The sequence below is a fragment of the Halichoerus grypus genome, chromosome 6, assembly GCF_964656455.1.
Source record: "Halichoerus grypus chromosome 6, mHalGry1.hap1.1, whole genome shotgun sequence".
NCBI classification, from domain to species: domain Eukaryota; kingdom Metazoa; phylum Chordata; class Mammalia; order Carnivora; family Phocidae; genus Halichoerus; species Halichoerus grypus.
This window is the reverse complement of record NC_135717.1, coordinates 128,293,590-128,419,984: the sequence shown is the minus strand read 5'-3', so window position 1 is coordinate 128,419,984 and position 126,395 is coordinate 128,293,590. Positions and strand designations below refer to the sequence as shown.

At 44.7% G+C, this 126,395-nt stretch overlaps 1 protein-coding gene and 1 pseudogene across 1 annotated transcript; one reads left to right on the top strand and one right to left on the bottom strand.

Annotated features, from left to right (window-relative positions):
• Positions 1-7,347: 7,347 nt before the first annotated feature.
• Positions 7,348-74,545, bottom strand: RASSF3 (Ras association domain family member 3). Its single transcript, XM_078076224.1, has 5 exons — positions 74,276-74,545; positions 17,131-17,238; positions 14,643-14,871; positions 12,696-12,805; positions 7,348-10,093 (listed from the first exon to the last, which is right to left on the bottom strand). The coding sequence occupies exons 1-5, from the start codon at positions 74,384-74,386 to the stop codon at positions 9,944-9,946; spliced, it is 708 nt and encodes a 235-aa protein (XP_077932350.1). The 5' UTR covers positions 74,387-74,545; the 3' UTR covers positions 7,348-9,943.
• On the top strand, positions 46,336-49,022 carry LOC118536890 (fatty acid-binding protein 5 pseudogene; annotated as a pseudogene).
• Positions 74,546-126,395: the final 51,850 nt, after the last annotated feature.

Sequence of the window (126,395 nt, the reverse complement as noted above, 5' to 3'; positions counted from 1 at the left end):
GGGGGGGGGGGGGGGGGGGGGGGCGGGGGGAAGCATTCGCATGCCCGACCACACTGCCTAGAAACAAGGGTGAAGGCCCCAGGCTGCGCCTACGTGTGGCCCTCTGGCCTGGGTATCTCAGCATCACTCCCACCTGTCTCAGTGGCGGGACAGCACAGGTATCCCTAGTCCCAGCTGCCCTGAGCATTGTGGCTCAATTTTGTCCAGGAAGACAACACTCTGCCACTGTATTCATGGGGAGTGTAAGGGAAGGCACTGGAAGTTGATTTATTGGTCTGCCAATCGCCCTGGAATCTTGAGTGTTTTTGCTTAGTTTTGCTTTAAACTGTTGCCTTTCCTAAGCAAGGGTTTAAAAAAAACAAAACAAAAAGTGTTTCTGCTTGGGAAAATGTCCCTTCTGGAAACTGCATTCTAGGTGATGCCTCTAAATGAATTTTAGTGTCAACAGGAGAAGTAAGCATCTCAGCCAAGTGGTAAAGCGGCCACTAATTAACACCACTTTAGGAACAAGAACTTGGGAAATACCACCACCTTACAGGATACTGGGCTCTACAGTGGACAAAGTACCTTCACATTCGTCACTGTACTTGGTCCTCACATCAGCCCTGGGAGGTAAGCAAACAAGTGACGCTCTCTCCACCTCACAGGGGAAAACAGTTTGTTCCAGAGCAGGTGCCACCGTAAATGTTAACTCTGCCCTTGCCGAAGGTGAACTCTTAACTTAGAGACAGTTATTTAGCCCTCAAGTTCTTCTCTCATAATGGAGGAAAAACAGCAAGAGTGTCGCTGATACAACATACTGCCAAATGGACTTCAGGAACCAGTCCCCACTGTGTAGACAATGTTCACGCAAGTTACGGAATCTGCGAGGCAACTCCTCCTGATCCTTCACTTCCAGAAGGAAGCCTTCTCCAACCTTGTAAACGCTCATAATACTCTGCACTTTCCCATCACAACACTTACCAGTGTGTATTCCACGTGGACTCTGGTTTCCATGAAGTGAGGGGCCATGAGGTTCTTTCCCAACATAATCCACCCAGTACCTAACAGCTTCAGGGCAATTTGTAGATACATGCTGAATGAACACTTCGTGTTCTACTCAAGTTTCTTTTTCTGCAAAGAACAGAACTAATATAAAGTGAAAGGTTAAAAAAACAAACAGGTGGCTATAAGAACACATATCACAGAATCCAACAGTAAATCACATTGATTCATTTTTCTTTTTGGAACTTGTTTTCAGTAAGCTCTACATCCAACGTGGGGTTTGAACTCACAACCCCAAGATCAAGAGTTGTATGTTCTAGAGCCAGCCAGGTGCCCCAGATTGACTCACTTTTCAAATATAATTTCAGTTAATTCCAAGCTGTTGACTGGGAAAGGAAAAAAGGGAGGGAGTCAGGGAGGAGGAAGGAAGAAAGGAGGGGGGAAGAGAGGGAGAGAGAGGGATGGCAGTGGGAGTAGGGAGGGAGGGAAGGAACCTTAATCATAATTCATTTTAATAAGCGTAAACTCTACCGTACCTCCAATAATATGAAAGTAAATTTAAATGGTGTTAGAATATCATTGATCATAAGCATTAAATTGACATACAGATCATCGCTGAGGAACCGAGATGCTGGCAACAGTAGCAACACTGGCACTTGTCACTTGGCAGGCATTGCAGAAACTAGGCTGAATTAGGAATGTGTAGAATTTTTTTTTTTGGCACACAGTAACAGTAATTTTTAAGCAACCATTTCAACGCAAGGACCTAAACTATGAACCTCCCGAGTACATGTGTACAATCCGTGGTGATGTCACCTCTCTTACTTCTGATACTGGTAACTGGCACCTGCGCTTTCTCTCCTGAGCAGTCCGGTCAGAGGATTGTTAATTCTGCTCAGCTTCTCGAAGAACCGGCTTTTGCTTTCATTGGTTTTCTGTTTTCTATTTCATTAAGTACCACTCTTTAGTACTTCCTTTCACCTGCTTACTTTAGGTTTGCTTTTCTTCTTCCAGTTCTTAGAGTGGAAGCTGAGATCTATTTGGGCCCTTTCATCTTTCCTAACAGACATTTAGTGCTATAAATTTCCATTTCTATCCTTGATCCCATTGTGGAAATGGGCACATCAGTACAGAGCGCATGTAGACACAGGATTCTTTACTGAGGGAAGAGGGGAACCCGAGCATGTGACAGCTACAATATGCCCGGTAGGTTCTGAATTCACTCTCCATTTCGCAGAGGCCACAGAGCCTCTCCCTTGCTCCCCTCTGCCCCGTTCTCCTGCTTTCTCTGCACTCTCTCCCCCCCACTAACACAAGGCCCTCGAGGTCTAGGAGTACCCATTGCTGATTCACTACAATTCCTGTGCTGCTTTACTTTAAAATTTTGAGGAAGTCTAACTGAACAGCAGCCTGCATCAGTCTGAGATCCAACCAGCCGTGGGCAGGGGCACAGGGTCGTGCTGCATGTAAAACTCCCTTCCAGGGCTAAGGACTGCAGGTCAGGGAGCCTCTGCAGACTAGCCATTACTCTCAGTGTAAAATTAATTTGGTTAAACAGATACCATGTGATTTCACATGTGTGGAATCTAAAAAAATAAATGGCAGAAACAGATCCATAAATACAGAGAGCTGACATTTGCCAGAGGGGAGGAAGATGGGGGTGGGTTGGGCAAAACGGGTGAAGGGGAGCGGGAGATACAGGCTTCCAGTTTGCGAATGAATAGGTCCGGGGAGAAAAGAGACAGCACAGGGAATACAGTTACTGGTACTCTAGTGGCATCCTATGGTGACGGACGGGAGCTATGCTCGTGCTGAGCACAGTGGAATGTAGAGAGTTGTTGGATCACTATGTTGCGCACCTGAAACTAATGTAACAGTGTGTCAACTACAGTAAAAAATGGTGTTTTTTAAAAAGCATGAGAGGGATGCCTGTTGCCCACGCATGTATCTCTTCAGCCTCTGAAACCCTCTGAAGATGATCTGCAGTTAGTATTTGAACAAGTACGGGGCGCTGGTTAAAATGGCAGATTCTCCAAACCCCGTACTGAAGATACAGATTCAGCTTTGGGGTGGGACGCAGAAAAATCTGCCTTTTTAAAATTACTACCTCCAGGGATGCGGAGAAAGGGGAACCCCCTTACACTGGTGGTGGGAATACAAGCTGGTGCATCCACTCTGGAAAGCAGTATGGAGGTTCCTCCAAAACTTAAAAATAGAGCTACCCTATGACCCAGCAATTGCACTACTGGGTATTTACCCCAAGGATACAAATGCAGGGATCCGAAGGGGCACGTGCACCCCAATGTTTATAGCAGCAACGCCCACAATAGCCAAACTGTGGAAAGAGCCCAGATGTCCATCAACAGATGAATGGATAAAGAAGATGTGCTATATATATACAATGGAATATTATGCAGCCATCAAAAGGAATGAAATCTTGCCATTTGCAACGATGTGGATAGAACTAGAGTATTATGCTAAGCGAAGTCAGTCAGAGAATTATCATATGATCTCACTCATATGTGGAATTTAAGAAACAAGACAGAGGATCATAGGGAAAGGGAGGGAAAAATAAAACAAGGCGAAATCAGAGACGGAGACAAACCATAAGAGACTCTTAATCATAGGAAACAAACTGAGGGTTGCTGGAGAAGAGGTGTGTGGGGGGATGGGGTAACTGGGTGATGGGCACGAAGGAGGGAATATGATGTAATGAGCACTGGGTGTTATATAGGACTGCTGATTCACTGACCTCTACCTCTGAAACTAATAATACAGTGTATGTTAATTGAATTTAAATTAAAAAAATTTTTTTTTTTTTTTAAAGATTTTATTTATTTATTTGAGAGAGAATGAGAGACAGAGAGCATGAGAGGGAGGAGGGTCAGAGGGAGAAGCAGACTCCCTGCCGAGCAGGGAGCCCGATGCGGGACTCGATCCCGGGACTCCAGGATCATGACCTGAGCCGAAGGCAGTCGCTTAACCAACTGAGCCACCCAGGCGCCCTAAATTAAAAATTTTTTAAATAAAATAAAATTAGCACCTCCAGTATGTCTGGAGGCAGTCCGTGACTAGCACGGGAACCTCATTTTGTTTTGAAAGCTCTTCCAACAGATCTTGAACTGCCCCTTCCCAAGCACCAACTTCGTAAGAAGTACTTTCCGTGAGACCTACTGTGCCTCCACTCCATTGCCTTCAGTACAAAAGAACAAAGTTGTATCAAGCAAGCTGGGGACAGTGGGCCCAGGGTGACACAGGGAACAGAAACTTTGTTCCTGGCCTCACTCACCCCTACACCCTAGCTGGTTGTCTTCCTTGAAGCGCACTCCCATCCCCAACACACAAACTCCCAATTAGAAAGTTTACCCAGAAGAAAGGCAATGGAACTTGGACCGTCCTGAAGTCCCCGATTACGGGGCCGCCCATGTATTCTCCGACAAGGGTCTGTTATTGATAAGGCATTAGATGGTACGCCCAACTACCTAGAAGTCACTGACTCTGAACACATTCCTTGAGAGGTAACACGTGCAAGAACAAACATTTGAAGTTTGTCATTTTGAAAAAAATCTGAAGACCCCATTTACAGCTCAGTATAACATATTGGAGTTTAAGCCAAAGCCTTCCTACCAGCAATAGTAATAATTCAAGGATTCTAGTGTGCTGCTCCAGAATTCCTAAAATTTAAGCAAATCTTACTGCACTTGAAAATCAGAAAGCCCTCGGGGCGCCTGTGTGGTGGCTCAGTCAGTTAAGCTTCCAACTCTTGGTTTCAGCTCAGGTCATGGTCTCGGGGCCATAAGAGCGAGCCCTGGGTCAAGCTCTGCACTCAGCAGAGAGTCTGCTTGAGACTCTCTCGCTCCCTCTGCCCCCACCTCTCTCTAAAAAAAAAATAATAATAATAATAAAAGAAAGAGAGAGAGAAAAGAAAATCAGAAAGCCCTTGAGAGCAAAGCCTCCTGGCACTCTACTTCAGAGAAAGGGAACTGCACGGGATTTCATTAATCCCTCTTGCCAATTAAGGGTGGCAAAAACAAGGGAAGGTTGCAAACACCCCCCAATCTGGACTACTTAAGAGCCAGATGCATTAAAGGTAAGACTCATTTAGAAAGACTGAAAGGAACTATTCTGGTTAAAGTAACTCCCTTCCAAAAAACAAAGCCAAAACCCCAAATGCTTGTGAAGTACACAAAGAGCCCTGAGTGTTCTGCTGTTTGTGTGTAAACATGTAAAAATGCCAATATTCACATTTCCAAGAGGGGAAGGAGAGAGGCGCTTTTGGGGTTCAGCTGCTGCCAAGTCCTGCCTCAGCCAAACACGAGTCACATGTGTCTTTGGAAATTGTTATTTAAGATCAAAAGGGTCTGTCCTCTACCCTGCCATTCTCACCTTGCAGGATTATAGGGAAAGGTCTGCCAAAAAAACAAAATGAAACCAAAAAGCACCAACCAAAAAAAAAAGCACCGCTGCCGATGACATTTCATCTGAAAGTTATTTAATGCTGCCCACCCCCCTCCGGCTACCCCATTTCCTCCCCTAATCCTCGTACAAAGCTGCTCTTTCGCACACCTAATTACGCACGCAGTTATTCACACCAGACAAGTGTGCGCTTTGAAGACTTTCAATACTTGGTCTCCTGTGTTCCCCTGGAGAGACTCATCCTTGATGGGGGAGGAAAGCTCCAGCCTTGGCAACCGGGAACTTTGAATTCTCCCTGAAGCTACTCTTCCTTCGGGTGGTTCCAGGGAATTCTCGTATTAACTGCAGTGAGAACACTGGCCTGGCTAGCGGCCCTGTCAGTCTCTCCCGCACAACAGAACCTGCAGAATGAAAATACAGGTAGATGGTTCACTACTACGTACCTTACAATCACTTCAATGGGGTGCTAAATGAACAACACAAAAGGTTGACAGAGCACTCAGACATCAAAGCTGTCCATTTCCCACAAATCCCAGCTGCACCCAGAGGCTTGCTTTCAGATGAGCTGCCCATTACTGGTAACAGAAGGGGCTTTTCATTGGCACTTGAACTGGAGAACTGGACAGAGCTTCCAGGGGAGCTCCGCGGCCAGGACCTGGCTCAGCTGCTCTCTCAGAGTGGCCGCGGGCAAGCTGCGGGACCTCAGTGCGCTTCCTCATCTGTAAAATGGGGATGCTGACATACCTACCTCATGGGCGAGAAAATGAGTTAATACATATTAAGGTTTTTAGAGTAATGCTCGGCACATTGTGAACACTTTGAATTTGCTATTATACTATAGAGACCCCCCCCCCTTTTTTTTTTAAGATTTTACTTATTTGGGAGAGAGTGTGAGAGAGCAGGCATTGGGGGGAGGGGCAGAAGGAGAGGGAGCAGACTCCCCGCTGAGTAGGGATGTGGGGCTCGATCCCAGAACCCTGAGATCATGACCTGAAGGCAGATGCTTAACCAACTGAGCCACCCAGATGCCCCTCCCCTTTCTTTCTAACACAGAAGGCAGGCAGGATACCATTCTTGAGGATTTTGCAAAATACAAAAATTTGAACAAGTTATCAATCAGTGACAAATTTTGACAAAAAGCCTAGGGCAGGAAGCTAACTCCCTTTAAGGGATAAAAATTCCAAAAACCTCCCCCTGCACCTTGGGTAGTAACCCGGGCTGAACTCCCAAACTAGAGTCCATTGGATATTTCATAAAAGAGATCTATACAAAACCATCATCTTCTATCGTAATACTTTCACTTCTAAAACAGCTATGGTACTTGCAATGTTCTCCCCTCACCCGTGGGTACAGCTTTGCTATTTCACCACCGCCCCTAGGGGGCAGTGCAGCAGTAAAAGCGCTTGCCTAGAGCCGGCACGGAGGTGGGCGCACAGCCTATACCCAATCACCGCTGCTGGCCCCCAAACACTCCCCATTCCCACCAACCCGCGTGGGACAGTCATGCTGACCAAAAAATATACTTTAACGTTGCAAGTGGTCTGTTTCAAGGACAGGAGACTTAAAAGCAGGAAGGGAAGGTGCAGGGAGAGGATTCTGAAAGAACGGGTGATCCCCTCCTGTTTTGGTAGGGGCCACAGGGCGTCCACTTTAAATTAACTCTTTGTTCACGTGCTTTATACACTTTTGAATGCATGTATATTTCACAGTTAAAACAATTGTTTTAGGAATGTATGGTATGGGCAGACCTCAGCTAGGGTTTTCTTCCCCAGGCGATAAGACAAAGGAAACGCAACATTTGGGAGAACAAATGTGCCCCACTCAAACCTAGTAAATCACTGCGTTCCAGCACGTGTCCTCATGGGTCTGCAAAAGCAGCTCGTCCCACTCCTGTGACCTTTTACCTGGCATATTATCATAAATAAAAACACATGAACAAACACCAACTAACAATTTCGACTTTTAATAATGGAAACAATTTGCCATTCCAGAAACAACTGCAGGGAAGAAAAATCTTCCCTATAAAAATAAACTCATCAAAATTATAAATATTATAACTTTTTTACTTCTGCGATTCAAAATGCCCCCCTGCAATACCGCCTCCTTCATTTTAACAACATTCCGGTACCATCACATACTGAGGAGAAAACAGTATTACAGCAAAGCTTAGTTTCATTTAACCTAAGAATTAGTACAATGATTTTTAAAAATCTTTGGCCATCGTGGCCTTTCTTCTTTTATGCATGAAAAATGCTGCTGCAGGAACCAGTGTTTGGGAGAGAACGTCAGTATTCCAAGAACTAAGTACTGACAGAATTTCAATACAGCAAGTTTTCCAAATTGCAACTCGTAGTGCGCACGACAGCGAGCGAGGTGCTGGGTACTACAGAGAAGGACGCCTATTTTAGACAATCTACTTCAAGTAAAAAAAAAAAAAAAAAAAAAAAAAAATTCACAGATAACCATCAGCTACTACTTTAGGTTCTAACAGTGTCTTATTCTGAGAAACAAATGCTTCACAAAATATAAGCTTACTGGGTGGGCAATTAAAAGACCAGGTGGCTGATAACAGTATACTCAAACCCAAGCCACAGTCTGAACAGTAAAACCAGTATAAAAATCATGAAGGCATTCCCTGAACAATAAAGGTAAAGTATTGGATGACAATGTCACTAAAACCTCATCGATGCACTAAAAAGAAGTTACATGCAAAATTAAACAAGATGTGCCATACATATTTTATAGCTAGTTCTACTTTTTTTTTCCCCCAACTCTCCTTAAAAAGCTTAGGAAGATAGGATTGTCTCAGTAACCAGTAACCGTGCACAGCAGATCACCGTGGACACCTGCCTCCAACAAGATGGGTGCTCTCTGAAAAGTCAGAAGTGCCACCAAGAGGGGAACAGAAATGCAATTTTTAAAAGGCACAGTTCACTTAAGAGGCAAAGAAATGAAGCACCTTGGAATTTCAAAAAGAATCCATTAGGTGTCACCAAAGTGTTGACAATTCCTTGGGAATTTATAAACAAAATATATCTAGACTAAAAATAGATCATAAGGCCCCTTCAGAAGCACAGCACAGCTTTCCTATTGTTTTCGGATTGACTGCTGCAAAAAATGAGGTTATTTAACCTGCTTTAAGGAAGGCTTCTATTGCACATGCCTTTCTTTGGTTGGTAGGAACATGCACTTTTGTTAAAGCATTTCCAGAAAGAACCCCTCTTGTGTGGTCAGCTCGTGGGTGGCGGGGCGGGGGCGGGGGAGTCCTCCCTTTCTGGCCACCCTCCTCCTCAGAGTCAAGTACTCCTTTTGGAAGGAGGCTCTGATGGCCCTGGGTCTATAATCCACATCCCCATTCTACCTTATATAAAAACAGACTGCAATTTGTAAGAGAAAGGCAGAGGGAGAAGAGGGGAGAGTGGAGGTGGAAAAGGGGAAGGGGAGGAAAAAGGGAAAACAGGTAAAGAAGGGGAGTGATTGTCACAAAAGTAGGCAGTGAGCTCTCTACCTGACAAATCTCCCAGCTAACAGGAAAACTGCCACCCCCTACCCAGTCTCCTTTCCACTCAGAAGACAGCCGGGCTGGGGGAGACCAGGGCCGTAACGTAACAGGAGTTAGCCATCGGTCATCGCCCCACTGCCCGGAGAAGCCAACCCCCTACCTTGGGGGGGGGGGAGCACAGGGACCAGTCCCCAGAGAGGGCAGCCCCCGCAGCAGGACCCCCACGCCACCCCCCCATCTGGGCCTGCGAGGTCCACCTGCCGGGACTTCCCAGTTCCTCCCTTTGGTCTAGCTCCTACTTGCTCTGGCTCTGTTCCCACATCTTACTCCAGCAAATCAGTCAATACCACAATGGGTTTAACATCTCAAAACCGAATGCTTTCACGTGGTCTATAACCAAATACACCTTTCTCCCCGACCATCAACCCCTCACCCAAACCACATTCCCGCAGAGCTCCCCACTTCCACTGGTGCCTTCCTCCACACTTGCTCTTCACGTTCTCTGTCCAACTCCTAACCAAACGCTTCACAAATGCCCCCGAGTTCCTAGCTTCCGGTGCCTTTCAATTCACATGGATCGCTTCTGACATTTAAAAACAAAACAAAAAATGGACAGGTAGTTTCAACATAGGACAAGTATTCAGATAGATTCCTTGTTAAGCTTTTAAAAAAAAAATCATTTGCACATCCTTAAGCTTAACTTCATCAACACATAATTAACTAAAACAAAGTAAGGAATAAAAATAAACCAAACAAAACCCAGAGTCATGCTTCCAAGCCGTCTAGATTGCTCCAGATGAGAGCACAGATTCACAGCTTGCCGAGGTGACCCCGCACGGCTGTTAGACCGAGCGGCAGAATCCCGGACAGAAGAGGCCGAAGGCGCGGGACGCTGCGTGACCAGGTGGCGGGAACTAGATCTCGGGATCAAGGGCGGAGACCCCAGCATCTCGGGGCACGAAGCCAGCCCTCCAACGGGACGCCGGCTGCCGGCTGGGACGCGGCTCCGCGCCTCTCCTTCCTGAGCCAGGGAGCCGGCGCCTAGCCGGGCTTCCACACCTCACTGAGGGCCTCCTCCAGCTTCTGTCGGTAGGCCGCGTAGCGCCGCCTCAGGCTCTGCAGCTGCTCGTCTTCCTCCTTGTCCAAGATGCGCAAGAAATTCTGTAGTTCTGGAAGGCTGAAGGCTTCCCACTGCGCGAGGACACAAGAAGAAAAATGCCAGGTGCTGAAGTCAGAATGCAGGCATGCTGGCCGGGAGCACGTGGGGGGGGCGCCCCGCCCCCCGCCCCCCCCCAGGGCACCCAGGCCCACCCTCACCTCTGCCGGCCTCCCGCAGCTCCCCACGGCAGCTCTCACTGGGGCCAAAGACCTCAGGGCCCCGGGCGCACTAGACACCTTCACTGCTGACCTGGCCCCTCTCCATCGGACCCCTGAGCGTCAGAGCCCACTGCCCTCGCCCTCTCCCGGCCGCCACCTTTCACCTCCCACGGTCTTAGCAGCTCCTAAGCCACCTTTCACCTCCCACGGTCTTAGCAGCTCCTAAGCATGCTGGCCTGCTCTTCTCTACTACCTCTGCTGCCCCCTATGTATTCACCATCCTCTTCTCCAGCCCCGGGAGAACCTCACCCTTCTCCGTGACCTCCTCACTCCACTCTTGTGTTCCATCCGTTCCCCCAGCAGCCAGGCTGAATACGAATACTCTTCCTAAAATGCAAATCTAGGCATGCCCCTCCCCTGCTAGAATCCTTCAGTGGCTTCCCCTGGTTGTTCCTGCTAAGTCTGAAAGACCCTGACCCCTCTGGCTCCCCTCGTTCTCACACTGTCCCACCCATTACATTACCACGTTCTCCACTATGCCTGGCAAACTCCTACTCGACCTTCAAGTCTCAGCTTAAACGCCACTTCCTCAAAGAAGTCTTCCATGATTTCCTTCCTCCCTTCCTTCCCACCCAGGACGATGTCTATTAGAAGCTCTCACTGAGCAATGGTAGCCCTGATCACAAAAGATTTAAACAGTCGGACAGTTATTTGCTCAGCATCCCCCTCACCTACACTTGCCCTACACTGCAGCTGCTGTGCTTCTATCTGGGCTCTGAGTGGTCCCCCCACCGCACCTGGTAACCTAGTCGGCACAAAGTAAACATCTGTGCGGTTTAAGAAAAATTTTTTAATTGATCAGTAAAGGTCAAGAAAGGTACTTGACATCACCAGGGAGGGTTTTTGTTTGTTTGTTTTTCAAACGACACATCCTCCCCTTCCAAAAGGGGGCCCTGGGTCCTGGGCTGAGAATCACTGCCTTAAACAGGAACAATTTCTTTCTTTCTTTCTTTTTTTTCCTAAAGATTTATTTGTTAGAGAGAGAGCGTGAGCGTGCACAGCCACACAAGCAGAGGGTGAGGGAGAGGGAGAGAATCCCAAGCAGACTCCCGCTGAGTGTGGAGCACTGAGCCCTATGCCCACCGGGCTCAATCTCACAACCCAGAAACCATGACCTGAGCCGAAATCAAGAGTCGGACGCTCAACGGACTGAGCCCCCAGGTGCCCCAGGAACAATTTCTGAAGGGAAGTCCCGGGGTGTGGGGAGGGAAAAGACCAGAGATAACCTAACACAAGTAGAAAAGATGGAATAAAACCACCAAGTAGGCACAATGGTAGAAGGCTTTCTGGAGAACTCTGCCCTGGTTATTAAGGAAAATAAGAAACATGGAATAGGAGAAAAAAACTTTCTACATCAGAATGTTCCGTTAATTAAAACAGCCCTGTCTTCCTAAAACTCCCCCAATCAAGCTCCAACTTACAGATAAACAATTTACAAGGCATGTTTATGTATATTTTTAATTTGTGACTCAAAATCACCTTTTAATAAAGTCTTTAGTCCCACTTTACAGAATTCAAAACTGAGGGCTGAAAAGACTGGAAGATTTACCCAAGGTCATACTCCTAAGCTAACAAGAGGACCAGCAGGAAGCGGAGTACTAGTTTCCTAACTTTTAACCTGAAACTATTCTCACTGCATCACACAATGTTTTACACAGACAATTCATGCCATTTCCTGTCTGGGCAGAAGACAAAGACCCCGGGCTTGCAAGATTTACTCAAGCGTCGTTTTAAAGCTGGCGTTTGATCTAGAAGGACAGTACAAAGTGCGTTTTTCCTTCAACTGAACTGGCCTAAATTCAGTCCTCCCTGGAGAGAAAATGGCAAATGATGCATATACAAACATAATTTCTAAATCACTTTGCCAAGAGGAAAAAAAAGATTCTAGAAAGTTATAGATCTTTCGTGGTAAAGAAACTGCACTTTTTTTTTTTCTGACATTTCATTTTTTGATTGCATTTCCTTTTATTTCTCTTTAAACAAAAGAGCCTGGAGATGTTAGCAGCAAACATATGGAGAGTATCGACTTTCATAGTTTAGCTGGATTAGGGTAATTTGGGAGGCAGGAGTGAAAAGGGCTCTTTGGGTGGGAGGGAGATCTCTTACTTGGGCTCTTCCCACCTCTGAAAATTACAAACCAAGAGAATACTTAAAAATATATATGTATATTGATATATATATATATACGTATCAGTCATAGGCTAACTTTGGGTTCATTTCTGTCAATTCAAAAACACCTGTCCTCCAGACCAGCTCCCCCACCCCCCCAAGAGATACAGACAGACAGCTGGACGGGCACAGGCTGGTTCTCTCTCCTCCCGCCCACCCCCTGGCGGGAATAAAGTCACTAGATTCGAGCAGTAAAACAGGGCGAGGTGCTCTCTACAGTGTAAAGCAAGAATGAACAATCACTTACCTCTCCGATTTCGTGTTCACGAAGAACAAAACTCAGTGTGTCTGTTCTGGGCCCAGCCACCAAACGCAGGTAGAGTGGATGCTCGCGGTCTGAGAGCTTACAGGCGTAGACTGCGTAAGCAAACAGGCAGCCCGTTGGAGTATTTCGTCGTCCCCCGGACCGTACGCCCCGCTTTCCAGCCCCTCCTCCAGATCAAGGCAACAGCCCCCCTCACCCAGCCACCGAGTCACCGTCCTCCTGCCCCTCTCACCGTGAACAGCCTGCGGCGGAATGAAATCTACGCTACCTCCGTTCTAACTGCACAAATACACACTGTGCCTCGATTACAAAGGAAATAATCCTCCAGAATGAATCTAAATGGGCATTAGTTAGTCCCAAGATGGGCCTGTAATTCATTCTGCTCCTCCTTTCAGAAAGCAAGAAAGTACACTTACAAAAGCATCTGCAACCCCTTTAAGAACAGTAAAAATATACCATGCAAAGGACACAAAATCAGAGCGAATCTGTCTATAGATTAACTTAGGATTGTGAGCGGCTACAAACAAACCAAGCAGTCCGAAGGCGGGCTCGGCTGGCGGCAGACACAGCTGTGTGTGTCTCCTGTGAGCGAGACAGACACAGACACACGCACACACACACGCACGCACGCACGCACGGTCCCAGCACCGCCTGCCGCGATGAATGTGTCTGCCGGCCCACGACGCTATCACCGTCCGCCCGCGCAGCTCCAGCCCAGCGGGCAGGCACCGAAGCATCGTAGGTACTGGTTTCCCTGGAGATGGAAACCCCACGCTGCTGAGCCCAGGGCCTCCTGAGGGTAGGAACCTTGGCCTGTCCCTCTTTGTATCCTGCAGGGCCCAGCCCATGGTTTGGGCTCAAAAAAATGTATGCACGCTCAGCAACTAGCTGCGTTTCAGCCCCAAACAACTGAAGGATATTTCTAGCATGTCCAGTTACTCTATCCTCCTCCGCTGCTGCTGTGGGCTCTACCCCCAACAGTTTAAGTAACTGACCGTCCACACAGCTATACCATTTTCAAATGAGCACTTGGTGACTCACTGAATCACGGTCGTCCACCCCTGGTCATCAATTGCTGCTCCAGCACCTGACTACCGTATTCAGTTTCACGCAGTTACTTAATACCCTCTTCCTACCCGCTGAATGTGGGTATTAAGTTCACACAGGCAGACCGCAGAGGAGAATGCCATCCACCCACTGTATGTGCCTCTGGGGGGCTGGGGGGGCCACATGCACCAGGGTCATAGCTAGTGAGGCGAGCTCAGGAAACACAAGACACCAGTAAGTCTGAAACGTGCAGTAACACACACGTGCCTCCCCGTCCTCCAAGTCTCCGAGGACGCGAGTCCCCCAAACCACCCCACGTGCGGACGCACACCAAATGTGGAATGTGCTAATGAAACCGTCAAGCACAGAGGCATCCTTTTCTGTTCTGAAGAACATTAAAATTAAGGCTTAAAAAAAAAAAAATTCAGAAACAAACTGAGGGTTCTAGAGGGGAGGGCGGTGGGAGGATGGGTTAGCCTGGTGATGGGTATTGAGGAGGGCACGTTCTGCATGGAGCACTGGGTGTTATGCACAAACAATGAATCATGGAACACTGTATCTAAAACTAATGATGTCATGTATGGGGATTAACATAACAATAAAAAAATTTAAAAAAACAAATTCAAAGCTATCCCCCCCGTGCACACATCACAAACTCCTCCACAAATGCCCATCACGTGTGGGTGCCTTGCAGCTCCTCAGACCCACAACTGTCCGACTCAAGAACAGGAAAGCCAGGAATTAAAGGTGTAAGCCAGGATCACCACAGCTTCCAGAATCTGTCCCTGGGCTCTGAGACACACACACCCAGCCGTGTTCCTGCTGCTCCTGAGGACAGACAGAAAAGCAGAGACCATTTTCATCTCAGGCCTGGCAGCATACCTTGGTCTTCCCTATGACAACGCTTATAAAGTGCAAACTTGGCAGGGCTCTCGGTCACGAGAAACTTCTTGAGCAGGGCCTCGATCACTTCCCCGACGGTGTTCGCGCTGCTGATGTGCAGTGTATTCATACAGCCGTTGCTACTGGGAGCGAGCTTTCCGGAAGTCTGGGGGGGTCTGCAGAGCTCCATCTGGACTTTAATGAAGCCAGTGTAAATCCCATTTGAATTCTGAAGCAGGAAGAAAAGCACACGGTTAGAGAGAAGGCGAGACCCTCTTTCTCGTTCTGTGCTTTTACCGCTCTGTGACAGAGCTTCACTGAAGATCGGCCCTAAGGAAAGGATCTCAGAGGGAGGTTACCACCATGCCGGCGACGTGCTTCCAGAGCCAGGGTCTGTAGGGCAGATGTGGCGACAGAAGCCTCCTCGTGCTGTGGGGACTGCGGTCTGAGACGGACGCCTCTGAAGCCGACATCTGAGAGGTCAGGGCCCACTGGAGAGGTTACGGTCCAGCAGAGCAGAGGCCAGCCAAATCCCAAGACGCACGCGTGAGTGGGGGACATGCCGGGGCCAATGGCTCAAAGGAAACATCTGCAGCTGGTGACCAGCTACTACACAGAAAAGGAAGGTGGCGGGGCGCCTGGCGGGCTCAGTCAGTTACGCGTCTGCCTTTGGCTCAGGTCATGATCTCGGAGACCTGGGATGGAGCCCCTGCATCGGGCTCCCTGCTCATCAGAGAATCTGCTTCTCCCCCCCCCCCGCCCCTCCCCCCCACTCATGCTTGCACGTGCGCGCTCTCTACCTCTCTCAGTAAATAAAATCTTAAAAAATAAATAAATAAGAAAAGGAAGGTCTCTGGGGACTTGGGAACACCTAAACAAGCCTGGAGGGGACAGTATGCAAACAAGCCATCTCATTCCTAGTGGCTATCGCGGTATGTCCTAGATTATCAATTTCACCGAAACGTCTGGACACAGCACATACCCCACACAGCGCGTGATGACGCACCTCGGGTGCCTCAAGCAGCGAGTGCAGAACCAGTTGAAGCTATGATGTGAACTATGGTCATTATAAGCACTTGTCTTTTTTGTCTTAACGTGGTGTTTATAACTCCTTCTGTATACTATTTTTTACCCATTTTATTGAGGTATGCTTCTTGAAATACAAATAAACTGCACATATTTAATATACACAACTTGCTGAGTTTAGCACTTGTCTTAACTGATGGCAGACTTACTATTTCTTAGTTACCAAAAATAGTAATAATGGTCTGATCTTCACTTTTTCTTTTTACATCCAGTATATTTAGAAAAAAATGTATTCTAATGTTTTATTAAAACAAAGCCTCAGGTGTTATACAGAAATGAGACAGTTAAATTAAAACATTAAAAAACCTCCTTTTTGGTCCATTATTTTTCTTCCTTTCCACAAGATCAATTTACAATACGGATTCACTTGTTCATTCTTGTGGAAAGTATTATACAACTCTTCAAATTTCTATTTTTGCAACAAGATGGAAACTTGCATGTTTTCATCTCCATGGGGGAGGGAAGAAGAACCCATGACAAGTGGAGTATTTCTCCTTTGATGAAAAGTGCACTTGAAACAATTATCACTGTTGGAGTAATGAAGAATAATCTTGGGATCCTGTGTCCCGCTTCCCCCCTTTTGGGGGAGTCCCACTGGGGAGGGATCCTTTATCATAAGGGCTTATATGTAACGCTCCTCCCCAAAGGCCACAGAATTCAGTAGAGCCTGTTCTAAACCAGTCACCCTGTCCTCTACTGAACTGTCAGTTCAGTCAATAGCCTGAGAGGCAGAAGTCCAAGGGCCCTGGAAACGGGTACTAAGGGCTGGCAGGTGCCTTGAGGAAAGTCACCAAACGTTGAGGACGAGCAGAGACGCCAGTCCAGTTTGAGGCACATGAATACTCTGGCTCTGTTGCTGGCTCTCCTCCTGTTGTCACTAAGCCCTGCGCCGCCTTCCTCCTACATCCTCACCCCCCACTGAGCTTCAGTGTTTGCTACCACACTGCAGAAGCCTGAAACAACGTGTAGGAGGCTATTACATTCGCCATCTTTCATGACAACCACCCCAGAGAAATCTTAGCTCAATTATTTTCTAAACCATGGGCATGAAATCCTTTTCCCGACACGTCCATACTTATTTGCACAAGATAAAACTGATCTACGCCTTATTAGAATCTGAGGTACCAAAAGGCAATGGCAATACTCAATGCTAAAAATCCTTCGGAGGGTCAAAAAAACTTTTACAATAAAACTTTAAAGTATTAACTGATGGTGCGATAAAGCTACTTTAAAATATAGCTTCAATTTGAAAGCTGCAGAAATACTCTATTGTCCTGCATACCTTGACCATTAAACTTCTGCAAATGCTATTCAGAGATTTTAAAACACACAGACGGTCATACCAACAGTTTGTATTTGTCTCTTGACACGTGTCAGCGCAAACAGGACTGTGGGTGCTCACCAAGGTCATCTTCAACTTGTCTGTGACTGCTAGGTTGTATTTATGAACTTTCTCTTTGATTTCCTCTTTGCTGAGGTAATTGTGGGTTTCCTTCTCTTTCTCCACATCCTAGAAGAAAAACAAGCCGTGGTACACATGAGCAAGCACAGAAAAAAATGCAGATAAGCCAGGATTCTTTTTACATTCCACACAAGAACTCTGGAGCACTTCACCTTGACGTACACACCCAGGCACCAACACACACGCCCTCTCACCTTCAGATCTCAGGGTCACCCACCAAACATGGCTTTCACTGCTTCAGACTAAGTCCTCCTGAGGGCTGTATCGAATAAAACTAACCCGTCAGCAGCTGAAAGCCACACTTCACTTAGTATTATTTTGTAAAACTGTCTTTGCTAAATTTCCCTTCTGCACAAACATCATTCTCTAAGAGTACTTGCAAGACTGGCCATTTCCATTTTAAACAGTATTTACGGACACATACCAAACGCTCCTCTTTAGCACGTTCTATGAACTTTATGGTCTTTACAGCTTCACCATATTCATAAAGCAAAAAGTAATGGTTAATTAGTAATATCAACTGGCAATCAATGACCTAATTATACACAACTACCAGAGGGTGATTTACCTTCCAAACAAATCCTCCTGTCAAGATACAAGTAGCCAGATTTCCCCTACCCACCCACTCTCACCGTCCCCAATCCCTCCAATCTCACCCCAGCTCTGACTCTCCACACCGTGGACAGGACAGTATTAGTTGAACCCTCTTACCACTGAAGGATTCGCCGATGGTTTACTGTCTAAAGAGCTCAACCAACGCATGACATTATGCAACGGCTATGCAATTACAGACGGCCGAACCCCAGTTTGCTGGGACCCCATGAAGCCAACTATCCAAGACACCTGCCTTGTGTTGTGTTTAATTCTCCCAACGACCTACCCAAGCAGACGTTATTCCAGTTTCCAAAGGAGATCAAGTTCTAAGTAAATTCACCTGCCAGTAAAAACTTAGATGTTCCGTGGCAGTGATGCTTGGACCCAAAGCCTACCAACCCTCAGTAACTCCAGTTCCTGAGACCTCTCCGGGGGTGTGTGGCTTGTGCAGGGACAACCCAACTAGGTTAACAGACCAAACTCCATTTTAACTGGGTCCTCTATGTTGTTTCCACTAACACAAACAGGTCCCCACTGTTCCCGTGTGGGTGTCTGAAGACTTAAAGAAAGGCTACATGATCACAGGTAACCCTGAGTAGCAGCTCAAAGGATGAAGGGTCCTAACTGTCTTCAAGTCAAAAAGAGGAAGAGCAGCTAATATGGACTGATTTATCCCCCACAATAAAAGGTCTGAAAAGGTGTCTCTTTTCAGGCCATCCTCACAGCCGGAGGCTGCCCGAGCCGGCCTCGGTCCTCATATTCTCACGGGGAGCTAGTGCTCTGAGCCGCACGGGGTGGCAACCAAAGAACTTGCAGGAACACTTTAATAAAGAACATAAAGGGCTCTGGGGGCAGCCTGGGGGGCTCAGCCGGTCAGGTGTCCGACTCTTGACTTCAGCTCAGGTCATGATCTCGGGGTTGTGGACCGAGCTTCCCGCTCAGAGCAGAGTCCACTTGTCCCTCTCCCTCTGCCCCTCCCCCCGCCTGCGCGCACATGTGTGCTCTCTCAAATAATTTTAAAAAAATCTAAAAAAAACAACAAAAAAACATAAAATGGCTCTTAATCCATTCAGCTGTCAAGTTTTTTGAATTCAGAGCCTGAATATAGGGGTATGCTGACTATAAAGTAGGTCAGTAACTTCCCAAGTTCAGCAGCATCGGAGTGAAGTCGGACGGGTCCCTGTTGGTAATGCTGGAGAAACAGAGACCGCTTCCTCGTTCCCCAGCGGGAGGAGTGAGCCTCAAAGTCTCTTGGGGGGCATTCTGTCTGCCAACATAAAACCCCAAAGCAATCCTATTTTTGGTGTCAATGGTTAGGAAAGGGGAAAAAAAAAAGAAGCTGTAGATTAAAATAACTTTTCAGAAGCTTCAATGACTATTTCTAAGGAAAATCAGAACACACATTGCACCTCTCTGCTTGCCCGGCTCTTTCCCATCCACAATTTGCTGGCCACAGGCCACAGCTGACAAGGATAATGAGGCTTTGTTCCAACGTTCATTTTTCAGTACAGACTGTCCAAAGACCCTCCAAAGCAAATACTAAGAAGTGGGCAGTAAGAGGTCCCCACTTCACAAGTGTGAGATGTGGCCCCGGGAGGGCACGAGGGCGCTGTGACAAGGAAGCCCAGTTCCAGCAAGGCCAGGGCTCTGACCCAGCATCTGTCGCCCACTGATCCCGTGCCCTCAGCTCACTGACCCGAGTCCACTCCCTCACTTCCTATCAAATCAAAGGGACCGGCGTGAATCATCTCGAAGGTGCTTCCTAGCCTAACAGGACAATTTTGCAAAATCTGCTGCAGCTCTCACTGGTGTGGCCTATGGAGCAAGATGGTTCCATTTAAGAAATCAAGGCAACCAAAGGCCCACCGTTAAACATGTACAAAATAATTTTTTTTTTAAATGTATAAAATAGGGGCGCCTGGGTGGCTCAGTCAGGTAAGCGTCGGACTCTTGATTATGGCTCAGGTGATTATGGCTCAGGTCGTAATCTCAGGGTCTTGAGATCGAGCCCCACGTCACTCAGCGTGGAGCCTGAATAAGATACTCTCTCTCCCTCTCCCTCTGCTCCTCTCCCACACCCCACTCTCTATCTAAAATAAATTACTGTTTAAAAATGAACAAGATAGCTAACTGCACAAATACTGTAGCATATACCCACCCTAGGGGCTTACTGCCTGAATAAGAGATGAGAAGCCTAAGAATGAAAAAGAGAAGGGATAAAGAGAGTGATTAAGAGCAAAGAGGCAGGGTCAAATCAATTTAGTGAGTTCCTTTTTTTCTTTAAGAATTTATTTTTAAGCAGTTTCTACACCCGGCGTGGGGCTCAAACTCACAACCCTGAGATCAAGAGTAGTATACTGACTGAGCCAGCCAGGTGCCCCTAGTGAGTTCTTAATTGCAGATGCTTAGCTAAGCACCCATCATCCCTAGGCCTCCTCATGTCAGCATTCCCAGAAGCTTGGGGAAGATCGAAGGACCTAGCTGGTCTGGAAAGAGAAACTTACCCTGGATCACCCGCACAGGCATAACTGAGACATGCTCGTGTAACCACTATCCTTCCTTCTCAGAGATTAAAAACCAAGGAAACCATAACGAGCAACAACAGAAAAGAGGTGGCCCCAAGGAACTCCAAGATCCTTTCAAGGCAGAACACCCTATTATTAAAGGATCAACTGGAAAATAGATCCCAGAGAAGCAGCGAACACCTAAAAGGCTGGGACCCTGATTTTTTTTAGTTGAGATATAACTGACGTATAACACTGTATTTGTCTGAAGCGTACTGCAAAAGGATTTGACATATGTATATACTGCAAAACGATGACCACAAGTTAACAGGCGTCATCAACTCACATAATTACATTTTTTTTTCCTGTGATGAGAACTTGTAAGATCTCCTCTCTTACGTGAAGTTTACTGACCTAGCGATTGCACACCTCGGCCACAGACCAAGGGCGGCTCTCCGAGCAAATACTGACGGAGCTTCTGCCTTGTGCCAGGCCCTCGCCGGAGCGCGGGGACGTCAGGAACCACACCTCCACCATCACGGCACTTACTGTCCGGCACAGGCTGAGTAGCAGTGAGGAAGAGCGAGGGGAAAAAAGCTTCCGAAATGATAACTCATCAACTTCTGGGTGGAGGAGTCTGGAAGCAGGGGGAAAGGCACAGAAGTCACAAGCTCGGGCCCCGGAGCGGAGAACACTGGTTTCTTTTAGTATCAGAACTGGAGGAAGTCTCTGGAGCTGGAAAACTTCCAAATCTTTACCCCTTTAAAAGAGAACACCCCTCTTTCCTCTCCCATAGGAAGAATCCTCCTGCCCTTCCTCCGAACGTAATGCCTTTGGGAAGACGGCCTTAGGAGGAGAAAAAACATGCAACCCAGAAGGGAGAGAGGAGGTACAAGGGTGCGAAAGGTGAACATAAGGAGGGGTTTTTCAAAACCTGTGTGGCAAGCGCACACACAGAAAACTGAGAAAACAGTACAGACATTAACCCTGACCTGCGCTGGCAAGGACAGGAAACGCATGGGGCGCAGCCGTCCGAGCGCAGCCTTAGTGTTCCCGCAGCGCCCGGGGTCGCCTGCGTGAGCAGCCGCAGGTCCTCTCTTTTATTCCTAAGCCACTCTTCTTTTATAGTCTCCCAACCCTCCAGAATCTCCTTTCTCCCGCGGAAAATGATAAACCCTAGCCTCCCCTCCGGTGTTTTCACCCAGCAAGCCCGGAGGCTGCTCCGGGGTTTGCCTGCTTCCTGGGTGGGGTCACCGGGAACGTCCCCCCGCAGGGCCGTCTCAGGTGAAATCCAGACCGCCCTGTACAACTCTGGGCCAAGGGTCTGAGAACCTTCTTGCTAACTTCTCTGTAACTCGAAATGTTATCTCAACTTAACATTTTAAGTTAAAAATCTAACCACGACGACAAGATAAAGCGCCCAGGAGGGCCGGCTCGCGCTCCACTGTGGGCGGGGGGCACGTGGCCACTGCTGGGGCACCGCTGGGTCTCAATCACAGCTCTGCCCGTCCTAGCTGTGTGACCAAAGGCAAGCTATTTAACCTCTCGGAGTCTGTTTCCCATCTCTGTAGAATGCGCAAACCAACCCGTACTTTACAGAGCTGCCACGAAAATATACTACAACTCACTATTCCACAGTTCTGAGTGCCCTCTGGCGCCCGGCTCGGTGCCAAGCGCTGAAAGCCAGGACACATTGAGCTGGGGCGGCCGCCGCTCTGCCTTCCGCGCCCACAGCCCAGTCAAGTCTGTCCTACTCCCCGCCCCACTCCCTTGCGCGTTTTCTTTAAAAAAATAAAACTACGGCCCCTTTAAAAAACGCAACTAGCACAGACCCTGAGTGGGGACAGTGCCCGACGGCGGTGACTCAGGAAAACGGTGTCAATGCCTCTCTGTGGCTGGGCCCACCGCTCCCACGTGCAGCCGCTGGGGCTCCTGGCAGGTGTGGGGCGAGCCTGCCTAGGTGGAAGAGGGTAAATTTACCAGGCCAACAGGCTAGATTCCAAACTCAGGAATTCCTACTTTGAATCCCATCTTCCAGGTGGGGAAGGGGCAGTCACCTGATGATGTCCCCAACAGACTGGGAGACCCAGGGCTCTAGCCAGAGGACAAAAATGCCTGTCCTGGGTACAGAATAAAACACCAAGTACTGCCCTGTCTTGGAGCACGGGGCCCCTGCTGCAGATGGAACGGAGACAGGGCCAGCTCCAGTGGAACGGAGCCTTGATAATGACTTAAGTGTCCTCCTTCCAGGCTCTGTTCCAACAAAGATAGCAAACAAAGTGTTGCGGACCCCACCAAAACAGAAAAATCTTCTCTGGGAGAGAGCTTTTCCCAACCTTCAGGGAAAGACCTATCAGCAAACCAAAGCAGGTTTGCACTTAAGCAAGTCATTTCGAGCAGCTAGTGAGCAAGCAGTTTGGGGGCTCAAAAGAAACTCCACAAATCAAGTTAGATGCTCCTGCACTACATTTTAGCAGGAAAAAAAAAAACTGTCCTGAAATGTCCTGTAAGTGTGCAGAGTGGAAACCCCAGGATGAAGACAGGAAAGGCTCTCACACAGAGCTAAGCCCACAGACAGGGTCTCTCAGGCTGGGAGCATGTCCTGGGCGTGAGAAGGGCCACAGGGGACAGCTTTGCACGTACATTCGATGCCTGTCAGACGTTCTTCACTTTTGGTTCCACAACCTCGAAGATCTAAAAGTAGGTAGGGGTGCTGAGGGAGCCCAGAAAGTTCTCAAATTAGGATCAGCATTGCTGATATACATCAGCGCCATCCAAAAGCATTTTCTACAATGAGGGAAACGTTCCAGAACCGTGCTGTCCAAAAGAATCATCACCAGCCCACGTGAGGCATGCGAGCACTTGAAATGAGAAACGGAATTTTCATTTTTATTTAGTTGTAAGTAATTTAAATGTAAATAGTTACGTGGGACTCGTGGGGCTCAACTGGACAACATGAATCTAGACTGTAACGTGCACGGGTATAAATGAAGAACAAGGCAGGGGAAAACTAAGAGAGAGCAATGTAAAATAATAAGCTCAAGTCAAAAGACAACCGTTGTGGAGCAAACGACATTCTATTCCTGAAGGAAGGAACAGGAACACTCGTTTCTAGGGAGCTTGGTGCTGCTGTTCTTGACCTTAGAAGTACAGGGTGCTGCTCGCAGCCATGTTCTCCTGGCACCAGTGCTGACCATCGGCTGGGCGCCCCATCTAGCGACTCACGCTTATCTTGGGGAACAGCCAGGGTGTGCTGATTCATCCTGGCCAGTCCAGGGCTTTTCCCCCTGCCAGATGGGAAGATTTTTATAAATAGTGGGATATAGAGCTGGGGCGCTATTTCCCTCCAGGCAAGGGTTCAGGGGCTCATCTTGCCCACGTTCATCTTCCGAGCTACAGGCCATAAAAGATGTTTGCCGTCCCGTTTCCAACAGCAAAGAAAAAGGAAGGGAAAGACTGTCACAGACCCCTCCCCCTCCTCCTACGGAGAGAGGCCTCAGTGCGATCTCAGGGTAGGAAAAGCAGCCGGCAAAGGGGGAGGGCAGCTGAGAAGGGGAGGGCAATGCGCACAGCGCCCCCCACAGCCCCCCTCCCCGGGGAACACTGCTCCTCCGCGATGTTCTATGGACAGAAAGGGCGCTGCACCTCCTTCTCCCCCTCTTCCACCCCACTTGGCGAGTCCCAAAGCACTTTAGAATGCTACAGGATCTGAGAAGACCCACAGGTTAAAAGAAAACAGACCTGTAATAATGTTGTGTGAAATTCATTAATTAGGAGCAGATGGGTACCTTATATAAGAACAGATATTTCTTTTATTAATTATTCACTTAGTGAGTGGATCCTGTATTCATTTGGGGATATTAGCAGACCCAAACCACATCTGTTGAACTTGACAATTTTAAACCACCTCTTTGTCGCAAGGCTACTTGTTAAAACAACAAAGAGAACAGCAGAAGGGAGTCTAGGTGGGTGTTGTAGATGACTTTTTTTTTTTTAATGGACTTCAAAAATAGAACCAGGCTGCAACCTTATAAGGATGGGGCACTGTACTAGGCCTCTCTTACATGCACTTGGGAGAGAGGACAACAGGAGCGGTCTACTGCCTTTAAATTCTCCCAGCCTCACCCCTACCACTCAGCCACACTTAACTCTCCCCTAAGAGTTCATGTGCACGCACCACCCTGCCCCTCACCTTGTGATCCTCCTCCTCGAGGCCCACCCCACCCAGGAAGCCATCCTAACCACAAGAGCCCTCACTTCCCTATCTCAGGAGCCCTTAGGCTACCGCATCCATGCAGATCTAGCATCCGCAGGACCGCTTCAATTGGCTGCTTCCTGTGTTTACTCCTGCCTCCCAATAACCTGACAGCATTTTTAAACCTTCCACTCCGTAACAGTGCTGGGACCAGCTCGATGCTGGAAGGCGGATGTCGCGCATTCCTTTTCAACGGATTGATTCTATCTGGTCACAGAGCCCACATCTACAAGATTGCATTTGCAATCCATCCCCGCTTTTGTACAGCTTATCAATCTGCCTGAGGTTTTTTTTGTTTGCTTCTCAAAACTAAATGCATCTGCAAGGGCACACAAAAGGCCTTTGTAACACCAGAAACAAAGTTTTATACGCTTCTGTTCTCCATCTGCACCATCAAAGGAGCGAGTCCTTCAAAGCATGCCCCTTAACTACCCTCACATACGAGGGGCAGTGAGAGCAGGCCCGGGCCTAGGGTGTTAATAAGATTAATTGCAGTTGTGATCCACATGAAGAGAGTTTCATCTGGGCCTTCCATGACCTCACTTTTTAAAGCCCCTGGTTACCAGTCCGCAATACCCTATATGGTTGTGCTTTCAAACCCGGGTCGCGTGCCAATCGTCAAACAGCCACTCATTTGTTTGGAGCCAGAAAACAAACTTGGAGGGGGACCAGTCTCCTCAGAGTGCCCCCGCCGGAGAGCCCAACCTCAAGGCATACCAGATTACACTCAGACATGTTTTCAAAAAATCCCAGTGCGACATGTTTTCAAAGGGAGTCAATTAAGATGCTGTTCATTTCTGAAAGGTGATACATTTTCACAACTGATTTAACTTTCTCAAATTCTAGGTGAGCTGGGTAACAAAGAAAGGAAAGATTATTAGAGGCCTCAGAGGCAAGCACATCCCAATCCAGCTAATCAGCTTTGATAATTGGAAAAAGAATGTGGCCACAGGTGAGTCAGCTTGCCCGCCTCAGCCCACCTCTCTGAGGTTTCGGTCAGAATGGGAGAAGCAGTGGGTTCTTGGGTTTCCAGAGGAAAGTGCGTCCTCAAAGACAGCTTCCCTGATTATTAAGAGAGCACTGGACTATGGTCCCTGTCCTCTTCAGCAATGTTTTCTAATATTTAAGTTTATTTAAGTAATCTCTACACCTAACGTGGGGCTTGAACTCATGACCCCAAGATCAAGAGTTGCACGCTCTTCTGACTGAGCCAGCCAGGCGCCCCAGTTTACTAATATTCTATCTACACCGCTACGTATTAGGAAAATTAACTGGAAAAAATTATCCAAGTGACATTTGGGAAGCAAGGAGGGAAGTGAGAAAGACACCACACTGGTAAGTGGTGACACAGTGTCCTCCCTAAATTCTAGATTAAAACCTCTCACTGCTCAGCAGCCAGCCCCTGCCGCTGGCTAAGAGCTTTAAACGTGGCTCCGGAGCCACAGTCTTAGTTCAGGTTAGCCCAGGGATCCCGGAGGCTCTTACAAAGGTCAGAGTTTGCAGGTCAGGTCTACGACCTCCCCATCCTTGGACTGGTTATGGAACCTTTGAACCCTGGCTATAAGGGGAGGGAGGTTCCAGAGAAAGGAAATGAGCAGGCTCATTTGGAGGCGAGCCAGACAGGAAGCATGGGGGAATGCTGCAGCAACCAGGAGGAGGCAGGTGGAGCCCATCTGGGAAGCTGAGCCAGCTCTGGGTTGCTCCAGCTCCACCGAGAGCAGGAATCTGAGAATCAAGGGCAGAGGCCTGCAAGCAAATAGGAGTCATCACCTAATTTGAACGGAGAACAGAGTGTCTCAAGAAAATTAGAAATGTGTATGGGCCAACACTCCCAAGAAAAATTATCAGAAGCAAGCTTATCCGAAAGATACTTGGTGCTCTTCCTTGACAATTATAATATGGAGTCTAAGGTTTTTGTTTTGTGGGTTTTTTTTTTTATAGTATATGGAGTCTAAGTTAACATCAGTTCTATGTTTTCAGGCAACACAGAGTTAAAAAGTGGATGACAGCAATTTGTTGAGGGCAATGTCCAGGAAGTCACATTTAACTCCTTAAGGCCTGGATTTCTAAATCCTCAATTCTTACTCATTGCAGCCTTACTAATGCACTAGTCCAAACACACTTGTAAAGTTTGCTCTCATACCATCTGACATACAGAGGTGGCACCATGAGAGGAAGGGAAAGAATCGTCAGTCCTTGGATTGGTTATGGAACCATAACCGGCCAGATGTCCGGACCAGGAAAGATTTTAAATAGACAAACTTGCAAGTCCGAAGGGGGCCACAAGGGTTCAAAATGTTTTCTATCACTCTTATTCCCATTCATTCACTCCACCCCTTTTCCTGAAGTATCCTCCCCTACACTCCACTCAAGGCTGCTCTTTTGAATAAGTCTGTTCATAGCCCTTAGAAGTCTTGACTGAAGTACCACGTGTAGAAGGCCTCATTCTTCCACATGGCAGGCAGGCAGGCAATGCATGACGGCAGGCAGGCAATACATGAGGAAGGACAAAGAAAGACTCCCCACTGCTGCCCTCTGTTCTCAGAAGACACCTTCACATCCAGCTTCACCTTAGCAGCCTTTCTTTTACAAATGCAGCCCCAGGTGTTGGTTTTATCTGAGGAATCACCTTCCATCCTCCTACCAAGGAGGTGAAAGTACTCTGAAGTAAAAGATGTTCCGGCAATTCAAATAAAAAGCAGGTGAATTATTACCTTGAAGGGCTTCACATAAGCAAACTGTAAAGGTAACTTTTTTCTACAGACATCCTCTCCTGCCCTCCTGCTTAGTCACAGACGGGGTGAGAAACACAAAGTCATAGGAAGAGTGTCAGGGATACAAGGCTGGCCACAGTCAGCAGCTTGGGTGAGTTACGTGACACCCAAACTCACCCAAAGAAAGACCAGAAGAAGAGAGACCGGGGGGCGCCTGGGTGGCTCAGTTGGTTAAGCGACTGCCTTCGGCTCAGGTCATGATCCTGGAGTCCCAGGATCAAGTCTCACATCGGGCTCCCTGCTCAGCGGGGGGTCTGCTTCTCCCTCTGACCCTCTTCCCTCTCATGTGCTCTCTCTCAATCTCTCTCTCAAATAAATAAATAAAATCTTTAAAAAAAAAAAAAAAAAGAGAGACCAGGGAGGGAGGACCCCCTGCAAGAAGAATGCCCAAGGGCCTCACCGGGGCTTGCCCACCCTCACCCAGGCCAATCCCAGCCCAGACTTACTGCCTTGAGGGTTCTGGCAATCCCTGAAACAAACAGTCGAACTTTCCAGGCACTTAGGAAGAAAAAAAAAAGGTCTTCTAGATATACCTCCCCCATTCTGCTTCCCTTTCCTTTCTGGCCACGCTTCCAAAACCAGACAGCAAAATTAGCCAACCCAAGTCCCTGGGAGGGGCTGAGGAAGGCGGGAAGGTGAGACAGCAGCTGCCCTCCATGAATCTTACCACCAGACTCCAGACACTGTGCCGCCCCCGTCACAACCTGACTCCGAATTCTTCTAATAACCCTGTAATTGGGTACCACTATTATCCCTATTTTGCAAATAGGAAAATGGAGGCTTACAAGGATGTGCAGTTAGTCGGTGCAGAAGCTAAATAAGGTTCATACCAAGTTCGTCTGATTCAAAGCCCATTAACTCAAGAAAGCAGGAGGAAAAAACCAACCATGGACTGAGACAGTGAAAGCAAGATGAGAGCAGGTCTACACACTGCTGGCTTCTGGAGGCTTAGCTGTTTTGAAACACTGTATTCAACCTAAATTTTGGAAGGTGAGGCACTAAAACAACTAGCAATTTATTAGAGAATTCATCATCTAGGAGCACCTGGGTGGCTCAGTCAGTTAAACATCCAACTCTTGATCTCAGCTCAGGTCTTGATCTCAGGGTCATGATTCAAGCCCCCGCGGTGGAAAGAGAGAGAGAATTAGTCATCTGGCCAGGACCACAGAGAATTAGTTTAAAAATTAGAAACTGTAATTCCAGCATTAAGGAAATAGCTAAATAATACTTTCAAATCTCAGAGGGACCCTACAGGAGCTATTAACATGAACCCTACAGAAGAGTTTTTCATGGGAAAAGAAAAAAAAATAAGAGGAGAAAGTGTACATCCAGTATGACAAACTATGTGCCTAGTTGGACAACAAGCTCAAAATGGAGTCACTTGTGCTAAGCCCAAGTCCCCAAACTAAGATTTAATACCTAACTTACAGTTTCAGCCTCCCCCAGGAGTGGAACCTCAAACCAGTCAATTTGGAATCACCTGGTCCGCACTAGTGAGGTCATCAGCCTGACAGATCCCTGCTGTCCCCTAAAGGAAGGTGACCTTGCCACAATCTGCTCTTGGCTTTTTTAACTTCCTCATCATTGTCCCATGCACCCTGCATGCAACCCCCCCCGAAAATCTTTCATTTCGTACAGCTCTCCCAAGCTCCTTTCTATCTGCCAGATGGGATGCTGCCCAATTCATGAATCACTGACTAAAGCCAATAAGATCTTATAAAATTTACTCAGTTGAATTTTATCTTTTAATGTGCCTACTAAAGACTAGAAAGAAATATTCCAAAATGTTAACAGTGCTTATGCCAGACTGCTGAGATTGGAGATGGTTTTCCTTTCTGCACAAAACTTCCACAAAATTTTCAAAACCTTCTCCGGAAGTCTGCAGGACTGTGAAGCAGGGAAAGAAAAGACTTTCACGTATTAAAAAATTAAAGGGGCGCCTGGGTGGCTCAGTCGTTAGGCGTCTGCCTTTGGCTCAGGTCATGATCCCAGGGTCCTTGGATCGAGCCCCACATCCGGCTACCTGCTCAGCGGGAAGCCTGCTTCTCCCTCTCCCACTCCCCCTTGCTTGTGTTCCCTCTCTCGCTGTGTCTCTCTCTGTCAAATAAATAAAATCTTTTAAAAAAAAAATTAAAAAATTAAAATTAAAAATTAAAAATAACCTTAAAAAAAGTAAACACAAAGCAAGTCAGCACTTTGTCAGCATAAACGGACACACTTTGATATGCTGACGCCTCCAGATAAAGGAGAACATTCGGAACAGAGGCCCAGGGCGACAAGGCCCCCATTGCTCCCAATGCTGACAGCCAGCCGCACTCACTGAAACCCTCGTAGGAGCTGCTAGGGAGAACCAACCAGAGCCCTAGGTAAACATAGGCCCTTGTGGTCTGGGAAAGAAGAGCCTCTCTAACCACGGAAAAACAACAAACTGCTAGTGCCCAAGACTGTCAAAAGGAAAGACGGTTTTTACCATCACCCTCTCCCATCAACCAATTTATAAATTAAAAGCTACCCTCCCCAAAACTGCCCTGGAAATTGAGCTGCCAGTAAGGAGGCCGGGGGGGGGGGGGGGGGGAGGGGCGGGGCGTTAGAGGTGTTTACAGCATTTTAAACCATCTTTTGTGTTTTTCTGGAGCGTTTGTGTTGCTGGTACAACTCAGGGTTCACACCCCCTCCAGCTCCGCTTCCCTCCAGGCCGGCGCAGGAAGCCCAGGGCCCCCGGAGGAAGTGCCCTCCCGCCCCACCTTTCCTCCGTGCAGGGGCTCGGCCACCGCCCGCCAGCGGGGCCAGGTCCCTCCAGCCTGGGGGGGGGGCGGGGGGCTGGGAATGCACAAAATGCAAAAGGCAGGCTTGAAGCGGAAAGAAGAGAAACAACGTCACTGAATGAACGTCTGAGCATTAGGGTCTGAGGCAAACGTGCGTGGGTCCAAGCTGTGTGGACACAGCCTCACAGCTGCGCCTCACTGACCTGAAGATCTGGACGGCAAGCAAGGAGCAGACACTGAGAGAGGAGGTCAACACACAGGGCTCAACACAGGATGTGCGCCTGCTTAGAGCTGCATTCTTCTGGCCGCTGCGTGTCCCGGGCGGCCCCGGGAGGGTTTAATCCAGGACACCCCAAGAAACGTGGACACAGGGCTCCATCCCATTTTACACATTCTGAACCAGGTCCCTCCTTGCACAAAGATGTGAATGTTTCCCATTTTCACCCATCCACCTAGCCCCCGACCCGCCCCGCCCCCAGGAACTTTTTCATAGTCCTCTAACATGTGTAACAAAATCTTGAAAACAGACACTTAAAGAGTGTCCTAGGAAAAGAAATAAGAATATTTGGAATTGAACGGCATCTGCTCCCCAAGGTTAAACAGGCCACGCTGTTCAACTCCTGACTACTACAAAATCAATTCCAGGTGTAACGCCCAAGTCCTGTCTACGGGGTGTATGACATGGAAAATTCTTTCAATGTAGCACTTTGCTTCCTTAGGAACAAGGGTTTCCCCTCCCAAAATATCCAAATTAAAATACTCAAATTTCCAAGTCCCATATTGCTGAGAACCACCTCCCAATAACCAAGTTTCCTGAGGCTCTAGGCCAGGATTAAAAAGAGAGAACATGCGGGCTGGTAAATGCTGCAGACAGGCTGGGTGAGCTTTGCACTGCTCATGAGGAGACAATAGAGAATGAGCCCAGGCTATTAAACATGGGTTAAATCGACTGTAACCCTCCCCAAGAGTCCCTGCGGTAGGAAGATGAACCCCACTGTGTAGATGCGTAAACCAACACAAAGGTCACAGAGGTAGCATGTGGGCGGGGGCCTGGCCAGCTCTAAAACCATGGCCTTTCTATGCATACCAATGGCCTCTAGAGCCCAGAAGAAAAATCTGTTGCCAACTAGCTGTGTGACTTTAGGAAAGGACATCCCCTCTACGGGTGTCATTTTCTTACATCTTAATAGAAAAAGGCCTCCTCTCTCCACCCATGAGCCTGCCTCCTCACAAGGAAGGAGCACAGGATCAGTGGGTCTGGAAGGACAAGTGGGTGTGCATGCAGAGTCGTCCTCTCCCTCTGTCCTCACTTGGGGGCCAACATTCTGCTCTGAACCTGTAGCGGGGCTATCCCCAGCCCAGCACTGGAGGTCAGCCTCGGAAAGACCACCTGCCCACAGGAATAGGCCACATTCTCCATTATCAGCTTCATCTACTATCAGCAATAAAGGTAAACTTGTGGTCTCCATCTTCCTTACTCCGGTCTTCCTTCTCAACTAACTGATCCAGAACTCAGGCAGGGAAATGGGATGACAGGTGGTCCTCCTTGAATATTACAACAGCTGTAAAATGGGAACATTCCTAAGACAGAAATTCTATGAGTCTAAAAGAGAAGCTAGGACCCCCCCCTTCTTTCAAGGGATTTGGAAGAGAAAGCACACACACTCCAAATAACTAAAAAACATTTTCAGAAATTGACAAATGCAAACTGCTAAGTATACCTAACTTTCACAAAATCAATGTTGTTTCCCACCTGAGGCAGGTAAACCACATTTTTCGAAAGCACATAGTATTTTAGAAACATAAACACACCTTAGAAGTGTCCAGTGCCATCTAGGGATCAGGCAGAGGAAACGTGGGTATGGAGGTGTTCCCATCAGCCTGGCCACTAAGCAGTGGGCTTCTTTCTACCACCACACCCTGACCTCATCAACACTTGAGGGCTGCTCCCAACTCAACTAGTTTCTCTTCAGCTCCCACTTCCTTAATTTCCCGTGAAGTGATAGGTCTCTTTGTCAACACCACCACCAAATAATATCTCCCTTTCTTTCTGTTCAGTAAATGGACCAATTCTGACATTGGACAAATATTTGTTAAGCACCTAAATATTCAGCAAACAGTCCTGTGAATCACTGGGATAGAACAGTGAGCAGGGCACAGGTTATGCCCTTCAGGACAGGGGCAGGAACGTGGAAAGCAGGGCTATCGAGGAAGACAGGTGACAGAAAAGAGCACAGAGGCGCCTGGGTGGCTCAGTCGGTTGAGTGTGTCTGCCTTCGGTTCAGGTCATGATCCCAGGGTCCTGCTCAGCGGGGAGTCTGCTTCTTCCTCTGCCTCCAGCCCCCCCACCCCCCCATCCCCCTGCAGCTTGTGTGCGCGCACTCTCTCAACTCACTCTCTCTAAAAAATAAATAAAATCTTTAAAAAAAAAAGAAAAAAAGAAAAGAAAAGGAGAGCACAGGACAGAAACAGCTTGGGAAGGCTTCCTGGAAGAGGTGAGATCTAAACTGGAACCAGCCTCAGATATTTGTAAATTCTTCTGTCAGAGATAAAGTCATTCCTAGTTTGCTTCCCCAAACATGTTACCCAGAGCTCATAAAACTAGAGAAGCGGCTAGAGCACCTAATGGAAGGATTTAGGAAACCAGACTACAGAGCTCAAATCAGCTAATTTTAGACAAAGAGAAAATACTTTCTGTGCTGCTAACGGGTATTTTTAGAAGGCTGTTTCAGTTAACCACTGAATGTCTCATTAGAAAGAAAAAAAAAAAGGAAGAAATGAACAAAATTTCAAATTTATATATCAAGAAAATGGTTTCCTTCCTTTGTGCCTCATCTCTTTCACCCCAAACAGAAAATAAACAATCAGCATTCTGTAACTAATTCCATTCTCTGCCTAAACACCGTATTTGCTTAGCAATTAGGGAAGAAAGTTGTCTATAGCTGTTATTTTCATTGCATTTCTTGAGACAACACTGAACAAGGTAAAACACTTATGAGCAATAGGCAATAAATTAGCACAAACTGGTAAGTTTTCCCTCCCTTCCCATACCACCCAAGAACAGCTTAAACAACACTTCAAAACCTGAGAGCAGCGCCAAGCCTACCCACCAGCCTCTTAAAACCTCTCTGACTACCAGCCCAGCCTGAGAGTAAACCAAATTCCGAAGAATAGGATGGGAAGTTCCAGAAAGCTCAGCTTTCACTACGCACAGTGGCACCTGCTTATTTTCTGCAAAAATACATCAGTCTTGGAGATCTGGACGGGACCACCCAATGCCCTGCCCCTCCCTTTTCAGATCTGTTACAAACTCAGCCCGATTTCCTGAAAATACCCATGAGGAACCAGACCGACTGCCCCCTCATTCCTGGACTCCTGCCAGTCAATAAGTCTGCAAGGAACTTTGAAATGGTGGCTGCTAGTACCTTCAAGTGGTTGTGCTATTCACATTTTTCCCCCATTCATTGAACAGATTAAGGAGTGCCCTGTGCAAGGTGCCTTGAATCTTCCCAAAGCTAGACCCTGCCCCTGAGGAGCTTGGTGAAGCAGCAGGCGGAAGAGCGCTTCACTTATTTTTGCAGAACTATTTCTAAACTGCCAACATTGGGGAGCCTGAGTGGCTCAGTGGTTAAGCGTCTGCCTTCGGCTCAGGTCATGGTCCCAGGGTCCTGGGATCGAGCCCCAAGTCGGGCTCCCTCCTCAGCGGGAAGCACGCTTCTCCCTCTCCCACTCCCCCTGCTTATATTCATTCCCTCTCTCGCTTGCTCTGTCAAATAAATAAAATCTTTAAAAATAAACTGCCAACATAAGGACACTCTCCCCTTTACACCCTTAAGCATGAATCTCTGAATAAGGCCCTTCTCCTACATAATCAAAACACCTTTATCATACCTAAGAAAATCGATAAGAACTTAACATCCATTCCATATTAAGAGTTCCCCATCTGTTCCAGAAAGACCTTTTAGAGATGCTTTTGATCCAATCAAGGTGCTCATATTGGTTTGTTAGGTCTCTTTTAAAACACTGTTAAATCAACTTCTCTCTGTATTCACTAAAAGATCAGCATTCAAAGATGTTCATAAGCACAAACATAAGGAGAAAAACTAATGTTGCATTCTAGAACTTAGAATTTTCCTTTCCAGGTAACTAGGGTGTTGGGTGTATCCAAAGTTCTAAATTGCCAAGTGTCACAACGGCCAATTGCTGGTTCACCACAAGTTCCCAGGGGCCCAGAGAACCCCAACATCAGGTACCCTGAAGAAGGAGAACACGTACACATCATGACCGTCTCGGGCCTGCCCGGAGCGTCTGGAGACCAAACTGTCTGCTATACTTTTCCAGCCTACTTCCTTCCCTGCAAAACAGAGATTACAGGCTGGGCTCTCAACTCTGTGCAAACTAATAATAACCAGCGGTAAGCCACTTATTTCCCAGGTGGACAGATCAATGGAGAAGAAAGCAAAAGCAGACACTTTCTGGGAATTTTCAGGAAGACTATGCAACTACCCCAGACCTTTGGGATGCCATCTAATCAGCCTTCGAAAAGCCCAATACCGTGTGCTTTAAGCGTGGTTAGGTGTCGCAGTCCCACGCAGAGCCAAGGCCTGGCTTCTGTCCCGCCAAACACTGAACTGCTTCCAAAAGAAAGTTCTTACTGCCAACTGTTATCAACAACCTCCCGTGACTTTTTGACTCATGTACTCTAGACCAACAAAAAGTGATCCCTTAACATTTTTCTTTCATGACTTTCTAAATCTCTTAATCTGCTTCTTGTCAGCAAAAAAAGATCATCCTAGAAAAACCTGCCCTCAGAGGGTCCCTGTTCAGAGTAACCGAGGAAACACACATGAAGCACTTTACAGTGTCAGGCTGCCTACCGTCATCATCATTACCACCACTCCTAGCAGCAGCATTTTTTTTTTAAAGATATTTTTCTTTTTAAGTAATCTCTACACCCAACACGGGGCTCGAACTTACGACCCCCAAGATCAAGAGTTGCGTGCTCCACCAACTAGGCCAGCCAGATGCCCCCTATTAGCAGCATTATTAAAGCCAGGGCCTTGGTGATATAATGTATGGTGATTAACATAATAAAAAAATTTTTTTTAATTTAAAAAAGCCAGTGCTTAACAGTAACATTAAATTAAAATCTAACATTAAAAATTAATGTTTTGGGGCACCTGGGTGGCTCAGTCGTTAAGCGTTTGCCTTCCGCTCAGGTCATGATCTCAGGGTCCTGGGATCAAGCCCCACATCGGGCTCCCTGCTCAGCGGGAAGCCTGCTTCTCCCTCTCCCACTCCCCCTGCTTGTGTTCCCTCTCTCGCTGTGTCTCTCTCTGTCAAATAAATAAAATCTTTAAAGGAAAAAAATAAATAAAAATTAATGTTTATCAACTGGGCAATCTGACTGACGGCTCTCAAAGTCAACATCAGGAGTGAATAAACTCTTCCTGACAGAAGCCAAATCAATCAGATTTAATTTTAACATCTACCTTGTGTTAGACACTTACACATATATTAATTCATTTAATCATCACAACCACCTTTTGGGATAGTAATAATTACTTCACATGTGAGAAAACAGAGACAAAGATCAGTCTCAACTTTTATGCAATGGCTGAGAAAGAGGCTGACATCCTAACCCAGAGCCATGCTAAACTTTCTACTGTACATCACTGCTTTTCTGATTTTAGAGGATAATTTAGCTCACAAAATACGATAACAAAGAACCAAGTCTCTTAATTCTGAGCTTCTTGATTTTTCTTTTTTTTAGGGAGGGGGATAGTTCTAATATTTTCAACAGACATCTATTTACTATTAAAACTCACTTAGCGGCACAGTCGGTTAAGTATCTGACTCTTGGTTTCAGCTCAGGTCGTGATCTCAGGGACCTGGGATAGCACCCCGCGTGGGGCTCCACGCACGGCAGGGAGTCTGCCTGAGATCCTTTATCCCTTTCCCTCTGCCCCTCCCCCTCATGCAGGCTCTCCCTCTCATAAATCTTTAAAAAAACAAAACTGATTTAGTGACCATTATTAAACTAGGGCAGACATAATGTATAAAGAACTGAAATAATTAGCAGTAGCCTTTCAATAAAGTTTTTTAAGTATTAATTTTTAATACCAGTAACAGAATCCATATTCTTTAAACTAAAAAGCATCACTGAGAAATGAGAAATTGAAGGTATAGATCACACAGAATAAGCTCACATCCCTGAATGGATTTCTATTATTTTCCAAATCTCATATTTAGCCGTTCAATAAGATATGGCTCAAGCTTAGAAAAAGTGCTGTTTTTGTTTTTCCATCAATCAGCATGCACCACACCTTTACTAGACTTATTATCCTCTTCTCTTTATCCAAGTACATTTTCAGAAACCTGACTATGCTTTGAGAATGTGTTTCTTCCTTCTGCCTACTGTTTCAATAGATAGTAACACAAGATGGTCTTTGTTACATACATTAACCATGGTTCCTGCCTTAAAATCTATTCCTCCAAATGGCCGCAGGGGTTCAAGAGGGGAAAAAAGAGAAGATGAGAGATCTGGAGAAAGAAGTGACCAGTGCGGGAAACTGGGGCAAGGAGGGTCCACATTATGTCTGTGCTCCAAATGTGACACCTACATACTTACTGCTTCCTAACACTGGGAAATTTTTCCAAGAAAGTGGCCCCTCTGGTTTCTATTTAAAACTTTTCAGTTTTATAACAAAAGACAGAGAATAGCTAAACAGCATTAACATATAAGAGCTAAAATTTATTGAATGCTTGACACTATTCCAAGCACTTTCCGTGATATATCCAAAGACCACATGTACACATACCTCTCAAACCCTTTGTTACTGGAGCCTGCATTCCCAGCCAGGCAAGATCAGAACCCACCTCCTCCCAGAACCATGCCAGGAACAACAAAGAAGTTCCACTTCCAGAAAGGGGCAAGTTTTGGCCTCCAATTGGAGCATAAAGACCCATTACACATGGAAACAACATGCAGCTACATTACAGGTTAAGTAACTCCATACTTCCTCTCCCACAACACACACACACACACACACACACACACACACACTCTCTCTCTCTCTCTCTCTCTTCCATGCTTTTTTACTCTTTTCTCCTTAGAACCCACCACTACTTAAAGTATCATATATATTAGGCATTGATCTTATTACTGCCTCCTCCATAAGAATCTGAGCTCCCCATGGACAGGGGTATTTCTTTCCCCCATTTGGTGCCCGGTACCTAGAGCAAAGCCTGGCCTACAGGTGGTATTCAACAAACATTTCTGAATGAAAGAAACAGGTTTTGCTGGGCATAACATCAATAGAGAGAACACTTTAAAAAAAAAAATATTTTATTTATTTATTTATTTGAGGGAGAGAAAGAGAGCACAAGTGGGGTGAGGGGCAGAGGAAGAAGCAGACTCCCCGCCGAGCAGGGATTCCCAATGTGGGGCTCGATCCCGTGACTCCGGGACCACGACCCGAGTCAAAGGCAGACGCTCAACCTACTGAGCCACCCAGGCACCCTGAGAGAACACTTTCTGAAAGCCTGCTATGCATCCGGTAAATCGTGTATAATTTTATCTAAGAAACGTTATTACCCTTGCACAGGAGAAACCGAGTTGAACCTGTCTGTCATGGCTACAATTCCACTGAGTAGTGGGGCCAGAATCTGAACCCAATGGTCTCCCACAGGAGGGCTCTTCCCCTATACAGAAAGCCTTCCGATTGCCAAGCCCCATACTTAGAAACAAACCCTAAGAACAGATGTTCACAAGTAGAGGGTTGCTGCAGTATGTTCTGTTGACTTTAATTTTTGTTTTTGTTTTTTTAAGATCTTTAAGTAATCTCTACACCCAATGTGGGGCTCAAACTCACAACCCTGAGACCAAGAGTAGCATGCTCCAGCGACTGAGCCAGTCAGGCACCCTTACTGGCTTTAATGTTTAACAAATGCAAAGTAAGGGGCGCCTGGGTGGCTCAGTCGTTAAGCGTTTGCCTTCAGCTCAGGTCAGGATCCCAGGGTCCTGGGATCGAGCCCCACATCGGTCTCCCCGCTCGGCGGGAAGCCTGCTTCTCCCTCTCCCACTCCCCCTGCTTGTGTCCCCTCTCTCGCTGTGTCTCTGTCAAATAAATAAATAAAATCTTAAAAAAAAAAAAAATGCTAAGTAAAGCTCCTTGTGCACCCATGAAAAAGACAGGAAGCTGATGGGGTGAGGCTAGGTGACTGCCTCCCAAATCCTCCACATTCAAGAGACCAGAGAGGAGGTAGGAAAAGGACAGTGGGGTCTCTGACAAGTTGTTCACAAATGTGTCATACAAGCAGAAAGGATGGCTAGTCTGGATAAAAGCAAACCAGCAGGGATGAAGCTTCCTCAAAACAACCAAAAATTATCCTGAAACAGACTGCCTGAAAGGAAGAGATTTTCCAGAAACATCTCCAGTTTTTTCTAACTTCCAAGTATTGTGCATTGAGTACGTATTATCTTAGTCACTGGGGAAAATTTACTTTAAAAAGAAATTTCCCTGCATTTAAAAGATAAAACAAATGACAGTTTCACCACCTATTTAAAATAAGAAAAGATGTACGACCTACTCCTTAAAGGTAGAGAAATCAGATTAATGACCTAGTGGTAACCTTACTTATGAAATACAAAGTTGCATTTGTTCCTAACAGCACCTAGCCAGGTTTTAGACAACACTTTTCTTATAATACAAGCCAACATAAACTTCTGTGTTCATACCCTTAGACACAATGAGATAGCTCTTTAATAATTTCCTTTTAAATGCCTATTACAGGGGTGCCTGGGTGACTCAGTCAGTTAAGCATCTGCCGTTGGCTCAGGTCATGATCCCGGGGTCCTGGGTTTGGGGCCCCGTGTTGGGCTCCCTGCTTAGCAGGGACTCCGCTTCTCTGTCTCCCTCTGCTGCTCCCCCTGCTTGTGCTCTCTCACTGTCTCTGTCAAATGAATAAAATCTTTAAAAATAAATCAATAAATAAATGCCTATTACAACAGCTTCTTAATGTAACTGCTGAATGATAATGAAATTAGGAAGTAGAAAGAAATACCGCTTTTAGTGTAATTATTTTCTAGTGTCCCTTTTCGGGGGGGGGGGGAGGCGCCCAGGATTTGCTTCCAGAAACAATGTTAATAATTCTTAATCCTTAGCATTCTTCTACATTTTCTTTCAAATTTGCAAAATAAAAAAAATATATTTGCTCTATTTCAAATAGGTGAAACGTTCCCCCCCACCACCACCGATGTGGAAAAGTGACAGGGAAACAGACTGATTTATTGTAAAATTCGCAAACAAATCAAATCAAAATAAGGTACTCCACAAAAACTGATCCCTCCCTTATCCTAAAGTGAATTTCAAGTGGGCTTACGACACAGTCTCAGAATTCAGCACAAGAGCTAGGGACCCAGTTTTTCTAAGCTTGTCCACTTTGCTTTGACTACTTCATTACTGAGAGAGTGACCACAGTTGGGGTTTAACTTAGGAGAAACTAATCTTATCAGGAAATTACTTTGTATTTCAAACTGTTCCAAAAATATCACATCCTTGCCTCACTTCACCTCTCCACCACCCTCCCTCACCTCCTCCCCCAGTAAAGAATTTATTTAACAGATGAACACTGCCTCTGAGAATAAGCTCTCCCTAAAAACATTAACACGTCTAAAATGTGCTCTGAAACCAGACTGTCCAAGCTCGTGGTCACTGACCCATTGGACTTTCAGGCTTCCCTTTCATAATCTGTTATTTTCAATTACTTATATATTACTCTGTGCTACAACAGAATGTTTGCATCCTCCCAAAATTTGTATGTTGAAGTGCTAATCCCCAGGGAGATGGTATTTGGTGGCAGGGGCCTGTGGGAGGTGATCAGGTCCTGAGGGATTAGAACCCTCAGAAAAGGGACTCCAGAGAGCTCCTTCACCCCCTCCCCCACCACGCGAGGACACAGCAAAATGCTGCTGTGAGCCAGGAAGCAGGCCCCCACCAGAACTCCCAGTCTGCCGGGCCCCTGGTCCTGGACTTCCAACACTCTAGAACTGTGAGAAGTAAACTCCTGTGGTTTATATGCCACCTCGTCTATGGTATTTTGTTACAAGACACTCTGTAAACACGTTTTGTCTCCTGTTTGTATTCTGGTGTCCTTCCCTGGCCAGTCCATCAGTTCCTTGAGGAACCAGCTAGCTGTGTGTTTGCTTTCTGTTGCCTCAGGAAACAGGAGCCACCAGATCGTTTGCCTCATCCTCATGCTGGTGGCTCCTCACAGAAAGTTCCTAGCTCCTCTGGCACCATGAGGATTTCTTTCTTTCCGTGAAGAATTTTCAGGCTATAAACAACTCTTACTCTTTTACAGGCACTGTCTTTTTAAAGAGTGCATCTGTGAGTATCAAATTTCAGCCATGTATTGATTTTAGTACTTTAAATTCGGTTTCCAGACATTTCACGGTCACCCCCGCCCCCAAACACTACCTAAATAGTGCCACCCACACTCACTACACCACAGATGAGCACTATGCAATATGACACTTTTAAAAAGCACATGCATCTCTCCCAACCTCCCTCAGGATTCTCAACGCCTTGGGGCACACTTTCATCTTTCTCCAGTGCAGAGCTCAATTTCTGGGACAAAGGAGATGCTCCACGAAGGACAGGTGGAAGGATCAGAAGGAAGGTACACCGTTTGGAGACCTCACTGAGCATCTGCTTTGTTCCTCATACACACTCAGGACAGTAGCAGAAACTAGGCCATTGAAACCAGTGCCCACTCTGGTAAAGAATCCAGACCCTGTGTCCCACCCCCTTAGAGTGATTTTACTTTTTTTTTTTTTTTTTTAAGTAGGCTCTATGCCCAGTGTGGAGTCCGACACCAGGCTTGAACTCAAAACCCTGAGATCAAAACCTGAGCCGAGATCAAAAGATGGAGGCTCAACCAACTGGGCCACCCAGGGGTCCCTCCAGTGATTTTACTCTTAACGGAGTTCTTTTGTGTGTGTGTTTAAATATATATAACATAGAATTTAACATTTCACCCATTTTTAATGGTTTTTTTTAAAAAGATTTATTTATTTATTTGAGAGAGAGAGCATGAGCAGGAGGGGCAGAGGGAGAAGAGGAGAGAATCTCAAGCAGATTCTATGTGGTGCGTGGAGCCTGACGCAGGGCTCAGTCTCACGACCCTGCGAGCCCGACCTAAGCCAAAACCAAGAGTCAGATGCTGAACCAGCTGTGCCACCCAGGTGCCCCTATTATATATATATATTTTTTAAGTAAGTTCTACACCCAACATGGAGCTTGAACTCATGACCCTGAGACCAAGAGTCACACGCTCTACTGACTGAACCGGCCAGGCTCCCCACATTTTACCCATTTTTAAGTGTATAGTTCATTGGCATTAAGTACAATTCACACAGTTGTGCAACCATTCCCAACATCCATCTCCAGAATGTTTTCACCTTCCCTGACTGAAACTCTATCTGTTCAACAACATCTCCCCATTTCCTCTCCCTCAGCCTCTGACAACCACCATTCCACTTTAGCTCTATGAATCGGACTACTCTAGGCAGCTCTCGTAAATGGAATCCTACATTTGTCCTTTTGTGACTGAGCTTAATGTCGTTAAGGTTCATCCACATTGTAGCATGTGTCAGAATTTTACTTTAGACAACTACTTTGTTGACAACCTGGAATGGTCCATAAACTAAAGGACCAATATCAGGAAATCCCAGATTTTCCATCAGGCATGTTTGCGTGATTCTCTGATCACTTCTTTGCCTGAATGAGCCCGCAGCCTGATTTTTCTTATCTCTGGGCTTACGGACGCACGCTTGTGTAAACAACTTTCACTGCACAAACTCAGGGCCACTCAGCATTTCCCCACCACCAGAAGATAAGAGTGTTTAATGTTCTTTATCTTTCATTTCAACTACTTTGGGAGATCTGGAGAATGGAAAAAGGAAGGCAGGAAATCACAAGCAATTCTGGAATCTTCTTTGCACTAAAAATTCATTAATAAGATCTCTTTTGCCATAAAATTCACCCCTGTGAGGCATACAAGTCAGTGGTTTTAGTATACGCACAATGTATACAAACGTCCCCAAGATCTAAGTTCACAGTATTCTCAGACCCAGGGAAAAAACCCTGTCCCCATTAGTACCTGGAGCCTACTCGTTCCCATTATGCCACCTCTAAGTTTCTATCTAATGAAGTCTTACATTCCAGGAGCACCTGGCTGGCTCCATCAGTGGAGCATGTGACTCTTGATCTCAGGGTTGTGGGTTCAAGCCCCACACTGGGTGTAGAGATTACTTTAAAATAAAATCTTGGGGGGGGCGGCACCTGGGTGGCTCAGTGGGGCGCCTGGGTGGCTCAGTCGTTAAGCGTCTGCCTTCGGCTCAGGTCATGATCCCAGGGTCCTGGAATCGAGTCCCGCATCGGGCTCCCTGCTCGGCGGGAAGCCTGCTTCTCCCTCCCCCGCTCCCCCTTCTTGTGTTCCCTCTCTCGCTGTGTTTCTCTCTGTCAAATAAATAAAATCTTTGAAAAAAATAAATGAATAAAATAAAATAAAATCTTGGGGGGCGACTGGGTGGCTCAGTCATTAAGCGTCTGCCTTCAGCTCAGGTCATGATCCCAGGGTCCTGGGATCGAGCCCCACGTCGGGCTCCCTGCTTATCGGGAAGCCTGCTTTTCCCTCTCCCACTCCCCCTGCTTGTTCCCTCTTTCAGTGTCTCTGTCGAAAAATAAAATCTTGAGAGTGTGTGTGTGTGTGTATATGTATATATATATATATATATTTGACTAGTGGCCAGATTATTGTGCCAAGGTAGAAATTACTCCTCCCAGCGCTACTAAATTGATTTTAGTGGGAGTCAGAATGGAGAAAACGGAGGGAGAACTGGCAAATCTGACACTAGAGCAATAATACCCTTCTCCAAAAGGAATTTGCTCTTGATCCAGAGAAGCACCACTAACAACTGCTCTCTACCGACTTGGTGATCCTTGAGAGCAACCCTGAGTTGGGAATCCACGGTCATCATCCTCAGACATCGTTCCATAGATACGCTACTGACTGGTTACTGAAGATACCAAGACTTTAGAGAGAATTACGCTGAGAATTATATACTGAAACAAACAGTTTTCCAAGGACTAAGCCATTAGATAGGAAGTATGTGATTACTGTAGGTGAACCTGACATAATCCCATCACATATTCAAAGGAACTCTCCTAAAGTTAAAAGGGAGCAAAAGACAACCCTAAATGAAAAGAAGTCCCCAAATCTGAGGTCTGTGCAAGCACTGGCTGGGCAAATAAATTAATCTGTTTCTTCTACAAAACAGATATAATGCCTGTAAAGTCTTGGTCCTAGAGTATGTTTAAAAAAAAAAAAAAAAAAAATACACCTGCCACGAAGCAAGCACTCTGCTTATGACATACACTGAAAGATACAGAAAGTTTAAAAACAATGCCTTTAAAGAAGTCACAGACCTGGTTCTACAAAGCAAAACAAAAATGTCATCTATTTGGAAAATTACATTATTCAAGAAACCTTAGGATTACAATGTTTATTTTGCCATTAGCACCTCAGCTCTTTAATCTGTAGCTCCAATACCACCCCTCTTCAGCCCTATGCAAAAAGGCAATTGCCGATACACTGAAAAGCAGGATAATCTAATATCTAACCACCAACTAGTGTGTTACAAATTTCAAGCTGCTGCCTTAGCACTTCCAATAATTCAGAAAGAATACTTGGGGACCTCTGGCTGGTTCACTAGGTGGTACACGCGACTCTCGGTCTCAGGGTTATGAGTTCAAGCCCCACACTGGGTGTAGAGATTACTTAAAACCAAAATCTTAAAAAAAAAAAAAAGGTTTGACAATTTATACGTAACAATCATCAAGTCCACAATTAAACATTAAAGGACAGCTTAAAATAATATTTTGGGGCACCTGGGTGGCTCAGATGGTTAAGCGTCTGCCTTCAGCTCAGGTCATGATCCCAGGGTTCTGGGATCAAGCCCCACATTGGGCTCCTGGCTCAGTGGGGAGCCTGCTTCTCCCTCTCCCTCGTAGCTCCCCCTGCTTATGCTCTGTGTCAAATAAGTAAATAAAAAATCTTTAAGAAAAGGGAGGGTAAATAAAAAATAAAGAAGGGGGGGCAAAAATTCAGCCATAAAACCTTACATGCCCAAGTCATATAATTTATAGGACAGTGTGACTAAAGTAAATATTCAGGGCAGGGACTTTCCAAAGAGTGTGATACACTGTAAGCAAATATGTGTAAGAATCAATTGGAAACATCCAAAACAAAATCAATAGGAAACATCCAAAACAAATCCAAAACTTTGGTGCAAGTTTAGTACAACTGCTTCTTTAAGTTTCAGGAAAAGGCAAGACCCCTTAAAACTCCTTTCCTAGTAAACATCTCCTAGAGTGCAAAGGCAATTTTATTTTGGCAACTGAGGACAATTCATGAGTCAAGTATTGATTAAATATTTGAGGGGCGCCTGGGTGGTTCAGTCAGCTAAGCATCTGCCTTCGGCTCAGGTTATGATCTCAGGGTCCTGGGATCGAGCCCCACACTGGGCTCTCTGCTCTGTGGGGAGTCTGCTTCTCCCTCTCCCTCTGCTGCTCCCCCTGCTTGTGCTCTCTCACTCGCTCTCTCTCAAATAAGTAAATAAAATCTTTAAAAAATATATTCGAATTTGTTCTTATCTGTCAGATTAGAACTGAACACATTACGGGAGTCATGAGATGGGGACATCAAGGCAAGGCTTCCTCAGCAGGGCTCTGAGGCTCTGCTTCCTCTTCTGCTTGCAGAGGATCAGGGAGGGTGGGCCAGACAAAAGTTAAGATCCATAGGCTCAAAGAAGAGAATGAATCCCAGATGAATTAAAGGTATATATAAGGTCTACACTTGTGATCCCTCCACTCCACCTCAAAAAATGCTTAAGTATCTTATCTATATAACGAGAGAGGAATAAATGGTCCCTCTCTATTTAGCGCCGGTCAAAATGCCTAATTTGGGGAATGTCTTATTTGAAGAGCAATAGTGGAAAGAGGAACATTTTAAAGAGGATCACAACAAAAGCTACACAGAGTAGTAAGCCCTGGGGAGCACGGGAAAGAGAAACTGGGCAGTTGTGAAAACCGTCGTCATAACCATAAGGAGCATCACATGTAGGGTAGACTAGCCTGGGCTCCTTGCAAGGCCCACTCTGGGACAGCTATCCACAGAGACGGTTTGGCTTATTCCACCGAAAAGCTTTTGCTGATCTTCAAACTGGTCCCAAAACGGCTGCCTGGGAAGCTGGCAAGCTGCCTGTTGGGGCAGTGTTTAAGCAGGGACGCCATGACCACTTTAGAAACGAACCCCTTGGGACAATTGAACACTGCTCTCTTGCCTACCCAGATAGCAAGATTTCGGTCTTCTGACTCTCCTGTCCGTGGGATGGGCGTGTGTCCTAGAGGGGAGCCCAAGACCCACTTCCCTCACTGACTGCCCCTGCAGCATGGGAGGGAAAGCACATTAGGATAAACAGAGGTGTTTTCAAAAATCCAAGCGGCTGCCGTGACCCCAGAAGCACTGCTCAAAGCTCCTAGGCAGGCCCACCCAGTACATTTCCAAGAGTCTTACGAGCAATCCTGACACCGACCGTTGGTGAACCCCACTACTCCAGGGCTCTAGCCAGAAGCCTTGGTCCACTCCCACAGCTACAACCAGTTTTGTTTTCTCCACCCCACCTCTTCCTCCTGACCCTGAGCGCCGTACGGCTGACATCCCTACAATGCCATACCACTGCCCGATGAATCTTTCCAAAGCGGTAAATATCTCAAAGGCTTCATGGCCAGACATTCAAGAAAGCACCGCCTTGACCTGGTCCAGGTCTGGGCGCCAAGTTTATGCCTGCCATCCATCTCGCGCATGCGTCAAACACAAGTATCTGTGGGGAGCACAGACTCCACCCCACCCCTACCCAACCTCTGGCACCCACGTGTCTGAGGTCCAGGCACTTTTCAAAGTACCGGTCTCATTCCTTCTTCTACACAAAGCCTGGTACCAGCGTATCAAGACTTTTCCTCTGCACTTTCTAGATCATGGCCAGCCATATGCATTTCTCCTGGGTACCTCGTACAGCACTCTTGAAATCTGTACTTATTTCCCACTTACTCTGTTTTATACTCCTAGGAGGACCAAAAAACAATTAACCCTGTGAATAAAACAAATATGGGCTTCGTTTATGTTCGATGAATGATAAATCACGTGTGGGTGAATCACAGGACATTACACCGGGCAAAAGATGCCAGCTGCAGAAAGAGTACCTACTATTTCATTTCTATGAAGTTCAAGATGAAGCAAAGTTCATTTATAGTAACCAAAATCAGAATAGTGGTTCAAGCCGAAAGGTGAAAAGATTACTGATTAGGAACGGACACAAAAGTGCTCGCTTTAGCAGCACATATACTTGGGGAAAAAGGGGGGGGCATGGACACAAAAGAACCTTTTGGGGTCCCGAAATGTACTGTATTTTGAGCGGGGGGGGGCAAGAAAGTGAGAGAAAGAGAACCTTTTTAAGCTATGCAGTTAAGATTTCCACATTTTACTTATTCTAGTTATACCTCAATTTTCAAAATTCAAATATCTACATAAATAAAGATGAAGATTCTGTGTCTGAAGATAAAATATGCTCCATTCTTAACCTCAGGAACAAAATATTTTTTCCTTTTTTTGTTAAGAGATTTCACTTAATAAAACCTATACCTAAAGCACATAAAAAGTTTCAAAATGAAAAAATTTTTTAAAGAAAGGCTAACTTCATCTGTAATGTACTGTCCTGTAAATGAAAGTGGATAACAAGGCCTATCTCACAGGGTTGCTGGGACGATAATCAACTGAGGTAATGTAATAAAGCACTTAATACAGTACCGACTGATCAATATAGCACATACTCATCACTTTATGGGTTTGCCATAATTCTCTGTCCAATTTCCTTCAATCTCTTTCAGCCCAATCCTCAAAAATTCTCAGCCCACCAGGCATTTGATATTAGTAGAATAAACCTAGAAGCTCCCTCAAAGCATGCAAACCATCAACAATTCCCACCTGATTCCTTAAGAAAAAACCCAAGCTGTCGAGGCCATCCTTCTTATACCGGGGGGTCCATACAAACCTCTGGGCACGCCGAGGTGCACCGAAGGTCATCAGGATCAATATGGCATATATACCTGAGGTGGGCTTACTTAAAACATTTGCGAAGAGAACACACAACACTGCTGAGAACTTTAAGCTCCAGCTGTGGGCACTGCAGGTGTGGTTCGCTGGCCCTCACTCCTCCTGACCCACTCATGGACTCTCTCGCTCTCCCCACCTTCACTGCAGAACAGTTTTAACAGCACGGGCACCGGGAATTTAGAATATTCCTGGCTTTCTACCTTAGAAACCTCTAATCAAGGTACACCTGGCTTTTTATGCAATTTTAACTGATGATGGCTTCGGCTATTTCCTTGAATTAGCAACACCTACTCTGTCTGGCTTACTAACCCTGCAAAGCAAAATATTTATTTTCAGTAATGTCGACATGCAAAGAATCCAAAGAACAGGAAACTACAGTTAAGAAAAACAAAATACCACAATAAGATTAACAAACTATATGCAATTTGAAGGATACCCTTAGGAAATTGCCACTGTAAAAAAGAGTATTTTGGACACAAGTGTATGCATGCCACCGTGAATCTTAACTTTATTTAAATAATTAGTCAATCAAGGGGAACAAATGAAACTCTAAGATAAAGTAAAAAATCAAATTGCCCTTTTTAGGATTAACCTGCCAGGAACCTCTGGGTGTTTTTACCCACAGACACCAGAATAAAATCATACGCAAATTTTTTTCTATTACAAAAGAAAAACGACAATTACAGGAGAAAGAAAAACAAAGAAGTCAAATGAGATTATTCTATCACCCAGAGAGATAAATCCTTTGGGGTTTTTTTCTATTCTTGTACTTAAACTATACATGCAGTTTTAAAAATCGTTTCCAGTTAAAAAATTTTGTGAATATCTGTGTACCGAATACTGTAACAATAGCTAATGTTTGTTGGTCAAAGGGTACAAAGTTTCAGTTCTGTAGATGAGTTAAGTCTAGAGAGCTAATGTACAAGCATGACTATAGTTAATATTGTACTAAACACAGGAAATATGCTACAACAGATTTCAGGTTGCCCTCATTACAAAAATAATGGTCATGAGGAAATGACATGTTAATTAGCTTGACTGTAATAATCAGTTCACTGTGGATATCAAGTCATGTTGTAGATAAACATAAAGAAATTTTTTTAGATAAAGCAGCCCTGGGCGCCGGCGGGTCGGAAGCCACGCTCCCGACGCCCCACTCTGCTGTGCTCGCTAGGCCCACCGGCCCGCGCCCACCACGGCCACGGTTCAGCAGCTGGTAGGAAGATGGTGCTCAGTGGAAAGCAAAGGCTTTGACGAATACATGAAGGAAGCAGGAGTGGGAATGGCTCTGCGAAAAGTGGGTGCAATGGCCAAACCAGATTGGACCATCTCTTCTGACGGCAAAAACCTCACCATAAAAACTGAGAGCACTTTGAAAACAACACAGTTTTCATGTAACCTGGGAGAGGTTTGAAGAAACTACAGCTGATGGCAGAAAAACTCAGACTGTCTGCAACTTCACAGACGCACGCACGTTGGTTCAACATCAGGAATGGGATGGGAAGGAAAGCACAATCACAGGAAAATTGGAAAATGGGAAGTTAGTGGTGGAATGTGTCATGAATAATGTCACCTGTACTCGGGTCTATGAAAAAGTAGAGTAAAAATTCCATCATCATTTCGGACAGGAATTAGCTGTGAGGATGAACAAGCTCAGTTCAATGAGCAAATCTCCATACTGCTTTTTTTTTTCATTACTGTGTTCAATTTATCTTTATCTTTATCTTTACAGGCATCTATTTCAAAGTGTTGATTTAATTAGGATCATCCCTTTGTGGTTAGTAAATTTGTGCTATGCCAAAAAAAAAAATTTTTTTAAAGAATTTATCTGTCAGACAGACACAGACAACACTGTTCTCCCTCTTACCTGCTTATCCTCCTCCTACTTCCACTAAGGACATGACACATGGCAGAACTTGTAGCCAAGGTCCATGTGAAGTAGTTCTCTTACTGATTCCTGCCAGAAGGAAATAAATGTTTGGAGAAACAACTAAACCATAATAGCAAATGGTTTTTGGATCTGACTGAAAAGAGAGCTATACAGAAGTTCTTTAAAAAGCCACGGGGGAAGGGGTGGCTGGGTGGCTCAGTTGCTTGTGTCCAACTCCTGATTTCAGCTCAGGTCATGATCTCAGGGTTGTGAGATCAAGCCCCTTGTCTGGCTCCTGCTTGGGATTCTCTCTCCCTCTCCACCCGTCCCTCCCCACCAACTTGTCAAAAGAATTTTTTAATTAATTTTAAAAAAGCCATGGAGGAAATATGAAGAAACTGATTAGTATCAGCGTAAAGCCAGTCCAACAAGTCTCTTGGAAACCACAAACCAAACCCAGGCAGCTTGAGGAAGACTATGTTAAGAAAACAGAACCCTCTTTCACCCAAAGGGAGCATGCCAGGTTACTTCAAAAAGATCCCCATCAGGATTTATGCCATTCTTGATTCATTCCATTCTGCTTGATCACTCTGAGATAGAATGAGGACTGCAGAAGAGATTTTCAGTACAGCACTGGGCCAAAATTACTAACACTGTGGCACATACTTGAAAATAGCTCAGAGAGTTAGCAGTTAAGGTACTCAAGCCCTTATGTTCTCATGACAAGAAAAAAAATTCTGTAACAAGGTGATTTGATGATCATTTTGGAACATGTACAGATACTGAATCATTTTGTACACCTGAAACTAATACGTGTCAATTACACGTCAATAAAAATGTTTAACCCCCCCCCACCAAGCCACACTGTGTAACTTCAGGTGAGCACAGATAACGAAAGAAATACAGTTCAGTAATTCTTTTTTTTATAGGCTTTCATTGTGATCCTAGGTGAAGATATAAAACCGTATCATTTAAATGGAACTGTACACAAATCACTAAAATTATAAATCAGTAACACATAATAAATATGACCTATTCTGTATTCCAAATTTTCCCCAAACCACACATTTCCATAGGTCCATTACGGTTTCAGGAAAATACTAACATACAAGTTAAAAATAATTAAATCCTCGGGCGCCTGGGTGGCTCAGTCGTTAAACGTCTGCCTTCGGCTCAGGTCATGATCCCAGGGTGCTGGGATCGAGCCCCGAGTCGGGCTCCCTGCTCCGCGGGAAGCCTGCTTCTCCCTCTCCCACTCCCCCTGCTTGTGTTCCCTCTCTCGCTGTGTCTCTGTCAAATAAATAAAAATATTTTTAAAAAATTATTAAATCCTCAAGCTGTCCAATTCAAAGATGGAACTGAAGAACCTGCCCAACCAACATGAAGATACACATTCCCTTCTCTATGACTAAGCAATTCCATTCCTGGGATTACAACCTACAGAAAGTCTCACACACACTTGAAGGAGACACATAAAGAAGTGTATCGCAGGGGTGCCTGGGTGGCTCAGTTGGTTAAGCGTCTGCCTTCGGCTCAGGTCATGGTCCCAGGGTCCTGGGATCGAGCCCCGCGTCGGGCTCCCTGCTCGGCAGGAGGCCTGCTTCTCCCTCTCCCTCTCCTCTCTCACTGTGTCTCTCTCTGTCAAATAAATAAAATCTTAAAAAAAAAAAGCGTATTGCAATGTCATTTGTAATAGGGAAAAATGGGAGGAAATATAAAATGTCCATCAACATAAAATGGACACACTATAGTGTTCAGCACTTAGAATGAACTGGAATAGCAAGAATCTCAACAACAAAGCTGAACAGAAGTGAGCTACAGAAGAAAACATGCAATGACACCACACCCACAAGTTTTAAAAAAACATGTAAAGTAACACTAACTATTGATGATTAATATTTACATAGACACCAGTAATAAAAGTATTAAATACATGGATGGCAATGATAAAAAAAAAGAACTGGAGGCGCCTGGGTGGCTCAGTTGGTTAAGCGTCTGCCTTCGGCTCAGGTCATGATCCGGAGTCCTGGGATCGAGTCCCCCATCGGGCTCCCTGCTCAGTGGGGAGCCTGCTTCCCCCCTGACCCTCTCCCCTCTCATGCTGTTTCTCTCTCTCTCGCTCTCTCACTCTCCAATAAATAAAATCTTTAAAAAAAAAAAAAAAAGAACTGGAGAGATAGGGAATGGGAGAGAAAATGAGGCCAGGAAGACCCAGGGGCTTCAACTACATCCACAAAGTGTTATCTTTAAAGTTGGATGGTCAGGGGCACCTGGGTGGCTCAGTTGGTCAAGTGTCTGACTCTTGGTTTCGGCTCAGGTCATGATCTTGGTGTGGTGAGACTGAGCCCTGAGACTGGCTGGGCACTCAGTGCAGAGTCCACTTGGGATTTTCTCTCCCCCTCTTCCTCTGCCCCTCCCCCTATACATGTGCAGACGCACGCACACCCACTCACGGTCTCTCAAATAAAATCTTAAAAATAAATAAAGTTGGATGGTCCGCTATAAAGGCATTCACACTACTTTTACATAATTACTGTATTGTGAACTACTGTATACCTATGAGGCTCAGCACTCAGTACAGAGCTTGCTTGAGATTCTCTCTCTCCCTCTCCCTCTGCCCCTTCCCCCGTTCACCTGTGCATGCCCTCTCTTTCTCTCAATAAATACAATCTTTGAAAAAGTAAATGTCTGTTGATACCATAAAAGCAGGACTCTTCTACAGCACTACATCAAAGTGTAGGGCAGGCAGTTCAGAACCGAGAGGCAGGGGGTTAAGGGAGAACCTGAACCACCCATAGCTCTACACAAATTCTGAAGCACCCACCACATTGCTGCAACTTCCAAAGGATCTAAAAATTTTACTTCCCCCCCAAAAAAGGGGGGTGGAAATGCCTGGCTGGCTCAGTTGTAAGAGATGGAGACTCTTGATTTCCAGGTCATGACTTTGAGCCCCATGCTGGGTATACAGATTACGTAAATAAAAATAAAATTTAAGGGTGCCTGGGTGGCTCAGTCGTTAAGCATCTGCCTTCAGCTCAGGTCATGATCCCGGGGTCCTGGGATCCAGCCCCGCATCAGGCTCCCTGTTTGGCAAGAAGCCTGCTTCTCCCTCTCCCACTCCCCCTGCTTGTGTTCCCTCTCTCGCTGTCTCTGTCAAATAAATAAATAAAATCTTTTAAAAATATATAAATAAATAGAAAATAAATAAAACTTAAAAAAATAAGGACTTAACTTCTGTTTAGTTAACATTTCCACAGATCAGCAGTATTACTTGCTCCTACATTTTGGGAAGGAAAACAGAAAAATGTGTATTTTATGGCAGATCCAAAGTAAGGCTCTACAAACAAGTATTTAGCTAAATCCTGAAAACCACTTTAGTGTTTTGTTTTGTTTTTTAAATCCATCTCTGGACACTGCGTTAGAGTATCTGATTATTAGGTATCCATTGGTGCCAAACCTGGGGAATAAAATGCCATGATAGCACACTCGAGAGTATATTTCATCTTCAAAGACATTTCAAAAGTACAACCAGCTGGTTCCCATCAGTTTTCTCAAATCTCTTATCAAAAATAATAAACAAGGATTAAAAAAGAGATTTCAACCTAATAGGAAAAAAACTATCAAGATAAAAACACTTATATCGAAACTTTCTTCAATTTATTTTCTAACATCTTTTTGTCATTAATTTTTGAGCTATTTGGGAGGCACATCCACATTCTGGTCATCAAAGACTTCATTCTAAGAAAGTTAATAATATACTGAAATGGTCTGAGAAGTTGACTTTTTATAGTCCATATCCACATCAAGATTTATTTTTCTCCTGTTCCTTCAAATAAAATTTAACCACTTCCAAATCAAGGATGATGATCTCATGCTTCCAAATCGGTCTCTTGCAGAGATCTCTTTCCTGAACTTCAGACCCCTCATTCTAGTTGCCAACTGGATGCCACACAAATGTTCTGAAAATGTGCCTGAAATTGAACTGTGCCACGTCGCTAGACTGGCTTATCTCCCTCCTAGTTCCACAAGGGCGGTACCGTCCTCAGCGACCCCATCACCCCATACACATACCTACTTCCTCCCCTCTCTCCCCACCTGGTCAAACAGATGCCCACCTACCTAGTCAACTTCAGGAATCCTCACCTCTCCCAACACAACTGCCCCATTTCAAGCCCTAATGACCTTCACCCAAGTTACTTCAATAGCCTCCCAAACAATATCCCCGTCTCTGTCCAAACTCTGCCGTAAACTGCTATCCGCTGCAAAATCATTGATCTGACCTCATTACTTCTCCTTACATGGCTCCCCTTACCCAGAAAATAAAATCCAAAGATCTCAGCCTGGTAAGCAAGGCCCTTTGAGAGCCTGCTTCCTTTCCCAGCCTTTCACCACACCCACAGGTGTGTCCTTCCCCATCTGCTCCACCCACAACGTCACCTTGTCCTCCAGACCCACAAGACCCACCAGACTCACCACTCTCCTGCTAGTTTATTTTTCTATCTCCGTGCCTCTGGCTTTCTCTCCACACACCCGCACGCACACACATGCATATCCACCTGCTCGATCAGTGCCCATCTGCCACGACTCAAACTCCTAGTCACCACCACCTAGATCATGTACGTGTTTCCCAGACTTAACCCTTCCCCTCTTCTCCGAGAGGAGCCATCTTCTTTCTAAGCAGTCCTCCCCCACTTCCGGTCCAAACACCATCCCTTCTGCTGCCAAGACAGCCATCTCCTTCAAGGAGCCCTTGTCCCTCACCTATATCCTCTAATCCCCAACCACTTTCTTTCTACTCAAGTGTCTCATTTAAAAATGATGACAACAGGGGCACCTGGGTGGCTCAGTCGTTAAGCGTCTGCCTTTGGCTCAGGTCATGATCCTAGGGTCCTGGGATCGAGCCCCACATGGGGCTCCCTGCTCTGCGGGAAGCCTGCTTCTCCCTCTCCCACTCCCCCTGCTGTGTTCCCTCTCTCGCTGTGTCTCTCTGTCAAATAAATAAATAAAATCTTTAAAAAAATAAAAATAAAAATGATGACAACATGCCAACGACTCCCTCTATTCCATGGCCTCATTTTACGGCACAGTCCTTTCCTTTCCAGCCAAACCTTGGAGAGCAGTCTGCACTCACTTTCCTGTCTCCTCCACAGCTATTCACTCTTCCTCCCTCCGCAGTCAGACTGCCCCTCCAGTTCACTGAAGAGGAGCTCCTCAAGGTCTCCAGAGACTCCTACTGGCTCAACTTCAGTCCCTGGCTCCCTGGTTTTTCTGTATGCTACACCTGTCCTACTGACCAAGCCCCTGTTCCTGAGGCTGACTCCTCCCTGGGCTCCCAGGACACCACTCCCCTGGCTTTCTTCCCACCTCTCTAGCCACTCACTTTTATCTCTGGGGACACACCCTTCTTCTCTGCTTACCATTTAAATGCCACTGGGTCCTCCTCCTCCTCCCATGGCTTCAACAAATCCCAAAGCTCTCCCCCCAGATCAGGTCTACCTCCTCTATCTTATGGACAAGCCTGGGAAACTCTGATGCCCTACAGACAGCTCAAAAAAACTATACCCAGATTCATTCATTAATTATTTATTGACTGCCTGGAGTCAGTGGTTGTCTGAACTTATCCTCCCTCCCAAATCTCATTTTTCTTCTATATTCCCTTTCTTGGCAAGTGACCACATCACCTCCTGAGTCACCCAAGCCAAGAAACCCACAACTCATCCTTGTCCTCTTTCTCACCACCCCAATACCCACATCCAGAGTTACCAAATCCCCCCAATTCACCAATATCTTCAATCTGGCCCCTCTTCCACTTCATCCCCACTCTCACTGCCTTCATTCCACCTCAATCACCGGACAGCCACTGAGGCCTGGCTAGAACTCATTCCTGCAAGTTCTAATAGCCACAAAGAACAGGTCAGTATTTTGAAGCAGCTTTTTTAACTTTATGTGTCTACCTTTTCTGATGAATTAAATTATACAGCTGGGGGAATCTATTACTTTATAGTTCAGCCCATATACTCCCTTTTGATCACTGAAATTGTTAAAATCAATCAGTGCCTAAACGAATGTAATGCCTATATGTAAACTCAGAGATACTTCAAATAATGCTTACTGTTAACATACCAATGCACCATTTTAATTCACATAAACGATTCTGACACAATGCTCCTTTTCTGCAGCCAACATTTCAAATTAAAATGAACACAAGATGTGAGCAGCTACAAAATCTGCCATCCGTATTGTCACATCACACAATTTCCAAATCTAAAACGCCCCACAGAATTTCAGGGACACTAGGATGTACTTAATGAAAAGAACAGGAGTCACTAGAAAAATAATTTTTTGTGATTTCCATGACTAAAAACAAAACTTCCTATAGTTATGCATTTAAGCATGTTCCTTCTAGCTAATAGCAGAAAACCTCAGACTCTTCACATTAAAAGGAACCATTCCACCCAGTCCAAACCTTTAGAGTTACAGTTATGTTTTTCTAAATTTTCAGTAATCCCTCAAATGTTTAAAAGTCCGATTTTAAAGAAATATCTTTCCCTTTAGGGTCTTGCTGAAGTATCTCCTGAAGTCTGTATGACATTAGAAATAGATGAAAGTTCTAGGGCGCCTGGGTGGCTCAGTTGGTTAAGCGACTGCCTTCGGCTCAGGTCATGATCCTGGAGTCCCGGGATCGAGTCCCGCATCGGGCTCCCTGCTCAGCAGGGAGTCTGCTTCTCCCTCTGACCCTCCTCCCTCTCATGCTCTCTGTCTCTCATTCTCTCTCTCGCAAATAAATAAAATCTTAAAAAAATAGAAATAGATGAAAGTTCTAAATAAACTGCTCAGATTAAAAATAATTCATCTTGGGCACCTGGGTGGCTCAATCATTAAATGTCTGCCTTCAGCTCAGGTCATGATCCCAGAATCCTGGGATCGAGTCCCGCATAGGGCTCCCTGCTCAATGGAAGCCTGCTTCTCCCTCTCCCACTCCCCCTGCTTGTGTTCCCTCTCTCTCGGTCTCTCTTTGTCAAATAAATAAATAAAATCTTTAAAAATAATAATAATTCTTCTCAGGAAAGACAATGTCTCAATAATGAATAAAGTTAATCATCACACTCACAAATCATTCGATATGGCCTCTAGAAAGCAAAGAACCCTAGCCCTCAAGAGTTTTTATTCTTGTCAGAAAGGCAGTACTTAAATATACCTGTAGCAATCAAAGGACAAGACATTGTAAGAAATGAACCTTGAAATGGACATCCACGGATTAGTGAATGAAGAGGCTGAGTAAGGCACTCTACAAAGGGTGTGGGCAAAGGGATAGAAGCCTCACGTTTGGATATACTGAGTTAGACAACAGACTCTATGTTTTATAATAGAATTTAACTTGCTAAAAAAAATGTATTTGGAACATTTACCTGGCAACAGTAAATGCAGACCAACTGGAATAAAAGACACACTAGAAACAAAAGACAAAATTTAATCTTCCAAAGGAAATGAATACACTGTTCCTCACTCCCAAATGGGAATGTGCACCTGCCCACAAGCACTCATCCTTCAGGAAGCACAGCATAAGCACAGGACCCTCACATTCATCCTGCCCTGTTTTCCAGGAATGTGGCACTGCTGGTGGGCTCTTTCTTAAATAGTTCTTGACACTATGTTTCTAACTCCTGCAATATAGAAGTTCAGAACAATTAAGTGTTCCCTTTGGCTTGCACAAAACCCATTCTTATTGGCACTATATAGGGATGAATTCCATAAACCACCCAGGACCCCCTTGATTTCTTTCCCTCTTTAGGAAAAGAAATAATTCTACAGAGTCTCTGGGTGGCTCAGTTGGTTAAGCATCTGCCTTCGGCTCAAGTTATGATCCCAGGGTCCTGGGATCGAGCCCTGTGTCGGGTTCCCTGCTCAGCGGGGAGCCTGCTTCTCCCTCTCCCCAGATCTCTCTCTCAAGTAATAAAAATCTTAAAAAAAAAAAAAGAAAGAAAGAAAGAATTCTACATATTCTACTCATTTCTCAAACACCAATGACTAACCAATTCACTTAAGTTCAACCCCACCCAACCAGATATGACCTAATACAGCTGTTTCCAAACTCATTCGTTTGGCATTTCAATACATTTCACAGAATCCTTTTCAAGACTTTTATCACTTTTAAGACTTACCTTCCCTCCAATCAGAAATTCAGGTCTAGAATCAATTAATCATTAACTTCCAAAGTTACCTCTTAGGAACAAAGTACAGGCCTAGGACCCAGGTCTCCACATCCCCAGCCCAATAGATTTTCCATTTCACCTAAATGTCTCACTTTCACATGATACAGAATTTATTACCATTGTTTTATCATTACTCCCCCTGAAAGAAACATGTTTCACACCGCCTTCACCCAACTTCTTTTGCTTATGATTCTGACACAAATCTGATCAAATGAAAACCAGGTGGTCAATTAACAAATAAAGACAGGGCACCTGGCTGGCTCAGTGGAGCATGCGACCCTTGATCTCAGGGTCATGAGTTGGAGTTCCACATTAAGCGTGGAACCTACTTAATAAATTAATTAATAAATTAATAAATACCAGGGGCGCCTGGCAGGCTCAGCTGGCAGAGCATGTGACTCTTGACCTTGGGATTGTGAGTTCAAGTCCCACGCTGGGTGTAGAAATTACTTAAAATCTTTAAAAAAAAAAAAAAAAATTAACAGATCTCATTCTGTGCCCTGTGACAAGTACCACACTAACAATGAACATATAGTGGTGAACAAGACAGACATGTCTGCCCTCACAAAGCTCACAGGATAATCTGGAAGGCTTAGAACTACATTTACTCAAAGCCCCCGATGCATTCATTCAATGAGCTAGAATATCATCTTTCTCCAAAGCATCAGAGTGCTTCATACAATTCATTCATAAGGTAATCTAAACTTGCTGCTTAGATGTAAAATGTTCAGGTCCCCAAATACAAATCACTACCTTGCTGGGGCGTCTGGGTGGCTCAGTCGGTTAGGCCTCTGCCTTCGGCTCAGGTCATGATCCCAGGAGGCTGCTTCTCTCTCTGCCTGCTCTGCCTGCCACTCCCCCTGCTTGTGCCTTCTCCCTCTCTAATAAAATAAGTAAAATCTAAAAAAAAAACAAAGCAAAGCAAAAAAAAAAAACAAATCACTACCTTGCAGATAAAAACAGACATACATGAGCGAGATGGGGGATAAATTTTTTTTTTTTTTTTTTTAAGATTTTATTTATTTATTTGACAGAGAGAGACACAGCGAGAGAGGGAACACCAGCAGGGGGAGTGGGAGAGGGAGAAGCAGGCTTCCCGCCGAGCAGGAAGCCCGATGTGGGGCTCGATCCCAGGACCCTGGGACCATGACCCGAGCCGAAGGCAGACGCTTAACGACTGAGCCACCCAGGCGCCCCTAAATTTATTTTTCAATAACTATTTATCAAGTGTCACCTCCAATACTACCATAGGTTGAGAATTTAAAATCAATTTATAAAACAGTAAGTATTAAGAAAACAATTTTATAGTCTCTAAACACACTGGTGATGCAGTCATATTTGCAATTATGTAACAATTTATAACCTAGGAATACTTTCCACACACATTATCTTACTTAACCCCTCTATACTAACTGTTTTAAAGATTAACAAGCTGCGGGCGCCTGGGTGGCTCAGTTAAGTTAAGCATCTGCCTTCAGCTCAGGTCATGATCCCAGGGTCCTGGGATCCAGCCCCACATCCCTGCTCTTCCGGGAGTCTGAGTTGGACTTCCCACTCAGCAGGGAGTCTGCCTCTCCCTCTCCATCTGCCTCTCCCCCAGCTCATGTTCTCTTGTGAGCGCTCTATCACTCTCTTTTAAATAAAATACTTTAAAAAAAAAAAAAAAAAGATTAACAAGCTGATAACTCAAGAAGTTAAGGAACCTGTTCAAAGCTCCCAGAGTTTCAAAACCAAGATGATTTCCCAATTCTAGATCCCTAGATTCTTCTCCCAAATCACTTTCTTAGTAAAAGCTCCTAGCAAGTTGTTTTTAATAATGCTAATACTACTAGAATAGTTAACCTTTATTGAGCATGTACTCACATGCTAGTTAATGTCCCAAGATTTTTATACAAATAAGTGATAATATTTACATAGATCAGTAAAATTTACAGTTCAGCTAATTTACAATTCAGGTGATTAAAAATATTCACAGCAGCATTAAGAATATAAAGCCAGGGGCGCCTGGGTGGCTCATTTGTTTAAGCGACTGCCTTCGGCTCAGGTCATGATCCTGGAGTCCCGGGATCGAGTCCCGCATCGGGCTCCCTGCTCGGCGGGGAGTCTGCTTCTCCCTCTGACTCTCCCCCTCTCATGCTCTTTATCACTATCTCTCTCAATAAATAAATAAAAATCTTAAAAAAAAAGAATATAAAGCCAGCTTTAGACAACCAATTTACTGTAAGAAACACAACCAAAGGAAGGGGAGTTTGGGGACGGAGAGAGAAGAGCAAACCCCAAGAGGCTCTCGTGGTCCAAAGGAAGAGGCTTCCCACCAGATTCCAACACTCACGCCAGTTTTATGGAGCATACATGAACTCTGAAGAGTTCGCCAAACAGATCACGCGACTGACTCGCTGAGCATCTTTGATGCCTGTGTTCCAACGGCGCACCAGCGGGCTTGTTTCCAAACTGTGGCCGTGTGCAACACCGCTGACACACTGTGGGTGGGAGCGGGGTGGGGGGGCCTGGGAACACAGCCACAACGCGTGGAGGTGGGATTCGAATGACAGCCGCAGCTTCACCTCTGCAGGGAGTGACACAGTTCCCCTGCGTTACCTCATTGGATTTGAGCTCATGAAAACCAGAAACAAAACGGTGACTAAGTCTCTAAACAATGAGCGCAAGGTGATTGACACCTCCTGGAGGAAAAAGGAAAGCCCCCAGGAAGAAGCAAGATCTGTCACCAGGTCAAGCCGGCAGCCTTGAGAACTCTGCAGCCAGAGGCAGATAAGAGAGGGAGAACAGAGGGAGCTGAAAGACAAAGAAAAAAAAAACCCTTCGGTCTGTTAACCTATACATAAACCCTCAAGCAAAGAACCACATTTTCGGGCGCCTGGGTGGCTCAGTCGTTAAGCGTCTGCCTTCGGCTCAGGTCATGATCCCAGGGTCCTGGGATCAAGTCCCACATCGGGCTCCCTGCTCGGCAGGAAGCCTGCTTCTCCCTCTCCCACTCCCCCTGCTTGTGTTCCTGCTCTCGCTATGTCTCTCTCTGTCAAATAAATAAATAAAATCTTTAAAAAAAAAAAAAAAAAAGAACCACATTTTCACAGGCCTGATCATCCTCTTTCCACTGGGGTGGCTTGCTTTAAGGGAAAACAGAAGTTGGTGAAGACTTTGATAGGTGGCCTCCGGCTTGGTCAGGAGACAACAACCCCTTTACCAGAAAACAAAGGAACTACAGTGAGACTGAAAGTGGCTAAAAAAAAATAATAAGCCTACAGGAATGACTGAAGCTTCTTCCTGATCAAGGACAATGAGATTCCCAGTTCATTTTGGTCAATAAAACCAAGGAGACACACCCAATTTCCTGCCACCTTTCATTCTTTGGTGTCGAATCTCCCATCCGTGGTCAGTTCTCCACTCAGCCCTAAACTCAAATGACGTGCATGACCGTATACAGAAGAACCTTTTAAAAATAGCTAGTTTTTTTAAATTGCTAATATTTATTACAGATTATGTGCCAGGCATGCTGCTACTTTACAGACTGAGGCTTAAAGAGGTGCAAAGCCTTGCCCAAAACACCGGCTGGCTAGCCCTGATTTAAACCCAGGCTGCCTTACAGAGCTGCCTGTCAACAGTCAAGAACACACCCCTTCTTGGCCCTAACAAAATCCAGTTCCCTTTTTTTTTTTTTTTTTAAATAGCCCTCACCTCAAAAGATCAAGATCCACTGTTAATTAAAACTGCACAGTCCGGGGCGCCTGGGTGGCTCAGATGGTTAAACGTCTGCCTTCGGCTCAGGTCATGATCTCAGGGTCCTGGGATCGAGTCCCACATCGGGCTCCCTGCTCCTTGGGAGCCTGCTTCTCCCTCTGCCTTTCTCTCTCGCTCTCTCATGAATAAATAAATAAAATCTTTAAAAAAAAAAAAAAAAAAAACTGCACAGTCGGGGCGCCTGGGTGACTCAGTCGGTTAAGTGTCTGCCGTCCTGGGATCGAGCCCCGCATCGGGCTCCCTGCTCAGCGGGAAGCCTGCTTCTCCCTCTCCCACTCCCCCTACTTGTGTTCCCTCTCTCGCTGTCTCTCTCCCTGTCAAATAAATGAATCTTAAAAAAATAAAAAATGGAAAAAAACTGCACAGTCATAAATAAATAATAAAACTGCACAGAACTACCTCCAGCGAGAATGAATTTTAAAGCTGACTTGCTGACACTGGTGCTACATTTGCCTTTTTGTTTTTGTTCGTTTTTTTAAAGATTTTATTTATTTATTTGACAGAGAGAGACACAGCGAGAGAGGGAACACAAGCGGGAGGAGTGGGAGAAGCAGGCTTCCCGCGGAGCAGGGAGCCCGATGTGGGACTCGATCCCAGGACCCTGGGATCATGACCTGAGCCGAAGGCAGAGGCTTAACGACTGAAGCCACCCAGGCGCTCCTACGTTTGCCTTTCTGAAAGGTAGTACTTTCCCCTGGAAGAGCTCCCTCCAATCCTCCACACCAACTGGCAGGAATAATTATGCTTTGGGTACAGTTCATAGGACATAGAGGACGCATTTCCTCTAACAGAGCCCACAGGACCCCAGCTCACACAGCAGCAGCCCCACCACCACAGTCCTTCCCACCGACTGCACCGCGTGGCCAGCGCCGGTCAGCAGAGAAAGCAATCTGCAAACTTCAGAGAGATCTGAAAGGGCAGTAAACTCCCTGCAAAGGAAAACTGGCAAGAAAAAGCGACCCACAAGCCTGTCTAAACAAACAGAAACAGACCTTAAATGGACAAAAGTACTATTATTGTTTCTTTAAACCACCTACATAATATTTACATTCTCCCATAGCTGGGAAATGACGGACTCCAGTCAAATATCCCTGAATTCACCTCTGCGATGCCATTAAAACCTGAAATCTGCTGAAGGTCTAAACCAATAAAACTTCTGCTGGTTTAAGTTCTCTTCTCCAAGTTCCACTGAAAATAGAGTCCAAAGAAATCAACTGCATTTTAAGTCCTTTGGAAAGCTCCACAAACTGTACAACACTGTGGAATGCTAAACTTCATTTTAGTACTGGTATTTTTTTCCTCCTATGTGATGCATACAACTATTTTGTTTTCTATTTTCATACAAGTTTTTCAATTTTTGGTTTGCTGTTTGAGAACTGTGATCAGATACACATAAATTTCTATGACTTCACTGGCAAAAGAATGAGAAGGATTCCTCGAAACAAGTATTTATAGGAAATTTTCAGAGTAAACTTGTTTGTCTAAGAACGAGGATTAAGGAAGAGGTTCATGATCTATCTAAGGTCAGAAATAATTCCTTACATCTCTTTAAAAGATTCACTTAATTAAAATATTCTGAACAAGAAAAAAATTAAATGAGGGCAACCCAGGATTATAATAATCAGATTATAAAAGATTAAGCAAAAATGTTCAACACAGGCAAGACTTAAAGTATCGATGCCAGACTCTATCTAATTGCAATGTTTCAACAAAAGACAATAAGCTTATAATAAGTAAATAGTATAAAACTCTTTCTCCGTAGGTAGGGTTTTTAGTCATTTGTCCTACAATCCTTTTTTTTAAGATTTTATTTATTTCTTTGACAGAAAGAGAAAGAGCGTGCACAAGCAGGGGGAGTGGCAGGCAGAGGGAGAAGCAGGCCTCCCGCTGAGCAGGGACGTGGGACTCGATCCCAGGACCCCCAGGACCCCGGGATCATGACCTGAGCCGAAGGCAGTCACTTAACCAACTGAGCCACCCAGGCGCCCCTACAATCCTTTTTTCAATACCTGGTCTAATTATAAAACTTAGGTTCTGACTTCTACCAGGGTGGTTGGAAAATTGGCACTAAATTTATTGAAATTCAACGATAAACAGGCACTTTCAGTCATTTTTTTTTTTTAACATGGTTAGTAAAAGACACATCATCCAGCTCCCACCCTCTGTATTCCATAGTGTATTCAGAGGACACTGATGCTTTCTTAGTAATGCCTTTCCTGTCATAATTATAGGAGTAAAGTGGGGTGTTTTTTTTTTTTTGCTCCAAGTTTCAGTGATGTCAGCCTGAACACACTCTAAAGTATTTCAAAATGCCAGAATATGTAATGTCCCTTTGGAACAAACAGAGTAAGTCAAAAATAACCTGAAGTTTAGCTGACCGCAAAAAAAAGGGGAACCTACCCAGCTAAATATGCACAGGACTCAAGAACAGGCTCTCTGGAGATTTCCTGCCTACCTCGCAAATGGTCAAAGGCCATGAACAATGCTCACACCAAGAGGAAGATCCACTTAGAAGTACAGAAAAATATTAAATTTACTGTTTAAAGGAATGCAACTAAATAACAATGAGGTGCCTTTACAAAGTTTTTCCTCTATTTTTTCTTTTACGTAAACTTAGGCCCAAAGTGAGGCTTGAACTTACAAACCAAGATCAAGAGTGGCATGCTCTACTGACTGAGCCAGCCAGGGGCCCCAGTTTTCCCTCTATTTCAATGACTACACCCAGCGGAGCTAGGGGCACAATGAAACTAGTTAAAAATACAGCCTTCAATTAATGATATAAGAAGTATAACTAAGGGGATAACTAAGAGGTATAAAATGGCCATACCATCATTGCTAAGCAAAATTCCATTTTGTACATCTATCCTAGAAAGTTAATCCATAATGGAAAAGGTTTCTTGCTCAAAATGTTCACTACATTGTTATGTTTGGTAGCCAAAAAAAAAAAAAAAATCAGAAACATTCCAGTTTTCCAATACTTGGAAAATAATGCCTATTCAGTAAAATACAAGGGAGACATGAAAATGATAGCTGTGCTAGCTGAAATCATTCAGCAAGAGCTCGTTAATTCTAAGTTTAAATAGCAAGATTCAAATTTGTCAGGTCAGAATTCCTTAAAAAAATTAAAAATGTAATTACCATATGGTTCAGCAATGCCGCTTGTGGGTATATACATGAAAGAACTGAAAGCAGGGTCTCTACGAGGTATCTGTAGACCCATGTTCACTGCAGCATCACTCACAATAGCCAGGAGGTGGTAGCCCCCAAATACCCACCGACTGATGAATGGATAAGCAAAATGTGGTATATGCATACGACGGAATAGTCCATCAAAGGAAGGAAATGCTAACAAATGCTACAGCACAGGTGAACCTTAAGGACACTGCGCTAAGTGAAATAAGCCAGTCACACAAAGACAAATACCAATACTACATGATTTCACTTATATGAGATATACAGTCAAATGCATAGAAACAGAAAATAGAATGCTGACTGCCAAGAGTATGTGGGGGGGAGGGCGTGCATGCAGTTTAATGGAGACAGTTTCAGTTTCCAAGATGAAAAAGTTCTGGCAACTGGAGACACAACAATGAAAAGATACTTAACACTACTGAACACTTAAAAATGGTTTATGTGAACAAAACTGTATCGATGGCAAATTTTAGGTGTATTTTACAATTTTTTTAAATGGGATTTTTTAAAAAATCAGTATGATTGTATGTATGTAAAAAGACAAATGAGGGGCACCTGGCTGGCTCAGTCCATACAGCATGAAACGCCTAACTCGGGGTCATGAGTTCTAGCCCCACATTGGGGGTAGAAATTACTTTAAAAAAGGAAAAATGGACAAATGACAAAACTAGGAAACAATTCTGAAAAATAGTATTTGGATTAGGAAAGTAAGATAATGGACCATTTTCCTCCAAACTATATGATGCGATTTTTATAGTACTCTTATTATCAAAAAAAAAAAAAACTTCAAAAACATATTGCTCCCGCTACCCATAAAACCTTAATATCCTTCCAGTAAAAATGACATGTTTATGAAAAATTACTTTTTTTTAGGACATACAAAACAAAGATGGGAGCCAAATTCTGGACTAAGATCTTGTTCTTCACATGGATGAGAAATGATCTATACAGACTACAAACTAAAATTTTTTTAAAGATTGTATTTAAGAGAGAGAGCAAGCGAGCAAAGGAGAGTGAGCAAGGGGGGAAAGGGGAGAGGGGCAGTGGCAGAGGGAAAAGGAGACTCCCTGTTGAACAGGGAGACCGATGGGGGGGGCTCGATCCCAAGACCCCAAGACCCCTGGATCATGACCTGAGCCGAAGGCAGACACTTAACCGACTGAGCCACCCAGGCGCCCCTAAATTTTTTTGAAGATTTTATTTTTAAGTAATCTCTATACCCAATATGGGGCTCAAACCTACCACCCAGAGGATCAAGAGTCACATGCTCCCCTGACAGAGGCAACCAGGCGCCCTGAGACTACCAACTAAACCTAAGAGCAGGTTTCTGTTTTCTTCACCGAAACCCTAGCACCAGTCTAGCACATTGTGAACATTCCGTAAACACCGGAATGAATTTAGAAAACTACCTTACAATCTTAACACACACAAACACTGTCTAACCCACATTAACTTCATGAAAAACACTTTGCGGATTGCATTCTAAACCTCTTAAATCCAGATCTTCTCAATCTATTCTTCTAGCCTCCAATTCCCAAATTCATCCTTCTTCCTCCTCCAATTATCTCACTTTGTTTAGCATCTGGAGAAAAAAAAAAAAACTGAGTGCTGCAATATATAATTAGTAAATTATTCTTAGCTGACTGAATCATGTAGCAGCAGTTAGCAATTACAGTCCATAAAATGTGTATTACTCTTGCTGTTTTAATACTCTATGAAATAATGAACCCCATTCTCTGTAAACTTAGGGCAGAGTTGCAGTTTAAAATGCCATTAAGACAGTTTTATCCTCTCAGCTCATAGGTCAGAAAAAAGGGAAGTTCCCCACACACAAGTTTCATAACCTCAAAATGCTGGTACGCATGACCCATGATAGGCTGAAAAACTAATCCCAACAGTAAAAACCAAGTTCCCCTTCACGAAGAAAATCTCCCCAGGACGCCTGGCTGGCAACCCATCCATCCATCTGCAGCCACTAGACGATGGAGATGGAAACCCCTGGCAAGAGGTAGCAGCTCTGCTTTAGCAAACAGCATTGTCCAGCAGAAAACAGAACATGAGCCACATACATAGTTCTAAATCTTCCAGTAGCCATGGTAAAAAAAAACAGGTAAAAATTATTTAACTCAGCATATCCCAAATATCATCATTTCAACATGAAGCAATATTAAACAATCACTCTGATATATTTTATATTCTCTTTCCTTTGTCCTGGAAATCCAGTGCGTATTTCACCTACAGCACCTCTCAATTCAGGCCAGCCACATTTCAAGTGCTCAAACCACATGTGGCCAGTAGCTACCATACTGGACAGTCCAGTTTTAGAATAATGGTCACTTCTAGGGGCGCCGGAGTGGCACAGTCGGTCAAGCATCCGACTCAGTTTCAGCTCAGGTCATGTTATCATGGGTCATGAGATCAATTCACATCCTCAGCAGGGAGTCTGCTTGAAGATTCTCTCCCTCTGCCCCTCCCCCCACTTGTAAGTGCACTCTCTCTCTCTCTCTCTAAAATAAATAAATCTAGAATGATGGTCTCTTCTATTCGTAACATTTTTACATGCATATCACATTTTAATCATTGTTTATGGGCTTGGACATCCCTCCTACTGCATCTCTGGCCCTCTCTATTAAAAAAAAAAAAAAATTAACAAGTAAACAAAAACCATTTGACTAGCCACTGATAGCCAAACCAGAACTATTAAGAAAAACCTGGAAAACTAACCTCATTAGAAAGAATGGTTAAACTCTGGTTAGTGGTATTAATATTAACTGTTTAATGCATCTCATTATCCTTGAGGATGATGAGGTTTCTGTGGAACACGATCATCTAGAGTTTCTGGACAGATGTCAACAGGAAAATGGGACTTGTTTTACAGGGATACACCTCAGTAAACTTTCCATCTAAACAGATGTATAGCTTTACCACACTCCACACAACAGAGGTGGTTCCCTGAAAAACTGTCAACACATACGAGCTTCCTTTGCACTAAAGGAGCAAGCTCTTTAAAGAAAAATTAGAGAGATGTTCTATTTGGTAAGCTTTTAAAAAATATTATTAAACGGAGGTGCCTGGCTGGCTCAGTCGGTGGAGCATGCGACTCTTGATCTCAGGATTTTGAGTTCGAGCCCCATGTTGGGTGTAGAGATTACTTAAAAATAAAATCTTTTAAAAAAAATAAATAAAAAGAGGGGCACCTGGGTGGCTCAGCGGTTAAGCGTCTGCCTTCGGCTCAGGTCACGATCCCAGGGTCCTGGGATCGAGCCCCGCATTGGGCCCCCTGCTCAGCCAGGAGCCTGCTTCTCCCTCTCCTGCTCCCCCTGCTTGTGTTCCCTCTCTAGCTGTCTCTCTCTCTGTGTCAAATAAATAAAATCTTTAAAAAAAAAAAAAAAAAGAAACAAAACAAAGTAGGCACCCCTCCCCTCTCAAAACCCTCTGCTCTCCAGGCACCTGGGTGGCTCAGTCAGTTAAGTGTCTGCCTTTGGCTCAGGTCAAGATATCAGAGTCCTGGGATCGAGCCCCTCATCAGGCTCCTTGCTCAGAGGGGAGCTTCTCCCTCTCCCTCTGCCCCTCCCCTCTGCACGAGCACAGCCACATTCTCTAATAAATAAATAAATAAAAGCTTTAAAAAAAACCTCTGCTCTTTCCCTTCATAGCAAAAATAAACTGTTTATAAAATAAATTCAATAAATTATTGAATACATGAAAGAAAGGCTCTCTTAAAATAATGGGGAAATATATGAAGTGAATTATACCTAGTAATAACACTTATTACTAATATATATATATTTTTTAAAGATTTTATTTATTTGACAGACACAGCGAGAGAGGGAACACAGCAGGGAGAGTGGGAGAGGGAGAAGCAGGCTTCCCGCAGAGCAGGGAGCCTGATGCGGGGCTCGATCCCAGGACCCTGGGATCACGACCTGAGCCGAAGGCAGATGCTCAACGGCTGAGCCCCCCAGGCGCCCCACTAATATCTATTTTTAAATGACTAATGTCTAAGATACCGTGGAGGCTTATGGTCTAATTGGGAGAGGGGGAAGAATTGTGTATATTTGTGTCTAAAGGAACACTCCCAGTACCCAGTACTTCGACTTCCATCCAAATTCAGTAGGCTTTCATTCCTTCGAGCACCTACTAAGAATGGAGCATTTCTTTTATGTGCTCCATGAACATGGCAGTCTTTGTCCTCGTTAAACTAAACATAACATATTATAATTTTTGCTAGGAAAGGAAAGAACAGAGGGCTTTAAGAGGGGAGGGGTACCAACTTCAGACTGGTGGTTCAGGAAGACTTCTCTGAGGAGACAGGTAAGTTAACACGCGAAGGAGAATGGAGGGCAGCAATCCCAGGCCAAGATTCTACGATGGCGAATCATGGATCTTGAAAGGAAGTGAGGCTAGTATGACTACAGTCCTCATCACATGTGGTTATTTAAAAGTTGTATCAGAGAGTGAACAAGAAGCAGGGCCTTGTCACATTGCTAATGCTTGCTTAGAACTAAACCTCTTCCTGGGCACTGTACAGAGGTCTTCAATGAGACAAGGATACAAACAGGCCAATTTAGCAAACAGCAGCTCCTTCGCATGCATCTATCCCCTATCCTGCTCCGTCATCTCACCATTACTTCTGAACACCTCCCCCCCTTTCCAGATAATGGCCTTGAGCCAAATCAGAAGTGAAAAGCAAGCCACAAACCAGGAACTTTATCAAAAGACAGCTACTTATGGGGGGGGAGGGGGAGGCAAGAGCTGATGCTCAGGGCTAAGAGTTGGGGACCACGCCACATTAGAAAGCATTTGGTCTGCTTCGTTTTTTTTTTTTCTCCCAGAAAATGAATGTTTACAGTATGACATGCACTGACTGCCAAAGGAAGTCTAAAAAGAATAAGCACATTATTGGATATTTTTAGCTTTTCTTTTCATAAATGTTTTGTGTCACTGCTTTCCAAATAATTCCAAATCTTGCAAGTCAGCCAGAAGAAGAAACGGGATATAGAATGTATTATTCATATAAGAGGTGACTAATTTTCTCTTGAAATTGAGGGAAGGGAATGTGTCTTTGTGAGTTCTGCTCACACAAACACAAAATTCCAATGGATTAATACGTACTGTGTAAAAACAGAATTTATCAGACATGGAGATGAAATGTGCAAATCACCGTGCACCGTGCACCGTGCAAAAGGACTGGTGGGAATGTTTGTATTCGACAATATAGGGATCAAAAATGAGTGTAAGAGTTAGTACAGTCAAAATACCTTTGAGGTTGTAAACCATTATTCTTTTACCCCCAGTGATTTATTGCCAAAGCTTCTAATGGACACATGAATAAAACAGTGCAACTCATTACTGTTGATTCTAGCAGCAAGACACAGAACCAAACAGCAAGTCAGAAAAATATTTAAATTATAATAAGGAAAGTACCCACAGGGCGAACTTGAGACCTGTTATGTGGAGTCGCACAGGCTTGCCTTAATAAACAATTCTTCAACATAACCTTTTTAGAAATGTGAGTGGCTCAGAGACAATTTTAAGTTTAAGACTTCTTGACTATTCAGGGCACCTGGGTGGCTCAATCAGTTAAGCATCTGCCTTCAGTCTGGGTTATGATTCAGGGTTCTGGGACGGAGCTCCCTGATCAGTGGGGAATCTGCTTCTTCCTCTACCACCAACCCCCACCCCCAGCGTGCGTGTGTGCATGTGTGCGTGCGTCTGTGTGTGTGTGTGTGTTCGCTCATGCGCTCGCTCTCACTTGCTCGCTCACTCTCAAGTGACTAAATAAAATCTTTAAAAAAAAAAACTTCTTGACTATTCTACTGCTAAAGCAAAGAGAGTGTCTCATTTCCTTATTTCTATTAACTAGACAAGGCTCAGAAAGAAAAGTGATTACCTTAGCTATGGAGTAAGTTACGTTCCAATAGATTATATTAATAATTTTAGTCCATTTCTACTCTTGGAAGTCTGAATGTGTAGAAAAAGAGAATTATGAATTACAGAACTGCCCACATTCTCAGTTCTGCATGAAACAACAGTGGATCCACAAGCATGAGTTATGAACACTATAATGAACATATATGCGGAATAGGGGGTCGACATTTTAAGAAAATCCTAAATTATAGATGTCCATTATCTGCAAAGAGAAAATCAAATTTTAAAATTTGGGGGAGGGGGGTACCCGCCTCGGTGGCTCGGTTTATTAAGCGTCTGACTCTTGATTTCAGGTCAGGTCATTATGTCAGGGTTGTGAGATGAGTCCCGAGTGGCCTCCCCTCTGGGCGTGGAGCCTGCTTAAGATTCTTTCTCTCTCTGGGCGCCTGGGTGGCTCAGTTGTTAAGCGTCTGCCTTCGGCTAAGGTCTTGATCCTGGGATCGAGTCCCACATCGGGCTCCCTGATTGGCAGGAAGCCTGCTTCTCCCCCTCTCACTCCCCCTGCTTGTGTTCCTGCTCTCGCTATCTCTGTCAAATAAATAAAAATAAAATCTTAAAAAAAAAAATTCTCTCTCCCTCTTTGCAGCCCCCCCCCGCACACACAGGTGCATGTGCTCTCTTTCTCTCTCAAAAAAAAAAAAATTGGGGGGGTGGCTGAGAATTAACCAAAAGGAAAGTATGTGGGCCCTTTGGGGAATCACTTAACAAGGCCTTACCTTTCATTAAGTTAATTTTCCAGGGGGTTATTGGGACAATCATAAGATAGGGTACATTTGAAAAACCTGTAATGAGCCAATTATTAGCAAATGAGGAAAGCATTCATTCATACAACTAATATTCACTGAGCAATCACTGTGTTTCCGGTACCAATGGACGCCCCAGGGATACAGCTATAAACATGACAACCAAACTGCCACAAAAAAGGCCTCCTCTCATTCCTGTTTCTAACCTCCAGACAGGTTTTTAAGCCTTTTCTTCTTCTTTTTACTTTTTAAGAGTGTACCAACATAAGAAAAGGGTAACATTTTCCTTATAACCGAAAGATTTTTGTTTTTGTTGGAGACCGAAAGAAGTTGGGCTATGTTCTTTGCCTGGCAACAGAAGAAAAGAAATTCCTCATCCCCCTCCCCCTTTTTCTCCATCCTGCATTTACCACAAACATCTTGCTCTCTCTAGGTGTTTTTCAGGAGTCCTAGAAACTGAATTTTCCTGGCTTTTTCACCAGGTGGTTCAGCACCAAAAAAATTAAAACTTACAAATTAAAAAAATTTTAAAAATTTACTATTAGCAATAATAGATCCTTATGGCAACATCTCTCTTTCCACCTTTCTAGAGAAAGGATAAATTTCACTTTTATGCTTTGTTAGAAATGCTTATCTTAATCTTATAATCACCAGCATAATAAAATGGAAAACGCAGGACCCCTGGCTGGTTCTTGATCTCGGGGTCATGACTTCAAGCCCTATTGGGAGTAGAGATTGCTTAAAATAATAATAAAAAGAAAATAAATAAAATGAAAAAGGCTTACCTATTATCTAACCTTAGGTAAAAGAAATGTTCTATACTTAGAATGCCTTGCTTTATATTTGTGAGTTTTACTTCTTTCACTCACAAATCCCATCAGGAATTTAACACACTCATTCAGTCAATTTAACCAAAATGCCCACAAAAATTCAGTTTCAAACACTTTTGCCACCTGGCAAGTAAGTCCCATAACTCAGCACCTTGCATGTGTTATCGTTAGGAGGGGAAACACACAGGCAATAAAGCTTCAGAATATACAGAACAAGCCCTTCAAGCAAAGAACTAGGTCTTACTGTCCTGATTTTCAGCACAATACTCCAAAATACATATTAATGTTAAACTAATTCTAAAAGCTAAGTAAGTTACATTATGTAATATATATGCTAGATTAATGAACGGAAACACTGTATGTCTAAACGCAGAAAAAAGAGAAATTTTTATTTTTTAAAGCACTAAAACATTCTCCCACAATTCTAACTGGATATTCTGGCCCTTGTGAAGGAGCATCACATACCGAGAGAATCTGAGAACCAGCAAGTTTTCTGGAGAAGAGCCACCTCTGGAATCAACTTCAAACGAGCACAACCACCTCTGTCAAGTTCTAGTCAAATGGTGACAGCAGCGTAAGTGGCAGGAGAAAATACAAAGTAGAGGAAAGAAAGACAGGAGAGGCCAAGAGAGAAGAACCAAGTGAGAGAAGCACAAGGAAAAGCAATTCTTCCCTAACCGACAGAGAGGAAGAATATTTCTGCCTTCCAAACCTCAGAGCAAACTCATGCCATTAGAATACACTCTACCGAAAATAAAGGATCAGTTGCTATGAACTGAATGTCTGTGGACCCCCACTCCAAAACTGATATGAGGAAGCCCTAAATGCGAAAGGATTTGGAGGTGGGACCTGTGGGAGGTAATGAGGCCATGAAGGTGGCCCCGACGATGGGATCAATTTCTTTACAAAAAGAAGAAAATTAGCCCTTTCTCCATGGGAGGTCACTGCAAGGAGTCAGCGGTCTCCCAGCCAAGGGGTCCTCGCCAAAACCCAAGCAACCAGCCAGGCACCGAGATCCACCTCCAGCCTCCAGAACTATGAGAAATATTTGTGTTTAAGTCACCTAGTCTATAGTATTTGTCACAGCAGCCTGAGCTAAGCCATCGCTCAAAATGACTAGTAAAGAGCACAGCCCTAAGCCTTCGAAACAATAAAGAGGACAGACTACCGCCCCAGAACTTCACTCAGGATTACCTGCTACTGAATAAGGGCACTTGACTTCACTCTTGCCCTTCACCATCCCCTCTCCCCCTCCTTCTGGTTTGGGATTAAGAGGCTGCAAAGACTAGAACTTCCGAATCATAAAAAGAAATTTGACCTCAGAAAGTGGTTAAGTAAACTTAAAAGGTCTGGCGAGGAAACCCTGACACATTACTCCGTCCTCGCCCCTCCCATAACTCATCATCCGGCCCTGAACGATTTTCCTTGCCTCCAGTCTCCAGGACGAAGTCTAATAGCAATGGTCCGGGGAGCGCCTTTTGTTGAAGAGCAACAAATTTGTTCCATTACAGCCTCACTAATCTGATGTGAGCACGGCTGGGTTGGCAGGGCTTCCTGGTGTGGCTCCCCGGGCCAGGAGGCCGCGGGTTCACGCGCGGGACTGAGAAGTCCACCCCAAGTGGCCCGCTTCGGGAAAGCCTTCCAGGGAAATACAGTCCGGGTCGGCGAAACCGGCCCAAGTTCCCTTCCCATCTTTTCCCAAGTCATACTTCCCACGGCATGCTTCCTCCAAAAAAGGAAGAAACCGGCCTAAGGCTCAGCTCTAGCCTGCTGGTATTTACCTAGCACCGGAACTTGTTTGCAAAACATTGAAGGCACTCATAAACTTGACTTTGCAAGAAACGCACAACCTTGACTCCCGCAACCAAGGTCTAGGGAGCGCCTACTGTCGTCCCCACCCCCACCACCAAGGTGCTGGACCCGGAAGGTAGTGGAGGCCAGGTCGCCAACGCCACCCCTGGCTATTACCACGGCCCCCAAGCCACTCGGGGGCTCACTGCCCACTGAACCGACTCCCAGTGGAGGCTGGAGCCAGGACCCCGACCACCGACTGCCCGGACGCAGAGGAAACGCCGGGAGTGGCCGGGGACGCCTCCACGCTCTCAGAAGTGCTGTCCCGCAGCCCGCCGCCCGAAGCAGGGCCGCAGAGGCCATCTGGCGCGGAAGGCAGGAGCGGGCCCTCGGTCTCCCGCCCTTCCACCTCCTTACCTCGCGCCGGCTGCCCCCGCGCACGCCCGCACGCCCACGTGCACGACCTCCAGGCACGACCCCGGGATCCCAAAAGGCAGAAGCCCCTTCTCGGCCGCCCCCCCTCCTCCTTCCCCGCGGGCATGCCCGGCGCGCCCCACTGATACACGTGGAATCGGGGATCCCGGGAGCTATGGGCGCCGGCTGCGGCGCCCGCCGCGCGTGCCACTCACTTGCTGGCCGGCGCGGGGCTTGCCCTGGGGCGCTCTCCTGAAAAAGGAGGTCCTGGCGGTGAAGAAGAAGTCCTCGGCGTCCTCCTCCAGGCTGCTGTAGCCGCTGCTCATGCTGCTGGTTCCGTCGCGCGTGGGCCGCCTCCCCGGGGCGCAGGCGGCCAAGCAGGGGGTGCCGCGCCCGCCCGCCCCGCGAGGTTCCCGGCGCGGGGCCCCGAGCCGTCGGCGGGCCGTCCTGCTGCAGCTGCGGCCGCCGCTCACTCCGGCCCTCCCGGCCCCTCCCGCCTCCTCCCCGCCGGCCTCCGGGCGCGGCTTTAGCCTCCGAGCGCCTCGCGACCCCGCCTCCCGGGGCCCCGCCCTCCCCCGTGTGCCCCTCCCCGGGAGGCTGGGAGCTGTGCCCACGAGGTCCGGGCACTCCCCGCGCGGCCGCAGGTGGGGGTGGTGCGGGCCGGCCCTCCCAGCCTGCTCTTTCCCAGCAGTGTCTGTGCAACCCAGAACGCCCACTGCGACCGCGGCGTCTGGCTGGGCTGTGCCCCGGGTCGCTTCCCCAGCCTCCCGGAAACTGCCAAGTCCTCTCTGATCCGGCTACCCGCCCCCCCACTCCGCTAGCTCGGGTTTTGGGGAGGACCGGAGCAGACCAGGGAACTTTCGCCGCTGTCCCCGCCCTGCTTGCCCCTCCCGGGGTCTAGCGGGCGGCAGTGGAGATTGCCCCGCCGGGGATCCCCCAGTCCGTCGGGCTTCTGGCGGCCGTTTCGCCTCGTCCTGAACCCCAGCATCTCGCCCCTCCAGAAGGGTTTAAAAGTTAGCGGAGAGGAGTGGGGAGGTAACAACTGGGTAGAGTTTATTCAAATGAAAACATCCTTTCTGGTAATTCAGTTGAGCTGCGGTCTTCCCTCTCGCCGTCTCTCTAGCGAAGGTTCATTCTCAGATAAGGACGGCCAAGGTCGTTATGATCTTAGAGGCCCCTTGGTGAAGGGGGTGGAGGGTGAATTCGTTCTGTGGTTCAAGAACTTTTTAATTAAATGTGTGTTTTCGATGTCCCCTCCCACGTTCCTACAAGGCATGGTTTCTGTGTCGGGGTAATGGGTTCAGGGAATTCTATTCACCCTCCTACCAAAAAAAGAAAATCCATATTTTCTGAAATCCTTCCAGTTAATCTTCTTTTAGAATGCAGCATTTTCTGGCAAGTCCCCTGTGGTTACCAGTCGTTTACACCTTGGTGTTACTGAACTGATTTAAATCATACTAGTTTCCTTGCAGAGATCTTGATTGAAAAGGGGTTGTTTTGAAGCTTCACCGCCACTGCTGGGGTGAGCAGGCTTTAGAAGAGGTTTCACTAAAAGAGGAAGAGAAGGGTTAGAAAAGAGAATTTTCACCCATTATCGCTGAACTTTCTATGCAAGAAAGATAGATAATGCATATTTCCTTTAATCCTCAAAACAACTCTAAAGTAGTTAGTACTGATTTATGCTCATTTTACACCCAGAGCAGCTGAGGTTTAAAGAGGAAAATAGCTGTAGGTGGTAGGGCTGGGGCCATTCTGATTTGCTTTCTGTTTATCTGAAGGTCTGCAGAGACCCTTCTAGGTCCTCTGCTTGGCCCCAGTCAGCTGTGCGCGTTTATGCGCTAGTGGAGGGGCGAGCCGGCTCTTGAGTCAACATACCCCCAGGCAGAAGGAAGGATTGCAAACCTGCTCCACCTTCAGGCTTACACACCCAGCTTGCAAAGCTGTGCATTACCCCAAGTGATTCACAACTGCAAGAGGCAGGCCTCGGAGTTAGAGCCCATTTTAAAGATACTGCAACATTAAAAACCTTCTTCCCAGCCACACAGCTACTGAATAATTAGAAACCAGGAATTCTAACTCCATATTGTTTTACCGAGTCTAAACTGATCGCTGGTGACACGCACATAACCTAATGTAAGAGAATAAGACGATTTACTTACTTTACGATAGATTTTTGTCATTTGGTTTCTGTTATTACATTAACCTAATCTTTATTAAATACCTCCAATTTAAGAGTAATGTATAGAAAAAAAGGGTAATGTATAGGTTAAAGAATTTAAGTAACTTGTTTTATTGTGGATGGGAAGAGGGAAACAACCCAACCTGAGCTAATTAAAGTTTCTGAATACTTGCAAGAAAAATATTAAAAGGAAAACTACATTAAAGTGTTTTATGGGGCACCTGGGTGGCTCAGTTGGTTAAGTGTCTGCCTTCAGCTCAGGTCACTATCCCAGGGTCTTGGGATCGAGTACCACTTCAGGCTCCCTGCTTAGCAGGGAGTCTGCTTCTCCCTCTACCCCTCCGCCCTGCTTGCGTGTGCGCTCTCTCTCTCTCTCTGTCTCTTGTTCTCAAATAAAAATAAATAAAAATTAAAAATATAGATTTAAATAAATAAATAAAATAAAGTGTTTTATGATCCACCATACCATAACAAGGATTTTTTTCATGGTATTATTTTTAAGTTCCAAAGGACTAGATGTTTATATCTCAGCACGTCATCAGAATCAGTTTTAACAAAAAGGCATAATTGAATAATGAAGTAGAAGTGCTTTTAAGCAACAAAAAGTAAAAAAGGAAGGAAGAAAGAATTGGCATTTTCTTTCCTAAAAGCATCATAATAATATTTCTAAATTTTTCTGATAGTATTCTTGATAAAAATATATTGAAATTTGGTTCATGAAATTAGTATTTATAAAAATTCAAAATGTCCCATTAAGGGCGCCTGGTTGGCTCAGACAGTTAAGGGTCTGCCTTCGGCTCAGGTCATGGTCCCAGGATCCTGGGATCCGGCCCCACATCAGGCTCCCTGCTCAGCGAGGAGCCTGCTTCTCCCTCTCCCTCTGCTCCCCTGCTCCTGCTCTCTCTCTCTCTCTATCTCAAATAAATACATAAAATCTTTTAAAAAAATAAAAATAAAACTGATGTCTTTAAAAAAAAAAGTCACATTACACAACTTGACATTTTTACCATTTAAAATGCAAGGAAGGGGGTGGAATAAATAAAATGTATGCAACCAAGTTCAGCTTTGAAAGAACTTACTGTGAAACACAATAGGATTTGTAAGGGGACTCCATTACCATGAATGTTCCAGTGATATAAGATCCTAATGATTTAAATTTATAGCCTAATAACCTTTTATTTTCATCTTAAATGGGGGAATATATTTAAAACTGCATAAATACATGCAAAAATTATAAACACACAAATGTTTTGTAATTTTAATCATCCTGTACGTCAAATCATTTTCCTTGAATCAATGTAAAAGGAGACACTTCAGTAACAGTTTAACCCTTCTTGCTCACCCAATAAAGCCCTCCAGGAGAGAAATGCCTGGCTGGCTCAGGGTACAGCATGCGACTCTTGATCTCAGGGGTTGTAAGTTTAAGCCCCACACTTGGGTTGGAACTTACTAAAAAAACAGGGGCACCTGCGTGGCTCAGTCAGTTAAGCCGTTGCTTTCGGCTCGGGTCATGGTCGCAGGGTCCTGGGATCAAGCCCCACATCGGGCTCCCTGCTCAGGGGAGAGCCTGCTCCTCCCTCTGCCTCTGCTTGTGCTCTGCCTACTTATGCTCTCTCTCTCTCTCTCTCTCTTAAATAAATAAATAAAATCTTTAAAAAAAACTAAAAAAAAAGAACTTACTAAAAAACAAAAACAACAACAAAAAAAAAACAGGAGAAAAATAATCCTATAAATATAATTATAAGTTTAAATCATTCAGATTCTTTAAGCACTATATATCCACAAATAATAGAAACTCAAATATAATCAATAGAGAAAAAAAACATGTTCAGCACAGCTCACCCTTTAACTAAATATATTTAAAAGTAAAATTTTTCTTATGTAAACTTGTCCTAATAAAACACAAGATCACAAAGGAAAAGATTTGTAGGTTTGCGTAAATTTTTAAATATTTTTAACACACACATAATGGTAAAAACATGGAAAAACTGAGGGAAATGGTTGCCATATAACTGATATCTTTACAATACAAAGAGCTCATACAAATCAATAAAAACTGTGAACAATTAATAGGAAAATAAGCAAAGGACATGACAATCAGTTTAAAAAAGGAAAAATAGGGGCGCCTGGGTGGCTCAGTCGTTAAGCGTCTGCCTTCGGCTCAGGTCATGATCCCAGAGTCCTGGGATCGAGCCCCACATAGGGCTCCCTGCTCAGCGGGAAGCCTGCTTCTCCTTCTCCCACTCCCCCTGCTTGTGTTCCCTCTCTCGCTGTGTCTCTCTCTGTCAAATAAATAAATAAAATCTTTAAAAAATAAAATAAAATAAAAAAGGAAAAATAGAAGTAACTTATCAGTCTTTTGTACATTAAAATTTTCACTCAGTGGGGCACCTGGGTGGCTCAGTCCTTTAAGCGTCTGCCTTTGGCTGAGCTCATGATCTCGGGGTCTTGGGGTCTCGGGATCAAGCCCCCTCACTGGGCTCCCTGCTCAGTGGGGAGTCTGCTTCTCCCTCTCCCTCTGACCCTTCCCGGGCTCGTGCTCTCTCTCTCATGCTGCTCTCTCGATTTTATTTATTTATTTATTTGAGAGCGAGAACTTGAGAGAGAGAGAGAGAGATCAGGAGAAGGGAGGAGGGGCAAGAGGGAGAAGCAGACTCCCCACCGAGCAGGGAGCTGGATGTGGGACACTATCCCAGGACCCTGGGATCATAACTGAGCCAAAGGCAGACGCTTAACCAACTGAGCCACCCAGGTGCCCAAATAAATAAATAAAATCTTAAAAATAAAAATGAAAATAATAAAATGTTCACTTAGACAACAAATATTTAATGAGCACATACTATCTGCCAAACACTGACCTCAACACAAAGGCTACATCACTGGACAAAACAGACAAACATTTTTGTCCTAGTAGAGCATATGTTTTAGTGTGGGTTAGAGGGAGACAGGCAAAACAAAGATGACAATTATACAGTGTGTTAGAAGGTAATAAGTACTCTCACATAAATCATGGAAAAAGATAAAGAATGTTTTATATAGACTTGTTATTTAAGCTCTCGCTGAGAAAATCACTTTTTAGCAAAGACATGTAGGAGGTAAGGGAACTGGCCATGTAGATATCCTTGGGGAAAGTATTTCAGGCAAGGAGAATAGCAAGTGCAAAGGCCCTGAGGTAGGAATGTGCTGGCATATTTGAATAAGAACAAAAAGCCAGTGTGTCTGAGTAGGTGATTAGAAGAGAAAGTTGTAGGAATTTCAGTACAAAAGGTAACAGGGACAGAAAGCTTACTGTTCCTATAATGCCATAAGAGCACTTATAGGTGCTTTGATTTTGTTTTTTACTCTGAGAGGAATAATGACTGGAGATTTTGAGCAAACGAATGGCATGATCTGACTTACTTTTTTTTTTTAATATTTTATTTATTTATTTGACAGAGAGAGAGCACAAGCAGGGGGAGCAGCAGGCAGAGGGAGAGGGAGAAGCAGGCAACCCAACAAGCAAGGAGCCTGATGCGGGGCTCGATCCCAGGACCCCGGGATCATGACCTGAGCTGAAGGTAGACACTGAACTGACTGAGCCACCCAGGCGCTCCTTGACTTACTTTTTTAAAGGACTCCTTTGGTTGCTGGGTTGAGAATAGAGTGTTAAGGCTTATGAAAACTCAAGCAAATGAAAACAACAAGGTACATTTTCCACTCATGAAACTGTCAAGGTCTCATGGGGCACCTGGGTGCCTCTCCCTCTGCCACTCCCCCTGCTTGTGCTCTCTCTCTCTCTCTCTCAAATAAATAAATAAAATCTTAAAAAAAAGAAAGAAAGAAAGAAAGACAGAAAGAAAGAAAGAGGGCACCTGGGTGGCTCAGTCGTTAAGCGTCTGCCTTCAGCTCAGGTCATGATCCCAGGGTCCTGGGATCGAGCCCCGCATCAGGCTCCCTGCTCCGCGGGAAGCCTGCTTCTCCCTCTCCCACTCCCCCTGCTTGTGTTCCCTCTCTCGCTGTGTCTCTCTCTGTCAAATAAATAAAATCTTTAAAAATAAATAAATAAATAAAATAAAGCAGGTCATGAAACAACATGAGTAGTATGATTACATTTGTATAACTATAATTGTAGGTAATATTCTTAAGATGTGCTAAGAACTAAGATAATTTATCAGAGAGATTTATCATAAAGATCTCACTGACAGATAACTTACTTTGATACCTATATCATATGGAAAAGTGTGGACTTGGAGGTCAGGCCAACCTGAGTGTGAATGATAATATTGTCACCTAACTCTTCTTTGACCTTTAACAATTAGCTTATCTGTGCCTCAGGCTCATCATGAGTAAAATAGGAATAACAATGTTCCATTTTAGGGCTCCTGGGTGGCTCAGTCCATTAAGCATCTGCCTTCGGCTCAGGTCATGATCCCAGAGTCGTGGGATCAAGCCCCATATCGGGCTCCCTACTCAGCGGGGAGTCTGCTTCTCCCTCTCCCTCTGCCCCTCCTCCCCGCTCATGCTCTCTCTCTCACTTACTCTCTCTCTCTCAAGTAAATAAAATCTTAAAAAAAAACAGAAGACAATGTTCCATTTTATTTTCTTAGTTTACTATAAAGATTAAGCAAGAGAATCCCTGTAAAGCCCCTTAGCATAGAATAGGGCCAAGCAAATATTAGTCTTTTTTGCCCCAAATATTGACCTTGTTGTATATTCAATATCCATCATCCACTTCCTTGTTAACCAAACAAGGACTCTAGTTCAGGAATCCTCCCCTCTCAGGGAAGGGGGTCCAATCCCAGCTCAGGAATAAGGCCTGATTTCACTCAGTTGCAGTGGTCCCATGACACCTGCTGGGGATTGCTTTAGGTGTGAGCAGGTCTCATAGCCGTTAAGACATTGAGACCTGATGGAAAGTTTGCTGGGTGGCTTTTGGAAAAAGTTTCCTCACCTTGAAAAGAGACTCAAAAAAAAAAAAAAAAAAAAGACTTTCTCTTCTTGCACTGGACATTGTCATGCCTGATTGTGGTACCTGCGAATTCTGTAGCCATTTGATGGACAAAACGGATAGGCTCAAAGCAGGATGATGGGAAGAAATGACATGGGTCTTTGAATTACCCAACTCTGAAGTTGCCCTAATTAGGACTCCTTCTTACAATATATTTTCTTTATTGTCTAAGCCAGGTGAGTCAGCCCATATCATCCTTATATGTTCCTATCATTTCTTTATTTTTACTGCTGGAAACGTCCCTCTCATCATATTTCTGCCAAGTTCTATTCTTCTCCATCAACACTGGGTAGAATCAGTGGAGGCACAGAGAGAATCAGAAATAAGATTTTCAAAATGAGGGGCATCTAGGTGGCTCAGTTGGTTGGGCATCTGCCTTCGGCTCAGGACATGATCTCCGGGTCCTGGAATCGAGCCCCAAGTCAGGCTTCCTGCTCAGCGGGGAGTCTGCTTCTCTCTCTCTCTCTCCCTTTGCCCCTCTCCCCTGCCCATGTTCGCTCTCTCTCTCAAATAAATAAATAAAATCTTTAAAAAAAAAAGATTTTCAAAATGATAACTGAAAATTATTCCCCTGAAAATAATTTAGAAAATTCATTTTCTCACATTCCAACCAACAAACCCAACACAAAGGGTTGGTCTTTAAAATGGCCTTAAAGAAGAAAAAGAAATGTGCTAAAATCTCTCTCAAAAATTCTGTAATAAAGATGATAGAAGTTGGTTCCTTTAGGACTGGTATTTAGAAAATATGCACGGGGTAGCTAGTGCCTCTTCTGCTTTGTCAGAAACAGTGCCTGTGGCATCGACAACCACTGGTTACTTCCATTTTGTTCATGACAGCAACGGAACTAAACAATATAATACCTGGAAGGCAGTGTGTTAGGTGGTTAAAGATGTGGGCTTAGAAACTGCTAGGGATGCCTGGCTGGCTCAGTGGGTAGAGCATGTGACTCCTGAGCTTGGGGTCCTGAGTTCAAGCACCATGTTGGGCATAGAGCTTACATTAAAAAGAAAAATCAGGGCGCCTGGGTGGCTCAGTTGGTTAAGCGACTGCCTTTGGCTCAGGTCATGATCCTGGAGTCCCTGGATCGAGTCCCGCATCGGGCTCCCTGCTCAGCAGGGAGTCTGCTTCTCCCTCTGACCCTCCCCCCTCTCATGTGCTTGCTCTCTCTCATTCTCTCTCTCAAATAAATAAATAAAAAATCTTTAAAAAAAAAAAAAAAAGAAAAGAAAAATCAGACCACTATGTTGAAATGTAGGCTAACACGGTGTAACCCACAGCAAATTGTCTAACCTGGTTAAGCCTCAGTTCCGCGTCTGGAGAGTGGGGGATCGCCACACGTTTAGTGTCTGTGTCTAAGTAGATTTCATCTTAGGTTTCTGCATCCCCCTCATTACTCTGATAAGAACTGGCCAAGGAAAAGCACCTATCTGGTGAAAAAGTCCTTCATCATTTTTTTTTTTTTTTAAGATTTTATTTATTTATTTGACAGAGAGAGACACAGCAAGAGAGGGAACACAAGCAGGGGGAGTGGGAGAGGGAGAAGTAGGCTTCCCGCTGAGCAGGGAGCCTGAGCGGGGCTCGATCCCAGGACGCTGGGATCATGACCTGAGCCGAAGGCAGACGCTTAACGACTGAGCCACCCAGGCGCCCCAGTCCTTCATCATTCTGATACTTAATCATGTTACGTAATATCTCAGACCCTCAAAGCCCTTGACCTTAACACTCTCATTAAATGATAATTGCCTGTCTCCATGCAAAGATAAAAAAACAAAAGACAGAAGTGGGAAGACTACTCCCCAAATTTGGGAGAGAAAAGGGAAGAAGAATGGGGAGCAATTTCTACCTGGAGCTGTGGCATTTTATTTCATTAAAAAGAGAAAGGATGTAAACAAATACGACAAAGTGTTAATGTGTATTTTGTATGGGTATTGGAAATGTGGTTTTTTTGCAGTATTGTCTGTATTTTTTTATATGCTTTGAATTTATTTCTTAATTTTATAATAGGAAAAGAAAACCAAAGGACATATAAAAAATTGCAATTTTCCAAATAATTACATTCTTTAAAAAATAATTACATTTTTGGATGGCTGGGTGGCTCAGCAGGTTAAGTGACCGACTCTTGAAGTTGGCTCAGTTCATGATCTCAGGGTCCTGGGGTCGGCCCCGAATCAGGCTGTGCACTCAGCATGGAGTCAGCTTGGGATTTTCTCTCTCCCTCTCCATCTGCCCTTCCCCCCAAAGAAAACACTAACAGTGAATCATTTTGGCAAACATACAGGACTTTCAAAGGGCCTTTGAAACTGAAACTTAATTCGGTGGGTTGTTCCTCAAATAATTGGGAATTTTACTGAGTAAACACACTTTGTTTGCCTTCATTAAAGTACTAGTTTATTCATATCCAATGAAAGAAATCCTATAGGACAAAAACTGAAGCAATTGGTGTTGTGGTTTTTAATTTCTAAGACATTATTCCTAAAGAGGATCCCTCAATAAGGAAAAAAATAATAATAAATTCATTGAACATTTACTGAGCTCCTGATGTGCTTGATCCTGGGTGCTTGGTCTGTATTAACTCACTGACTTCTCACAACAGCTTTCATTTTCCCCTGATGAAAGAGAAGCAGGCAGTACCCGATACAGCTACCACATGGTGAAGCTGCCTTCGCTCCTAAATTCACCCCCCCTAACCGTTGGACGACACTGCCTTCGGGGCTCAACCAGTCTAGAATGGGAGTAGAGTCAGACCATCTCAGAAAACCAGGTTTCTGTCAGTCAGAAATAATTTGCAGTGAATTAATTTTAATAAATAGAGTGTATTTGTGTGAGAGAGATTTGCTATTTGAAGTTCGAAATGAGGATTGTTTTTTATTCAATTGACCAGGACACTGAATTTCCAAAACTTATTTTGATCAGTCCTTCTACTAATTTAAGTCCCCACCCTACCCTCAGCTTCTGCTAAAGGCTTAGTAGCTCTACATGCCTTATTTTGGTTTTGGTTTTGTTTTTTTTAAAGATTTTTTATTTATTATTTATTTGAGAGAGAGAATGAGATACAGCATGAGAGGGGGGAGGGTCAGAGCGAGAAGCAGACTCCCCGCCGAGCAGGGAGCCCGACGTGGGACTCGATCCCGGGACTCCAGGATCATGACCTGAGCCGAAGGCAGTCGCCCAACCAACTGAGCCACCCAGGTGCCCTCTACATGCCTTATTTTGAATACAAGGAGGGAGAACCTGCATTCATTTTGCCATGGAGTAGTCACCATTATTTTTTTTTAAGATTTTTTTTTTTTAAGTAATCTCTTATGTGGGGCTTGAACTCATGACCCTGAGATCAAGAGTCACATGTGCCACCGACTGCACCAGCCAGGAGCCCCAAGTAGTTGCCATTATTATGGCCGGTTCCCATTGGCATTACTTCTTGCAGGGGCATCTAAAAACAGAGCCTGGGGGCGCCTGGGTGGCTCAGTTGGTTAAGCAACTGCCTTCGGCTCAGGTTATGATTCTCGAGTCCCGGGATGGAGCCCCGCATCGGGCTCCCTGCTCAGCAGGGAGTCTGCTTCTCCCTCTGACCCTCCCCCTTCTCATGCTCTCTCTATCTCATTCTCTCTCTCAAATAAATAAATAAAATCTTAAAAAAAAATAAAATAAAAAATAAAAATAAAAACAGAGCCTGTGCCTGGGAGATTACTACTGTCCTCAAGAGGAAGAGTCACCATCCACGACTGGGACAGCTCTTGTCAAGTGATGCCCCCTCTGTAGACATGTTCATTTTCTAACTTATGAAGAACAAAAAGACATCTTTTGGCAAGTTTTTTTTTTTAAGATTTTATTTATTCATTTGAGAGAGAGAGAGACAGAGAGAGCACAAGCAGGGGGAGCGGCAGAGGGAGAGGGAGAAGCAGGCTCCCTGCTGAGCAGGGAGCCCGATGCAGGGCTCGATCCCAGGACCCTGAGACCATGACCTGAGCCAAAGGCGGACGCTTAACTGACTGAGCCACCCAGGTGCCCCTTTTGGGCAAGTTTTGCTTGAGATTTCATTAATCTCAGGAGATTGGGAGGTGGGGGAAGGAATGAAGAAATAAAGAGTGTTCTGTGGCAAAAGATGGACCATTTATCACAAATACAAGACAGAAATCTGATGACTCTTTTTCAATAAGTAGTACCTGTACCCAGAGCCCAAGGTATCTGACTTTGAAATCTGTGTCTTAAGAGTACAGCTTTAGGTAAACAGAAATGCTTTTTTGCTCAGGAAAGACATTCCAGGGAGATAATGATCCTTCTTAATAAATACAAATAGAAACCTAATGGTGAGCTCAGAGTTTCTATGGAGGAGGCCTGAGGGGCAGTTTAACTGGGCTGTATGAATACCCACATGGAAGAGGAGAACGATTGCTGATGGAAAGAGATTTCTGGAGGAGCACTTCGGCTCCCCTGCTCTCTTTTGGTGCTCAGCAACTGCCATTTTCTTCATGACATTAAGTATTTATTCAGGGGGCGCCTGGGTGGCTGTCAGTTAAGCCTGTGCCTTTGGCTCAGGTCACCATCCCACAGTCCCAGGATCGAGCCCCACATCGGGCTCCCTGCTCTGCGGGAGGACTGCTTCTTCCTCTGCCCCTCACCCCGCTCTCATGGTCTCTCTCTCTCTCACTCTCTCTCTTTCTCAAATAAATAAAATCTTTTTTTAAAAAAAGTATTTATTGGGGCGCCTGGGTGGCTCAGTCATTGGGCGTCTGCCTTCGGCTCAGGTCATGATCCCAGGGTCCTGGGATGGAGCCCCACATTGGGCTCCCTGCTCCGCGGGAAGCCCACTTGTCCCTCTCCCACTCTCCCTGCTTGTGTTCCCTCTCTTGCTGTGTCTCTCTCTGTCAAATAAATAAAATAAAAATCTTAAAAATAATAATAATAAATAAATAAAAATTTAAAAAGTATTTATTCAGACCTCACTACATGCATAGCACCACAGAAGCTGGTAAGGTACAAAGTAAGTGTTAGGTAGATTTGCTGCCCTCCAAACACTTGTAATTTCTATCACATCCCATGGGACAATTACATAAAAATGACACACTGTACTCAGGCAATCAATAAATGTATGAAGAATGCATCAAGATGCAAACCGCAGATGAGAAAGCGTGAAGAGATTGAGTGAGTCGTAAAGGAGGTAGGTAGAGAGGAAGAGAATATGAAATTCAGGGATGAGAGGTCGCCAGCAAAACCCTAGTAGGCGCAGCCTGTTCTCCTGCTGAATCAAACACTTGAAGTTGAGAAAAGTTGACCAGAGAGGTGAGGGCCAAGGTGTTGAAAGAGAAGGAATTGGGGAACTACCAGTGAGGTGACCTGGGGAAGAGAGAGTTGGGGGCGGGGAAGGGGGCTGTGTTGTAACCCCAACCCGTGAGGAGCAGACAAACAAGCTTGCCCACTGCTTGTGAAACTTCCTGTGGTTTTCTGAGGGACTTGCTCAGATCAGCACGGAGCTGAGCGCTGGCTGGGCACTGGGAAAGTAACTCCAAATCCTTGAACTTTGCTGTTGCTGACTGCTCTTGTGGGAAACAATGAAGCCAAATTCAATCTTCCGCTAAACTCTAGCATTCAAGGGATATGCGCAGAAGAGAAAGCAAGAAACTTTTTCCTCCACCTGCTGAGGTCCAGTATCTGGGGCCCTACAGATTAAACTGACCAAAGACAGGTTAACAGGAGAAAAGGGTCTATTGCATATGTATATGCATATGGAAGCTTCACAGAAAAGGAGTGAGAACCCAAAGAGGCGAATAGACAGGGAGCTTATGTATCTTTATATCAGGGTGGAGATGGGGGGTTTGGACTTTGGGGGAGTGGGTTGTAGGGAGGTGACTAGGAAATGTATGGTAAATCTGGGTTGTTTCTAAGGTTTGTTAAGCAGACTCAAGTCATCCCAGGGGATAAAAGCTGTCTTAGGAGTCATTCTCTTTCTAGAAAGGGAGAGGAAGACACTTTTACAAATGAAAATCACCTCAATAAATGTAAATATCTTTTACAAAAGGGAAATTTATACTCTGGTTTTAGAGTTACCCACCCCCACCCAAGTTGGCTGGTGCTCAGTTGCCTTCAAATAAAAAAATCCTTATGCCAAAGTGGCATATTTTGGAGTGGCATATCCTGATCCCCTTCAGTACCATGTTGGAAGAACCCAAACTACCAAAAGTCTTTTAGAGGCTGCCATATTCCTTTTTGCTTCATCAGCCTACTGCTTGCCCCATAATCTTTCAAATTGAAAACAGCAATCCTATTCACCTTTGCTATAGAAACTTGTAACTTTTTGGAGCACCTGGGTGGCTCAGTTGGTTAAGCATCTGCCTTCTGCTTGGGTCATGATCCCAGGGTCCTAGGGCTCCCTGCTCAGCAGGAGAGTCTGCTTCTCCCTCTCCCTCTGCCCCTGCCGGTGTGCTCTCTCTCTCACTCACTCTCTCTCAAATAAATAAATGAAATCTTTGAAAAAAAAAAAGAAACTTGTAACTTTTAAGTAGAAGTTCCTTTAACAGAAAAAAATGCATTTTATTAGTTATATGTGTCCTTACCTCCCCAGGTAGGATATACATTTAGGCTGTATAACGTTTGTTTAAAACCCAGAAGGGAATTATGAAATATTTGTTGAAAGAAACTGTTTACATTAAGTCATGGTTATAGTAACTAAGAAAAAGTACAAAATCATGACAAAACAGAATATGATAGGCAGAGTCAAAAGCAAATGACAGGAACTGTTCTAAATCTTGATGTGGTCATGGTGGGTTATTCAATTGTATTCATTTGTCAAAACTCATTGAACTATGTTCTAAAAAGGGTGAGTTCTACTGTGTATAAATTATGCCCTAATTTTTTAATGAGGGGAAAGGTAATTAACAAACCAAGAAAAGGTCTTTGCAAATTTTGTCACAGACAGCAAATATCCATAATCCATAGTCTCTTAACTCTAAAACAGCAAGAAGAGTAATAACTCAATTGAAAAATGGGCAAAAGATAAGGTCAGATAGTTCACAGAAAATAATGAAAACAGCCCTAACATTAATAACAAGAAGCTCAGTCACACTCAGAATAAAAATGCAAATTAAAACTACTGCAAGACACCACTTCTTTCTTTTTTTTTTTAACTATTATTATTTTTAAAGATTTTATTTATTTATTTGACAGGGAGAGAGAGAGCACAAGCAGGGGGAGCAGCAGGCAGAGGGAGAAGGAGAAGCAGGCTTCCCGCTAAGCAGGGAGCCTGACGCGGGACTCGATCCCAGGACCATCATGACCTGAGCCAAAGGCAGATGCTTAACTGACTGAGCCACCCAGGTGCCCCTATTATTATTATTATTATTTAAAGATTTTATTTATTTATTTGAGAGAGTGCGTGTGTGTGTGCTCTCTCTCTGAAAGAAAGAAAGGAAAGAAAGAAAGAAAGACTTCAAAAAATTTAAAAAAGGAAATATATTTTGAAGTATGTATGGATAAAATGACCTGATGTCTGGGAATTGCTTGAGCAAGAGAAAGAAAAAGAATGGATAAAATAAGGATGGCAAAATCTTGACAACTATTGACTGTTAGTGATGTGTACATGGGGATTCATTATAAAATTTGTTCTCAGGTTTCAAAATAAAATTTTTTTAAAGAAGCATAAGATCTCTATTTTTAGTAATTCTACTGAAATACAATCATCAAACCCTTACACTATTTAAAAACAAATTCAGGGGCTTCTGGGTGGCTCACTTGGTTAAGTGTCTGCCTTCAGCTCAGGTCATGATCCTGGGTCCTGGAATCAAGCCCCACATTGGGCTCCCTGCTCAGTGGGGAGTCTGCTTCTCCCTCTGACCCTCCCCACTCTTGTGTTCTCTCTCTCTCTCTCTTGCTCAAATAAATGAAAATCTAAAAAGACAAAAAACAAAAACAACTTCAGCTGGGATTTGAGCTCCTATGAAGAAACCTCTCAACATCCTTTCATCTTCAAAGCTATTTAAAAATGTCAAAGATAAAGCTTCCCTATGTCATTGAGTGGTATTTCAGTTAATTGCTGCATTTCTAAATAACAGGAGTATAATAATAATAGCTTGATGTATCTCAGGCCATGCTTTTTTAAATGCTTAGGGCACTTTCTCACATAGTTATCTCTGCTTCACCTAAAGGCTCTGTAATTACTGACACTTCACAGATGGGAAACTGAGTCTGGGAGAAGTTAAGCAATATGTCTCTGATCACAGTTGAACAGATACTGGGATTCAGGTTTCCTATCAGCCAGTTCAACTATTTTATACAGACTACAGAGAAAATTAACATCAAGAGATGAGATTGGAATTCCTAATATTTTAACTTTTACTACAGCACTGTGGTTAAATAGTATACATATTAGATCAGTGTTTGCTTTTTTTTTTTTTTTAAAGATTTTATTTTTAAGTAATATCTACACCCAACATGGGGCTCAAACTTACAACCCCAAGATCAAGAGTCACATGCTCTACCCACTGAGCCAGCCAGGAGCTCTCATATTAGATCAACTTAAAACTCTCAATTTCCTATGTAATGGATCATCTAGAACTAGTTACAAATGTTACTATGCATTTAGGCTCTGTGTGTGTGTGTGTGTGTGTGTGTGTGTGTTTGTGTGTGTGTTCATCTGTCCCCCTTTTCATTACTAGGAAACCAAGGGTGTCCCTTCTACTTTATTTGAAAGTCAGGTTTATGGGCTGTCTACAAAATAATCATGATAGAACATAGTGGTTATTTAGAGTGTTTTGCTGTCTTGGCCCCATTCCTTCCTCTAGAGAAGAATTAAGCTAGTAAGTTCATGTTCATCAAGTAGTCACAGAATGCATTGTTACAGGGCAAGCCTTGAACATTTTTTCTTTATGGGAAAAAAAAGTTAATTTAAAACAGTATCCATAAATGTTTTAAAAGTATGCTCATGTTTGTGGAAGCAATACTGGCATGTGGGAAGGCCCTAACTATAGGACTACTATCTTTAGACTTTAATTACGGAGTGTCATTTTTAACTATTTGGTTACTCTGATACTCCTATGTGAAAAAGAGAATTAACTTGCAACCTAAATTCCCATGTTGCCCTTGTTCTTTGATTTATGTAACACATTTGGTACTATTTGAATACTTCATTTTATTGTATTTCAAAAGGCACTGTAATGGTTTCTTATTTTTCCTTCAGGTTTTCTTACAATTTGGGTCAAAGCAGCTTTTTATAGATTGAAAACTACAAAGAAGACATGTAAAAAATATAGGAAATAAAATATATGCATTTTGACCCCATTAAATATATTCAACCACATTGAAAGTTACATTAAAATAGGTTTTTTGGGGCACCTGGGTGGCTCAGTCAGTTGAGCGTTCAACTCTTGGTTTCAGCTCAGGTCGTGATCTCAGGCGCCCAGTATCGAGCCCTGTGTTGGGCTCCACACTCAGTGGAGAGTCTGCTTCTCTCTCTCCCTCTCCCTCTGCACCTGCCTCACCCCCTCGCAGGCATGTGCGAGCACATACTCTCTCTCTGTCTCTAAAATAAATAAGTAAATCTTTAAAAAAATAAAATAGGTTTTTGTATGTTTATATTATGTAGACATTAAAATCATCTTATTCGCAATTATGGAAAAATATTCATGATTAATATCAAGTAAAAAATGTAGGATGCAAAACAATATATTCATCAGGACCCCAATTTTGTCTAAAAATAATTTATGCGGGCGCCTGTGTGGCTCAGTCGGTTAAGCGTCTGCCTTCGGCTCAGGTCATGATCTCAGCGTCCTGGGATCGAGCCCCGCATTGGGCTCCCTGCTCGGAGGGAAGTCTGCTTCTCCTTCTCCCACTCCCCCTGCTTGCGTTCCTTCTCTCGCTTTGTCTCTCTGTCAAATAAATAAATAAAATCTTAAAAAAAAAATTAAAAAATAAAAATAAAAATAAATAAAAAGAAAGGGGGGGGTGGGGGTGAGGGGGGTGGGGAGGGGAAGAGGGAGAGGGAGAGAGAGAAAATCTCAAGCGGACTCCCTGCTGAGGGCGGAGCCAGCCTCAGGGCTCAATCCCATGACCCATGAGATCATGGGAACCTGAGCTGAAATCAGAGTCAGATGCTCAACAGCCTGAGCCACCCAGCCTCCCCAATAATGGATATTTTTTTTTTTAAGATTTTATTTATTTATTTGAGAGAGAGAGTGAGAGAGAGAGAGAGCACAAGAGGGGGGAGCGGGAGAGGGAGAAGCAGACTCCCCGCCGAGCAGGGAGCCCGATGCGGGACTCGATCCCGGGACTCCAGGATCATGACCTGAGCCGAAGGCAGTCGCTTAACCAACTGAGCCACCCAGGCGCCCCAATAATGGATATTTTTAATAATGATTATACACAGCTCCCGGCAACTCTGTTGCAAGCAGAAACGGACTACTAAATGTACAGTTGACTCGACTGTTCAATCTTCCATCCATCACAGCAAACAAAAGCCCAAATGCAAAGAAATATTCCCCTGTGACATTTTCCTTCTATTCCCTCTCTCTATTCTCAGTAACCATGTAAGCAGAACTTGGAATAACTCACTGTTTCCTGATGTACTCCTTTAACAAATGGATTTTGATAAATATAGAAATCTACAGATGCAGCCAGGGGGTGGTGTTCATTTAGTTAATACCGTGAAACAACCAAATACTATCATCTCGACTGGGTTGAGATACCATTGTCTATGTTGAAGTATTTTTAACTAGAACAAAAATAGAACTGTTACAGTTTCCATATTCTTCAAACAGTTACATGTTGTAAGTGGTCGGAATGATAAAAACCAACCAGGACCTCGCATCTTAGTATAGAAGTCACAACTGGGGAAGCTCAGCCGCCTGCCTGGCAAATACCAACAGAATACCACTCTCTGCACTAGAAGCATCTGTCCCTCACCCCGCAAGTAAAAGGGAGGGGGGACTGTGACACCACCAGGCTTCAGACACAGTAATCCTATGGATGGTGACCCACTAACAAAATCCAGTCCTTTAACTTTTATTTTTTTAATTTTTTTTTTAAGATTTTATTTATCTAGGGCGCCTGGGTGGCTCAGTCGTGAAGCGTCTGCCTTCGGCTCAGGTCATGGTCCCAGGGTCCTGGGATCGAGCCCCACATCGGGCTCCCTGCTCGGCGGGGAGCCTGCTTCTCCCTCTCCCACTCCCCCTGCTTGTGTTCCCTCTCTCACTGTGTCTCTGTCAAATAAATAAATAAAATCTTTAAAAAAAAAAGATTTTATTTATCTATTTATCAGACAGAGAGAGCACAAGCAGGGGGAATGGCAGGCAGAGGGAGGAAACAGGCTCCCCGCTGAGCAAGGAGCCCGATGCGGGGCTCAATCCCAGGACCCAGAATCATGACCTGAGCTGAAGGCAGACGCTTAACCAAGTGAGCCACGCAGGCGTCCCAGGCACAGAGCCTACTTAAAAAAAAATATGTATTTCATATTGCACTTGTCTATAAACTGGAAAGGCAGCACAGCTGTCTTGTAGATAAAAGAGGCACATCAGATTGTTTTCAAACTATTAGCTATTTTTTTTTCCTTAGGGAAAAATTAAAAATAAATGTAACTCATTCACACACACACACAACGGCTACCACTCCATAAAAAAAGAAGGGGAGGGGACATGGAAAATAGACTTAAAAAGAGTATGCAACTTTGCAGATAGAACGTTTGGCTTTGGGTGAATTATTTTACTTTTCTTTCTTATTTTTTTTAAGATTTTATTTATTTATTTGAGAGAGAGAGAGAGCACCAGCGGTGGGGGGGTGGGGGGTAGTGGCAGAGGGAGAGGGAGATGCAGACTCCCCGCTGAGCAGGGAGCCTGATGCGGGGCTCAATCCCAGGCGCCTGAGATCATGACCGGAGCCGAAGGTAGATGCTTAACTGCCTGAGCCACCCAGGCAGCCCTATTTTACTTTTCATGAATCTTGGTTTTCTCATCCTCAAAATGAGGATGATATTAATACTATGTATAGTATATATCAGTGATTATCTCTGGAGAATGAGTTTATGGGGAATTTTCACTTTCTAATTTTTTTTAAGATTTATTTATTTATTAAAAGATTTATTTATTTATTTTGAGAGAGAGAGTGCAGGAGGGCATGAGTCAGGGGAGGGGCAGAAGGAGAGGGAGAATCTCAAGCCGACTCCCTGCTGAGTGCGGAGCCTGGCGTGGGGCTCAATCCCAGGACCCTGAGACCATGATTTGAGCCAAAATCAAGAGTCGGACGCTTAACCAACTGAGCCACCTAGAAGATTTTATTTTTAAGTAATCTCTACGCCCAGTGTGGGACTCAAATTCAGCACCCTGAGATCAAGAGTCACATGCTCCAACGACTGAGCCACCCAGCGCCCCTCTAATTTTTTTTAAGAGAATGAAAACACCTATTTCAGAAGGTTCCAAGTAGGATCAAGTGAGATGCAATATAAAAGTATTTATAGACACTAACACTTTGTGATGACTATTGTCAAAGGCATGTTAAGCAAAACTCAGTAAGAGTGTTGATCAAGCACTTGGGAAAGAAATGTCTCATTTTGCCCCCCTCATCACTTATTGGCACCTGAGTTACAAGCTATTCTGTCAAATCTTCATGCTTAAGAAAAAATACTGTAGGGGCACCTGGGTGGCTCAGTCAGTTGGGTGTCTGCCGTCATGACCTCAGGGTTCTGGGATCGAGCCCTACATCAGGCTCCCTTTTCAGTGGGGAGTCGGCTTCTGCCTCTGCCCCTCCCCCCTGCTCCTGCTCTCTTTTGCGCGCTCTCTCTCAAATAAAGAAATAAAAATCTTTTTTAAAAAGTACTGTATCCCCAAAGTTCTCTCCCCAGCCTGGTGCCCAGTCAGAGAAAGAAATCCTTATGGTCTTGGATTTTTTAGAGGTCACCCAAGAAATCCCTATTGGTGTCCCTGGGTTGAAGCTGGCAGCCTCCATCCTTCAGGAGAGCCCGAGTTCAAAGAATCCTTTCGTGCCTTTTCCAGAGTGCTCCTGTAGAATAATGCGGCAGAGGGTATAGTGTGATTTGTGCTCCAGCCAGCCGACCCTCCCAGGGATTTGCTCAGAGCTGATGCTTTCCATTAGAAGTCTACTCTTTGTAAGGACTTTTCCTTACCAATCCCCACCTCCACCTCCCAGGAGTGACAGTGTGTCCTTCTTCCACACTTTGGTTCAGTGTATTTATTTGTATGCATTTCCTCTGGAATTCACAGGAAAAGTCACAGTCATAAAGATGTGGAAATTTTAAGGGATGAGAAAGGAGGTGAAGAATGGAGCATTGACTTTCTTTTCCTTTTCTCTGCTTTGTTTTCTCTATTTAGACATTTTTAGTAGAAGGCAACAAGACCTCTGAGGGTATGAAGGGCAGGCAGGAGAAGCCAGAAGGGAGATGTGGGAAACGGAGAGGTTTGAGCTCTCCAGGACAAACTACCTCGTAATCTTGCCTGACTTTGGCTCCATAAACAAAAGGCCCCTTTTCCCCTCTGGGCAAAAGGGGCAGGCAATCGGAATGATTAAATGCACAATGCTTGTTAGTTGGTAAGTACCTGCAGTTCAGCTGAGAAAAGAGGAGCTATAAAGTGGAGATTTCTGTGTTCAGAACTGCCCTGCAGAAATCAAGCTGGCACCACAGTCTACTCTGTTTCCTTCTGAGTTTTGCTGCAACCCCTAAGTTATAATCAGAGGAAGGAAACGCCTGAGAGATCTGAAGCTTTCAATTGTTGCCGAGTGCAGATGGCTTGGATCACCACACAGCATGTAGCTCAAGCTCAAGGTCAGCGTCTCGCGCTGTAATCAGCGCCTCGATGTATGATTTCAGCTGGACCCCACCATTTCTGTGCAACAACTGTGCGGCTCCGTGTAAGCAAAGTTAGAGCCTGGGCAGAGATTAAAATGCAAATTCACCAGAAATTGATAGTACCCATAAACCCACCATATTCTTCATGCAAAATAACACCTTGCCAGGGAGCTTCAAAGGAAAACAGGAAGTGGACAGGATGGGGGGACGGGAAGTCAAGAAAACTCCTCGAGCAGGAGCCCTGGTTTCTTCTAGTCTAGTACCCTGAGGGCTGATGGGATGGAAGACCTGGAGGGAGGGGCATGGAGACGGGCCACGTGTGCCTGGCGCCAGCAAAACTCAGGGGCATGACTGAAACACAAGTCTGACTTCCCCTGCCTGACACGGAACACTTGAGCTTTCATCCCATTCACGGGGAGTAAAAAAAGGGATCCTTTTTAATTTCAGAAAAAGCCCAAACGAGTCAGCTGCATCAACTGTGCCAGAGGGTAGAGACTGTTTTGTTCCAACCTGGGGACAAAGTGTGTCCTCCCATTGCCTGGGGGAGAGATTAGGGTGGAGGTGGGGTGAGAGGTGGGGAAAGAGATCTCTGAAGGGGCAGGACTGTGCGTTGTTGCATAAGGGAGCAAAAGGTAGAAGGCTCATTGCGACCTGGGTACTCAGAGGCCCGAGGTCTCTGCCCCTGAGTACCAGCACTGATCAAGCACTTTAGAACGACTAGTGTCTCCGCGAAGCTCCTTCTCCACTTTCAGCCCCTCATGTGAGAGTTGAAAAAATAAAAGCTAATCCAGATCTTAGGAAAATGACCAGCAGAGTCAAATCAGAACTCTGGCTCAAGCCTTATAGTGTAAAGCCCACAACACAGTGGAGAGTCATGAAAGCCCCCCAGGACTGATTCCACCTCGGAGAAGCCGGTTAGGTAGTAATGATTCCTTCACAGGTGTGAAGGTGGGACATGGAAGGGAGTTGTTTCAGAATGAGATCTTTTCAAACTCCATACCTTCTTTCCTCTCATTCTAAGATGTACCCCTCTGATTCCTCCCAAAGTACAAGTATACTACCACCCTCCCACCCCAAGAATCTCAGCAGGGTAAGGATTGCCATTGGTAGGACTGTTTCCAACCTGAACGTCCTGGAGACACAAAAGATTCAATTACTCAAAGTGTCTTTCAAGCTCTAAAAATTACCTTCGGGGCTCCTGGGTGGCTCAGTCGTTAAGCATCTGCCTTCAGCTCAGGTCATGATCCCAGGGTCCTGGGATGGAGCCCTGAGTTGGGCTCCTTGCTCGGTGGGGAGCCTGCTTCTCCCTCTGCCTCTGTTGTTCCCCCTGCTTGTGCTCTCTCTCTCTGACAAATAAATAAATAAAAATCTCTTTTAAAAAATAAATAAAGGGCGCCTGGGTGGCTCAGTTGGTTGAGCGACTGCCTTCAGCTCAGGTCATGATCCTGGAGTCCCTGAATCGAGTCCTGCATCAGGCTCCCTGCTCGGCAGGGAATCTGCTTCGCCCTCTGACCCTATTCCCTCTCATGTGTTCTTTCTCTCTCATTCTCTCTCTCTCAAATAAATAAAATCTTAAAAATAAATAAATAAATAAAAAATAAAACTAATTATTATTATTTCTAAGTAAACTCTACCCCCAACGTGGGGCTTGAACTCACGACCCCAAGATCAAGAGTCGAATGCTCTACTGACTGAACCAGTCAAGTACTCCCCCAGCCTTTAAAACTAATTCTTACAAAATCTGCATCCTCTTCATTACTAGGTATGACTACTTTTTTTTTTTTTAGGTATGACTACTTTCAAGTCATATAATAATTTGTTCCAAAAGAGCACTTACTTGCAACAATTGCAACTAAAAAAATCTATCCTGTGGTTTCAGGTGCTTGTTAGGTCTCTTGGGAGCTATGTATGCAGTCCTAATAAATTCTTCCCTGATAAAAGCCCTGCCAACAATCAGAATTGTCCATAGACCCCTGGAGAGTCTACTGAGACGATCAGCCACTTGTTGGTGGGCTCAGGATAGTCCCAATTACTATTGGCAAGTTATTATAGAAAGGTTAAGAACTGGATGAGTGGTTAAACAGTGTTTATCAAGATATATTTTTTAAAAGTAATCTCTACACCCGGTGTGGGGCTCACACTCAACCCCTCAATCAAGAGTGACATGCTCTACCAACTGAGCCAGCCATGTGTCCCCAAGATTTTTTTAATCACAATTAATATTAAACACATTTCACATTGTGACTCAGTACATAAGTTTTGCATTATATACAATTGTTATGGGTTGAATTGTGTACCCCCCACCCCAAAATATGTTGAAGTCCTAACTCTTGGTACCTGTGGATGTAACTTTATTTGGAAATAGGGTTTTTGCAGATGTAATCAAATTAAGATGAGGTCATTGGGGTAGGCCCTCATCTAGTATGACTGGTGTCCTTCTGAGAGGGGTGACATTTGGACAGAGACACATACCCAGAGGGGAGGCCATGTGACAACTGGCAGAGACTGGAGGGATGCAGCTGCAAGCAAGGACGGCCAAGGATGGCTGGCTGCCATCAGAAGCTGTAAGAGAAAAGGAGGGATTCTACCCAGAGGTTCAGAGGGAGAACGGCCGTACTGATATCTTGATTTTGGACTGCTAGTTTCTGGAACTGTGACAAAATAAATTTCTGTTGCTTTATTTTTTTAAAGATTTTTATTTATTCATTTGACAGAGAGAGAGAGAGCCAGAGAGAGAGAGATTGTGAGAGACCACAAGAAGGGGGAGTGGCAGGCAGAGGGAGAGGGAGAAGCAGGCTCCTTGCGGAGCAGGGAGCCCGATGCGGGGCTTGGGGCTCGATCCCAGGACCCTGAGATCATGACCTGAGCTGAAATCAAGAGTCAGATGCTTAACGGACTGAGCCACCCGGGTACCCTTCCTCTGTTGCTTTAAACCAACAGTTTGTGGTACTTCTTTTATGGCAGTCCTATGAAACTAATATGATAATTAAAACAAAAGTTTTGCTAAATGATAGTTATCTTTACCGTATGCATTCAGTTTTACTCTGTTCTGCTTAATTTTTTGCAAATGCTTGTCATAACCCAGTCCATTGATTTTACAACCTCTAATAGGTTGGGATCCACAGTGTGAAAAATATAGGACTACAAATGCCCTTTAAGGTCTTTCCTTCCTTCCTTCCTTCCTTCCTTCCTTTCTTTCTTTCTTCTTTCTTTCTTTCTTTCTTCCTTCCTTCCTTTCTTTTCTTTCTTTCTTTCTTTCTTTCTTTCTTTCTTTCTTTCTTTCTTTCTTTCTTTCTTTCTTTCTCCTTTCCTTCCCCTTTCCTTCCTTCCTTTCTTTTCTTTTTTCTTTTCTTTTCTTTCTTCCTTCCTTCCTTCTTTCTTTACTTTCTTTCTTATATTTTATTTATTTATTTGAGAGAGAGCGAGCGAGCACACACACATGGGGGGGTGGTTTGAGGGAGAAGCCAACTTCCTGATGAGCAGGGAGCCCAATGAGGGGTTCAATCCAGGACCCTGAGATCATGACCTGAGCTGAAGGCAGACACCCAATGGACTGAGCCACCCAGGCTCCCCACTTTCTTTCTTTTTTTTCTTTTATTTTTTTAAATTTATTTATTTGACAGAGAGAGACACAGCGAGAGAGGGAACACAAACGGGGGAGTGGGAGAGGGAGAAGCAGGCTTCCTGCGGAGCAGGGAGCGCGATGTGGGGCTCGATCCCAGGACCCTGGGATCATGACCTGAGCCTAAGCCAGACGCTTAACGACTGAGCCACCCAGGTACCCTCTTTCTTTTTTTAAAGATTTATTTATTTATTTGAGAGAGCATGGGGGTAGGGGCAGAGGCAGAGAATCTCAAGCCAACTTCCCACTGAGTGGGAAGTTAAGGTTCTTTCTAAACTTGAGAGTCTGTGACTTTAGGAGACATAAATGGGGTGTAGATCAGAAGAACCAGAACAGGGGCGCCTGGTGGCTCAGTCGTTAAGGAAGGCAGACGCTCAACGACTGAGCCACCCAGGCGCCCCTAAATAAATACAATCTTAAAAAAAAAAAAAAAAAAGAAGAACCAGAACACAAAAAAGACCTAGTTTTGTATCCTATTCTCCTTTTAGCTGGTCTTTAACCTATAATCCCTTCTGGATTCTGGAAAAAAGACAAATATTTTAATAATTGACAACACGAGGCCATCTGGGTGGCTCAGTGGGTTAAGTGGTGGGCTCTGGGTTTCAGCTCAGGTCATGACCTCAGGGTCCTGGGATTAAGCCCCACATGGGGCTCTGTGCTCAGCGAGGGGTCTGCTTGAGGATTCTCTCTCTCTCCCTCTCCCTCTGCCCCTCCGTTTCCTTGCACACTCTCTCCCCTCTCTCTCTCAGACAAATAAATAAATCTTAAAAAAAAATTGACAATGCAAAGTTATAACATTAAGAAAAGATTGTTTATTAATGACATTTGGTCATTGTTCATAGTTCCCTTCCCCCAAATAACAGATATTCAAACACCTAATTGCAAACTAAATGTGATGACTTTTATCCCACCATTCTAGATCAACTGACAATTTCAGAGATGTTGGACAAAGGGTATAAACTTGCAGCTAGAAGATGAATAAGTTCTCAGGATAAAGCACAGCCTTGTGTGGGGTGTCTTGCTGGCTAAGTCAGTGGAATGCACCACTCTTGATCTTGGGGTTGTGGGTTTGAGCCCCATGTTGGATGTAGAGATTATTTTTTAAAAAATGAATAAACTTTGCCTTTCCGATCTGCCATCTGTGGTGGAACCGCCACCAAGGTGCAGATTTTCATGAAAACCCTTACGGGAAAGACCATCACTCTCGAGGCTGAACCCTCGGATACAATAGAAAATGTAAAGGCCAAGATTCACGATAAGTAAGGAATTCCTCCTGATCAGCAGAGACTGATCTTTGCTCGTTAGCAACTGGAAGATGGACCTACTTTGTCTGACTACAACATTCAAAAGGAGTCCACTCTTCATCTTGTGTTGAGACTTCGTGGTGGTGCTAAGAAAAGGAAGAAGTCTTATACCACTCCCAAGAAGAATAAGCATAAGAGAAAGAAGGTTAAACTGGCCATCCTGAAATACTATAAGATGGATGAGAATGGAAAAATCAGCTGCCTTTGTTGGGAGTGCCCTTCAGATGAGTGTGGTGCTGGAGTTTTCATGGCTAGCCACTTCGACAGACATTATTTTTTTTTTTTAAGATTTTATTTATTTTTCAACAGAGAGAGAGAGAACAGAAGCAGGGGGAGTGGGAGAAGGAGAGGCAGGCTCCCCGCTGAGCAGGGAGCCCAATGCAGGGCTCGATCCCAAGACCCTGGGATCATGACCTGAGCCGAAGGCAGACGCCCAACGACTGAGCCCCCCAGGCATCGCTTCAACAGACATTATTGTGGCAAATGTTGACTGACCTATTGCTTCAACAAACCAGAAGACAAGTTATTGTGTATGGGTTAATAATAAAAGACATGAACTAAAAAAAAAAAAAAGAATAAACTTTAAAAAAAAAGTATCATTCCATATATCAGAACCTATGTACAGGGTTAATTGGTTGCAAGCTTGCTGAGGAAGACAGTTACTCTAATCCATGGGCAACAGTATAGGAGAGTGATAAAGAACATGTACTTTTTTTTTTAAGTTTATTTCTTTGTGTATGTATGTATGTAATCTCTACACCCAACATGAAGCTTGAACTCATGACCCCGAGATCAAGAGTTTCACACTCTACCAACTGAGCCAGCTAGGCACCGCATAATTTACTTATTTCTTAAAATGATGCTAATAGGGGCACCTGGCAGGCTCACTCAGTAGAGCATGGGACTCTTGATCTCAGGGTCATGAGTTCAGGCCCCACACTGGGTGTAGAGTTACTTAAAAATAAAATAAAATGATGCTAATAATCCTCACCTCCCTAGGATGTTGTTGGGATTAAATAAATCCATTACATATTAATACATCTTAATGATAAATAATACATAATTGATTTGTACAGAATGAATGTACATAAAGCCTAGTGTCTGTAACATTGTAAACCATTAATAAATATTAGATATTTTTATCATTATAAGAATGTAAGCTCCTTGAAGGCAGGATGTCTAATTTAGACATCTTTGTGTATACCTCATAAGTCCAAATACTGTCCATTGCATATGGAAGCCACACAATAAAGTTGGTTAAAGTAATTCACTTCTAACAACACGCCAGGACTCCTACTATTTCTTTCTCCTTCATAAACACCAATGTCTCAAAGACAGTAATACGAAATACCACAGTGAGCTTCCTGGGCATTAAATGTACCTCGCTGAGGTAAATGGCAGCAGCAGGTGGAACTGTTCTCAGCTTCACACATGGGAAAAGCTCCAAGGACGTGCGTGAGGTCTATCATCAGTCTGTCAGCAGGGCTGGAACTAGAAGCCAGAATTCCCAACAGCACGGCTGATGAGGTGGGCTAGTCCTTTTTAAAGAACCTCATCAGAGTAGAGCTTAAACTATGGTACTTTCTAGGGAAAATGGGATTTTTTCCAAGGGAAGAAAGGCTTTCCTTTCTTTTTTAGTTTGTCATTCACGGAAGGCCATGCAACAGTTTTAGGGATCATTTTGAGAAAAGAGAAAACGATCACTACCGACTCTTTGCAAAACATCTTTCCATCCTTGGTCAGAGGCACTCACGGCTTACATATTTGCCTTCAGAGTGTGCATGCCTCTGCGTATCTGTGTCCTCTACTTTGCATAATAGCATTGATCTTTTTCCATGTTCCCACATTTCATCAAAAAGATCATTTTTTTAAAGATTTATTTATTCATTTGCACACACACACACACACACACACACACACACACGAGTCGGGGGAGGGGCAGCAGGAGAGGGAGAAAGAGAATCCCCAAGCCGACTCCCTGCTGAGCGCAGAGCCTGCCTTGGGGGCTCGATTCCAGGACCCTGAGATCACAACCTGAGCCTAAATCAAGAGTCGGATGCTCAACTGACTGAGCCACCCAGGTGCCCCAAAATGATCATTTTTTTAAAATTAAAAAAACGGGGCGCCTGGGTGGCTCAGTTGGTTAAGCGACTGCCTTTGGCTCAGGTCATGATCCTGGAGTCCCTGGATCGAGTCCCACATCGGGCTCCCTGCTCGGCAGGGAGTCTGCTTCGCCCTCTGACCCTCCCCCCTCTTATGTGCTCTCTCCCTCTCATTCTCTCTCTCTCAAATAAATAAATAAATAAATCTTTAAAAAAATAAATAAATAAATAAAATTAAAAAAACGTTTTTTCTAGTAGGCTCCATGCCCAACATAGGTTTTGAATTCACTGCCCCCAAGATCAAGAGTCACAATGCTCTATTGACTTAGCCAGCCAGGTGCCCCTATTTTTTGTGATTTATTTATTTTATTTATTTTTTTAAAAGATTTTTATTTATTTATTTGACAGAGAGAGAGATAGTGAGAGCAGGAACACAAGCAGGGGAAGTGGGAGAGGGAGAAGCAGGCTTCCCGCGGAGCGGGGAGCCGGATGCTGGGCTCGATCCCAGTGGGATCATGACCTGAGCTGAAGGCACACGCTCAACGACTGAGCCACCCAGGCGCCCCTTTTTTTGTGATTTAAATTAGTTTTCAGAGGCTAAGTGTACATCACAACAGCATGTGTCAAATTAACTCCTTTCTGAGCAGAAGCAAGTTTATGGACACTTAAGATATTAGACTAACTTGCAAATAAAGAAAAGCCGTCCAGGTCACCAATTATTTTCATTTACCTGTTTCTCACAATCAAAGCAACTAAATAAGTATTTTCACTCACTGAACATACTACTTCCCCCCCGGAAGATTGAATTTCCCTTTTAAAGAAATGAAAGACGCTGGAGCAGACAGAAGGGGGGTGATTAATGTTTTTTCAGTCCCTGTTTTTCATCAGTATGTAGTGGCCTTTGTTGTTTTCTCCCCAAAGCCACTGCACCCGCCTTTATTATGTATCAGCCTTTTGACGTTGGTGGGATTTACTTCAGCTCCAAGAGTTGGTCCCAATCCGTGTAAAGGGATTGTTTTCAGACAAAGCAGAATGGGCTCCCCCACCACCCCAAATTGGGAATTGGTGTGTGTGGATGAGGTGTCTAGTGACATTTAATGTCTGGGGAGCCAGGGGTGCTGTGGGACGGTCTTGCACCGTGAAGAACTATCTTCCCCAAATGCCAACAATACCCCTGTTGAAAAATACTCGTGTACAATCAGTCAAGACGTCTCGTCACCCCTGCCACAGTGATTGGTTGAGGTGTCCAGCCTCCAGCCAATCAGACCTTGGCATTCCCCTGCGCTCAGCCCAGCAACTCGCTAGTGAAGACTTACAATTGAAGTATAATTTACATGCGTAAAAGCACATAACTCTTAGGAGTACAGCTCAATGAATCATCACAAAATAAATACACCCACGCAACCACCACTTAGATTAAAAAATACAACACTGGCAGCATCAAGCTTCTCAGGCTCCCTCCCAATCACGATCCCTTTCCCCTTCCTCAAAGGGAACCACTTTATGGACTTTTGACAACACAGATTTGGTTTACCCGATTTTCAATTGAATATAAATGGAATCATATATATATATATATTGTTGTGTAATATTCCATTGTATGACTACCACAGTTTGACTACTGATGGGCTTTGGATTGTGCAAATTTTGGCTATTATAAATAACGTTATCAACATTATTTATATGTTGATATAAATATGAACATATGCTTACTCATTCCGGATATACGTAGGAGTGGAGATAATGGGTTATAGTACATACATATGTTCACCTTTAGTAGATACTACCAAATAGTTTTCAAAGTAGTTGTGGTAATTTACACTCCCACCAGCAGCTTATGGGAGTTCTAGCTGTTCCATAGTCTGGTCATCATTTGATATTTTCAGTCTTTGTAATTTTAGTCATTCTTGGGAGTGTGTACTGATATCTCTTTATTTATTTATTTATTTTTTAGTAAACTCTTTGCCCATCATGGGGCTTGAACTCATGACCCCAAGATCAAGAGTTAGATATTCTACCCACTGCCAGCCAGGCGCCCCTCTTTATGTTTTTTTGTTGTTGTTGTTGTTAAGATTTTATTTATTTGTTTGAGAGTGAGAGAGAGAGGGACATGCGAGCACTAGAGCAGATAGGCGGGGCAGGGGAAAAGAGACAGAGACTCCCCGCTGAGCAGGGAGCCCTATGACGGGCTGGATCCCAGGACCCCTGGATCATGACCCAAGCTGAAGGCAGATTCTTAACCAACTGAGCCACCCAGGCACCCTAAAATTTTATTTTTAAGTAATCTCTATACCCAGCATGGGGGTTGAACTTAGAAAACTGAGATCAAGAGTCACATGCTCCACTGACTGAGCCAGCCAGGTGTCCTGGTTTATACTTATATTGATTTAATATTATTATATAATAATTACATTGGTTTAACTTTTTTGAGAAAATTAAATCTTTCCATATTGTTTTTTTAAGATTGGCTTAGCTATTCTTGGCCCTTTTGCATTTTCAAACATATTTCGGAATCAATATGTAAATTTTCACAAAAGGCCTTTTGGGAATTTTATTGGGATTGCACTGGGGAGATCAATTTGGGGAAAACTGACATATTTAAAATATAGAGTTTTGGGGCGCCTGGGTGGCTCATTTGGTTAAGCGACTGCCTTCGGCTTGGGTTGTGATCCCGGGGTCTTGGGATCGAGCCCCACATTGGGCTCCCTGCTCAGTGGGAGGCCTGCTTCTCCCTCTCCCTCTGCCTGCCGCTCCCCCTGCTCGTGCTCTCTCTGTCAAATAAATAAATAAAATCTATAAAATAAATGAATAAAAATAAATAAAATAGAGTCTTCTAATCCATGAACATGATATAACCCTCCTTTTTTGTATTTTGTTTGTTTTAATGTATAGCTTCTTTAGTTTCTCTCAATAGTTTTCTGTACAGAGATGTTAAAAATCTTTTGTTTTGGGGTGCCTGGGTGGCTCAGTCGTTAAGCGTCTGCCTTCGTCTCAGGTCATGATCCCAGGGTCCTGGGATCGAGGCCGGCATCATGCTCCCTGCTCAGTGGAGAGCCTGCTTCTCCCTCTCCCACTCCCCTTGCTTGTGTCCCTGCTCTCGCTATCTCTCTCTGTCAAATAAATTTAAAAAAAAAAATCTTTTGTTTTATCCCCAGGTATTTGATTATTTTTCATACCATTACAAATGTTATCTTTTTTTTTAAAAGACTTTATTTATTTACTTATTTGAGAGAGAGAGACAGTGACAGAGACAGCGAGAGAGGGCACAAGCAGGGAAGAGAGGGAGAAGCAGGCTCCTGCTGAGCAAGGAGCCCGATGTGGGGCTGGATCCCTGGACTCTGAGATCATGACCGGAGCTGAAGGCAGACGCTCAACCAACTGAGCCATTCAGGGGTACCCGCCCCCCGCCCCCCCCCCTCACCTTTCTAAATAAGCTCTGGAGCCAGTGGGCTAGCTTGGGTTGATCCTTCTCATGCTAAATGTTAGAAAAAACTGCAGTAGGCAATCCCACTTCAGAACTTTGCTGGCAGCACATTTGCTAATATCCCAAATATTATTGCCAAATATGACTCAATCCAGTCAACAGTAACTTTGCCCATGATGGGAGGACCCTGTAAAGTCACGTGGCAAAGGGTGTGGTACAGGAGGAGTGAGAAAGTAAGGCTATTAATGCAATCTATCACATGTCTTTATCAGAATAAGAGCAATCCCAGGGGCACCAGGGTGGCTCAGTCTGGTAAGCGTGGAACTCTTGGTCTCACCTTGGGTCTTGATCTCAGGGTCCTGAGTTCTGCCTGTGTTGGGCTCCATGCATGGAGCCTACTTAAAAAAAAAAAAAAAAAAAAAAAAAAGAATAATCCTTCCATTTCTAGTTTAAGGGTTTTTTTTAATCATCAATGAATATCACAAATACTTTATTCATCTGTTGAAGTGATCATATTTTTCTTCTTTGTACTATTTATATGGCAAATTATACTGATTGACTTTAGGTTATTAAATTAACCTTGCTGTGGCAGGCAGTCTCTAGGATGACCTGTCATCTCCACCTCCTGGTATTCATGCCCTTATTTAATATCCTCCTATTGAGTATGGGCTGGACCTAGTGACTAGAATGGAAAATGAATAGAAAACAGCAATAATTAAATGATAGGAACTCATTTTTGAAATTACATTACCAAGACTTTCACTTTGATCTCTGTCTCTCTGCCTCTTTTTCTGTCTCTCTGTCTCTCTCAGCCCTTGCTCTGGGGAAAGCAAGCTGCCATGTTGTGACTACCACCATAGAGAGGCCCATTTAGCAAGGAACTGTCTCTGGCTAACTGTAAGTGAGGACCTGAGTCCTGACCACAGTCACATGAGTGAGCTTGGAAGTGGATCCTTCCCTAGTCAAGCCTTGAGGATTAAATGTGCTTATAAATGGAGGTAAAACACGTAGAACAATTTTGGCACCTAGTAAAAGCTTAATACAATTTACCAATATTATTACCGAGCTCATCTTTCCATATCTGTTAAATGGGGGCAATAAGATCTACTTCATAGGACTGTTGTAAGTATTAAATGAAATAATGTATTGGTAAGCACTAAGGAATAGTCACTATTGTTATCCTAACAGTTTAACTGCTGGGGGTTTTTTTGTGTTTTTTTTTAGATTTTTTTTTTATTTATTTTATTTTTTTTTTTAAAGATTTTATTTATTTGAGAGAGAGAGAATGAGAGACAGAGAGCACGAGAGGGAAGAGGGCAGAGGGAGAAGCAGACTCCCTGCTGAGCAGGGAGCCCGATGTGGGACTCGATCCCGGGACTCCAGGATCATGACCTGAGCTGAAGGCAGTCGCTTAACCAACTGAGCCACCCAGGTGCCCAGATTTTATTTTTAAGTCCTCTCCACACCCAGTGTGGGGCTCCAACCCACAACCCCGAGATCAAGAGTCACATGTGCCACTGACTGAGCCAGCCAGGTGCCCCAACTGCTGTTTTTTTAAAAATAGGATTTGAATTTTATTCACCTTTGGATCCCCTAATACAACAGAATATATGTTTAATTAATACTTTGAAATTAATTGACAAATTCAATGTGTCTTCATATACATAAAGCAAAAAAAAAAAAACACAAGTTCATAGACTTAGATGAATCATTTAAGTTTTGTGTCTTAATCTACTAAGTGATGGCACTAGACTTACTCTCTGGGGTCTTCAAGCTTCATTCATTCATTCATTCATTCACTTGTGCATTCGTTTAATAAATATTTACTGGATCCCAACCACATGTCATTCTCTGTGCTCAGTGCTGGGATTCAGTTATGAGCAAAACAAATGTGGCTTGTCCTCTCATAAAGTTTACAGTCTAATGGCAGGAAGATGTAAAATAAATAATCACACATAAATCTACAATTAAAAACTGTGATACCATCCATGAAAGAAAGGTTCAGGGAGGCACGAGAGAAGTTAAAATGGGAACCGGGCCAAATCTGGGGTAAGAGGAAGTTTATAAACGTCATAATCTATGAATTCTGAGCGTGGTCAAAGGACTTTTGCCTCTAGCTATCAGAAAGAATAAAGCGAGTGATTCTAGCACCAGCAGAATCTCAAAAACTACTCTGCTTGGCCCCACTGTGCTCACCAAGAGGCCTGGACTTGTGTTTGCAGCCATTTATGGCTGGGCAGGGCCAAGCACTTGGGAACCTGGGGAGAAGAGAAGATAGACCGTCTGAACAAAATTCATCTTACGTTTTAATGTCTGCATGGGAACCACACAAAGAAAGTGTCATAAATCTCTGGAAGTGACTGGTGTGATGCTGTTAACGCCAGATCAGAGGAGGCTGCCAAGAGCTTGGCTTTTTTCCCCCCTTGTGGCAGCCAAAAAGCACAGGTGTCTTAAGAAAGTGCTGAATGATCGGGAAGCTTACTCACGCGGAAGCCTCAGGCCGGCCAGTGGATCTCCAGACAGAACTCGTTGCCTCCGCTTCTGCTTCCAGGTAATAGCGAGGCTTCCCAGGGGCGGGTCCGGGTTTGAGGGGGGTGTTCTCATTTCCTGTTGCCAGGTGGCCCCAAAGTTCTCTGTTGAACCCTTGTGTTGAACCCCTTGTGTTGAACACTTGACCACCTCTTTTCTCTGTCCAGGGCTCTCAGGGCCCAACATCCTCAGCATGCCATTAGAAAGAACAGAGCAGGACAAACTGAGACCAACTGCCATTGGTAAGGATATTTCCAGGAGCCTCCTCCACCAGCGAGTTAACATCTGGAAGCCTGACTCTTCAGGCGCTGCCTGGTTTCCACCCCCCTGCTTCTCCATTGCTACAGAACTTTCCTATTATGGATCGTTCCTGTCACTGGAATTCAAAATTCTCTTGACAGGCAGGTAAGACGCTGTCTCCCCTGAGCGTGTCCTGTGGGTTCTGCCTTACCTCCACAGAGCACCTGCTGGGGTCAGGCTTTCTGGAGTCAGAGCGTCCCCTGAGGTATAAATATTTACATGTTTCGGGAAAATGCTTTCAGATGAAGTAACTGCCAATTCCTTGAACCCATCCTGATTGGCTTCCAAGGAGCCAGGAAGCAGACAGAGTTAAAAGGACATAACCTTGAGCCAGGTTTCTAGACGCTTCTTTTAACCTGGAGTCTGGCTTGCCAGAGGATGGAGACCCCCCTCAAGCTCCTCCTCCGGCAGAACAGTACACTCCGAGATGGCAGAATCCTTACTGTTTCAGTGCTCACAGAACCCTGTGAGAAATGCCATGACTGACATTAATACAAAAGCAGCTTAGATTCTTGTGAGGGTTGTTCATATAAGTGAGGGGGCGTTGGTGGGGGAGGGGGTGGGAGGCAATGCAGGCCGCTAAATAGCTCTTTAGACAATTTTTCCCTTTGTTCCTGGCTGCCGGCTAGAAGTATGTTTCAATTTACTAGTCAGCTAGTTAAGGGAGACACACACGTGGTGGCTGACCAAAAAAAGAGGCCAGTATGAAAAGATATTAAAATTCAAAACACACTTCAGAGCCGGCCTTCTCAAATTCCATGGTCGCAGGAGAATTCATAAATCAGAAATGAGGCCAAGTGATGGTGTTGAGTTCAGCTTTGTTTGTCCCTTGATATTATGATGATGCCCAGATGAGAAATATCAAGGAGAAAAGGCCAAGCTGGAACATCTGTTCTCCTTACCCATCAGCCACAAAACATCAGTTTTTAGGAAGACACCAAAATAAGCATTGCAAGAGAGAAATGCATATAATCAGTGCCTGTCCACTTTTTAATTAAATCAGTCATTGACAAAGATACAGCCTCTGTGTGGAGTTCAAGTTTCAAAGAAAACATTACATCCAGAAATCTATTCTCCAGAGTTTGTGCAACTCGTAGGGCAAAGTCTGAGGGAGCCAAGAGCAAATCTGAGCCCGCCACGGCCAAAGTTAGAGTGAGCCACAGACATTCACAAGCCTAAGGATGAGAAGGAAGTCAAATGCCTTATAGTCAAGTCCTATGACTTTTTTTGAGTTGGTTTTTTGAAAAGCCCTAGGAATACATTTCCCCCATAGGAATGATGATGTTGAGAGAGTTGTGTTCTCAGGTCAGTCCATAGAATTCTATTTGACACAGTGTAACTCAAGTCACCTCTACTTCCAATCACCTTAAGATCCCTAAGCCTATGCCTTCGAGCCCCTAGGATGACACTGCTGATCTGGAGGAGGGAGGTACTGGTTGTAACTCATGGCAACGTTGGGAGGAAAACTTCAGCAGTCAGATGGAAGGGGCCAGCACTGTAGATGTGCAAGTTGTGCACTGCACAAAGCACTTGGCTGGGGTCTAGATGGAGGCTAAAATCCAGCCATCCTTCACCAAGCAAGCTGGGGATCTTGGGGGGGAGGCTGCAGATGCCAGAGAAGGAGTCTTTTTCTTTTTTTTTTTTTTTTTTTTTAAAGATTTTATTTATTTATTTGAGAGAGAGAATGAGATAGAGAGAGCATGAGAGGGTCAGAGGGAGAAGCAGACTCCCTGCCGAGCAGGGAGCCCGATGTGGGACTCGATCCCGGGACTCCAGGATCATGACCTGAGCCGAAGGCAGTCGCTTAACCAACTGAGCCACCCAGGCGCCCGGAGTCTTTTTCTAATATGTGCTAAAAACTGTGCCCCAGTGAAACTCTGGATGCTTCAACAGCAACAATGAAAGATGGTTTTTCTAGAAGGGGGTGTCAAGAGTTGTGAGTAGGGGTGCCCAGCTGGCTCAGTCATGGAGCACGCAACTCTTGATCTCCGGGTTATGATTTCAAGCCCCACGCTGGGTATAGAGAGTAGTTAAAAAAAAAAAAAGAAAATTAAAAAAAAAAAAGTGGGGAGTAATTTTGGTAGAAGAGGTTGTCAGTGGGGGAGAAGTAAGAGAGAAGCTGCTATCCACATACACATTTTGATTTCTGGGTCACTGAATTCTGGAGTGGGTATAAACATGTCCTAACCAGAACCTCTCTGGAAGCAAAACTGAATCCTCACCAACTGTCCTCATGTTCCTCTTTGACAGTCCCTAATTGCCTGGCTACTTCCTGTTAGTTCACTCAAAAAAGGCTCATTACACCCTAAGGTTTATGCTAGGAGGTGAATGAAAACGAGGTACCTTTTGGAATTTTCTGTAGAGTGGGAGCCCCACACAGATGAGGAAGTGCCCATCTACAGCTCCTGCACTGGTGGAGTCCAGAGGCTATTCTGGAAACAGAGAGGGGGGAAAGAAAGGATGGCCACCATGTACTATGTTGGGAGGTGTGAGGAAAAGTAGCTGTGGAAAATGTCTCTGGGGGTGCCTGGCTGGTTCAGTTGGTAGAGCATTGCGACTCTTGATCTCAGGGTCATGGATTCAAGCCCCATGTTAGGCATATAGCTTACATTTGGCAAGAAAAGAAAAGGAAAAGGGGCATCTGGGTGGCTCAGTTGGTTGAGCTTCTGACTCTTAATTTCAGCTCAGGTCATGATCTCAGGGTTGTGGGCTCCACATTCGGCCCCAAGTCTGCCTGTCCCTCTCCCTCTGCTCCCCACCCCCCCGTGTGCATGCTCTCTTTTAAATAAATAAATAAATAAATAAATAAATAAAATCTTTTTTTTTTTTTTTTTTTTAAGATTTTATTTATTTATTTGACAGAGACAGCGAGAGCAGGAACACAAGCAGGGGGACTGGGAGAGGGAGAAGCAGGCTTCCCGCTGAGCAGGGAGCCCGATGTGGGACTCGATCCCAGGACTCTGGGATCATGACCTGAGCTGCAGGCAGCCGCTTAACGACTGAGCCACCCAGGCGCCCATAAATAAAATCTTTTAATAAAATAAAAATAAATTAAAAAGAAAAGAAAATTGTCTTTGACCCAAGTTGAATGGGGATGTGATCCTTACCAAGGCCTAGGGTCCTATAGTGTAATACAAGGAAGAAAAACAAGCAAATGGTAAAAATGGCAAATTTTTTGTTTTATGTATTATAACACACACGTTTAAAAAAGAGCAAACAAGCAAACACCCACAGACACACACCCCAGGCTGGCAGGGAAAGGCATGGGGGTGGAGCCAAAGACACTCCCAGCATGCCCCTGCACTGAGAAGGCATGGGGGTGGAGCCAAAGACTCTCCCAGCATGCCCCTGGACTGAGAAAGCATGGGGGTGGAGCCAAAGACTCTCCCAGCATGCCCCTGGACTGAGAAGGCATGGGGGTGGAGCCAAAGACTCTCCCAGCGTGCCCCTGGACGGAGAGAAGCCGGGGCGCCTTCCCCCGCCTGGTGGAGGAGGCTGCCTTTCTCCCGGCAGCGGCCGTGGAAGGGGGTGCAGAAGGGGAGCCAGGACGCCCTGCAGCGCAAGGGTCTTGAAGGCAGCTCCCGCGTTTGGGGCCACCTCTGGCCCACCAGCAGCTCCCTCAGTGAGACTTTGCGAGCCTCTGTCAGGGAAGGGTTTCTAGCACAGTCCCAGAAGTGTATTATTCAGGGTACGTTAATTGTCGTAGGGAATCCCCAAATCCTACTCCGCGGACTGTAGTCATTCAGGGCCCGGCTCCTTCCACCCATGGCTCCCCTCCACGTCCCCCAGCTGCCCAAAGCTGTCTCCACCCAGCCAGTGGATGAGAAGAGAGAGCGGTGGCTGGGGTGGGAGGTGTGGGGTCCAGGCCTGAGAGGGGCCCACTTCCACTCACGTTTCATTGGCAGGAGCTCGGTCACGTGGCCATCTTTAACGCAAGGAAGGCTGGGAAATGTATGCCCCAGAAGAAGAGGAGACTATAGATCGATGTCTAGTGCCGGTCACTGTCTCTCCACAGAAAGGAAGTTCTAGGTCGGGGCCCGCGAGGGGGGTGGGGGGGTGGGGTGGGGGTGGCATTCCTTCCATTTCTTTGTACTTTGTACTTGCTCAAGCCAGAGGCTTGCTGCTGCCGCTGTGACTGATTAACTTCAGGATCGAGAACCAGGGTGTGACTCTCACTCCTTGGGTTCAGGTCGAGTGTCACCCTGGGGAATCACCGTGGTCACCCACGCCTCTGTCTCTTGGCCCGGCTCCTGCAACGGGCTTCTTCGAACCAGGCCTCCTTTGAAATCGATCTGCCGCAACAGTTGCAGACCGCAGCTGCTCCCCTCCTCCGCGGCCAGTAGCGAGAGAATCAATTATCCCTGCCCTCCGCGAATTGCAGCATCTGCTGATCTGCCGAAGGCTAGGATTCAAGATGTCAGCCCTGGCCCATAAAGCTGTACTTAATCTGGACCTAATCACGGGAACAACTGCTTTTTGCCTTTGGTCCCCACCTGGCAACAACACAAACACCACCTGAGACTTTCAAGAGTCTGGAATCCCTACCCCTCAGGGGAGATCCAGGGACAGACACACACCATAACCTCCATTTTACAGATGCAATGTGTACAGAACGGTTAGAACAGTCAATGTGCTGTTCGTCTGCAGCAGACCTGCCCACCATCTTTACATCTAAGCCTCACTATGGGCTTCTGACAGTAATAGCATGTGGTCTATTGGTCTCTGCCTAGGAAAATTCTTGAGGGTGTACATGTGGAAACTTCAATTCATATTGTTTTAGAGCTCTCAAAGCAATGACTGAGCCATTGGGATTTAGGGCTTGATCTCCTTTCGGGACCCTTTCCGGACTTCTGGATCTGGTTAGTATACTTACTGAGTGCCCACTAGGTCCAGGGCCCTGCTGGACACTAGATTTTGAAGCCAATGGCTTTCCTTCCAGTGAATTCTGCTTTGGAATGTGTTTTTCAAATGTTCTGCAACAGTGCCGTGCAAATGGATTAAATGATAAAATAAAAAAAATGTAAAACAAGATAGTTCACATTCCTTGGGAGAAAAAAGCAGAAATGTCTAGGATGGTGAGCATTCTTAGAAAAGCTTCCCTCCTCTTTTATTCTGGATAGAGTTCCATCAGCAAGACTCTTTAGTCCTTTGGGGATTGGTGAACAGAACAAAAAGATGTTGTCTCCCTCAGCATCCTCCTGACCCACACCCCAAATTGAAGCAAGACATTTTTGTCTGCTCATGGACCTTTTGTTTCTTGCTCACATGATCATTGTAGTTCACCTTATTCTATTACTTACAAATGCTGAATTTAGTTTTGAGGTTGTTAAAAATTTATGTAAAAGTGTTGAGACTTAACGAATTGTTTTTTAAAGAACATTATTGCTTCTCTGTTAGAGATGGCAGCTAGTATAAATGTGATGGGGGAGAGGAGGTATTTACTGAATTTAGAGGCTAACAAAAAATTATCAGCCCACAATCCAATAAAATTAGGATAGTAGTCATCAGAGGGCAGGGGCCCCGCACATATTTGTTTATAAAAGATTCTGTTGAAATTATACATATTCCGTTGTCAACTAGCAAATATTGTCTATCACTTGAGAGGTGAAGTCAATAGTGACAATTGACAGTGTTTGAGACAATAACCCCAGCTTTTAGGATGCTGGATATTGAAAGCCAAGATCATCTAAGTTAATGATCAAAATCTGCAACAACATTGGATGTGCACAGACTGTGTACAGCGAAGGTACCATCCATTCATTCAGTACATATTTTTGAGACCCCAACCTGGGCCAGGCTGGGATAGACAGGCATTAGGGATGCAGCCTGAACTAAACAGACACAGCCCTTTCTCTGATGAAACTGATGTTCTAGGGGCACCTGGCTGGCTCAGTGGGTAGAGCATGGGACTCTTGATCTTGGGGTTGTGAGTTTGAGCCTCACATTGGGTGTAGAGCTTACTTAAAAATCTTTAAAAGAGAGAGAGAGAGGGGCGCTTGGGTGGCTCAGTCATTAAGCATCTGCCTTCGGCTCAGGTCATGATCCCAGAGTCCTGGGATCGAGCCCCGCATTGGGCTCCCTACTCAGCGGGAAGCTTGCTTCTCCCTCTCCCACTCCCCCTACTTGTGTTCCTGCTCTCGCTGTCTCTCTCTCTCTCTGTCAAATAAATAAATAAAATCTTAAAAAGAGAGAGAGAGAGAGAAACTGACATTCTAGATGAGGGAGACAAAGAAGATAGTAAGTGACACGAAAAAGATAAAACAGGGTAATAGAGGATAATGGTGGAATGGGGGCTACTTTCATTTGGATGGCCAGGGCAGGCCTCACTGAGAAGGTGACATTTGAACTAAAACCTGAATCGAGGTTCAGTTTGAGAGAAACCCTGGGGAGAATATTCCAGGCAGAGTGAACAACAAAGGAGCTCAGGACTGAGCTTGGCATATTTAAGGGACAGAACAAGAGTCAGCAGAGCTGTTATATAGTGATTGAATAGGGCAACGGTAGGAGACAAGATCAGCAAGGTAGGCAGGGGCTAGGTCATAAAGGGCCTTGTAAGGCATGGTAAAGAATGCAGATTTTATTTTATTTTTCTTAAAGATTTTACTTATTTATTAGAGAGAGAGAGAGAGACAGAGCATGAGTTGGGGGAGGGGCAGTGGGAGAAGGAGAAGTAGACACCCCGCTGAGCAGGGAGCCTGATATGGGGCTCAATCCCAGGACCCCAAGATCATGACCTGAGCCAAAGTCAGACCCTTTACCAACTGAGCCACCCAGGTGCCCCAAATGCAGATTTTATTTTAAGGGCAGTAGGGGTTTAAGCAAGTGTGTGATGTAATCTGATTGACATTTTACAAATATTCTCTGGCTGCTGCTGGGTGTTAAGAGAAGCAGGAAACATGGTAGTAGGAGGTCGCCCTAGGGGTAGAAGTGAGAGATGATGGTGGCTTGGACAGGAGTGGCAGCAGTGGATGCGGAGAAAAATGGACAGACGTTGGTTGTATTTTAGAGTCAGAGCCAACTGAATCTGCTCATTGGATGTGGGGAGAAAGGGAGAGAAGAATAGAGGAAGCTTTCCCTGTTTTTAGTTTGAACAGTTGTTCAACTAAAGAGAGATGTCATTTATTTAGAAGGGAAAGATGGGGGCAAAGGTGGGGAGGGGCAGTATGGGAAAAGGATGAAAAAGAACGAGTTTGCTTTTGAGATACTTTTCATCCACTCATGTGGAGATACCAAGAAGGCAAGGGGCCCCTGGCTGGCTCAGTCATAGAGCATGTGGTTTTTTTTTTTTTAAAGATTTTATTTATTTATTTGAGAGAGAGAGAATGAGAGAGAGCACATGAGAGGGGGGAGGGTCAGAGGGAGAAGCAGACTCCCTGCAGAGCAGGGAGCCCGATGCGGGACTCAATCCAGGGACTCCAGGATCATGACCTGAGCCAAAGGCAGTCGCTCAACCAACTGAGCCACCCAGGCGCCCCTAGAGCATGTGATTCTTGATCTCAGGGTGGTGAATTTGAGCCCCATGTTGGGCATAAAGATTACTTAAAAAAAAAAAAAAAAAGGAGGCAGGTTGAACTATCACAGAATTGCCTAGAATGGTCCTCCTCCCCATGATGTCTAAGGAGATTCTATAAGCAAGATAAATGCTACCAAGATGCAGACCACTCCCCGAAGCAGGAATGGGGAGGTTCCATGGGGTACTTTTTGTTACATGGTGCTCTCTATGCTACGCAAGTGCATTATACAGGGGTCCTATCTGCATAATAATTCTGACTCTAGTATCAATGAGCTGTTCAGTGGTCCTACCTGGGACTCACTACCCCTAAGGAGCTCTTAGAAAGGGAAGGCACAGTTTTGCTTATCACCATGCAGGGTGGCAGGACCCCTGGCATCTAATCCTGGGGCCAGGAATGCGAAATGTGCTACCTTGGGAAAGTTTATTTAGAACTTCTAAGTCTGTCTTTCTTCATCTTTAGAATGAGGACATTCGATGAAATCATCTCTGAGGTTCAATCCAGCCTCGTTAGTCCATGACTCACAAGACATACAAACAATAGTGATATAAGCAGCCTTCAGGGGACCTGGCTGGAGGCTGTGATGGCCAGGAAAACACGCCATTCAGATCTCCTGCGGAGGGGGCATGCATGACTGAGGGCCACAGCTGCTGACATCTGGATCCACCCCGTGCTGGATTGGGCACCAGTCTTCCTACAGGCTGCTCCCAGCCAACCACTGAGCAAGGAGGTGACTAATACAGGCCCCTTCTTGCCAGACCTTGACCCCTTTAATGAACAACTTTGTTGTTTGTTTCCATCCTTTTAAATTTTTAAAAAACCACTTTATTGAGGTATGACTGGCATAAAAAAAAGCTGTACATATTTAATGCATACAACTTGACGAGTTTGCAGATAACTACATACCCCTTACCACAATCTATGCCATAAACATATCTATCACCTCCCAAAGTTTCCTCCTGCCCTCTTTATTTATCATCATCATTATTCTGTGATAGGAACACTTAACATAAGACCTATCCTCTTAGCAAATTTTAAAGATTTTATTTATTTATTTGAGAGAGAGAGAGAGCATCAGTGGGGAGAGGGGCAAAGGGAGAAGGAGAGGGAGAAGCAGACTCCCCACTGAGCAAGGAGCCCGATATGGGGCTCAATCCCAGGACCCTGGGATCATGACCTGAGCTGAAGGCAGACGCTTAACAACTGAACCACCCAGGCGTCCCCTCTTAGCAAATCTTAAAGTATAAAATACAAAAGTATAAAATACAGAATTATTCACTACAGGCACTATGCCATACGGCAGATCTCTGGAAGATCTTCATCTTTTTTTACTTTTTCACTTTTTAGTTTTTTTTAATTTTTATTTTATTTTATTTATTTTATTTATTTGACAGAGAGAGACACAGCAAGAGAGGGAACAGGAGCAGGCTTCCTGCTGAGCAGGGAGCCCGATGCGGGGCTTGATCCCGGGACCCCAGGATCATGACCTGAGCCGAAGTCAGACACCCAACCGACAGAGCTATGCAGGTGCCCCTATGATGGAGACTTCTTTAAAAAGGTTAAAAAAATTTTTTTTATGTAATCTCTACACCCAGCGAGGGTCGAACTCACATCAAGAGTCACATGCTCCACCACTTGAGCCAGTCAGGTGCCCCAGGATGGAGACTTTTGATGGTATAACAAAAGTGCAAATCCATTAAAGATTTTTTTTTTTTCCAGCAAACTTACCCCCCAATGAGGGGCTTGAACTCACGACCCCAAGATCAAGAGTTGCATGCTCCACCAACTGAGCCAGCCAGGTGCCCCACCAGTGATTGTTTTAAAAGAAAACTTCGAACACGTCACTCTCTTTCCAAAACCATGTGCTGGTTCTCCATTTCACTCAGAATAAAAGCCAAAATCTGTTCAGTGGGCTACGATCCCCCCATCCCCCCCATTCTTCTTCCCTTATGTTTCTCCTCCCCACTCCCTCTCCTCCGGCCACACTGGCCTCCAACAGGCCAGGCTCACTCCTGCCCAGGGCCTGGACACCAGCTCTTCCACCTGTCTGCAATGCTCCTTCCCAGGTATCCGCAGGGCTCACTCCTTACCTTTCAGTCTTTCTCAGATGTCACCTTTGCAGTGAAACCCATCTCGACCACACTAAAGCATTTGAGAACCACCACCCCTGGGCACTCCAGATTCTCTTATCCTTTTTCTACTCCTGTTCTTCCAAAGCACTTATCAGTACCTTAATGATATATTTAATGTCATTTAATGATATATTTTATTTATAATATATTTGTTTATGGTCTGTTTTCTCCCCCCAAGAATATAAGCCCCACAAAGGCAGGGATTTTTGTCGATTCTGATCACATGGCTGGCATTCAATGAATATTTCTAGAATGAAGTGCCTGAAGACAATAAAGCAGAGTGCGGTGATAAAGAGTGACTGAGCGGGCTACTTTAGATAAGCTTACTCGCTAGGCCATGAACTCCTTGAGGACAGGGCTGGGTCGAAATCACCGGTGCCCTACACAGAGTGGAGAGAGAATAAATATTTGTTGAATCTCATTGGCTGAACTGAGCCAGAAGCCAGACCAGGCATCTCCTGAGGGTGGTTCTACAGGAATTGCCAGTTCCTTGACTACTCTTACAACGCACTTGGTCATGACACCTCCTGGAAACTGCTCGTTTCTGTTTTTATGTTTGCTGGAATTCTGCACTTAAGAAAGGCTTCTACCAGATTCCTCTGCATTCTGACAGAATTGACTGAATATCCGTCTATCTATCATCTATCTATCTATCTATCTATCATCTATCTATCTATCATCTATATTTTTAAGATGGTATTTTTAAGTAATCTCTACACCCAACGTGGGGCTCAAACTTACAACCCCGAGATCAAGAGTCTCATGCTCCCCCGACAGAGCCAGCCAGGTGCCCCTGTTTTCCTTATATTTTAAGAGGAACAATGACTCAGAGAAGAGGGAGGTGGTCAGGAGTGTGAACAGAGAAGAAGAAGTTCTGTTTTGTTCCTTGGATCAGGGATTGGGCCATTGGGCTACAACTGCAGGGAGACATAGTTTGTGCCCAGCATCAAGAAGTCTGGGTGGCGCCTGGGTGGCTCGGTCGTTGGGCGTCTGCCTTCGGCTCGGGCCGTGATCCCGGGGTCCTGGGATCGAGCCCCATGTCGGGCTCCCTGCTCTGCGGGGGGCCTGCTTCTCCCTCTCCCACTCCCCCTGCTTGTGTTCTCTCTCTCGCTGTGTGTCTCTCTGTCAAATAAATAAACAAAATCTTAAAAAAAAAAAAAAAAAAGAAGTCTGTAGCTCTAACTACGCTGGGGACTACTTCTTAAATTAATAAACTTCCCTTCAGGAGAAACGTTGACGTGGAGCCTAGATGGTCATCTGCTTCAGGCTGCAAGCCTGACTGGGAAAGAGGTGAGGCTGACTGACACCCAAGGTCCTGTCTCTGAGATGTGGAGCTTCTGTGGCCTTGATTGGGCACCGGATGTCTCTTTTTCTTTCCTTCTTTTTTTAAAGTAAGCTCTACACCCAGTGTGGGGCTGGAACTAATGACCCTGAGACCAAGAGTCGCGTGCTCTACTGAGTCAGCCGGGCGCCTCAAGCACCAAATGTTTCTTGACCCCAGAGAGCATATTTCTACTCGTGAAGGACATAGTACCCAGAAGCATATACTTTACTATAATTCTTAGTAAAAATTCTAAATTTCTTTTTTTTTTTTTTTAAAGATTTTATTTATTTATTTGACAGACAGAGAGCACAAGCAGGGGGAGCGGCAGGCAGAGGGAGAGGGAGAAGCAGGCTCCCCGCTGAGCAGGGAGCCCGATGCGGGGCTCAATCCCAGGCCCCTGAGATCATGACCTGGGCCAAAGGCAGACACTTAACCAACTGAGCCACCCAGGTGCCCCAAATTCCAAATTTCTTAGCAGTACTTTACCAAAAGTACAATTTTCACAAATACTGTTGAAGCCCAGGGTTCTAATCTCTTGCCTTAGTTCTTGGCCTTCCCACCACACTTTATTTCTCTTTCTCCCTCCCCTTCCAGCCATGATCCCCAGTCCCCAAAATTATATTCTCCCATATATATATGTATATATATATATGGGAGAAAATATGTATACAAATTATATATATAGTATATATATATATAATATAGTGTATCTATAGTATAAATATATATATTATATATTTTATTCTCCCATATTTTTTAAAAAACAATCAAAACATAAAATGCTAATTGTTCGGAGAGTCACATTACAATATTTAAATGAAATTAACTTCAAGGCTCCCCTAAATCTGAAGTGGGGGTGGGATTGTGTTGTTGGAACCTCAACTAACAAACACCAGGCCTTTCCTGAAGTCTGCTGGCAGGCCTCTAGCTCTTGTGTAAGGGGGGCTTACGGCGCTGCGTGCTTTTTGTAATCTATTTGAAAATAATGTCTCTCAGTCTCGCCTACCAAAAAACTGAAAGCAATTTTGAAAATATGTTGTAGTTAAAATGCTAGCTGTTGACCTTTGGCAGGTCGCTTGGCCTCTTGCGAACTCAATTTTGAAAATATGTTGTAGTTAAAATGCTAGCTGTTGACCTTTGGCAGGTCGCTTGGCCTCTTGCGAATTTCCTCTTCCGTGAACCACCGGCACTCAACAATCTGCTCTGAGCCAGCTTCTCTGCTAAATGCCTACCTTATAGGTTGTTGGGAGAAGTAAAGAAAATGGTAGTATTAGTGAACCTGAACTGAATAGTTTTCTGCCAGCCACTGGACTAAGGACTTTTCTATGTCCTGATTAAATCTCCACGAAAATCTTAAGACTGAGAGAGTACTATGTTTGTTGCACAAATGTGAGGGATGAGGTTAAATGACTTAACCAGGGCCACCCAGCTAGTAGCGTGGTAGGCCTTGGATCTGGCTCTTAGTCACAGCACGTAGGTAGGCTGTGCACATACTGGAAAGTGCCGTAGAAGGAAGTAGGGCCGCCATCTTTGAGGGTTATGGAGAGTCCTAACATTTTCTCCTGTCCACCCTCCGCCCTTCAGAATTTAAATAAGGGTGAAACCAAGATCAAATAGTCATCTCAGGCAAGCTTGAGGGGGGAAGGAGTGACAGAAGCAGTAGTCTGAGAAATGTGTGGGACCAGGCATGGGGGCGGCTGGTGGCCCTATTGCTTCAGCAGCCAGCCGGCAGGGCTGGAAAGTTTGCTGGCTCTATGGAATGAGCTTCAGCTCTTTTTCTTTTTGTTTTTAAACAAGGATATATCTCCTTTACGTTGCCAGTGGGAAAAGAGAAAAAAGAGGAAGGGAAGGAAAGAAAGCTTTAATAGAGGGTTGAGCCTGTCGATAAAATCTGTTTTATTTTTCTCATTTGTAAAACCATTTAACCTCTGTACGCTTCAATCTTCTCATCTGTAGAAATAAAAATAGTATTCTGCTGATAGAATTGTGATAGGCGTGAAATGAAATAATAGGTGGCAAGCACACGGAAGTTTAATTAATGTTAACAATGCAAGTAATAGTGATATGATATGTTTACACCTTAGTTCTGCCCATAAATGCACAATAAATACGAGCAATGATTATACATTCGCTGTTTTCCACTGGAATCGGGCAAACATGCGAACATGCGGTAATCAGGGCTAGAGCACCCTCTGGTGGCGTAGCTGCCACCAACTGCACCAGCTGTCCCAACCTCCCCCTCCATGGGGCCAGAAGAGAAGGCTCTGTCCTGCTGTTAACCACCGGGCCACACCCACCCAAGAAGAGCAGGGGGGAGGCCACGCGACAGGTGCTCCCATCACAAAATGTTACCATTAACTCAGAATGATGAAGAAGGATTCCCTGCGTTTGACTTTGAGCCCTATGAAACTAGCTGGCAGTCAACCATTTCTGACCCATGATAATGGCAAGTTCATAGGGTTGAAGCTAATAATTGCTGCTGGATGGGGAGTAAGTAAAAACTTGAGTGTGTAAAGTGCTAAACCAAGGAAACCAAACACACGACGACTTAAGAATGACTTTGTGGCCTGTGGGGTCTAGAGGTGAAAGAGGAACAACTTCTCATACTTAGTCAAACCCCTCGGTTTATAGTTGAAAAGTGCTTTTCAAACATCTTTCAAAGTCTTCACCATATCAGAAAGTGGCAGGAAAATAAGAGTGAGAGAATTCTTTTCTTGGTTCTTTGGCCAAATTCTATGGTTTCCAGGAGATTCTGCTTGAATTCTTTTCAAGGGTCTTCACTGAATTGAAATCGTTCTGCAGTTTCTCCTACTCTCAGTGGCCGAGGCCAACAGCATTGGGAATTACAATTAGACTGAGAGATCTTGTAACACAATCAGCTAATACACACTTCCTAAAGTTTAATATCCTGAGGCTAGAGATATTGCCAACCCTCAGAATCCTGTTAATGACTTTGGAACAATTACACTTATCATTTTGTACATTTAAAGCCAATAAGAGAAAATCAGAGTATCAAATCCCAATTCACAAGAGTGGATTGATGAGGTAGAATGTTAAAACCATGTATTATAGCACCACATTTTGGGTATGCCTCATGAGAAAAAAATATTCAAGCTCTGATAGGAGTCTCATCATCACAGGATAGGTACATGTCATTTTCCTGGAGATGTACATACAGTAAATGATCTGCTAGAGTGGCATTCCCAGTTGGGGGTTATTCTTACTCTAATATGGAGGAATTTTATACTCAGCCTGCTGGGAAGACTGTTTTCACAATGTTCTATGTGGCTCCATCTTGCAAACCAAATCTGGGTCTCCCCAAAATGTCAACTTCTAAATCTTACATTCTACAATTTTAAAATTACTGAACTAAAATAAGTATCAAATTATCATTTTCTAAAACTTTTAGAGAGCTCAATATTACTTTTTTAAAAATCTATACAAGAGGGGCGCCTGGCTGGCTCAGTTGTTAAGTGTCTGCCTTCGGCTCAGGTCATGATCCCAGGGTCCTGGGATCGAGTCCCGCATCGGGCTCCCTGCTCAGCAGGGAGTCTGCTTCTCCCTCTCCCGCTCCCCCGGCTTGTGTTCCCTCTCTCGCTGTGTCTCTCTCTGTCAAATAAATAAATACATCTTAAAAAAAATCTGTACAAGAAAAAAGGATTTATACAAGAAAAGAATGTAAATGATTCAAGCACTGGGAGCTCAGGTACCTTCTGAGAAACTTCTTAAAGCATTTGTTTAAACCTTGCACTTGAACTCTGTATTTTTTTTCAAGCCGAACAAGCATATATTTGTTCTCCTTAGAGCTTCTCATAATACCTCTGTTATCCTCTCTGCTCACTCCAAAGGCATCCTATTAAATTACAAACTGCATCCCTAATCCACGCTTTTCTTCCTGAGATGAAGGCATATTCTGAAGTTAGTTCTAAGGCTGACACAACTTTGCAGGGTCTCCAAGAGGCTCCCGTTGTAAAATTCACATCAGTCATTACTTAATATGAAGCCGTCAGTTTGCCAGAAAAGCTAGTCTTTGTGCCCTTTACAGACTCCCCATTTGTGTCCTGTGCCCCCGCCAAGCACCATCAAGTCGAACGGGGACTCAGCAGATGGAAACCACACACGCTGAACATACTCCGCACAACAGCGATTACTGTTCTTACCAAGAGTTAACTTTGTTAGGGGAAAAACCAGTGGCAAAACCACGGATCTGGTCTTTTGTACTCAGCACTGCTCAGGGGGCAATGAGGAATCGGCTTCATGGCCCCAAATTGAATAATAGTGTTATTCACATATGAAAGAAAGAATACGGCTGCCTACTTTTAGGAATCCTATTCAAATACAGCAGTGAGCTCCCAGAAATTGACCAGACAATCAGAGATCACTTAATGCAAGTGTCCTCAACCTTATGGCAAAACACAAACGAACAAACAAACCAAAAAATCTTGACGGGTCAGGAGAGAAGATGCTAGAAATAGTCGAGTTCGCAGAGGAGCAGGCCTCAGGGCCAGTCACACCCCCTTCCTTTGGAAAATCTCGGCAAGGCAGGGAGAACAGTGAGGAGGGGGTTGAGGATCTACTGGGGAGGAGATCACTACCTCCTAGCTAGAGATCCTTGCTTTGATGGAACCCGTGACAACCGACGGATTCCCCAGCAGGGAGACACACACATTCGCATTTCACGTCCTGCTTTCAGTGGCAGGGAGGGCACCCGGCAACAAGACCACATTCAGAGCCTGGACAAGCAGTTGTGTGCATGGAAGCCTCAGATCTTATTCCAGATCTGTTGGATGAACTGTCAAACCATTCTCTCGGGTTATTTCTAAAATCACAACCCAGAGTCAAGCTTCTGACTGGACGGGCCCTGAGGAAAGGAGAAACGGGCTAGAGCCTGTGGAGATACTTGGGTAAGCCACGGGGGTAAGAAGACCATTCTCTGGCACAGGAGAAATGGTACTGCCAAACTCAGAATGTCACCCAACAGTGCCTACCTGAGTATTCTTTTTGCTTGCACGTCTTACTTCACGAGCTGGCACGCGGCTTGGTGCTTTCCCATTCTGTGGATAATCCAGATGTACCAGGTCTCGGCAGTAAGAGTGACATATATATTTACCCTCTGAAAGAGAGAGCACGTGAGGTTCCTGGTTACATACATGTGGCAGAGGGAAAGTGAAGCCCCCAAACCAGAAGCCAGCGTCTGACCTGGAGTAACGAATACGTGTTTGTGTGAGGCCCATTTGTTCACAGCAGCATGCGGGGCCATTTAAACCTCGACCGTCTTGGCCTTCACTGAAATCTAAACATAATATATCGGTGAATATATTTCACAAAGACGGGGATTAGGCTACTCTATTTTTTTGTGTGTGCGATTTTTCAATTGAGATGAAGTTCACATAATGTAAAATTCACCATGTTAAAGAGTAAAATCCAGTCTTTTTTAGTATAGTCATAATGTTGTGCAAACATGATCTAATTCCAGAACACTCCATTCACCCCAAGGACAAATCCCTTACCTGTTAGCAATCACTGCCCATTTCCTTCTTCCTCTAGCCCCTGGCAACCACGAATCTACTTTCTGTGGCTTTGCCGTTTCTGGACATTTCCCATGAATAGAATCATACAGTGTGTGGCCTTTTGCGTCTGGCTTCTTTCAACCAGCATGTGGTGGCACATATCGGAATTTCATTCTTTTTTGTTGTTGAAAATATTTCATTGCCTGGAAGGGCCACATTTTGTTTATCCACTTATCGGGTGATAGATATTGGGTTGTTTCCATTCCTAGGAATGGAATTTCTGGGTCATATGGTAACTCTGTTTAATTTTTTGAGACTGCCAAACTGTTTTCCAATGTAAATGTCTTTAAAAGAGCTCTTTCTGGGGCGCCTGGGTGGCTCAGTTGGTTGAGCGACTGCCTTCGGCTCAGGTCATGATCCTGGAGTCCCAGGCTCGAGTCCCGCATCGGGCTCCCTGCTCAGCGGGGAGTTTGCTTCTCCCTCTGACCCTCCCCTCTCTCGTGCTCTCTCTCATTCTCTCTCTCAAATAAATAAAAATCTTTTTAAAAAGAGCTCTTTCAGCCACATTACAATACATAGATAAGAAATTCTACAACTCTGTTCACCAGCAAATAGAATTCTCACAATACTAGTCTAGGAATGGGATCCATTACATTATGAAGTACTTAAGGGACCTTATTATGAAATAACTTCACCCATTAAAGTAGTAGTATCCAGATAAGAAAGACCCTGCAGGAAAATTTAGAGTGGGGATCTATTCATGGTTTTTATTCTAGCCAAGGATAAAGCAGTCTATATCATCATCATCATCAAAATGTTTGTGTGTTGATGCTCTGATCAGACCTATAGGAGGGTAACAGGGACCTGGCTTACAAAATAGCATCCAAAGGTGACCTAGAAGTCAGAGCCTCTAGAGTCAAACTCAACTAATCTGCAGAGACTTATTCCTCATGCATGTGTACATTCTTTTTTTTTTTTTTTTAAGGATTTTACTTATTTATTTGAGAGAGAGAATGACAGACGGAGAGCACGAGAGGGAAGAGAGTCAGAGGGAGAAGCAGACCCCCTGCTGAGCAGGGAGCCCGATATGGGACTCAATCCCGGGACTCCAGGATCATGACCTGAGCTGAAGGCAGTCGCTTAACCAACTGAGCCACCCAGGCGCCCGCATGTGTACATTCTTAAATCCACGAACAAAATGCTAGTGCCTACTTCATCCCAGGGCTTGTTAGACAGTTACCGGAAGACTCAGCACAGTGACAGAAGACTGAGTCTCTGCCCTCAGTGGGAGGAATGGGTACGAGAAGCAATCCTCACGATACAGTGTGGCAAAGGCTCTAACATTATGATGGGGACACAGAACCGGTATCTGCCCGCTTTTTGAACCTGGCAGAACCCCAGGCTTTCCCATGCATTCCCAGGCATGCCTCTCTACCTGAACACCCCCCGCCATGCCATTCTCCTTCCAGCGCCGCAAGCCGGAATGCATTTTTCCATCGCTTCTCAAGAAAGATTTGGGAGCTGCGGACTAAAGCTTAGAAGTCCTTGAGTCCTTTTAGGAAGAATCTGAACTGCAAAACACATGTCTTTGATATTTATAACTGGTCACAATAATGCTGGAGTTAAT

What these genes read in the sequence shown, in the direction of transcription:
- RASSF3 (XM_078076224.1), bottom strand. Translation starts at nt 74,386, where the DNA reads ATGAGCAGCGGCTACAGCAGCCTGGAGGAGGACGCCGAGGACTTCTTC. An exon ending in AGCCCCGCGCCGGCCAGCAA is followed by an intron (nt 17,239 to 74,275) that starts GTGAGTGGCACG and finishes TTTTTCTTCTAG; the next exon opens with GATGTGGAGAAAGAGAAGGA. An exon ending in ACAAGTTGAAGATGACCTTG is followed by an intron (nt 14,872 to 17,130) that starts GTGAGCACCCAC and finishes TTCCTGCTTCAG; the next exon opens with AATTCAAATGGGATTTACAC.